The 125,873-nt window shown below is 50.8% G+C and overlaps 3 protein-coding genes across 3 annotated transcripts; 1 reads left to right on the top strand and 2 right to left on the bottom strand.

The window, feature by feature from the left end:
• Window positions 1-40,181: 40,181 nt before the first annotated feature.
• On the bottom strand, window positions 40,182-41,996 carry ISCA2 (iron-sulfur cluster assembly 2). Its single transcript, XM_032111200.1, has 4 exons — window positions 41,900-41,996; window positions 41,566-41,734; window positions 41,310-41,425; window positions 40,182-41,118 (listed from the first exon to the last, which is right to left on the bottom strand). Exons 1-4 carry the CDS (start codon window positions 41,983-41,985, stop codon window positions 40,944-40,946), a joined length of 546 nt encoding a protein of 181 aa, XP_031967091.1. The 5' UTR covers window positions 41,986-41,996; the 3' UTR covers window positions 40,182-40,943.
• A 4,170-nt stretch (window positions 41,997-46,166) lies between these two features.
• On the top strand, window positions 46,167-48,273 carry NPC2 (NPC intracellular cholesterol transporter 2). The gene is made up of 4 exons (XM_032111202.1): window positions 46,167-46,297; window positions 46,387-46,494; window positions 46,686-46,858; window positions 47,468-48,273. The coding sequence occupies exons 1-4, from the start codon at window positions 46,213-46,215 to the stop codon at window positions 47,552-47,554; spliced, it is 453 nt and encodes a 150-aa protein (XP_031967093.1). The 5' UTR covers window positions 46,167-46,212; the 3' UTR covers window positions 47,555-48,273.
• A 600-nt stretch (window positions 48,274-48,873) lies between these two features.
• On the bottom strand, window positions 48,874-117,717 carry LTBP2 (latent transforming growth factor beta binding protein 2). Its single transcript, XM_032111199.1, is given in 38 exon segments — window positions 48,874-49,762; window positions 52,924-53,073; window positions 53,302-53,565; window positions 54,056-54,223; window positions 54,469-54,609; window positions 54,843-54,971; window positions 55,579-55,659; window positions 55,782-55,973; window positions 56,247-56,390; window positions 57,064-57,189; window positions 58,380-58,467; window positions 58,469-58,512; window positions 58,742-58,864; window positions 58,962-59,087; window positions 59,389-59,511; window positions 61,876-62,001; window positions 62,198-62,258; window positions 62,260-62,281; window positions 62,283-62,322; window positions 62,528-62,647; window positions 63,600-63,719; window positions 64,123-64,251; window positions 64,447-64,572; window positions 65,621-65,707; window positions 66,105-66,144; window positions 67,844-67,866; window positions 68,405-68,635; window positions 69,436-69,600; window positions 70,045-70,167; window positions 73,908-73,982; window positions 82,505-82,607; window positions 84,130-84,398; window positions 84,736-84,936; window positions 86,496-86,666; window positions 88,103-88,284; window positions 103,741-103,984; window positions 109,652-109,722; window positions 116,978-117,717. Coding segments are annotated over 38 exon segments (5,250 nt in total). The 5' UTR covers window positions 117,433-117,717; the 3' UTR covers window positions 48,874-49,595.
• Between the last annotated feature and the right edge of the window lie 8,156 nt (window positions 117,718-125,873).

Raw genomic sequence — 125,873 nt, 5'->3', positions numbered from 1 at the left:
CCAGGGAAGTGCACCAGGAAAGGATCAGGGATGGGCAAGTTCGGGAGGTTCCAACAGCCACACTGGGACAGTCCTCTCAGCCTCAGAGCACTCCTGATGGGTTTGCACCCAACCAACCAGCAGTCCTGCAGCACCTTCAACAAAAAGCCCCAGTGAGAGGCTTTAAAAGGGCACATGACGCCAAACAAAGCTGATGGATTGCTTTCACCAGAGGCTTCTTCACTTTCCTGTACGGGAACCCAGCAGGGTTGCTGGGAGGTAGTGGAGGTCAGGGCAATGACTCCCAGGCGTGGAGGCTTGCCGAGACAGTCAGCGTCTCCATCCCTTTGAGGCATCAGCCAGTGAAGACAGCTTTGGAGGCTGTTGGGCTCTCACTGCTTATCTCAGCCAAAAAATACCAGTCCAGGGTCAGGGGAGACTAATTCCCCTGCCTGCTACAACACCTAAATCACTGTCCTGGAGAAACATGAGCTCGGACTGGGTCTGGGCTTCTACCTCCTCTTCCTCAGCTCAGGACCACCCTAAGGAAGTACCCTAAGACCGCTCTCTGGGGCGAGGGGCATTGGCATCTTGCCCTCAATGTAGAAAACCTACTTAAAAACATTCATACATACAGAGCCACTGAGAACCAAACTCCCTGACACCTGGGCTCCAATGCTTCCAGCACAGAGGCAGCCCAACCCCTGTCCTGAGACCAGCCTCCTTGCCCGGAGTGGCCAAAGAGACAAAAAGTATCCCACTGGACTGCTCACAGAGGTCCTTCAAGATGTGTTTACTATCAAGACGTTCTCTCTGCCACTGGAAGATTCACAGAAGCTCTTGCTGGCAGACTGTAATTTTGCTCATGGCCCATTTTCCTCTGCTAATGGCTACAGTCCTTGATTTCACATCAGGTTTTCTCCGTCACTATTTATACTCAGTATGGAAGTGAACACAGTGGTTATCCTAAATGGCTCCATGCTCTTCTCCAAGCAGGTACTTTCGTCCATACCCTTTTCTCCAGTCCCATCATCTCTACTTCAAGGCTCTCCTCCTGCCCATGAAGTCCCACAGGCCATTCATGGCTGCTGCTACCATGGGACCCTGCACCCTGTCCTCCCCACAGACCACTCTGAGAGCAGCAATACCCTGTGCTGGAGCAGACCTGTGCCTCATGCTCCCCTCCAGGACCAGCCCTGCTCCCCTTGGCCCTGCAGCCCAGCCTGGGACCATTTGCAGGTCTGCACCCCAGGGATGATCTCCCTTCACCGTCCGGGCACCCAGCACAGAAGTGGTCAGACAGGTGGGACTTGGCTTTCTTCCAGGTGAGAGACTTGCACCGTCAGAGACCAAAATGGGGACAGGGACATAGTGCTCAAGTTGGCAGCAGTTGTCGGGGTGACAGAAAGATGTCCTCCCCTTCACAGCTGTGGCTTGCTGATAGAGCAGCTTAGCCACAGCACCTAACTCCATCCTCACATCTCCCTGAAAATCCCCCTCTTATCTATTGAAGCTGGCAATGTAAAGCGTCTGTTAAGGACTGCTCGTTTGTCTCTGTTTAAAACCTATCCATACTCAGATGATTCATTAGCATCCTGAAGGCTCGAGCATGCCAGCACCCTGCTTTCCCCACTGCCCTGTTTATTTTATCCATGTCTCCCTGCCTTCAGCTCAGGGCTATTTCCACCTTGCTTACTGTGTTCTGATTCTCCTGGGGATTCACAAGGTTCCTCTGTAGTTCAGATGTATAACTCATCTGGCAATGATGTGCTCTCTCTTTAAAAATGAACTTATGCTGTGGAGATGACACCTCTCCAACTTACTTTTCCAAACCCTAAGTTTCCAAAACCAGTGTGTATTTATCAGCAGTAAGCTGATTTCCTGGTCCAGCAAATAAGTGGATTGCTGTCTTCCCATCTGGCAAACCCCAGATAAACTTCAAGGTGTTAAAATTATTACTTGGGTCAAAAGGTGCAATCCAAACCAGATGTTGAGAGTCTCTTTCCTATTCCAAAATTCCATACTGCCAAAGAATACTCAAGTGGAGATGTGCCCCCTGAGTTGGAGGAGGGACAGTTCACACTCGTTTATTCTATCGTCGGGAATATGGTGAGAGGAAAGGCAACAGCTTCCCCCAGCCATCCCACAACCCTTGTCCATCCCACAGTATCAGACTCCAGGATCATGCAGAGGATAGTGCTAATTTTTTTTCCATATAGTATGGAAACAGCTGCTGCAAGACAATGTCACATTTTCTTTTCCCTGACCTTGCCAATTGCCTTGCAGAGGCGCCCTCTGGGCTGCTCCTTCATTTGCTGTATGGATGCTTTTCCTTTCTTCCTGGCCCATTTCTCTTCCCAGGCCATGTCACCACCTCCCTGGGACAGGACTCAGGTTGCTTCTTGCACCCATCCAGAGTCATAGTGTGTTGAAAGAAGCAGCTGTGTGCTGGGTGAGCTGCACTGTTGGTCCTGTGTGGGCTGAGCGAGGACATTCTGCTCATGGTGTTTCCCTCCCAGCATGTCCCTGTTGTGTGGGACAAGCCTCAGCATCACCCTTTTGTCCTCCCCTGCCGCCATGGAAGTCATGGAGAGCAGGAAGGATTTGCAGAGAAACCTCTGCCCAGCTCAGGAGCAGCACCAGAGTGGCTGTCACACGTGGCATCAAATCTCTGATGTGCCTTGGGCCAATTTTTCACACCAGCTGTTGAGCTTCCAGACATACAGCCTGGGGACAAATCCTGTGACCAGCTCTGGTTTTCAAAGTGTACCTGAAGGGTTTTACTCCAAAAGGAAGCTGGTTTAAGTGACACACCCAAAAAATACCGGGGATCATTGTAGCCTTCCCTTCCAGGTTGAGCAGTGTTTGGTTTGGTTTGCTGCCTTCTTCACTTGACAGAGAAAGAGCAACAGAAGGACAATTTGGAGGAAACCTGTAATGGATTATTTTTCCTTCTCTAGTGCTGTGCCATGGCCCTTCACTCAGAAAAGTCAATCATTTGCTCATCTCCATTTCGACAAATAGAGAAATTCTGTCTGAAAACCTTGCCTGAAATTACTACCCTGAAAGCAGCAATGGAGTTGCAGCTCCTGCAAGTGGTACCTGCCAATCACAGGCTCAGGTCGAGGGTTTTAGAAATTAGCCAGAAAAAGGGGGGCAGCAAGGGCAGAGCTTTGGATTACCTGGTGAAGTCAAAGATAGTCCTGGAAAGATGTGAGTACATCCTAACACAAGCAGAAGGCTGTGAGGGTGCCAGACAAACCAAAACGGCTTGAAGTGCCCATGCCCATGCCAGGGGCCCACAGACTGCTCTGCCATAAGCTCCTGGGCTGGGCAGGATCGGCCCCTTTGGGGCTTGCTCCAGGGAGCTTGTAGGTGATAGAGGGGGATTTTAATGGCCAACTTTTTGCCAAGTACTTGGTCACTTCCCTGCAATTGATGGTGATGTCTGCAGGCTGGGCTGAGGGCAGGAATGAGTTGGGTACCACGCAAAAGCAGGGATCTGCTGAACAAATTCACCGTGCTGGAGCTGCAGCAAATTACTCATTCTTTAATAATGGTGTTTATTACCTGCCTCTGATGGTGGTTCAGGGAGACGAACTGAAGTGGATTCAGGTCCCCAAAGCTTTAGCTCTGCCAGCCGCTTTTACGACACAAGAAACTTTTGCCAGAGAAATGCAGTCACTGCATTTTGACTTGGGTAATTTCTTCTCCTGACAATCTACAAAGTAACCAGCAACTATCCCTCAGAGACCAAAGCTATTTTTTTCCTTGCGTGAGGCAGGCAGGCTCAGACCCCACTTCTCTGGTTATCCCTGGTATTTATACAGCGCTACCTTCCTCCTGGGAAAAAGGTTTTTACTGGTGGCAGATCCCAAGCTAATGAAAAGGGAATTTATCTTTTTCAGAAGCAAAGGAAGCAGCCCAATAAAATGGGTTTTGGGAGAGCAGCATGGCTTTTGTGAAACCCGCAGCAGCTTCGGAGAAGGAATTATAAACAGGCACTGGGTAGAGACGGAAAGTGCTTCCCATTGAAACTCCTGAACGAGTGGCTTTTTCCACCAGACACAAAATGGGAGGGCATCCTCAGGGCTATAGGGAGATGGTGCTGCTCAGGGAAGCCGTGTCGTTGGCACAAGTCACGGCACCGTCAATAGCCAGATCTACCGAGGTCCCCGGACTGTTCCCCTGCCCAGCTGCATCCCGGGGATGCCCGGCAGTGGCGTGGCTGCCGCCGGCTGCTGAGGCTTCTCAGCAGAAGGAAAACCACCCCCAAACTTCAGCCGGCGGCTGAGCTGCCACCCGGGGAGGGAGTCCCGAAAGCAGGCTGGGTCCAAGGTGCCATTGCAATTGCTCCGACAGATCTGGACTCCAAAACTTTGGTTGCAATCTTTACATTTTGGCCACGCCAGAGCCTCTGACGAGGTAATTTGTCCTGGTTTCTCCAGGTTGTAGCCTTTCATCTTTACGTCCCCCAACGTATTTTCTGACTCCCCTGGGGCCAACTCAGCCTCGGCGCGGGGCTGCCTTTCCCTGGGGACGTGCTGCCATCCCACTGGAGAAGCCTGGGGACGCTGGGGACGAGCTCCCGGATCCCCCGGGAACGCCGACCGCCCGGGCACCAGCGGGGGTGCCCCCACCCGAGAGCTGTACGCGGGTCCTTACCTGCGTGTCGAGGAAGGGCTCACCCGCCAAGTTGGAGCACCGGCGGCAGGAGTGGAGAGGCGGCGGCTGGCATGACGGCGCCCGGCAGCGGCTCGGCGGCCCCGCCGCGGCCTGTGGCCGGGTGGGCTCCCGGCGGCCCTGCGGCGGGCCCGGCCGCGGCCGTGGGGAGCGGCGGGAGCGGCGGAGCCCCGGCCGGCGCCGGAGTGCGGCAGCGCAGAGCACCGCGCGGTGCCGGGGGAGCGGCGCAGCGCTCCGGCTGCGGCCGGACCGCGCTTCACCTCCGCGCCCGCAGAGCCGCGCTCGCCCGCTGCTGCGATCAGCGGCTCGAGGGCTGGCTAACGGGAGTCGTGCTGCGGCTCCCGACGTGACTGCTTCTCCCGCTGCTTCCGATAACACGGCACAAACTCTCTCCTTTCTCTTCGGATCGCTGCATTTCCCAGGGCACAGCCCTTCCCACTCCCCCAGCAAGGGAAAGACCCAGTGCCAGCGAGCAGAGTTTAAAGGAAAAGGATAAAAGCGATTTCTCGGTGCCCGAGCCGGTGCTGAGGGGACAGGTAGCCCGGCCTGAGGGCTGCACCCCAGGGACAGCCAGCTCGTTTGCTGGCTCAGTCGGGTATTTTTCTGCCCTGCTCCGTAAGGACCAGGGTGGAAGGCTGATCTGCCTCACACGTATCTGGGCACCACTCCGTTCAGTGGAGTTAACCCGGGTTTGCACCAGCACAGCAAGAGTCAACACCACAGCCCCAACAGCCCATTCTTCCTGCGCCCATTTCCCCCCCACGCCCCCAAATGTCCCGGGGAGCCCGTGATGCTCCCTCACGCTCCGGCAGCTCCCTGAGCCCTGCACCGATGCCCTGCTATTCCTAAACTCCCTAGATGTCCCCCTAATAGTTTTCCCCACCTCAGGAGCACCCAGCACCGAGACGACTGTTGGCAGATACACACGCGGCTGGAGCCTGGTCTAGCGACAGCGACCTGCTTGAGCGGCAGAGAGCTGCCTGCCTTCACCCATCCTCTGTGCTGCTTTGCCAGGAGCAGTCCGTGACAGGCAGACTCAGGTGCGACCCACAGCCACCCGTGCCCACCAGCAACACTACCCAGCTGTCACCCTCCGCAGCCCACACTGAGGCTTCCTGGGGACCACGCTGTGTCTTCTCGGTACAATGCGACTTTCTGAAGGTCCAGGCTTGTCTCTAACACCTCCCAGCTTCTTCCAGGAGCTGAACTGACAGCTGATGGGCTATGTGCCAGGGCAGCTGGGTCTCAAGGTCCCATTACCAGAGGGGCTGGGGCACTGGCTAGGGAAGGAGATGGGCAGGGCAGCCTCCCCTCTGCTCCAGCTCTCAGATAGCTGCACATCTTTCCAGTAGCAGCAGAGACACCCTTTTGCAAAGCTAAAAGGGCTGAATTATGTGGGCTAAGAACAGGACTGAAGCATGTGTGTTCCCCGAAGAAGCAGTGACAGCTGGCCTGCTTTCCCTCCCTGGGGGTAATCTGTGTGTCCCACTGTTGGCAACTCCCAGCAGGTCTGGGGAGGATTTGAGCACAGAATGCCAGCCCTGGGCTGGGGGCCTCAGCAGGGAAGCTGTCTTTGAGGATGTCAGCCAGAGCACAAAGGCTGCTGCTATGAACAGAGGGATCTCCAGGGAAAACAGGTCCCTGTGGCCAGACACAGCCAGCATAGCCTGAGGGGAATCTAAGAAGGAAATAGCTGTCCCTATGTCCCTAGGGAGTGGGACAGACAGGAAAGGGCTAGGGGTGCAGTAAAGGAAGTTTTGCATCTCTGCCATCCTAGGTTTGTCAATCCAGATTAGAAGAATCCTTTGGAAGCGGCCTCAGGATGTGACTTGGGACACAGGGACAGAGCAGATGACCTGTAGTGGTTCCTTCAGCCCTGAGAACTCCAACTCCAGCAAAGTCCCAGCAGGTGCGAAATAAAGCACTGGCTGTGTACACCTCAAGATACAGCGTGGGTGTGGGGTGAGCTGCAGCCCTGTGAGGAAGCAGAGGAGTCAGTGGGACTTGCTGTTGCATGGGTGGAAACAAACAGGTTTGGTGGCAATCGCCTTTCCCGAGTGAAAGTCCCCATAAGAGTCCTGCTCACGTCTTTGGGAGCTCATGGGGATGTGGTCACCACTGACTGCCTCATTCCCAGTCCTGCTGTTTGCCTCAGTTGTGAGATCCCATGCAGCTGTGTCCAGCCAGCACGGGGTAATTAAAGGCAAAGAGGCCTCATTCCACAAGGACAGCCTCTTGGCAGGGATGGAGGGGCTGTGGAGGTGTAGGGAAGCAAGACAGGCTCAAAACACCATTTCTCCCTGTCCTGGGGGAGCATGAAAGAAAAACTCAGTTGCTGGATGAAGCATCTTCATCCGTGGCCTGCCGAGGCCCAGAAAACTTCCTTGGCTTTACCACATGCAGAAGGCTGGGAGCATGGAGCACAGCTCACAGAGGCAACACTGCCACCATGGTGTGCATGGTCACCTCCACCACAGCTGTCCCTGCTCATCTCCGGCCAGCTCCTTCCATCAGCCGGGGATGGCCGCTCCATCCTTCACCAGAGCCACACATATCCCTGGCTTAATGTCCAGGTGCAGCAATTGCCTGGTGGGGCAAAGGATTAGCCCTCACCAACTTTTACAGATATGCTGCTTAGCAGCAGAGCTGCAGCACCGTTTCTCCTGTTTTAACAATGAGAAGGTGACATTAGCATCCCAAATCAAAGCCTCTTCGACCTTGAGCGGCTCTGAGAGAAATGTATGATACACAGATATGTACATGCTTGTGGAGGTACAGCGAAAACCAGCCTAAGTGATGTGGTTTGGGGCTTTGCTTTTATAACAGCAGCCATTCAGTCCAGATTAGAGACGGGCAGTGTCCCTGGGAGGTGACATGAGGCAAAAGGCTGTGTGACCTAGAAGAGTCAGCAAGAGATAAAACACTTCTGGGGCACTGAGGATAAGCTGCCAGTTGGAAACTTTCCTGCCCAGAAAAAGGGACAGACTCTGAAGGGAATGTAGCAAAATGTACAGAACCTCCCACTCCACAGAAACTTCTTGTTGTATTTATGCATCCTCTGGGATGAATGAAATGAAAATGGATATCAAAACAGCCCTTTGCTCTCAGCTGCAAGGGGGACTCTGTTGAGAATCCATCCAGCAGAAGGAAATGACATCTGATTACATTAAATATTAGCTGATGCACTATCCCATTGGACTTGTTATACAATCCAAATGATGCACCTCTTAAAAAAATAATTAGAAAAAATGTTGCTGGAGACATAAAATACAAGAGGAAAAGGCTGTACTTGTGTTTCAGGCCTGCCTGGCATGGGAAGGTGGGGTTTTGTTTTGATTATGTTCTCTAAAACATTAAAATCTGCCTGCCAATACGTTCTGAGCTTCACATGCTTCATTTAACTACAGACATAGCAACAGATAAATATGCCATGACAAATTTGGTAACACTACTTTATTGACGGCCAAAAAAACCCCAGATCACTCAAGACTAAAAGCCTGAACTCCTGCCAAACAATCACAAGCAAAGTGCTGAGATGAGAGACTTCGCGCCAGAAAGGGGCAGGCACTACTAAAATGCCCAATAGCTGGAAGGCCTCTGCAATGGTGAGGGTTCAGCTGCAGAGCATCCTCAAAGAAACAGAAACAGAGAGTGAAAACACAATGAAAGGGAAACACACCACACCTGAGATGATTGGTCATTGCTGCTCAGGCGACTGCCTCAGCAGGACCAGAGGACATCAGGAAGGACCCGCTTGTCAGAGGCACTCAGTGCACTTTGTGCCGGTGAGGTGTGCGGGGGATTTGAAGTACCTATTTATGATGGCTGAGGGGAGCACCAAGCAGATTGAAGTTATATTTGCAGCTATTAAAAATGATCAGATTAGTGAAATCTAGAATGGGAGAGAAGCTTCAGAGGGATGAGCCAAAGCTAATTAATTCGGCAGCGTGATGGGAGAAGAAATTAAGCGTGGACAAGGGGAAGGTAAAACATATTGGAAGGAAAAACTCCAATGCTTCATAATCACTAGTGATTTCTAAATTAACTGGAAGCATGAAGGCAAAAAAATTATGTGGGTGTATCTGTGGACAATAGAGCAAAAACCATCTGGTTAATGTACAGTGGTGAGGAAAAAAACCACGAACATGCTGTCAGATTGCTTTCATAGAAGGATACAGAAAATAATAAAAATATTACAGTACTGTGTTGGTAATGACTCAGCTGTTCTGTATAAATTGAGGTTTTTCAATTAGAAGACAGATCCAGATCATTTATTGTGAAAAATACAGTTAAAAAACCCCAAGTCTTCTGTAAAAGTGAAGCATTAAGCCCTGGAGGGCAGAATGAAGTTTTTTAAGTGTTTGTGAGGAAGTCTGGCCATTTAGAAGGCAGCAGTAAACAAGGCATAAGAGATGCAGTTCCCTTACGAAACATAGCACCCAGCATCAGATCTTGTCAGGACTCTGATATGATGTGATTAGCACCTGATAACACGGGTAACTCCAACTTTAAATGTAGATAAAGCCCCTGAGAAGGCTGTGTCTGCAATATATTTGAATAGCATCCTTCTGGAATTAGTGTCATTTTCCTCCTTCATAGCAAACGTTGTTTTCTGAGGAGGCTGGAGACTAAAATGCTTCAGTGCAGTAAAATCCACAGGGAATCCCTTCCTGTCCCTCCCTTGCTCCCCATCACCCACGGCCCTGAGTGTCTCATGTACCCATGTCAAAGGGGGGGGCCTCCCACCCCTTGCCAGTGGTACTGCAGCAGTGTTCAGGTGTCAGGCACTTTTCTTTGGCACGCAATGGATGGAGGAAAGAGGTAATTTTGGAAAGCACCTGAATTCTGCAGTAATTAAGCTCCCAGCTGACATACTGTGAATAGACATTCAGTGTGACCTTTTCCTTACTTCAACTATGAAATCTTGCAGGATGCCTAAAGTATGTGGCAGAATCTCCAGCTCCTCACAGCATAAGAAACTCCCATTCTCCTGGACAGTTGCCTTGGGAGGACAGGACATGGAGGTCATAAAGGAAAAGGGCAAGCCCTCATGAGGGCAAGAGACCTCCATGAATTCCAAATGTCCAGAGCTGATGCTCCTGGACCACAGCCAGCTGTGGTGTAGGCTGGGAGAGCAGGGGAGCAGTGTGGGATTTTCAAGGATATGAAGGGGGCAGGAGGGAGAAGGAGATGGTGTGTATGGGTGCAGTCACGTCATGTAGGGGATATGTTCAGGGAAATAGACATCTGGAGGACGAGTGAGATACGGAAGGGAACCCTATGTGCTGTCTAGCTGCTTTGCATTGCTCTGGAAAAGCAAAGCAGCTCTAAACCCAGAATAGCTGCTCCATATGCTTTGGCTGTTTTCGCCCGCAGCCAGAGCTTTGTGGTAAATCTGGCCATGAAAGATAACAGTCTCTTAAAAATGCTGAGCTGGTGGGACTACTTGTCTGCCATGGACGACCTCAGAACAGTCCTTCCAGCCTGATTCACTGTGGTTCTGCAACTGTTGAAGGTAAAACTCCGAGTTATGAAGAAAATCAAGGGGGGGAATCCAAACAGCCCCAAATCTGTACTCCCATGTAGCCTGTACCAAAAAAAGCTCAGTGAACTTCAGCTGTAGAAATGTCTGAGAGGACAGGGCAGACTGTTTGAGGCCTGTCTGTGCACTTCTGCATCCTATTATCTTGAATTTAAGTCATAAACTGAAGACTTCACTTTGGCATAGTTCTTCCCAAGAATAGAAGTCTGTGACATGTGGTTGCCTGGCAAACCTTGCCCATCTCTGATTGCAAGAGAAGTGAGGTCAATGGCTGACAGACGTGATCCAGCCTTCCTGTTACCAGGACTGGTTCTGCTGCTGGTACAGACAGCAGCCACTAGTCCCTAGGGCCTTGGAGGGCACAGAGCAAATAGCAGGATTGAGCCATGTTTTGAGATGAGGTGATAAGGAGAAAACTCCTCATGTTCCATAGCTGGCTTTGAGCCAACACGGTTCAATCCTGTTCTCTCACAAGGGCCTGGACTGTGGTGTTTCACTTCATTAAAGATTCTTCTACTTACTGTCTTTTTTTCTGTTCCCTCTCATTTTTCAGAGTTGTCCCGCTCTGCTCAAAAAAAGCCACGTTAGGCGAGGACGTGTCCCAGCCTGTGCGTGTGGGGACATGGACAGTCGCAGCAGCTGGGGGCTCTCAGACTGTCTCTGTGCTGTGGTGTGGTGGCAGAAGGTTTAAGTCCAACCCCAGGAAATACAGCTGCTACCTGAGGTGACCATCACTTGCATGATAGCAGGTCTCCCACTGACTAATTGCTGAATAAACCCTCTTTAGAGGCTGGCAGAGTGATCCCTGGGGACCTCCTTATTCAGCTATTAGCAGGAGGCAACGCCTCTGGAAATGAAGCTTTACCAGGCTGCTGAAGCCCCAGATGAAAGGCAGGCAGCAGGGTTAGGATGAGGACATCAGCAAGCAGCTGTGTGAGCACCACAGGGACCTTCCCCATTTGTGCTCAGTCCCTTGCTGGCTCAGAGGGGCAGCGGTGGGCTGCATCCCTGTCTTTGGGATCCTGCAGTCTCCTGCAGACCCTTTAGCATCCCTCTGCCCTCCCCTGGGGGCTTGTACTCAACTTCTGAGCAGTTGAGGGCACCCTCCATGGCTGTAGTGGGGAGTGGACCTTGCACCAGGGCAGCCTCCTGATGTAACCCCCTGCACACAGATCTGCACATCTCTTGGTTTCTCCTTGTTTCCTCATTTCTGGTATCAAATCTCTGAGAAACTGACTCTGAACATATTAAGGAAATTCAACTTGTCAAACAGGAACAGAAGAACTTTGCCCCCCAAACCCTTAAAAAGTATTGAAATTCACCCGAATAAGCAAAAAAAAAAAAAGACGGAGCTGTCACACATGAGGCACATGAATCATCTTCAGGGAGGAAAGCAATTCTGGCGATGTCTGGGCTTGAAGTAACTGTAGTTAACATTATAATGACTCATACCACATATGCGTCATATTGCTTTTCATTAAGAGCAGCATTCTGATGTCCTGTGACTAACTGGAAGCTGGAATTGTGCTCCCAAAGCCTTGGGATGGGAACTTGTCTTGCTCATAAGTGCTGTCTTAGTGTCAAAGGCATTATCAGCCTTCAAATATTAAAATAATAATAATAATAATGATAATGATAATAACAATAATATTAATAATAACAACAACAGCAATAATTCTCAGATCAAGAACTTCATTCAAATGAACAAATGAGATGGGCTTTGGAGATGTCATCCCCAAGAGTGCCATGATTTTAATAGGGAGAAAATGGATAAATTGAGGGCAGGCACCTCCAGAGAGGCCATTCTTCTGCTCTCAGCTCTTTAATGTCAAACCAGGTTCTTCAGCCCATTCCCGATCTTTAGACAAGGTCAAAATTTCCATTTTTGTCTCTCCACAAAAAGACTTTGGATTCCTTTTCTATAGCCCTATGACCCTTTCAGCACCCTCCCAACAAATTATTTGATGTGCAAATCTTTGCTAGTCAGGCATGGACATCAGCTCCTGCGGGCCAAACCACTCAGCCAACATCAACTAGATCAGCCCGTGTGTCACCAAGCCTCTGTTTGTCTGTACTTGCCAGGGGCCAGAGCTAGCGCTGACCCTTCACCCTGTGAAACAGGGTTCTGGAGGCTGGAGGAGTTTGGAGTGTCAGAGGTGAAGGGGTAATGTTGCATAAGAGATGAAATACAAAGTTGTATGAATTGGGGGCAACAAATGCAGGGGATTAAGGGAACGAACTAGTGGCAACTCACTGAGGACAACCTCAATTCTTTGAGGGCAGAAGCTGCAGTTTTTGTGGTCTCAGTCCATTACACTTGGCCAGGGGAAGTGTCAAGGCTCTGGGATGATGTCAGCTCCTCTGGTCAGGCCAGCCTTCTCCAGCATTTAAGCCTTGCTGTTGCCCCATGAGGTCAGTCAGGCTGTTTTGGGGGCTGCTTGCGGTCTGTTGGGGTGGGTCTGGAGGATAGTGAGCACACCCAAGGCAATGCTAATGGACCATTGCTTCTGTTCCAATGACAAAATGCTCAAATTATATCAAAATTTGATGAGTGGTAGGAGAAATTTGACAGGAAATGGGAGGTAAAGGTGAGGAGATCCCCAGGAACAACCTGTCACAGGGAAAAATGGGAGAGACGTAACTCTGGGATATGAGCCAAGGATGCACTGAGCTGCCAGGGGAACAGTTTCAGGCTCCTACGCCACAGCTATGTTTTGGTGGTAGCATAACTGCACTTCCCAGCGGGCTGCCATGGGCTTTGAAGCACAACTGATGTCACTTGTTGGCCACGGTTGCCTTGTTTTTGTGCTGGTAGAGCTACGACACCCATCCAGGGATGAAGTCCTCTGTGGGGGATTACAATGAGCAGTCCTAAAGTGAAGCGACTGCTGGAGCCTGCAGAAGGTCACTGGCTGGACACCACAAGAGGTTGTTCAGAAACCTCTGTGTAGCTGGGAAGCACCCTTCCTTCTCAGACCTGCCCTGAGATAAGGCTTTGAAGAGATGGGTGAGAAACCCTGGTGTGGAGCAGCGGCAGATGTGCCACAGCAAGATGGACTTCCTATGGATGTCTGTGGAGTCTCGTGTTCTCAGGGCAATGGCTCCTCCAGGCTCTGGGCCCTGCTAAATCTTGTGCTGTCAGCTTAAAACCACTTTTCATAACCAAATTGTCCTCCAGCATAATGAAAACTTCGAATCTGGGTGGGAGCAGAGTAGCTGAGGGCTATGCTGGAGTTACTGTATCGAACTGCAGGAAGAGAAAAAATACAATCTGGAAGATACCTGCGGTGCTAAACACACTTTACCCTGCTATCTGAAGAAACAGATCAGCCAAAAAACTTATTATCAAACTTTACAAAGTATACCACCTATGGGCTGAAGGAAGCAAGAGAAAGTTCATCTCAAAGGGAAATATTTATACAAAATTGATGAACTACAAAAATAAGTGCTTACATTTGAATCACTGCGGCAGGACAAGGACAGTACTCTCTCTGCTGAAGAGCAAGCACTATCATGGGTGGCACTGATGTACCATCTGAAATCCATAGCAGGCCAATAATCATTCACATCAGCTGCTGAAATACGTTGTAGGGGCTAGATTGGCAGGAGGAAAATTCTTACAAACCTTAGGAGGTAAGATTGCCTGGAGATAGAGACAAAAATACAATAGCAGTGGGGTCCAGAGGGAAACAGGAGTCATATAAATTGCCCATTCAGCTTTGCCTCTCTAACCCCAGGACATCCCCCAAGCTGGACCAGTGACAAGGCTGCAGCATCTGCAGCCATTTTGGTGCCACACCGAGTCAGACCAGCTCCAAAGTACATTCACAAGCAGGCAGGCCATGCTGGGGAGCTTGAATCTAAGGAGAAGTGGTCAGTACACTTGCTTTCTTGTGGATGCTTGGTTGTAAAAGCAAACTGTGCACAAAGTCCATACAGCTGCTTGTTTTTTATTTGGGTCCTGTGTCAGGGTTATAGATTTAGCTGTATCTTTGACTGCCTCAGCCTCAGACTAGAGATCATTTATAAACAGGAAAGTATTTCAAGTGTTGAATGTGCCAGGTTATGACATAAATGGGTATAGTTTGGAGGGACTGTGCCATAATCAATTGACTCAAGATACTGTTATCTGTGAGATACTTACAGATACAATCTCATAAAAACATTTCTAAAAGGTGAGAATACAAAATAAAAATGTTTTACAAGCCTCTCTCTCATCGATGCATTTCTAATACAGCATGTCAAACCCATCAGCACAAATGGCATCATTGCTGCCCAAAGGCCTGCCTGTCCTTTTCCTCCACCTCCCTGCACCAGCTGGTGAGACCCACAGCTCTGGGCCAGAGCAGATACAGCCTGAGCAGCAAAATGACCATGTAGCTTCTGGATTCAGGTGTCCCAACCAGGGTCATCTCATAGCAGCACCTCCAGGACATGTGGCTGGACATCATTCCCTATTGCAGCATCTCTCAGTGGTCCAAAAGTCCCATGTTTTCAAAAATAAGCTTCTGCTCCAGACCGATGTGCCGACTTTGCGAAGTTGCTCTGATTTGGCTCTTCACAACCGAGTATCATTGCCCTGCACTGCACCCCATACCAGTGTGTTTCAAAGCATCAGGGTCCTGCAGCATCTCTGTGGCCCTGGAAACAGGGAATGTGGGGGACCAAAGTGCATTCTTTGTTTTCAGCCAGTAGTGCAATTTGCATAGGCTGCACCCGGATTTACTGCACCCCCTGATGACCATACAGGAGCAGTAAACACCCACATGGCCATTTGGCTCAATTATTGTAATTCTCTCTCCACAGGGCTTCTCCACTGTGCCTTGCAGGTTGTTCTGGAAGCAGCAGCACACCGGCTTACTAGCTGGAGCTTCATTATCATATCATCTTCACTTCTGCCACCTGTAAAGCAGTGGATTGATTGACTTGGTCTCACTAGTCTCTAAAGCCTTCATCAGTGTTTACTGTGGATGTCTCAAAGTCCCATTCTCCATCCACAAAGGAACTGCCAAATCTTGTCAAACCTCTGCACTCACCTTATCCCCCTCTGCTCATTCAGCAGTGCTGCTATAGAGCAGGAAGGGCAGGGCCCTGAAGACACTGCACGGTTGGTATTATTCTTGTTTCTCACCCAGCTGCAATGTAATTTGTAATGGTAATTACTGAAGTAATTACCATTTTCTAACACCCAGAGATGTCAGTGACAGGCAGTATGCTGGCAGCAGGTATTGCATGGACATGAAGAAAGGAAATATAGAGGGCATATCTGGGATGCTGCACATAACAGCACAAAGCCAGCCTCAGCAGGGGTGCATTTGGGAGAGCTTGGAGCTAGAGTGGTCAGGAGACCAGGAAGAATGATCAGAAGCTAAACAGAGAAGAGAGGAAGGATAGAGTTAGGGAGGTGAGGATGAGAAGCTCAAACCTGATTCAAGAAGAAGCCCACAGAGAGAAAGGCATTGATATTGCATCCTAGAGACAAAAGCAGGTGCCATTGGGCATGGGCTGAAGAAGGCAGAGATCAAAGAGCATGGCTGGGAAGCTGCAAAGCAGAGGCTATCGAAGCATGATTTTGACCAGTACCTGATTAGAGCTTGAGTTGTCCATGCACTGGAGCAAGCCAGACTCTAGAAAGTCCAGGCACAACAGATTAGCACAGCTTGGACATGAGCTGGGTGTGCAAGCAGAGGGACGGAGGCTGGATGAAGGTGCTCACTCCATCTTCAAGCTTGGGTGGCAGTGTGAGGAGCATCGCTGGGAGACTGTCACCCTGCTGGTACGGTAGCTTTTTAGCATTCTCCTTGCCATCCTGTTTTTCCCTCCTGTGTTGCGCCAACTTCCTTTAATTTGGTCATTAAAGGGTTATTTGGGTTATTACAGCAAATTGTGGCATTTTCTCTTTAAACCTGTGAAATAGCCAGAGCCCTGAAATTGCCCTGAACTCTAATGGGTACAATCCTGGCTCAAATGAATTATTGGCAAGCTTCTCACGGACTCTTGCAGGGCCAAGATTTCACCTCAGATGGACCCTGTCTTTCAATTAAAGGTATTACTCTTAATATTCATTAAAATTCTGTCTAATCCTATCTTTACAAGGGGCAAACCCTGAAATTCATTAAGAGTTTTATAAAAAGCACAGAGGACCAGTCAGGAAAAGTGCCTTATTTGAGAGGCTGAGGAATGCCACCTTAAATTGACCTTAAATTAGCCAGGTCTGAGAAGTGGGACAACTTGGTGCTGGAGCCCACTGGGAACATGACCTCCCTGGGTGTGAGTGGCTACGGAGTGGCCTCCCTGGGTGTGGTGGGAACTCCTCCAGCTCCCCATGGTTTTGCTCTCATAGCTCCTTGCCTTTTGAGGCAGTAGAGGGCAGGTGAAGGAGGCAGCATGGAGCTACAGATGCTATGAAGTGCCCAGTTAATGCCTTTGCTTCACCCTCTCTTCTTCCTTCAACCTCCTTCAGGTATTCATCCACACAGACATGATCTTGCTCATGGGTGCCTCCCCTGGCTGCCATCCCCCGCAGCTCAGCCCACAGCCATACTGTGGTCACAGGGCAGTCCGGTCTCTATGATCCTGCAGGCCTCACCTTTGCTATCCTGTGTTGTGTCCATGTGCCATCCCCTAAAGCCTCTCCCAGAAAAGCCTCGAAAGAGGGCAGCCATCAGTGGGGAGCAGCTGCTGCCTGTTCTGCACAGCCTTCAAATCCAATGCTCACCAAGCCATTGAGAGAACACCCCAAGAAGTTGCCCAAGGATTTGTTCTTACCTGCATGGAGAGGCAGCCCCTTCTGGCAGTGAGCAGGCAGCAGGGAGAGACAGTGCACAAAGCCCTGATGTTAGCTCTGGGATAAAAAACCTACTGAAAGGAAAAAATATCTTGGAGGCTGGAAGAGGGAGAAATGAAATGGAAGAAGCTGGCCAGGTGAACTCTGCAAGGAGCACAGCACAGCAGGAGAGATGGGTGTTTCTCCAGGCCAAAGGTTAATGAGTTGCCTCAGTCAAGAGCTGAATCCCAGATATCATTATTTTCTGGCCCTCAGATGTGAACCAAAGTGCCTTGGGTCTGTCCTTTGGTCACTCTAATTTCAGTGTAGGTATCTTAGATTCTCTGCTTGTGTTTGCAGATGCTGTAATTTTGTATGCATTTTCATGAGGCTCATATAAATAAAAAAATTCCTTCATCAAGTAAGTATCAGTGCATTATTCACAGGCTGCAGCTGTCGGTGGTGGCTTGACCTCTGTGAGAAGCCCTGGTTTGCTACTTGTTAGACAAAAAATTTTTCACTGTCTCTTGTGTTTCTCTGCATCTGTTAATTCCTTTATTTTTATTTCTAAAGCTGTCCCATCAGGCTGAATGACTCCTAAATCCCTGTTTTCTCTCTCTTTCACTTTGCTGCTAGGAGCGCTACTGTTGTCTGAAGCCAGAAGGAAGGCTGCCAACAGTCCCCACTCCCTCTTCTCCCAAACATCACCTGCTTTTCCCAGCTATGAAATATGCTGGATGAAATACATTAGGTTCCCTTGGTTGATAATCCATCAGTACTCCTGAACACCAGGGAAGCAGCCATCTTCCACTTCTTCCAGCTAATTCACTGACAACTGTTCTCCTGTCTCCCCTCTTGCCCTGCCAGATTCTGTTTCTTTTTATCACTCTTGTCCCTGTGTTGCTTCCAGTGTCTGGCACTGTTCCTCCTTGTGCTCCTTTCCTTAAACTGCTTTCATAATTCTCTTATTTCTTACTCTCTACCTCTTCTTGCTTTCTTCTTCTAGCCTCTCTCCTCTGCTTTCTCCTTATTTCTATCTCTTGGTAAATTGTATACTGTCATTTACAACTACAATGATGATGAAAGACCCGAAAGGTGAAAATAGCAGGCATTGGTTTCCTACCTTTCCCTTCCCTCCTCTCCTCACCCCCAAGCATAATTCATTTTTCCAGGTCTCCTACAGCAGAGATCCAGCCTGCCCAGGGAGCATCCACATTGTGCCAGCAGATGCAAAAGTGACAAAAGGTGTCAGAAAGGACCAGCTCCCCTAGCTAAGCTCCTTTGGGAAGCCGTGATATTACAGCTGGAGCAAGGTGAGGGCTGGCTTTGGAGTGCTTTCCACCCAGCCATTGCCAAGTGCTCTGCAGTGATAGGCAAATTGCTTTATCTCTGTGACACAGAGGGAGAAGTTGAAACAAATCATTGGGCTCTGTAATGAGTGTGAGGGACACGAGCAGAGTGCTTTCCCTTTATGCTGTGATGGAAAATATTACTCAAGGGGCCTGGCCCCAGGGACCAACCACAGTTGAGCTTGACTCTCCCAGTGGGAGCAGTAATAAACTTTTCACCGCAAATCTGGAATCTGCAATGTGAAATTCAGCCTAAACTTTGACACTCTTCTGCCTCCAGCTTGCTGCTGATGTGGCATGACTCCCTAGGAGCCCATGCCAAGGCTGGACCTTGGCCGCAGCACACTGCCTGCTGGAGAAAGCTGAGGGGAGCAGCCCTTTAGCAGGGAATCTGACAGAGCTAGTGAACACAGCAATGGATATGACCCTGGCATAACAAATACCATGAGAGGCAGGCATAGCTCACACAGCCTCACAGAAACTCCCACCTTCTCATTACCCAGACCCCAGGGAACAGATACATTTATTAGCAGTTGATCCAAGCAGTCCCTGGACAAACCCAGCCCATCATCTCACCTTGGCCATAGCTACAGGCCAGGCCCACACAGCCATTAGCTCTGCTCCTGTTCATCCTGTTTTCCTTGCTTTAAAGGAGGGGATTTTAGTTACCTCTCCTCTTCAATGTTTTTGCCTGTCCCTCCTCTTGAAATACCTGCACCTGTTCTCACATTGCTTGTGTCATTCTTGATGATCTCAGTAAATCAAGCAGGTAACCAACTGTTGGCTGAACATTAGCCATGCTGGAGATGTTTTCCAGTGGTATAAGCTGTTTCGCTAAGATAATGAGAAATTAGTCAAGCATTCATGAGCAGATGCTCTTCCTTCTGAAGAACACAGGGCTCACTTCATTGTTTGAACAATTCTTTCTGCTAAGCCACTGCTAGCTGCAAAGGTGCTGATTTGATGTGATGTGTACCATTTGTCTTCATAACAGCTTCCAAGATGAGCACTACAGACTGAAGTCTGCCGTCACCCATAGGCTCTTTTGGCTGAGTCAGACACACTTCTCAGCAAGTGCCCTCAGTAGATGGAAAGAAAACTTCCTGACCTGGTCCAGGAGGCCACCACATTGAAAGCAGTGGCCTCCTTGTTTCAGGTTCTCCCCACCACTCCTCTTGCAGCACCCCTGGGCACCTGGCCACTACCTGCGAGATCCACAAAGCCAGTGGTGGGTCTTGTGGTGGTTCTGAGGAGCACATAGACCAGTCCTCTGTTTTCTTTCCTCTATGGAAAGCATGCACAGCTCTCCACAAGGGCACAGTGGGACATGAGGACAGAGGATCATCTTCATGGTGGGTCATCTTGGTGGCAGTGGTCCAAGGGTGTGGATACCCACTCAGGCACAGACACCTAGGCCCAGCATTTCTGTCCATTTGCAATAATGAGTGAGAAATTTAATGTCTTCTCAAGAGGCTCAACTCAAAAAAGCAGGTCAGTGCTGGCTCAGCCACATGATACAAAGCCATGCTAGCTTTACCTGATATTGATAGGGAGAAATGAAAAAATGGAAAATAGATTTTCTTTCATATATCAGGAATCCCTGGGGGGTGGGGGGGTGGGGAAGTGTATCCAAACAACTTGCATTTCTGGAATAAGAGAAAACACTGGAGTTTGGAGGCTCAGTGGCTTCATTCACATAGATCAAACTCTCTATAAAAAGTTTATAAATTGATACTTCTGCCTGTGAACCCAAAAGCTACAGCTCTTCACATGGGGTCTGGGTGAACCCAGACTCTCAGGACCCTTATTTTATATCTGTCAGGCTCTAGCCATTTATTAACACATTTACTCTTGTCCAGCCTCTAAAAGCTTTAAACATCAAGCACAGACCCTTGCTGCTCACTCCCTGAGACCTTGTTTCTAGGCTTAGCACAGCTTTGTTCTGCTGAAATCCTGGCCACTTGCACCAATACTTTAAAAAAAGAGGTAATTCTCCTGAATGTATGGGTCTCTCCATTGTTCTTACAGCTCTGAGGCTACCTTGTTTCATAGTTCTTTTATTAGGTACAAGCATCTAGCGTGTATGAAGCTGTAACACAACCCATTCTTTTCCTTCAAGGCTGCACACCCAAAGCTCTAGTTTTTTAGCCCCACTTCTCTCTCTGGGATGCTACATTTATTCCTTGTTGTCTGATTCGAACTCAATGATGGACAACATGGGGCATAGGAAACAATTATAGGGAGCAGAAATAGCCTCCACACACAGTGGGAGCAGCTCTCTAATTCAGAGCCCTTATTATAGATCAGAGCCCATAAGATTCAAAGTCCGTATATACCATAAGAGGCTGTGTGGTCTCTGGATTTCCTCTGAAGCATGCTATGGCAAGTACAGAAAGACAAGTCTGTCATGTACAAAAAAAAATATTTAACCCTTGCCAGCCTGGGGTGGATCAGTGTAGTAGGAAGCTTTGGCCAGGTTAAGGTGGGACACATTAGCCCAGGTACTTTTACATCTGGATTCTGCAGCAGCAACAGATGACTTGAGTAGGATTGCTGCTGGAGCTCCAGGGGTGGTTGGACTAATTTTCTCTCTGCCCTGAAAATACACTCTCATCTATCAGAAAATTATTTTCTGTGTCCATGGGCATCTTCTCACTCACTGATTTATTTACCTTGTACTCTAGTGCAAATCTTAACAGGCAAAGGGGTTCATCAGGTAGGACACAACTTTACTCTGAGAGATGTTTCTGATCAAAGTCATTGCCTCTCCAAAGCAGAATTACCCTGAATCCTTGGGAAGTCCCCAGTGCTGTGAAAATGTATATGACCAGGTTGCTTTTTATGGCACTGTTTTCCCTGTGGATCTGTGGTGCAGGTGGCAGAACAGGGATTTCTTCACCTGCTTTCCTGTTTCTATCTCTACCCCCAGTGCTGGACCCATCCTTTCCTGACACCACTTCCTTGGGGTGTACAGAACCCTTACCCTGATCTGCTTTCCAAAGCAGTTTGCACCAGACTCAGTGCTTCCTGATCATCCATCATGGGAACTGAAGAAGCAGCCTCTCCTCTGTGCTCCCAAGAGAGGACACTGATATTTGCTGTTTCCTCTCTGCTTTCTGCTGTCAGAGAATCACACACCTCACTACCCCAGCCCAACAACTCATCAATGCCACGGTATTTTTGTGAGACCCTTCAAAGCCGGGGATTAGGGCCTTCACAAGCCACCAGCTTTCAGCTGAATGCGCCCCCAACTCCACTGACAAATCTGCAGCAGCAACGACCCAATTTCATCTCTCCTCACTACTCAACCTTAGACAAGAGCATGGGATTTATTATGCTGGGACTTGTGTTCCTAAGCATGAGGATGTTGCTATTATCAGCAGCTGACAGGCCATCAAGAAAATATTGCTGTCAAAGTGACAAGCCAATGGTTAGCATTTCCTCAACCCCCCATTTGTTGGCAAACAGCAGGAGGAGTGCAGCTCCTGCCCACAAACACAGGTTCCTGGAGACCTGGGGGGATCATCCCCTGGCCAGGATGGGATGCAGGTCCCAGCTCTGCAGCATCACTGCTGGAGGATGAACTGTTTCTGCGCTGGCTGCTGTGCCCTGCTGCTGACAGGAGGAAGCCCTGCCTGCCTTGCCAAAAACTTTTTTGGTTGGTGAGAGATAATGACAGTCATTGTGCTGGGGCTGTCCACCATGTCAGCATCCTGTTTTTTGGAAGAGTGTGTCTTAGGCTTGAATAGCCTCTAAACACAGCAGGAGAGATCTCAGCATGGAGCATTAGGCCCATGGGCTTCCTAATCTGAGAATTACTTAGCAATGCCTACTAGCCAGAAGTCACATCCTTTTCCCTTTTTTTTTAAATTAAAACAAATTATTTCTTGTTAAGCCTCCTTTTCAAAATTTAGGACCACAGTTCTCAGCATGCCATTTTCCCTGATGATGAGGATGCTCTTACACTGTGCCCTCAATTTTTTCAGACAAGGATGCCCTGCCAGCAGCATCAAGGGGCCATCATGCACACGGCATTGCCAGGCTGGCAAACAGGAGGTCACCTGCACATGCATTATTTAGAGCAAAGCCCAGACTGACTCCTCCCTTGAGTGCTCTTGAGCTGGGCTGCTCTAAAATGCAATTGTTTGAAATGTCATGTCAGAAGGACCTTTACCAGCAACTGCTGAGAAAGAGATGTTTTGGAAGCATGCAAGTGTTTTAGATATTTTCAGGGGTTGGTGTCTCAGGGGAATAGGCTGTTTCCATCACTTTGTGTCTGTTTTCTCTGGGTCAAGGCAGTTCATAGCTCTTTGATTACTTTTCATAACAAATATGGGGTTTCTGTCTGAAATAAAGCCAGTGCACAGGATGTAAAGTGTTCTTCCACAAGGAAAACTAGCCTAAGGTTTCAAGGTATTGAATTGCTCCCTTGTGTACATGGGTGTTTTTGCTTTAAAAATGTGTCACAAAGTAATGGGGAAAAAAAATAGAAAAAGAGGAAAAAAGTGATGAAGTCCATTTGTGACTCAAACAGCCATGTCCAGATACTAAAGACAGATTTTAGTACTTATATCCTCCTTCCAGAAAATCCTTCATCCCTGTGAGGTGCTTTAGTGAAGTGCCCAGACGTATTAAAAGATTGCGGATGATGCATGACCCTGGCTCCAAATGAGCACCCTTTGCTGAAGTTTCATCACAGAAAATCAGAAGCCACCTATTCCCTAAAATTAGATTTTCTGCAGCCTGTTTTTTTCATTCAGGCAGTGTCTGCAGCATCAGGCAGGACACAGAGTAAAAGCTCAGCTCTGCTGTTGGCGGGCAGGGGGTGAGCAGGAGATGTCCTCTTTAATGGGAAAGGAAACCAAATTAATCCTGTTCAGACTCAAAGCCTACCATCAGAGGAAGGCTGAGAGGTCAGTGGAGAACTGCTCTACATAGCTACATTTTTGTTGTATTAATTTCCCTGCTGCTCAGTCAGAGGATTCAAGAGGAAATCCACTTTGCAACAAACATGTAAATAGAGAAAATGTTTTAGAAAATGGTGGGAACCAGTATCTCCACGGTGAAAGCCTGCATCACCCAGCTTTGTTTTTCTCAGGAACAAGGCTGCCTTTCCAGGGTGGTCTGCTGGTGCTTGTTCTCATGGTCCTTGAGAGCAACAGAGATTAAATAGAGGTTTCGCTGACGGGGCTGACTCAAACTCGGTGTCAAGCATCACACTGGAGCTACTGGTCAGGGGCAGAGTTCCTACCCTCTTGCCTTATTTTAGAGAGCAAAGATGGTGGGTTTTTCTCCCAAAACCTTTCCCACAATCTCAGTTGGAAAGACCCCTTGTTTCACTCAAAGTCAGGAATTCAGAAGATGACAGAAAAAAATGGTCAGTTGCTGTTGTTATCAATTAGATAGAGATCAACTTTCTCTGCCTTGAATGAGCTTCTCTTTCTTCTCCTGCTAATGCAGAAGCCTGCAAAACAGTTTCCCAATTAACTGGGGATGGTATGCATGTTAACTGCTGAACTGCGTTAAATTGCTGTGCACTTTGTATTGTCATTATTGAAAGGTTGGGGTAAAATTTAGCTGTCATCTCATGAAGCTGAGGCTTGACTTCTACTTTCCCAGTGTTTCGGCAGCTCACCTTCTCAGGCAACTGCATGGACCTGGTGAAGGCAGCACAGAGTCTGATGCCTGGGGAAGGGCAGCACAGCCCTCATTCCATTTGAACATCCTGTTTCTGCACTGGTGTGGAGGTCTGTCTGTAAAGGTGCTTGCCATAGGAGCTGCTGTCACAGGGGATTTCCAGGGTTTCCAGCCCCCTGAAGCCTCCATCATCACCTGTTAGGAGGAAGAGAGCTCACCAGCAAAAGCTGAGGCTGGTGCCTGCTCCCCCCTCCCCAAAAGAGGGCCTTTGGTTACTGCTCTAATTATTTGGGTCCAGCAAGGTTCTGGGAGGGATCCATAAGCCTGCAGAGAGGACTGGCACCCTGATCCCATAAGGGCTAGAGGAGCTGGGGACCACAGCCCAGGACTGGTTTTGGCACAGCCACTGGGATGGAGGAACAGTGGCTGGGGAAGTGGGCAGAGCAATTCTGAGGACTTGGGGGAACAGGGAGGTGCCAGGCAATTATAACAGTGAGGTGCAAGATGAAGGGAAGCAAAACCTGACCGGGGCTGCTCTGAGCACCTGAGGAGCATCAAGGAGCACCCAAGTCTGGGCAGTGGCTGATAGTGCTGTCCCTGACCCTGTCTTTAGCCTCAATGGTGCAGAGCACAAGTTCTGGGTACCCCTCCTGTGGAGCTTGCTCAGCCTGCAGGGGAGTGCCAAAGAAAGGGGGACTTACTCTCATCCAGCTAGTGCCTTGAGATGCAGGGACAGCTACAGGGGAAATGGCAGGAGGCTGCAGTTACTGCAGCATTGAGTAAATTGATGTTAGACCTGCCCCTCAGTGTGACTGCAAGCAGGACAATGCAGGGAGGACTCTTCTGTGATGATTTCATTTGTCTCATTTTTATCTCTCTTTTGCTACCTCACCCTGTCTTCTCCTTCAAGCTTCTTTCTCTGGCTCATCTCCCTTTTCTTCTTACTGCAGGACTCCTGTGTCCCTTCTCCCGCCTTCTGGTTGGTCCCATTTTTTTCCTGCTTCTCTGACACTTCCCTTTTCTTTGTGCCCCCATTCCTGTCTCGAGATGCCCAGATGCCCACACATCAATGCTACATGTGACCAGGTCAGCTTTTCTGATCTTCCCTTATACCTAACCACGCTATTGCTGACTTCCAAGAGGCAAGAAAGGAAAGGTGGATAGTTGCCTTCCTGGGAATGGAGAAATGCTTGAGCTGGGTGACTCAGGCATTGGATGCTGTAGGACAGGGTTCAGTTCTGATCTAGGACAGGAAAGCTGCTTCACTGACATTGACTTTTGCCATCTCTGTTGGATTGGCCTCCATGGTCTCAGCTGAGTGCTCGCTAGAGGTGATCCTCAGGCTCTGGGGCTGAGCACAGGCATCTCCTTGGAGGCAGACTGGTCTCCTCTGGGCAGGTCTTCAATGACAGCTATGCTCGCCTTGAAGACAGACTGCTGTTTGACAGAGAACCTGCTGTTTGTGCTTTACAAGTGCCAAGCAGAATGCCCACAGCCTGCAATGCCCACACTCCAGGCCAAAGGGAGAGACACCACGCTGTGGCCATGGTGTGGGTGGGACTCCTGGAAAACACCTTGGTGGGCAACAAGCTTCAAAGGACCTGGCTGCCAGCCTGCCCCAACAGCACCCCACCCCAGGCGCCTTCCTGGGTTGTGCGAGCCAGGAGAACCTGTGTTTTGGGATGTTTTTAGCTGATCCCATGTGGGCTGCTCTGTGTTGAAGTGCCCTCCTGGGCAGGGCCCCTTCCCTGCCAGCACATTGCTGACTGTATGAGTTCCCACAGCCAGCCCCGCCAGCCCCCTCACTCACGCTTATTGGAAAAAATAATTGGATGGATTGAAGTGCAGCACCGTTTTACTTAACAGATAAGAAATTTCATATCTGCCCTGATTAAGGGCCAGGAGATATGAGCTCGCTCCAGAGCCAGCAGCGGAGGCAATTTCATTTCACTTCTGCTGACAGAGAAAGAAGTTTGAGGGGCTGAGCACTGCTGCAGTTTGCTGCATTACTGTCACCACAGGAGGGACCTGCCTGCTCCCAGTGGGCATGAGGATACTGAGGAGCTCAGGGATGCTGAGGAGCTTGGCCAGGAAGGTGTCGTGCCAGCTGGCTGTCATCTGGCAGTGAACACAACATGAGGGCTTGGGGCAGTGTGAGATCATCCTCCTGCTCAGGCCCCAGAAGGCAGGGGGTTCTCAAGCCCTCACTGCCTGTGCTGGTGGCACCTGCCACCTCACTGCCTCTGCTCTTTCATCATAAGTGCAAAACACCTAGACTGGTAAAGAAAATCAGTCAGGCTGAAGCCATCATAGCACATGGGTCTGTTTAAGCTGGCAAAAACTTGGTGTCACCCTGTGTCGGATGTGTAGCATTTTTGTGATGTCTTTCACACCTCAGCATGACAAAATGTCTTTACTAGAGGTATTGCCTAATTCTCTTGGAACTGAGGCCCCACTGGTCCCCCTGCTTTCTGGCTGTCTTGCTGCCACAGACCATGGGAAGTGGACAGTGTCACAGCACAGCCAGCTCTGCAGATGGGCCAGAACACAAATGCAAGTCATGGCAGGGGCGCATGTGCTTGAGCATCTGTCCTCGGCAGTGGTCTAACATACACAGCAAGTCCAAGCCCAAGGTAGGCTAGATGTCCTCCATGACCCAGAGAGGCTGGCTGGCCAGGAACAAATTGGTTTCAGTAGTCCTGGCATCCAACAGGGCAAAGCTCAAGTGGGTAAAATCAGGGCAGCTCTCCAACTCTGCCACCAAAGCTGGAGTAGTGTACAGGTATAAACAGGAGGCGTGAAGAGAAGAACCTTTTCCTGTACTTAGAGTGAAACCAGTGAAGTTATTAATTGCCATCAGCATGATGAGCCAGAGCAGGATGCCACACTGTGCTGGGGGAAATGGCATCTGAGGCTGAGGCAGCAAAGTCAGGAGGAGATATAAATGACAGCAGGTGTGAAGTTGCTCCTTGAACGCAGGGTCCTCTGAATCCAAAAAGTCAAGAGACAGAGGAGGAGGAGACATGTGGAGCACTGAGGACCGGGCCACTTGTTCCCGGATTGCACAAACACTTGTCATGCAGACAGTGCTGTCAGTCTTCATGACATCATCCCTAAGATCATGGAGTTTGACAGCCCTCCTTTGGGGCCACTGTCTACAGGCATATTTCCATGAGCTGCAAATAAAATTATTTTTCATAGATTTTAATTTTTTTTTATATTTTAAAAATAAAAATAATTTCTAGCCTGCCACAGTGTAAGCTGGACTATGCAACTGGGAGACACCGGCAGTGTTGCATCCCTCATTATGGGCAATCCCTGTGAAGGAAATGAGAGTGGCTTGGCTAAGGTGGCATGTCCTTGGGATCCAGGAGCATCTGAAATGCTCCCTACAGCGGGCAGCAAAGAGCAGCAGGTTCACATGGCACTGGTTTTAGACCTGAAAATACACCAGTCCCTAGCCCATCCACAAAACGGAAGAGAGGAAGCATCCTTCACATATTGAGAGGCCTTTGGGGAGCTGAGTGCTCTGTCACACAGCCCTGCACAACGCATAGGGCAGAGATGAACTAGGGACAGTGTGATAAATGTACTCCTGCTGTCAGCCAGGGCCAGGCACTGCTGTTCACAGGAGGAAACCAGGGAGGTTTCAACTCTCTTACAGAACTGATGTTGAGTTTTTAAATCAATAGCTTCACCTTCTAAAATGTTCCAGGAGAACCTGTAATGATTTTTAATGTATTCTAAATGTCAGAACAACCAGCATTCTCTTCTGAGAAGCTTGCAGGCAGTGGTGCTGGGAGCCAGGCGGACAGTGAGTGCAGCTCCCTCCATCTGTCTGCTCTGGACTACACAGCTGCCACAGTGGTCATCTCATACTTATCCATGGTCCTTGGCTGCTGCAAGGAGCCTTGGCCCCAGCTGCAGGCAGGAAACAGCTTTATTTCTTGAGCTGTGTTGTATTAAAGCAGGAATATATACAGAGAGAAGACCTGTGCCCCAAGACAAAACTTTATCACTATCTGTTGCTTCTATGTAGGGTTTAATTTGGAGGAACCTGGCTCCAGGGAATGATTTCAGCCCCCCAGAGGGGAAGGATATTAACCCTGAAACCTGTTTTGGCTTAAGGAAAATGTCTCTGGCAGCTGTCAGGGCTGAGAGGTCCTCAGGGCACTGCTCTGGGAGTGCTGGTGTCAAGCCTGTTGCAGCGACACAAGGCATACTCAGGAGTGAGCTGCTTCAGTGGAGATGCTTTCAGCAGTCCTCTGGTCCCTCTAGGGATTTGCAGACAGCTCAAGTCACAACTGCTGCTTGCTTTTTTTTCCTCTTACCTTTGCAGATGTATTTTCCTCACTCTTCCTCCAGCAAGCCTCTCAGTGAAGACAGGAAAATGCTGAATTCATGGAAATAGGTCAGAGACTCTCAGATCTCACACACAGTGTGCCAGAACAGGTTATTGCAATGGGCAAGATTTAAGCTATGTCAGCCATGAAATGAGGCAGAGGGTTCTGCCTGGCACCAGCTTTGGTCACCCTCCCAATTCAAGGACATATCTTGTAAAGGTCTGTTTTATTGAGCTCAAAACAAGCCCGGGACAGCGCAGCCCTGTCTGGCATGGGCAATTGTGAAATCCCCTCCCAGATTTGTGCCCTTAGCCTCTCTAACCTGCTGAGGCCTGAGGTGTGTAGGCAGTCAAAGCTGTACCGCAGCTGGTGCCTGGCACAGAGGTGCTGTGTGAGACCAGAGGTCTCAGCGTGCAGTGGTACACCATGTTGTAAATGGTAATCTCCTCTTGACATCTAATCTTGCTGCTGAAAAGCACATAAATCTCTCAATAGGCTATGCAGGACACAGCATTTGGTGTCTGTGCCTGCTCCCCTCTCTCCAATCTATAAATCTTGCATTCAAGCTCTCCAAGAATCCCCTTGATTATGAACATGATTATGCCAGAAACCTCTGTGTTTCCTTTCCCATGCTGCAGGAACAATTGAAGGATGGTTCTAGCTTATTTATAGTTCCTTTCCCCCCTATCATATGCTAAATATAATCAAGGCCCCAGTTTTCACCCTTACAGCAGAGCTGTGGCTGGAGCCAAAGGCAGGAACAAGCACATCATCCTGTGGGTACCTGTGCCATGCTTCCTACTGCAGGCAGAGAAGTGCTGGTGGGAGTTGGGTCAGGGGGAAACCCTAAGGCAGCCACATGGAGCTGCCCTGGGCACAAATGGGACCTGCCGAAATTGTGTCAAGCATACTTCAGCAGCTCTGCTCCCTGGGCAGCTATCCAGGGTTTGCCCAGCACTGCTGTGCTTCAGATGCCTGGGTTGTGCCCAAGAGCATGTGAAACATGCTTGGCACATGCCAAGCTTGCCTCAAAATGCAGTTTTCAGGATGCCCAACTTTTCAGACACATTTGTAGTAAGATTGGTCTGAAAAAGTATGGGACAATTTTTTTCCTGAAAATGTCAAAACATTATGTTTGGACATTTTACAAATGAAGTAGCTTGGCTTTCTTTCAACACAACAGTTCCATTTCAAAAATAACCTTTTTTTTTTTTTAAGCTAAATAATATGAAACATTTGGGGTTCAAATTGACATTTTCATTTTATTTTTTGCATGTACTCCCCCAAGTTTTCCATTTGGTTTGCATGGGCAGGTCTCCCCCTTCCTCCTATCTGTGTATGGAGGAGTAGGGATGGGTTAGCAGATAATGAAATTTAGTCTCCCCATGGAGCCAAGAGTACAGGGAGCTTACCCAGGATGCTCCTTCTCTTTCTGCTGGAGTACTGTCTTGAATACCTGTATTCCCCTCCCTCTTCTCCCTCCCTGAGGTTTTACTCCAGTGCCCTGTTGCCCCATCCTAGAAATAAAAATTCTGCTTTCAAGGCTGTCTGTGCCACTCCACTCTCCACCCTCCCTGCCTCCCTCTAAAATGTTTTCCATTAAAGCTAAAGATTAATTTCTGACCTCAGTGACTGACAATGTGCCAAGGGGGGAAAAACAGTGCAGGCTGAGGGGTGAAAGACACGGAGGCTATGGAAGAAGACACAAAATCAGGGGTGGCATCAGTTCAGTATCAGTAGCTTGCTAGCAAGGCAGGGTGTGTGTGGGGATAGCTCTGGGGTACATGCAGTCCCCCAAAACCTGCCCTGCAGAGCCCTAGGAGCTGCGCATTCCCATCACATTCTTGTGCCCTGGCCTGGCTGGGGGTGAACTGGCACAGCCTGGGTCTTGCTACCTTCATCAGAAGCATCAGGATGGTCCTGTTCTCCCAAGCCTTCAGCTGGCCCAGGATGGGAAGGAACCCTCATTTCCCTCCATTGACTTCTCCGCACAGCTGCCACCGCCGATTGCTATGGAAACCTGGGAGGATGCAAAGCAGGGGAAATCTGCCTGGCTGGGAGGTTCCCGCAGTGGGAAGGGGTCCTGCAGGAGGAGGCATGATGTGGTGAGGCTGGGTGCCTCTGCTGGGGTGAGCCCAGGGCCAAGCCCCTGTGGGAAAGCAGAGGATGAGTACTGGCTCGGCCTCCCCATCCCACTGACACCCCGGGGGTTTTGAGGTGCTAGTTATTGCCTACAGAGGATTCTGTGCTTTTCCTCTCTCTGTCTCTGCATCAGTCATGACAGGAGCTTGCAGCAGAAAAGCACCTCCCTCACCAGCTGGGAACTGTTGCCAGATTTCAGCTTCACCAGTCTTTCTTATGTGCAGCTCAAAGGCTCTTCTGTTTCACCTTCTTGTGAGGACTATCAAAGTGCTCTCAGAATTTTTTCTTTCTTATTTTTTAATGTTTAGCAGCTTTTAAGAGGGGTCTCAGTGCAGGCAAAAGGCTCTTATCAAGTACGGATTCTGCCTTCTCCTTTGAGCAGCAGAAAGACAGTAGCGAGAGAATGCCTCTTAATAAGTGAACCAGGGCCTCCCTTCCTTTCTCTCCCTGTCCAAGCCCCAGCAAGAGGCTGTGAACATCCATCTGGGGCGCCCAAATCAGCTTCTGATGACAGTGCCCTTGGTTAGGCACACACATGTCCTGGCAACCCTGTGAAACTCTGAGGAAAACATATAACAATTTCCTTTGTCAAAGACCCCAAATCAGCTTTATCTACCCTAGGTATGTTCCCAGTTCTTTCCTCTTAGTATCTCCTAGCTGTTAATGCAGACAGACTCCTGCTGATACTCTTATCTCAGTATTACATGAGGTGACATGAGCAAAGGTTACGAGCAAGTTGGCCAAGTTAAGACAAGCTATCTGTGTAGGCAGTCTCTGAATGGCACGGCCTCTACTGGGATCATCAGCCAAAAACATATCAGAGAGGCATACACATGGGACGTATTAGGCTTTTAAGGACGTCCAGGTTATGTCTCCTCCCTCTCTTCCCCTGGGGTAAATTCATACAGAGAAAATCTTCTCCAGTGCTGCTGACACTGCCAGTGGTGCACACAGGAAGATGTTTGGGACCCAGATACCCAGCTCTGCAGTGACTCCACTAATAAAATGTATTCTTGGGAAACCTGCTGTCCCAAGGAACAGGCCTACCTGCACAGAATTGAGCTGGGGAGAGAAAGCAGATGTTTAGATCAGACCTGAAAGACTTTAGTAAGGTAGCAGCTGAATCGCCATGCTGCAGGGAATAAGCATGAGCAAGCCCAAGGGACAGACAAACACTGCCTGCAGCCCTTGCTGGGGAGTGGTGCAGTGCCCCTCACACCAGTTTGTGAGAAGAGGGAGCCAGAAAGAGAGCTGCTCCCTGGCACCCAGCATCCCTTTTTTATGTAAAAAGGTGGGTGTTGTTTTCACTCGTTCCTGAATCCTGACTTTGATGTGACAACTTGTGCAGGAAGATACAAAAGAAAGCAGGGAGATCTAGAAAATGCTTTTTGCCTGAGCTGAGGTTTAGTTAGACTCCTATAATTAACGACTGCGGCTTTTCTAAGAAAGATCCCAGCTGCTTTCCTCTGCAGCTTGCTCTATAAATTTTTCTCTCACGCAACTGACATACACCAAAACTCATTCCTGTGAGGAAGGGAATGAGCATGTATAAATCAAATGTATCTGAAAAACATGAACAAGAGGAGAGGGGGCAAAAGAAGCACAGACTCCAAAAGAAGTTACATAAATCAACTTCCCTGGGAGGATGCAATCAGGTCCCTCTGGGCAAGAGGTAGTTTGCAGGGTCATGTGTAGCAAGCCCTTCACATCTGATCATTAAGTGAGGAGCTCAGGCAGTGAGTGAGACTTCTCTGTGCCCAGCATAGGACATGCTGTGGAAAGTGTGCCCTCATTTTGTCTTGGGATGAACAACTCTCTCAATAAGCTGTTCTGCTGAACTACTTGGCGTTTGCAGCTCCAGGGGAGCTAGGACATCCCTGCCCATCCCCAAGGCTCAGTCTTCCGGAAGTCCCCCAAACTGAGTAGTCTCATCTGCCCAGTAAAATTATCTCATCCAGGACAGATCAAAAGAACATCAACCCACAAAGCCCAGCATACTTTAGAAGAAAGCATCCTCAAGCAGCAGAAGTCTGATTCTCAAATTCTTACAACAGGAGCCTTTACTGCTTTGGAGAACTAGCCCTTGCTCCTAAGCATATAAAACAATGACCAAGGCTCTGTGCACCCTTGCTTTTCAGATCTGCTGCCTTTTCTCCAGGCCAGTGGGGCCCAGTTCTTGGAAAGCAAGTAATGTTCCAGTCCTTTGGCAGGTCTGGTTTTCACCTGAGACTTTGGCAGTTTCAGTTCGTTGATGGTCCTTCTGCACAGACAGTTGCCATTCAAAGTTCATAAACAGAGAAGAGCAGGTAAATGACTTCATAGATCTGGCACCCCCAACAGTAGTATCTTGTGGGGACAGGTGCCCAACAGGCATGGGCACATGCTCTGCTCAGGCCTTTCATTCCCTTGGTCTATCTGCCTACTCTTTGTTCCTCCATCCCTTTCATTTTTGTCTACATGAACTACACACCAACTCTTCACCAGTTCTTGTCTTCTCAGAGTCTCCCAGGTCTTACCAGGTTCTTCTGCCTCTTACAATACCCGGACAACTCTAAGTGCCCTCCCACTTTCTGAGAGCTTCATCCACCCACCAAACTGTGCTTCCATAGCAGAGCTGGGGGAGGCTTAGCATATACCTCCTGTTGCCTTTCACCCCTAAGCATCTCTCTGGGCTATTCCCCCTTCTCCCAAACTGTCCTGTTTTGCCTTTGCTCTCTCATAATGCTTTGAGCTCTATTTGATTTGCAGACACAATTTTCTTTCATGTAATTCAGCTCTGCCCTGTGAATTGGCTCTTCACTGATACATTTTTGCTTAGCTCGAAGAGGATTAAGTAAATTCTTTCACCATGGCAGTCCTATTTCTGGCCTATGCCTGTTATCAGGGAACATAGGACAGCGGCAGCAGAGGAAAGCATTTTATTAAGCAGCCAAGGTATCTGCCACACAGTCCTACTGCTTTCCTGCTCCCCACTAAGCTTTTGCAGACACTGGTAGATAAGTTCTGCTAACAATAGCATTGCCCCATTACTTCTGCCTTTGTCACCAAAGGCAGCTACTGAATTTTCTCTTCCAAATGCTATTAGCTCTTCCCTGTAAAGTTCCTATATTTAATACAAATCTTCCATGTCTGAAGTTTGTGGCAATCATGCATGGACAGGCAGGGAGATGAAAGGAAGCCTGCCACACAACCTGCCCAACATGCTGGCCAAAGCACGGCCTCAGCTGGACACATCAGAGGATGCCAAGGAGAAGATGAAGAGGGGGCCCTGTCACTCCCTCAGTCAGTGCCTGCTCAGCTGCTATTGAGAGGAGGGGAAGCACCTAAAGCCACCCTGGCTGTGGGGCTCTGAGTCATGACTGCAGGGCTACGGCTGAGCCAGCACGAAAACCTCCTGTAGGTCCTAGCCCAAGCCAGGCCATGGGGCCAAGCCAGCCTGGCCCAGCACCAGCAGCACATCCCCAGCAAACTTCTGTCCATGCAAATCACACAGAGTTTGTCCCAGTGCTCAGCACCTAGGGAGGTCCCCACATTTCAGAGAACATTCTCAGTGTCTTTCGAGCAATAGCTCCGAGCCAAACCTTGGCAGTGTGTCCAGGCAGTAATCTTTCCAGGGTGAAATTCTACAAGTTCAGCAATGTAGAGGACTCACTGGTCTTTGTTCTTCCCCTTGATGAAACAACAAACCCAGGCTGACTGTGACAGCTCTTTGTCACATATGATCAGCTATCGCAAGGAAAAACCGTCGTGCTTGAGCAGCACCTGCCTTACCTGGCTGACCTGTTGTGAAGACCACCTCTGTTTCCATGCTGACTTCTGAATGGACAGAGCTTTATCATCCTCTGCTTCAGCATGTGGGAAAGACTAGTGGGGCAGATGTAGAAGGAGAGTTCTACCACATCCTCTCCCTTGATAACTATTGCATCAGGCTAGAACTGTGCAAAACACAAGCTTTTCCCCTCAGTAATCAAGATTAGACCATGAATAAAAGGAATTAGCTAAAGGTCAAGCCAGCTAGAACAAGAATAATGAAAACGGGCTTAAGGAACAGCTGTGTGCAATTGCTCAAAGTACAGCAGATTTTGTCCTTTTCCTGACTCAGTGGCTGGGGGAGGCAGAAACTTTAGCAGTGGCCAGAAGCACTTCTGGCTGGTGGACTGCTAGACGCATCATAAGCATATAACTGTTTTCTCTGCCCTGTATCCCCTGAGTCACACACAGAACAGATAAGCATTGCCTTTGATCCCTAGTTCTCTGATGGGTGCTGCCGCCTGCAACAGCACAAGCTGCCCCCGTTGAAGGAACATCCCTCACTCCTGAGGTTAATGTGATGTGCCCTGGTGCCTCCAGCCACAGCAGACAAAGGCTTCTTCTCCTTGGAGTCTTAGACCCTGTAATTAACCCTTGGCCCTTTGGACCAAAAGAAGCTGGGACACTTTGACCTTTGGAACCCGTTGGAAAGTTCAATTAACTTCAAGGGCCTTTGCTAGGAACATTAGTTGAAGAAACAAAGAATTTAGAGAAGTGCTGGAACATTGTCATCAAATTGTTCTGAATGTATCTATTTTTAGAGGGTGAAGGGGAGAAGAAGCTGAAGAGAGTACCTCGGAGCCTTGGAGTAGTCATGGGTCTCTCTCAGCCCCAAGCCTGAGCCAAAGGAGGAAAGGGGGTGGTGATGATGGTGGTAGCATCTTTCTCTTTTTTAATCTTTTTAAAATTTTTTTTAAGCGATGAAGTTCCATCACCCCACCCCCATGGTCAGAAAATGAGACCCACAGATAGAGCTGAAGATAATGGCAGGTTGCCATGGAAATGTGCATTTAGTCTCGCTGTTTCCATGGCAACTGAAAGACATACCATTCTGTTCCTCTGAAGGATGCCAAAGGTAAATGAGCACTGATTAAAACAGGAGCACAAACTTGGGTTCTAATCAACAACAAAGACTAGGACCATAAACTCTTATTGCTCAAGCAGGAAATATTAAGAGCCATACAAGTTCTGGGAAGGCCAGCGGCAGAAAGTGCTGTACACAAACTGCTCCCCATGGGTTGCGGAATCACAGCCTTGGTGTAATGGCCCATCTCACCGTCATGAACAGCTTCAACTGACTCACACAATATTTCTGTCCACAGTTGGATACTAAACCAACCCCAGGTTCATGATCTACTGAGCTGTTTCCCAGGCAGGTATCTGCACAGATCAAAGCCAGTTGCAGCCTGATCCTGGAAACCATGCAGAGCAAACATATTCCTTAGAACCCAGCGGGATCTGAACTGCACCATTATTCCTCTACGTAGCCCCTAATGGCATTTGGTTCAGGGATTCATCCTCTTAAAAAAAAAAAGAAAAAAAAGAAGAAAGAAAAAGAAAAAAAAAAGAAAAAAAAAGCCAATAAAAAGCTTCCCAAACAGAAGTTGGATACAATACAGGTGGCTGCAGTTTATTCTTGCCAATGCTCCGTGTCCTTGAACTGTGCTTCTTTATCCAGGCTGGCTGACAGCTGTATCAAACACACCATTACACAAGGTTGTCCTTTACTGCCAGTTTCTCTGGCAGCTATGGCCCGTTCCAGAGAAGCATGGTGAGAGCTTTGGCTGGTGCGCATGGAAACAGGCAAAGAAAAGGAAACAAGAAAAACACTGCACATGCTCTCACACTCTCTGTTAATGAATCTGATGGTGGTATTTGCTAGTGGAGACAATGTTTGGTTCAGTCCTTAAGCAGGAGTTGTAGCAGCTCATCAGGAAATACAGCACACTTGCTCTGAATTTGTCCCTGAACTCCCAAGAGCAGCCCCATGGAAAGGGACCAGGTGGTCCTGACTGATGGCAAGTTGAATCAGAGCCAGCAGTGCCCTGGCAGCCAGGAAGGCCAAGCATGTCCTGGGGTGCATCAGGCACAGCATCACCCACCAGGCAAGGGAGGGGATTGTCCCACTCCGCTCTGCACTGGGGCAGCCTCACCTCAAGTCCTGGGGGCAGTTTTGGTGCCACAATATAAGAAGGATATAATGCTATTAGAGAGTGTCCAAACAAGGGCAATGAAGATGGTGAAGGGCCTTGAAGGGAAGCCATATGAGGAGTGGCTGAGGTCACTTGGTCACTGCTCAGCCTGGAGGAGACTGAAGGGAAACCTCACTGCAGTTACAACTTCCTTGTGAAGAGGAGTGTTAGACACCGATCTCTTCTCCGTGGTGACCAGTGACAGGACCCAAGGAAACGGCATGTATCAGGGGAGGTTTAGGTTAGATATCAGGAAAAGATTCTTTGTCCAGAGGGCGACTGGGACTGGATTAGGCTCCTCAGGGAAATGATTACAGCACCAAGCCTGCCAGAGTTCAAGAAGAATTTGGACAATGCTCTCAGGTACATGTGAATCTTGGGGCTATCCTGTGTGGGGCCAGGAGTTGGACTCAATGATCCTTGTGGGTCCCTTCCAACTCAGAATATTCTATAATGGAATAAACTCCACTGACCAGTCCCAGCTTACAGTGTGAACAGTGGAACTGTTCACACTGTAAAAACTCAATTTAAAAAAACGGTTTTTCACTTGCAGCTGCCACCAGATGTTTAAAATGTTTGTAAGGCTGAAGACAGTCTTGGTACAAAGCACGTGCCTTCACAGCGTGGGACACAGACAAGAGAAGCCTTCTTTCATGCATTTCTGCTTTCCCATTATTGCCTCCTCCACTGCTCAGTGATTCCTCCCCCAGGTGCTGGATTCAGACAAGCCCTTAAGGTGGTAAGAAATTACATTACTGTGTGGGAGAAGCAGAAGCCCCAGTGGGTGTCATCCAGAGGGTACTGGTTCCTCAACCCTAGTTGTCTTCCTGACTCACCCAGCAGCTCTGTAGAGATGTATAATTTCACAAGTGAAAGGTCTGAGATTAGTGAAATTTTGCAGATGAAAATGTATGGGTGAGAGGGACGGTTATTCCCCTAAACGCTCACCTTGGGTTGGCCATTGGTCTTATTGTAGCCACTCATCTCAAAATGCTCTTTGTAGTAAATGATACCACACAGGGGCCCACCAACACAAGCACAGCACCCTTATGCATATCCCTAAACCACGAAAAAAAGGGCGTAACAAAGATCTCCTATTTCCCTACCACTGCCTGGCTTGAGGCCTTGAAGTGGGACCCTCAGTTAATAGGCCATGGTAGATACTGAATCTGAAGAACAGAGCCAGTCACAGGCTCAGGATGTGCTGGTCGTCTACCAACAAGCCTCTACAGAGCTTCCAGAAGCTCTCACCAAAGGGAGAATTTCTATTCCATCTTCTTCTACCTTCTTGTCAGTGACACTGATGACTGTGCCCTTTTCCCTTGAAGTTTCATCTTAAGGCTTCCATAAATATCTTTCTTGATCATTCATTCCTTGTCAGGTGGGTGAACTGAGAGAATCCTCCTTCTTTATGTGGGAGCAGAGAAAGATTTTCCACTGCAGTTTCTCATTTGCCACAAAGCAAAGGCAGCACCTCCAGCTCCTTCAGCTTCTTCTCAGTGGTTCAGTACAAGGGCTGCCATCTATTCCCACACTAAAGACCTCCTGCAGGCATGCCTTCGTAGCCCTTCATGGTTGCGGCAGAATCAAATCCCCTGTCTAATCTTCCGTGTCCTTCTCTTGGCACCACGGGTCTTGCCCCACAGGCTACACTGTGGTGCCATCTTTGTCACCTATTCAGAGCACAAACCTTGACAGGTTAGGTTTTCTCAGTAGGAACCAAGATCTAGCCTTTTCTGCCTACACAGCCAAAATACACCAAGATCACCTTTGTACCTGTAGTGGTTTAGTTCCACAGTACCCTGCTGTCAACAAGAACCCCTTTGCTGACTTCCTAACATTGACAGAAGTTCTGATGTACTGACAGACTTCAAAAAAGCCAGGACAACTCGAGGTGACAGACAACCCTTTACACCCATTCCCTAATGGGAACTGGAAAACCAGTAGCTTTGGCCAATAGGTTACACCTTCTGCCAAGAAGCAGGACTAGGAAGCCAAGAGCAACACGGTGTATGGGCTGGAATCTCTCCAGCTCCTAGCATTTTCTCTGATCTAAGGACCACACTGCAGCAATACCAGCCTGCCTCCAAAACACACAGCTGCAAAGAAACTTCTGCTCTTGCTTAGGTCCTGAACGGAGCAGATCCATCCTCACCCCAGAATGCCTGTGTATGTCCGGTGCAGTGAGTCCCAAGGAGTAAGGGGTCCACCTAGTGCAGTCAGAGCAGTACTGCCAGGACCGCGGGCAGACTGAATCACACGTGAGCTTCACAGCAAGGCTGCAAGTGACACTGGTGGGCACCAAAGCCTTATCCCCTGCATAGCCCCTTCGAGGGAGAGGCAGACCCTCTGAAAGGGGCAGCACTCCACGTGGACAGCACTTCCAGCTACTGCATGGGCGTAGAGCAAGTGTAGGCAAGTGGAACCTGGCTATGTTGAACAGACACGGCACGTTTACACTTAGCAAGAACAGTAATCCAAGATGAAGCCAGCGTGTTTACAGGGGCTGAAGGCTGGCTTTAGTCCAGGGAAGAAAAGCCTTGGTAGCTGCTGGTTTGCTACCTGCCAGCACTACTGCTGCACTTTTATTTCCCATAAAAGATCCCAAAAGAGACTTGACCTAGATCAGTCTGTGAGAAATGGATCAAGAATGGACCTTCCTGATACAGAAAGCAACTCCTCTGGCCAACTTATAGCTATCCCAGCTGAAAGAAATTGAGTTATCTAATGTATTCTACCCACACAAGCTTTAAGGTCTTACACTTTTCAAAGGCAGTTCTGGCTGACATCACCTTCAAGATCTGGGAACATAAGAGTAGGGTTAAAACATCCTGCAGGGGTTTAGGCAAGTCTTTTAACCACATCCTTTTACTCCCTTCTACAGAGCATGATAGCTCTCTTTGATAGCAACATAACTAGGCAGACATTGTTGACTGCAGGAAATGGAAAGGGCTAAACGGAAAGAGCCACTGCTCCACATCCTATCCATGTGCATCCCTGTGTGACAAAGTCAGAGCAAATCATGTATGAGCTCCTGTAACATCTGCTGATGGAACTGAAACTAGCTGGCTATCAACTCTGAGCACTAGAAATAAATAGGCAAAACAGTGCTGAACATAGGGACTACTAAATAGTTTAAAAAGGCATTTGGGAAGCTTAACAAAAAATGCCTGTGGCATGGAGCCTTGAAAAGCTCACGGTTTGCCATAGGCAGTTCCCTTGAGACTGAAGTCATGCAGTGCTCCCACACTCACGTGAAAGACTCAAGTCTTAAACAATTTGATTATGATCAGATAAAAGAAAAAAGAGGGAACAAAAATAGCTTCCCCATCTCTCCTTTCATCCAGAAGCAGGTGAATCACTGACTTAAAAGACATCTAGTGGCAGATAAAAAACTACAGAAAATGACTAATCGAAAGGATGTTATTCTGGAAACTTCTAGACTTCCCATTCCATGGGAGTCTTAGAAAGGAATGGACCTATTCCAGCCTTTCATCAAACCAGGCATGTTAGACAGAGACTAAATGGTAAAGCAAGTTATGGAAAAGCTTCCCAGACAACTTTAAGTCAACAGGACCTGCGAACCCTCATGCAGTACTCCAGCTCTCTGTCTGTATCACCTTAACTTCCCCTTCCTGCTGGCAAGAGCAGGCAGCAACCACACTATGAAACCCGAGAGTCTGTAGGACCTAAAATTCCAAGTCAGGCTTAGGAAGAGCCTAAAATAGCACTGGAGCATTGAGAGCTGTGTAATTTATTTTTTTATATATACACAAGGCTTTTCTTTTTCTATATATAAAAGACATAAGCTATTAATTCTTTCTATCTCAAATTTTTTGGTTTCACTTACTCTGAACAAATAAAAACCATCATCCCAGGAACTTACAGCAAAGCCACCATAGGTTCCTGGGACCAAGAGAATCCTGTTCAGCAAGAAAAGAGCAAAGTATCTGGAAAAGCCCACTGTAAGCTGGGCAGTGGGGGGCCAGCAACCCTGGGAGGTACACGTGAGAAACACTCCAAGTCCCATTCACTTGGAAGACATGGAATAAGCAACATTAGCCTGAAAGAATCCAGATTCTACCCACATGTAAATGCACTAACAATACCAATCAATCTCATAGACTTTTATAAGTAAGAACTTTTGATAAACACACACACACACATATATATATATGTACAGCCTTCTCTCGCAGAGACAATTAGGTAGTTCCACATTCAGGAGAGGCCAGGCAAGTCAGCACCACCTGGCCAGTGGTTCACAAGGCGCTGAAGATGCTCCTGGGTGCGTGCTCATGGTTACTTCATCGTTTCTGAAGGGAAGGCCAACAAGTCTTGGAGGCAGGCTCAGTGCAAACACACACACAGCTGCAGTAATGTGTAACAGCTGTGTCACAGGGTAAGGGAGATGAGAGGGAGCAGCAGGGAAAAGAACAAACATAAACCCTCTGGAGACTGCCAAAAGGGTCTGCAAACAGTGTCCATCCATGGCAAGTCCAGTCAGAACTTGACAGAGAAGGAAGTCCCACATGAGCAACCCTTCTCTGCCTGGGGGTTGCTCACCACCTGGAAGGAGCTTCGAATCAGCTCTTGGCTGAAGTCCACCATGGAACCTTTCACAAAGGCCAGGCTGTCCACATCCACAACCACTCGGGCACCACCTTGCTCAAACACCCTGCAAAAAAAGCAGCATATTTAACCATCAACTGTGCCAAAGACCTTACAGAGAAGTGCAACCTCAGCATGCTCCTTATTTCACAGGCTTCTTCCCTTCAGTGTAAGGTACCATCATCTCACACATCCCCCTCCTGCCGTTTTTGCCAAGAACAGTAACACCTGAGCACCACAACGCTCCTTTGTCCTTGCCTGTCATCAGGATTGATAACTGTGTCCAAGGAAAACTTGTACTGGAAGCCAGAGCAGCCACCTCCTTCCACCTGCAGCCTGAGAAACTCTGATCCTTCTGCGATTTCCAGCAGCCTCTGCAAATAAATAAAAGGAAGAAGATTAAAATGCCTGCTGAACAAACTGGTGAACATTCAAACATCTCCCCTGCGCGACGGCAGGGCAGGCAGTGTGGAAACCCTCCCAGAGACACCCGAGCCCCTCCGAGAGTCCCCACCTTCACGCAGCTCTCGCTGAGAAAGACCTGTCCTTCGCTAGGGCCGCTCTCCGTCGGGCCCGGCTCGGAGACGGACGACGCCCAGCGCAGCAGGGAGCCAGCTGCGAGGGCAGGGCCGGCCGGGGGCCTGGGCAGCGCTCGGCCTGGGCACGGCGAAGCGGGACACCAGCTGCCTCGAGAGAAGGGAAAGGGGGCGCCTCAGAGGGGTCCGCGCCGCGCCGCCGGAGCGGGCGGCGGGCCCGGCCCCTGCGGCCACCAACCCCTGCCGCGCGGCAGGGACGTTCCGTGTCCCCGAGAGAGGGTCCAAGGGGCCGAGTGCTCAAGGGAACGGTACCTCGTCCGGCCGCCCACCGCCAACATCCACCACCGCCGCAGCGCCGCCGGCGCCGCCATGCCGGCCCAGCCCCGCCCCGCCGCCATGGCGGAAGTGCGGCCGCGGCGGGCGGGAGCGGCCGCGCCCACACCGGGCGGGCTCTGGGCGCTGCGTCAGCGGGGCGGCGGTGGCCTTTCGCGGGCAGTGTTTGGCCTTGGCCTCGGTAAACAATTTACAGGCGCTGGAACTTCGCACGAAGCTGCCGTTCGCTCTGGGGGTGTTCGCAGCCATGAAGCACTGAACAGTAATGAACAGCGAGCGCTGTCCGTCAGGGCATGCTTGTCCCGGGATTGGCCGTGAGGTTGTTTGTCCTGAGCAGAACCCAGAGAAGGATCGAGGTGCCGCCGCAGGGGAGTTGGGGCAGGCAGAAGAGCAAACATGGGGCCAGGGCTGAGGGTTTTTAGGGTTTTTCCATGATCCCGGCTTTTCTGGTTTGCTCTCCTTTATCAGGTGGGGGCTTAGCTCAGAAGGTGGAGGACAGTCTTCCTTCGTTCGAGCGCTTGGCCCGGCGCTGCTGATTGTGCTCTGCCTCACACCCACATCGTCCCTCTCCTCCCACCGCAGCAAGGCTGGGAGGAGGCCCCGGGCCCGGCAGGGCTCACCCGACTCGAGGTGGGCCCCTACGACCGCCCGGGGCACGCTGCCCTCCCACGGTGATTTAAGCTCCTCCTGGTCGTCTGCCGTGTGACAGTGGTCTGACCGGTCGATCACGGATGCACTCGTGGTTAAAAGAGTCTGTATCTCTTTCTTCTTCATGTGCTTCTGTGGGAGGAATCCTGTTCCTCAGCCCTAGCCAGGCCTGCGGAGAGTCATACAGTGACTGTGTGGAAGACTGGTGGAAGAAAACCTGTCATCCCAGCAGGAGGGGGTGATTTACCATCACGGGACTTCAGGACCTTGTCACAGTTTGCTTTCTCACCATCCTGCTCCAAGCATGGTGATGCTTCTGTAACCACGTGCTTTTACTTATTTGTTCCATCCTGAGCATGTAAATAAAGACTGGTTTGAGCTGTTCAAGTCTGCTTACTCCTGGGTTAGCTCTAATGATGCTAGGATAAAGCCAGGGGAGTATCACAGGCAGGGTCCCAGCAGGAGTGGTACTAATGCAGGTACCTGCAGTAGTTGATGAATCCTCATCAGGGATATGGGAACACTGAATGTTCAAATAAAAACGTATTGGAGTGTTTATTGATTATTATCAGTGTGGCATCCCAAAAGCTGGCACCTTGGAGGAGGGAATGAAAACCTCCTGGGAGAAAAGGCAAGGAGGGATCATGCCTGATTTCTTTCCATATTGCATTGGCTTTCCTACTCCTGTAGGGTGTGTTAGATTGATCTTGCTGCATTTCTCCATGTTGTGGCTGTATTCACTGTGAACACCTTTTGGAGAATGGATGTAGCCCCAAAAACCAGACACTTTATAGTTGCCTTCATTTTTACTGGTGGTGTGTCAGAAGTGTGGCAAGTAGCTTCTCATTGCTGAGATGATTCCTGCAGACTGAAAGAATGAGAAGAAGGCCAGCTAGCATCCCTCAGTCAATATAATTAATAATCCGCTGTGCTGAGGACTCAGGTGCTGGGGACAGGTTTTTGGTGTGACAAGGGAAGGCGGGTGTAACTAAGGAGAACAGCTACTCCCTTGCATCTCTTACCACTGGCCATTTTCTCCTTTAGTCAGCTATGTGGTACAGGGATGGTTGGTTGCTTTTTTATTCACGGAGTTAAAGTCTAGTTTTTCTTCCTTCCTGGGCTCTGATTTTGTTGGTCATTCCTGATAGCTGGACATAAGCTGGTTTTAAGTTTGTGCTTTGATTTCCTGTTCTTACTCTGGTTTGTGGTGTCTTGGTTTGGAGAGTTTGTTTAGCTCTCTTTAAGCACACTGTATTGAAAAGATTTGTCTGAGAGCTGAATTCACTAGATATTTTGCTCTTTTCTCCTCTGAAATATGATGCTAAAATAATCTTGTATCTATTTTGAAGGGAAACTAAAATTGTTTCAGTACTTCAGAAACTGGTGATAATAAAACCTCTGGTGTGGTGTTGAATGCAAGAGTGGATGTGATGAATTTAAATGTGAATTCTGACAATCTGTAGCAAAATGAGCATGTTCTGGCTGAAAGAACAGTTAAATTGATTAGTCTCTGTATGTGGATCTTCTTGAGAACCTGCCTGCTGTATTCACTGACGCTGTAGTGCCTGCAAGCGCATCTGTTTAGTGAGCTGCAAGTGCAGTGCTGTTAGAGGGATTTGGATTAATCAGGTGTAGATATTTGATGAAGTGGAACATCATGCTTTTTCCTCATGTAATAGAGTTGGTTGAACTACAAAAATTAAGAACTTGAGTATCAGTCTTGCTGGAAAGAATGTCTCTGCCAGCTTTCTTAGCCTTTTCCCCTGGTGTTTCTGCAGGATAAGCTCCCTGTGATGTTGGTAATCTGAAAGGACCTCCATCTGCAAAATAATGAGACCAGCCTAAAGTTGATTTGAATCTTTCTTAAGCAGTGTTTGGTTCCAAGGGAACCTGGAGGCTTGTGCCTGTTATCAGATGTCACAGGGGACATGTGCCTAAAAGCAAGGTCTGTTTGGCCCAAGATGCTTGTGCTGCCCTGAGGAATTTAAGCTTTAGTAATGTTATTGCAAAACTGACACCATGGTAGTGTATGATATCAGCTAAAAACCTTGGGCAGAAGGTTTCTGCTTCTTTCTTCTGTAAAGGCCTTGGCTGTGGATTTACAGACTTATGGCTTTTTATTACTCCAGTTTGGGGTGCAGGGAGGGGAAATAGACAAGTTAATTTTGATCCCAGATTCAATATTTTTAGTTCACAGACTTTGAAATATGTGTTGACTTGTATGGATATAGTCACTGCCACTATGTAAAAGCATCTGTGAAGCAAAGATACAGGGTGAGTGGTTTCACAGGAAGGCATCCTGATTTAATGGACTGTGGAATTTGTTCCCAAGCAAATTCCAAGCACTACTTATCCTGGTAATATCTGACGGCACTTTATGGTGTTGCTCTGACCTGACTGCAGTTCTGTTAGCAGCAGTCAGATAGGCAGCTTTGTTTACCATCTGTAAGACTTGAAGGATAAGGGAAGACTTTTGAAGGGCATGCGCAAGGAAGAGCCTTTATCTGGGTCAGTTATAAAGTGTGCTAGGTGGGCTTAAATACATGGATTAGTCTCAGCAGGAGTTTTTTGAGAGTGGGGTTTTTTTTCCATAGGGCTGCTGTAAGCACCCTGGTATGCATGCCTTTGGAAACTGAATGCTTATTCGAAATCTTTAAAAAAAAATTAAAAAGTTCCACACACCTTTCTGATGTGACACCCTTTGCAGAGGGCCTGAGCAAAGCATGGGGTGCCACCTCTGAGTCGCTTGGCTGTGCAGCTGCAGCTGAGCGGGCAGACACCTCACTGGGACAGAGGTCTGAAGCGGGGATGCTGTGTCAGCTCTGCCGCATTCCTACCAAATCAGCACTCACATGCCTCTCTACTGTGTTCTGACATGATCCCAGAAAGGCTAAAAGTTACTACCATGTGAAATTGGTGAAAAGCTGTAAACTTTACCTTGGGTCAAATGCTTTCTGAAGCATCGTCTGGTTTGTCTTGGCATCCACAGCACAAAGCAGGGAGTCTCTGACAATTCACGAGTTTGAGAAACGGGACTGACGTGTGTGTGCTCTCTGAAAGGTGGCAGCCACGCCAGGTACTCAGCAGATGTAACTCTTGGCACTCACGTTACGCAAACGGCTTTCAACATGCAGAACACGAGGTATGGGATATGTATGAACAAGGCCACGGACTAGTCTACTACAGCAGTTTTATGGGCTTTATGTTTTTTCCCCTTTCAGTAAGGGCAGCAGAAGAACTTCCCGGCCCATGGTACTGCCTGTATCTGAGCCTGTCCTCCGGCTGCTGCCTTTGACACTGACTGTCCCAGGACAGCCCAGGAGTGGAAATATCCAGTTCCAGCGCTTTTGGAGACGGTGTCTGGCTGGCTGTCTAGTCTGTCCAAGGGCTGTAGTTCCAGCACACCACCACCACGCTCGGGCTGTCCTGTTGCCCCGTCACAGCGGCGCTCCCGCCGTCCTCTCCCCGGCTGCAGCCTTGCCCTGAGCCACGGCGGCGGGGGCGGGCGGTCCCGACCTCGGGAGCGCGCAGTGATCCGGCCCGGCCCCGCGGGCGGGGCCCGCCCCAGCTGACCGGCGGGCGGGGCCGCCGCGCTCATGTGACACCGGGGAGTCGCCGCCGCTGCCACCGTGCCCGCTGCCGCCATGGTGCCGTCCCCGCTCGCCCTGCTCCTGGCGCTGGGCGCCGCCGCCACCGCCCTGGCCGAGCCCCTCCGCTTCGTTGACTGCGGTGAGTGGCTCCGGCCCGCGGCTGGGGAGCAGCGGGAGGAGTGCGGCAGCAGGCGGAGACTGCCCGGTAATCCCGACTCTTACTTGCAGGTTCCATAGACGGCAGCATCCAGGAGGTGAACGTGAGCCCCTGCCCCACTCAGCCCTGCCTGCTCCACAAGGGGACATCCTACAGCATCAACGTCACCTTCGCCAGCAGTAAGGAGCACATCCCCAGCGGGAGTGGGCAGGGGCAGGTGATCCCTTCTGTGTCCCACTGCTGGGAGGGGAGATGGGCGCCTGGAGATGTATCTGGGTGGGAGGAAGTGTCCCTGAGTTGTGTTCTTGCAGCCTCTAGGGTACGTGAAGGGCAGGATGTGAGGTATACATGTGTACTCCGTGTTTTGCAGAGATCGAGAGCCAGGGCAGTAAAGCACGGGTATACGGGGAGATGCTGCATGTGGACGTACCCTTCCCTATTCCTGAGCCTGATGGATGCAAGTCCGGGATCCAGTGCCCCATTCAGAAGGGCCATTCCTACAGCTACCTGAATAAACTCCCTGTGAAGAGCGAGTACCCCAGTGTAAGTATGCAGGCAGCTGGTCAGCTGCTCAGCTACTGCCTGAGACTACTGGGGTAGTCTCACCACCTGCCTTTAAGGGAAGACACCTTGTTCTGTTCTGGTGAGAGAGAGTAGACTCCATAGGCAGTCTGGTGTTCTTTCTGCTGTATGACTCTAGTTTCAAGTTCTCACTTTGGGACAGACCCAGCAAAGGAAGCAGCTAGTTCCAGCTGCTGAGAAGTGGCTTCAGCTGCTCCAGTATCTTCCTGTGCTGTGCCTCCCACTAGAGCCTGCTGCATGCAGCTGAATGCTCACAGACTGGGGGTGCTCGACTGAAGTGCAGTTTAGCTGGGGATGCTGCAGGTTGTTTCCACTCTACTTTCTCAGGGAGTGGGAATCCAGGTGCAGTGTGTGTCATGCAACTGAGCCCTCCATTCTTAGATGGTACTCCAGGAATCGCTGCATGAGCATGGCCCACCTGCTGCACGCAAGGGCAATGCCCCAGCTCTGTCCTCTTTGTGAAGAGCTCTCAGGACCTCCTTGTTGCACACAAGTGACTACTTTTCTCCCCATGCCCTTGCCTTAAGATTTCCTGAACATTCTTATCTTCCTTTCTCCTCTCTCTTTCAGATTAAACTGATTGTGAAGTGGGAGCTGGTAGATGACCAGGACCAGATGTTGTTCTGCTGGAAGATACCAGTGCAGATTACCACCTGAGGAGCCCTGCCATGAGTAGGGCTTGGGGAGGGGAAACCAGAAACAACACAGGCCAAATTCTTTTATATAATAAGCATTTCTTACTGCTTCCTTCAGAGCTCTGCAGCCTCTGAGCAGCCAGCACTGCGTTCCTTGCAAGATCAGCCATGGGCAGAGTGCTCTTACTGTGTTTAGGTGACACCCCTGGGGTGCTCTTCTAGCAGCTTTGAGGGACAGTAGTGTCTGCTGCAGGAGTGACTGAGCATCATCCTCCAGCTGCTCTGTGGAGGCACTTCATCTGTTCGACGTGAAGCTGTCTGTCCTCACAAAGGAATTTCTCAGCGATGAACCTGGCTATTGTCTGAGCTGCTACCTGGTAACCCTTCAGTGCCTCTTCTAGAATGCTGGCTGCATCCACCCTCCCATGTTTCTCCTGCTCTGTTGTGATCAGGATGCCCCTGGGACCTGCATTTGCTATCCATGCAGCTGAAGCAGAGGGAAGGAGAGGAGTCTTTCCCTGAGCTGACAGCCTGCTCTGTCCTGGGCCTCTGCTCAAGCCAGCAGGACTCCAGCTGGGAAAACTTCCTTTTTGTGGATGCAAAGCCAAATGGCGTTCAATGTCTCTGCAGGGATGATTCTTTCTCTAACCAATGGTTTGCACTACTACTAACTTGGAGCTGGTGCAAGCTCTTGAATCTCTTTTTATAACTTTCCTTTTAATAAAGGCTAGACAAAATCTGCTTGTGTTGTATTCTATGAGTGAAGAAGAGCAGGAGGAAAAGAAGAGTGGCTGGGCATCTTCTAGTTGGGGTTCGGCTGGTCTTACTTCTTATCTGAAGGCATAAATAGAAGTGGTATGCTGGCCCAAGTGTGGATGGCCTGGAAGCAACCAAACATCTCTGTTGCTGGCCTCCAGCTGGCAATGTCTGGCTGTGCTCCTGCCTTGCTAGTCCTATGCACTCTTGAAATTGTGCAAAGGCTCCCTGAAGAGGTGATGGTGTAGAAGGCAGCCTTGCTTGCTGCAGCGTAGGTAAAGGTCTTTATACTGAAGGCTCTATGGGGCTGGAAAAACAACTCCCAGACCTGCCAGAGAGCTCTTACTAACTGCAGTAACTACACTTTTTCATGTGGGAACTGCAGCCTCCTTGTGTGAGAACAAGGCAGGGTGTGAGCAGCTATAACTTCGGTGCTGTCTGCAGGGACTGGAGTTGGTTCCTGCCACTGGTGTTGGGCTGAGGATTTGGCCTGGCAAAGCTCTCTGTTCTGGATATGTGTCAGCTGAGAGGGCTAAGAATTAAAGTGGGATGGCTCTGCCCTTGGCAGAGGCAAGACAAGCATGGTTCTGACAAGCCCCAGTGTCTTGAGCCACAGGGGCCCAAAATAAATGTTTTATTTAACAACATGAGAGAAGTTTCCAGCAGACTCGGTTAAAAAAAAATAATCACCAACAACTTTACAGAAAGGAAGCTGGACCTGCTCCCCTTCCCCCTGCCCAGCCAGCATGGGGCACAAAGTGTGGGGCTAAAGGCCACAGGGAGAGCTGGCCCTGGGGCCCCTCAGGCTTCTCTCCCATACCCCAAGGTTAGGCAGCAGCTCTAGAAAGCTGGGGTGGAACCCCCATCTTAAAGCTCTGGCCTGGGGGCTGGACGCTTCACAAGGAGTGAGGCCAGCACCTGCGGTGTGGGTAAGGCTTGTCACTAGGTCAGTGCAGCAGGGGCAGGGAGATGAGCCCCCTTTCTTGGCAGGGTGAGGGGGAGAGGCTGGAGCTGTGTGGCAAGGGAAGGTGTCCTGTGAGCCTCCATGACACAGGGCAATGTGACAGGTACTGAGGGCTGGAGTGGACTCTGCTGCAGGAAGAGCAGGGGCTGGCAGGGCCAAGAGGGGTGCAGAGGCTGGGAGCTCAGCCCTGACCTGTAGAGAGAGGTGGCGGGGAAGTTGTGCACTTCGAAGGGGAAGGAACAGAGAGCCGCGAAGCCCCCACAGCCCCGGGGGGGCCTTTCTCTGTGCTCCCAGGTCCCAGAGCCATGCACAGGTGAGCACCCTCACCCCTGCTCTCCTAGAGCTACGCAACTGCTGGGTTCTGGGCTGTCTGGGGCACGCAGTGGTGTGACCGGGCCAGGGCCACATAGCCCGGCAAACATTGGCAGCGGTAGGAGCCCTCTGTGTTCTCGCAGGTGCCACCTCGGCACAGGGGCTCAGGGCTGCCCACCTCCTCACACTCGTTGACATCTGCAAGGAGAAGGATTGGCCTGAGCTGATGGCACAGTGAGTAGTCCCAGCCCACAGCCATCTCCTTGTGCCCCTGCCATCCCCCCATGCCCTCCCACACAGGTTCTGCCGGCACTGTCCCCCAACTAGTACCTCTAGGATGTCCCCACCAGCCTCTCATACCCTCAGCATATCTGCAGAGCATCTGTAGTATCCAAGGGTGGCATCTCCAGTATCCTCCAGCACAGTACTGAACCCTACCCCATGCAAACCAGATAATAGCTCCTCCATGCTCCATAGCTGGTGACACTCCCTGGTTAGCAGCTTTTGTCTAACAAGTTGTAATAGCTTGAGATCTGGGGAAAAGGCCACCTCTAGCCTTGGAAAATGCCCTTTTCTGATCCAACAAGGTCAACCAGACAAATGATGGTGGCCCTGAGAGGCTGATTATCATCTCCAGGACCAAAACACAGAGGGACTTCGTGCTGCACAAACAACAGCTTATTTTATTAACCTGCAAACTGTGCCAAAGGGCTCAGTTGGCCAGCTTGTCAGACTGGAGTGTGCATGTGAGCCCTACAGCAGCTGCCCTACTGTGACAGGTCGGCTCTGCTAAAGGTACTCACCCAGACACCCTGCCTGAGATACATCAACTTGTGGTGGGGCCATGAGCTGGACAGAGCACCCATGTTCAACCCCAGAACCGTTGTTTGCACCCACAGGACCTCCAGAGACCAAATCCTCACCTACCAAGGCAGGTCCAACCTCTCTGACCACAAACTCCAGACTCAACCCCCACTGATCAGCAGGAAGTGGGGAGCAGCTGATGGGTTCCCACCCAAGGGAGAGAGAACACCCCAGCAGTGGCCACTGGACCCCAGGAAGACCAAAGTGCTCTGTCACCCCAGGGACCTCGGGTTATCTCTAGCATAGGTGGAGGGGGCCATCTGACAAAGACAGGTAAGTGTAACTCCCGGGAGAGATGCTGGAAGCAAAACTTTCAGGGAGGTAAGAGAAAGCACAGCAGTCACAGGAGGAAGAAGGAGAGAGAGGAAACATGAGAAGAGAGAGCTTGAGGAACAGGGTAGTCTTCACACACAGCCAAACCAATTGTTAAACTGACACTGTGGACTTGCACTAAACCTCAAGACCAGATATTGCCATGAACAGGATGGCTCGCTTGGAAGCCCAAGGAAAATTTAGGCACATCAAGGGAGATGTGCTTTGCAGCCTCAGAAGCAAGGGAAAGTAAAAGCTGAAAGAGCAGGCAGGCTGATCTGGGCACCAAATCAAGACGAGAAAAAAAGGAAAGTTCAGCCCAGAGAGACCCAAAAGCCAGAAGCAACAGAGTAGTGCTAGCAGTCTGCACCAAATCCTGGAGTTTGCCCACTTGGGCAGGGGTGAGGGCACACAGCCCACCTTACAGGGCACCGGTAAGCTGTCCCCATAGGGAAGTGAGAGGGAAAGTGCTGCAGCAGCTGCAGGAGTATTCTAAAAGCCTGAAGTCAGCAAGGTAAAAACATGGGGATGACTGAGAACCAACCAGAACTGAAAGGAAAAAAACCAGGCTCCAGTGTAAAATGAGGGCTAGTTAGTTCAGGATAGAAAAGGCAACAAGCAAAGGCTCCATAAATATGTGAGCAGGAAACAATAGGGAATGCAAGTCTACTTCTTATCGACAGAGGAAACAAAAGCCAGTCGATCTGGCTGGAGCAGCTAACACAGGCTTTGTTCCAGCCATCATAGAAACACTCATGGTGATCAGATAGGGCACAGACCATGTTCAAAGTGTTTAAACAAGGGTGCCAGAGCACAGGGAGGGAAAGGCCACACTGTGATGGAGAGGTTCAACAACCAGATATAAAGCAGTCACATCCATAAAGGTTTGCAGCAACATGAGTTCACATGCTTAATGCTGCCTGCAGTTCCTGAAAAGTTGACAGTTGTCTCTGAGATGGGAGCATAAAGGAGGCCTCAGAGAAGCAACAAAGGATAAATCTCGTAACCATCTTCAAAAACAGAGAAGGGAATATCCAGAATTAGTCTGCTCACCCCTAAGCAGTTCAGGTTTGTAAGTGATTAGGTCATAACCCTCTAAAGGATAAGAGGATCATTAAATAGCTAGTGCAGATCAGTTAAGGCCTGATTACATTAAGCCAATCTGGTTCTCTTCCCTGACCTGATAACTGGCCTGTCAGATAAGGGAGAAGTGGTGGATATGATGTGCCTTGGCCACGGTGAGGATTTCAACACACTCTCACATGACACATTCAAACAGATTGAGAAAATACTCTCTAGATTAAACTGTGGCAATTGCACAATGGACCACATAGCTGCACTCCAAAGACAATTAGCAATGCCTGGCTTTACAGTAAAAGCTCTTTAATGCACAGGCTGCAGCTGTCTGTCCTTACCCCTACTCCATGCAAATGTTGTCATTAGGGTGGATGAAGGAAGAATCCCCATGCTTATAAAATGTATGTGTGGCAGCAGACTGCAAGCACTTTGCAGGGTTCAGACTTACTCTGAGAGAAGTGGTCCAAATTCAACCAGACAAAATTCACTGAAGGCAAATGCAAAGCACTATGGCCAAGGAAAGGGAAACAGTGCACAAATAGAGAAGAGGGCGTAACATCTCAGACAGACATTTTGCACAGCTGCACTTGGGGTAGTAGAGACCATATGTTCTGTATGAAGAAGCTGCACCATTGTATGAGTTGGAGTAAGTGCCATGCCTAAGGAAAAAGAGGGTCTTCATCTGCTCTGTTGACTGCCTGAGGTCTCAGCTGGCTTGGAGAGATATAATGTGAAAAGGATGGAGACATGGCATAGGGATATAGAGGAAATGCAGAGAGAAGATTTAGAAACTGTGTCTCATAGGGCAGGGTGGAAAGTGAGGAATTTCACCAGGGCAGTGGCGAATGTAGAGGACATTAATCACAGTAACTATGGCTTGTGATGTACAAGATTGGTATGAGAAGACAGGAGACATCAGCCGCTCTAGGTGATGCCCAGAGCTGCTCTTACCTACCTGCCAGCAGAAAGTGGCAGGCTGAACTTCCACGAGGGCCCTCCCAGCCGTATGGGAAGGCATCAGAAGGGGAGCGGGACTGCTCCTGCTGCCGTCCTGGATGGCACCGGCAGGGAGCAGCCGCGGCCAGGGGACGCGGGGCCTCACTCACCCACGCAGGCCATGCGGGTCATGTCCAGCTGGAAGCCGTCGAAGCAGTCGCAGGTGTATCCCTCCGGGACGCGCACGCAGCGCCCGTTCTCGCAGCCGCTGAGGATCCCGCACTCCTCTGCCTGCAGCCCCTCGAAGCCCTCGTAGAGGCCTGGAGGGCGGCAAGGGGGGGTCAGAGCAGGGTGAGCCTCAGCCCAGCTGCAAAGGGGATATCGGGCGTGCAGCAGGACAGTGCTGGTGGCGCCAGGACTGACTCAGAACAGCCAGGAACAGAGCTTGCTCCAAGCCTGGAGCAGCCTGGCCAGGGTGGGAACTGCCAGGCAGTCCCCATGGACACAGTCTGGGTGGGAAGGCACTTCCCTGTGCCTCCAATACTCACCAGCTTGGCTGGGCAGGTAGCGGGGTGGAGACCGCGCTGGGCCATGGTGGAAAGGGCTGCCACGAAACTCACTGCTGGGTTCCCTCCGAGGGAAACCAGCGTCGGGGTTTCCGTACTCAGACTCCAGGTAGTTGTAGTAGGGGCTGGGAAGGCCATAGTGGGGATCTTCCAAGCCCGGTCCATACTCATACCTAGGTCGTTCTCGGAGCTCAGCCCCTCTCTCACTGCCTTCACTGGCCCCATTACACAGGAAAGCAAAATCAGCTGCAGGTGATGAGGAAAAGGAAGGGTCAGTGCAGCCCGGCTCAAGGTCCACTATATGGCCAGAGGGTGTGCATCCATACTGCGTCAGGTGAGCCAGGCCTGCATTCAGTGCCCTCCAAAGCTGCAGCTCTGTAGTTTGTCGATTGTCAAGAAGACTAGCTCCTGTCTGGGGCCAGCAAGTCCTTGAGCAGCAAGAACCCCACTTCCCAGGGTGCTCCCATCCCCAGCTGCAACTACCTCCTAACCTGCGCAGAAGCAACAGGTTCAACTTTCCCCTCAAATACCTTGGACTCACTGCAAACCAATTTCAGGTACATTCTACCCACTGGTGCAGCTCAGCCCTGGAGAAATGTGTGGGGGGTTACTTACTCCTTGGGCTGGTTCCAGCAATGCAGAGACCTTATGCAGCAGACCTGCACGACATGACAAGCAGCAGCCCAGCCCATTCCCACCGCTGCTGGGAGATGCTTGCCCATGCCGCCCCACTTACCGGAGGACCTGTGGGGACAAAGTGCGCAGTTCTGGCCCCAGGCTTCACCAAGCCGGCAGCAGCACTCGGTGTATGTGGTCTGCTGGCCATGTAGCAGGTCTTGGCAGATGTAGTCAGCAACGGTCTGCCAGCAGACATCCAGGTGGATTTCATACTCCTCCAAGGCATCTGTGAGTGACACAAGCAAAGGATGCCATGAAAATCATCCAGAAGAGTGCCTGTCCGTCTTGTCCCAAGAGGGATGACCATGTGCCCCAGCTCCTGCCCCCTCCCCGCCCCAGCTGCACCTTGTGCTGGTGCTGAAACACTTCAGTCAGACACCACATCCCCACCCACTGCTCCCTCTTGGAGGACTCAGCCATGGGGCAGGATGTGTGGGGCAAAGGTGTGCTGTAGTGGGGGATCAGGCTCACCTGCCCTGCTGGAGAAATTCACACACCGGTTGCCAGTGGCATCCAGCACAAGAGGGAGGCTGCAGAAGCAGTGGTAGGAGCCTTCTGTGTTCAGACACTCACCGTTGATGCAGTACACTTCGTTCTGACACTCATCCTGATCTGCCCACACACAAGGACAGAGCAAGGTTTCAGGCTGGCAGACATGAGCAATGTGACCCTTTCCCTGCCCAAACAGGGACCTCAGGGGCCTCAGGCCCCCCTCTCTTGTTCCCCAGGAGGGCCCAGGAAGCCTGTTACCTAGACCTGGCCTAGCAGGGACAAGTCGGGGTGCAGCAGCACAGCTGTCCCTCCGTGCGCAGTGGGGTGCCCACTGCTCTTTGAGGCCATCTTACCAACACACTCAAGCCTGCTGGAGTCATAGAAGTATCCTGTACGGCAGAAGCACTTGTAGCCCGGCACCGTGTTCAAACACTGTCCATTGCGGCAGAACTCAGAGCCAAATATCTCACACTCGTCCATGTCTGAAAGAGGGATGGAGGGAGGGCAAGTGTCTCAGGAAGCAGAGCCATGGAAGCAAGGTGGGCTGGGTGCTATACCTGCAGAAAGCCATCACAGCACCTTGCCTGGATCACTGACAGGTCCCCAGGTGAGCCCCCCACCTCTCTCACAGGCCCCATGCTTGGGAACAGAGGGGGAAGCACTCCCAGGCAGAGCAGGAGGAGGGATGGTGGGGAATAGGACACTTTCACAAACAGGAAATTCATGTGTGTCTCAAGAACACAACCCCCATGGAGGTAAAGTGCCAAAGACTGACTGAGCTGGCCATTGGGAGATCTGATCAGTAACTGGAAGAGCTGTGTCTTAATGGTCCCCTTCCCTGGTTCATAATGAGAGATTTGGACCAAGAATCACTGCCAGCAACGAGGCAGGACTGGCAGGAGGGGCACTTCCAGCCCAACGATACTGGCAATCTGGCATTTCTCTGGAATGAGGAAAACAGCAGCAGGATGTTAGCATCCTTCACAACAGGCCTGGGGAGATAGTTCTGTCAATGCATTTTCATGCAGGGCTTTACATAGTGCTCTCACTCTTCCCCCGGGAAGAAATGAAAGAAAATGGTGCTAGTACCTGTGAAAGAGACTTTTCCTGAGAGCAGATCTTTCTGGGGAATATAGCCCTTCCCAAGAGGGCAGATCTCCTGGTACTCCACTGACCAAGATACAGATGCCAAGAGGAGACGGAAAGAAAAGATGCAGCTCGTTAGTGCAATCAAGGTGGAGCTGGCAGGCAGAGCACTGGCCCTGCTGGGTGTGGTGGGGCCACAGTCCTACCTGTGCCTGGGATGGGGCAGGGGTAAGTCTCACAGTTGTCACCCCAGGCTGCCCCCACAGTACAACAGCACTCCTCCTTGGTGATGTTCTTGGCCAGGACGCTGTCACACAGGCGAACGTCACTGATGTGGTAGTAACACTGCTTGCGCTCTGCACTGTCAGAGGGGTGGGCTGCGTGTGTGTCGGAGCCCTCTAGAAGACAGCAGAGCAGGGACAGGATGGGGTCCTTGGCACCCCAACGCAGCATCCCATACCTAGGAGGTCCCAGAGCACACCCATCACCAGCAGTGTAGCCTTCCCAGGTCCTCACTTTGAGGCTTCTGAGCTCTCCCCAGACAAAAACTTGCCCATATCTGTGAAGGCTTGTACAGCCCTGTCAGCCCCTCATCTTTATCTCACCCCAGCCAGGGCTACCATGCTCCTGCTCTAGCTGCCACCCATGCTCTGTCCTAGTTGCCTACTCACCCATGGCAGCTTGGGGCTTGCACTGCCCTGCCTCTGTGTCGTACTCCTCGTGGTCACTGGGGCAGAGGCACAGGAAGGATCCCTCCACATTCTCGCAAAGTGCAGTTCCGCACACGGCGACCATCAGTTCACACTCATTCACATCTGCAAAGCAAGGGGTAACAGTGGGCAGCAGGAGTCCTGCCTCTGCATGGGCAGCCTGTGCACGGTCTGCAGCATGAGGTTACCCTGCAGTAGGGAAATGACAGCTGCTAGGGACAGCTGAGAACTGTGTTCACACTGCAGCTCAACACAAGTGTGGCAGGAGCCTCATGCCCTTCTCTTAGTGGATTCAGAGCCTGAACTCCAGCTTGCTAAAATCCAGTGGGTTGCTAGATCACAGAATCATCTAGGTTTGGAGGTCTCCAGTCCAACCACCTGATCAAAGCAGGGTCAGTTATAGGAACCCACCAGGCTGCTCAGGGCTTTTTCATAATACACCCTGCCTGTTCTCTACAGGCACCCATTAAAGCACCTCTCTAGCACCTTCAGTGCCTCTATCCCCCAAGGACCTCCTTTCCACCTGGACAGAAAAGGGCTCCATGTTCACTGGGAAACACTCACTTTTTCAGAGCCCGGTCCTTTGCAATCCCGAAATCTGCTGTGATAAGGGGAGGGGTTTTGACTCCATGAGCTGCCCCGTCCATGTGTGTGATTCTCAGTGCGTGAGTGCAGTCCCTGTCTGTGGTCTGGGAGCCATCACACAGCAGGGACGCCAGCCTGGCATCTGCCAATGGCTCTCCTTTACTGACTGGCAAAGTGATCCTGGCAGACTTACCAATACAGTAGTGCCCGGAGGGTGAGCTCTCATAGCCGCGGTCACAGAGGCAGCGGAAGGAGCCGTCTGAGTTCTCGCAGAAGCCATGGCTCCCGCACAGCGTCTCGTTGGCACATTCATCAATGTCTGCAGCAAAGCCGAGAACAGGAACTGTCCTAGACCCCACTTTTCCCAATGGACACCCTACTCAGGCCCTTCTGCTCTGACCCCAGCATCTGGGGCTGGGATGGGCATTCCGTTGATGTGAGCAACTGGGTCTGGCTGCTCCAGTCACTCACCTTGCTATAAGTGTGCATGTTAAGAGAACCTTCCTGCAACACTCAGAGCTGCAAAGAGGCCATGTGAATAGAGCAATAGGGGCAGGGCAGGAATGGGAAATTGATGGGAAGCATGGGAGGTGACAGTCAGAAGTGACTGAGGGTAGCAGTTTCCTGCAGAGGTGTAAAGGGACACAGAGCCTACAGGCTCACATTGGCAGGAGATACAAGCATGCAGCTGAAGTGCATGAGGCAAGTGCAGATGTATAGGATGATACCCTCCTGCTCCATTCTTCTTGACCTGGTCCTTCTCCAAGTGCTATATGCTATGGGGTTGGACAATCAAAGCTGGGTTCTCTGCTTACAGAGGGCAGGTTTACAGCCCTGCTGTCTGCATCCTGTTACCCTCCAACTGCTGCATGGAAGTTTTCTTGAAGCAGTCATAGCAGCTATGTGTCCACAGCCCATGGTTCCCAAGACCAGGAAGCAGCTTTACATGCTAAGGCTGAGCCTTACTGCAGCCCAGAGCCCAGTGGCTGGCAGCAGTTCCTCCCTGCTGCAGCCTTCCCTGAGCTGGGGGGAGCCTCAAAAACTGCAGAAACCCCTTTGCTCTTTTCTCTTTGCTGGAGCCTGGGCTTCAAACCCAGACTCTCCAGCCTAGCAGGCACTGGTACCAGCAGCCTTTCCCCTCACCCAGGCCTGCCAGGCAGGTGACTGGCACTGGCCCCAGCAAACATAGCTTACAGGGAGCTGCAGTCCAGCCCCAAGCCTGGAATGGCTGCAACCTGCCCAGGAGTCTCCCCAAGCGGAAAGCAGCACAATGCGGTGTCTGTTCCAGATGCCAGGAAGAGAGAAGTCTAGACGAAAGCAGGCAGCACAGCCAAGAAAACAAACTCTCAGCATTATCTGCCTCCCCACCAGCCACACATTTCCTCCTCCTCCTCCTCCTCCTCCTCTTCCTCCTCCTCCTCCTCCTCCCCTGTGCCTCTGGCAGAGATGTCCCATAACCATCCTGTTCCTGCCAGAGAGAGGGATAGGGAGACCCAGGGCTGTACTCACCAATGCAGTCACCCAGGGGTGTCCAGTGGAAGCCAGGCTGGCAGCCCATGATACAACGGTAGGAGCCCAGGCTGTTCTGGCACCGCCAATGTGCCGCAGATGCATCCCCCATATTCTTTACACTCATCCACGTCTGCAGGGAGGAGAGCAAAGGGATGACGATGGTCAGATGGGGACCCTGCTGGTTCAATACAGCACCTGGGTCTGTTTCAGTTGGCCAGAGGCCTTGAACCAATGCTAGTCCTCCTTACAAGTCACCAGCAACTTTGAGTGCTGGGAGCAGAACTGCCCTCCCCCCTGCACTGGCTTTATTCATCCCCTCAAATTCTGGGAGGCTGATCTCTCCAGCAATGAGCTCTCACCGACGCAATCATCAGTCTCCTGGGAGTGTTTGAATCCATTTTCACACAGACACCTGTAGGAGCCTTCCGTGTTCAGACACTGGCCTTGCGAGCACAGGGACTTGTCTGCACATTCATCCACATCTGTGAAATCAAGACAAAAACATCAACCTGGATCTCACAGCAGGGCAGGAAGCAGAGGGCAGGACCTAAGGTCTGTCCCTGCCACCCTCCAACTCACCTTGGCAGCTGACTCTGCCAGCCACATTTGAGAAGCCAGGAGCACAAATGCAGAAGTAGGATCCATGACTGTTGAGACATTCGCCATTGGGACTACAGATCTCACTGTTCAGGCACTCATTCACATCTGCAGAGGGAGCAGAATCAGGACCATGCACCCAGCCCTGAGGTACATCCTTCACCAAAGCCACATGGATTCCCTGTTCCCAATCTCTTACAGGCAGCCCTCAAAGGGCTCCTGGCCCCATTTTTTTCATCATGGAAACAGAGATCTTCCCTGTCCATGGTGAGCCTGGATATGACTACAGCCTTATGGATGTGGCATGCATGGTGGCATCACTTGCCTTGGCACTGGCATCCTCCCTGCTGAGAAAGAAGAGGATCCAGTATGTGCAGGACCCAGAGGGCTGCATGGATGGGGTTCGTACCTTGACACACGGTGCCATTGATGAGCTCAAAGCCAGTCTGGCAGTGGCACTCATAGGAGCCTGGTGTGTTTCTGCACTCTCCCCCCAGGCACTGAACAGCAGGGTCCTCACACTCATCCACATCTGCCAAGAGAAAGGGCACAGCACAGAGTGAGGCCCCAGCTCTTTCCACCACTGGGGAAGATCCCCATCCAGAGAAGCATCACCAGATGTTTGGCCTGCAAAGTGGGTTTGAGCTGCCCTCCTAGACCATCCCATCACAGTGAGAAGAGGGCAGAGACTCCCTGTTACCAGGGTGTGCAGATTCATCCCAGAATCTTCACTTCCTTCCATCACAGGGACCAGAAAAACACTATCCCAGCACCAAGTCAGTGGTGCCCAGTGACAGGACCAGAGGCAAGGGGCACAAGCTGAAACACAGGAGGTCCTGCCTGAACACTCTCTTACTGTGACAGTAGCAGAGTACTGGCCTAGGTTGCCCAAAGACACTGTGGAGTCTCCCTTTTTGGAGATACTGAAAAACTATCTGGATGTAGTCCTGGGCAGACAAATCTTGGTGGCTCTGCTTGAGCAGTGGGTTGGATGAGATGACCTCCAGAGGTTCCCTCCAACTTTGGACATTCTGTGATTCTGTGAGCACAGGATACCGCTAATTCCCAGAGACCATCTCCAGCAGAACTCTGCTCTGGGTACAACAACCACCAAGAGGCCAGTGCAGAGTCAGAGCTGCTGACAACTCCTCTCTTCAGCCAACTGCACAAGAGCAAACACCAGAAAAGCAATGCAGCACCAGCCCTACCTTCTAAGGCTCTGCCTTCCCACTTGCCAGACTGGCTTACAATGTCCTTCTCATGGGAGAGCTGTCCAGGGGCCTACAACAACTCTTACCCAACTGCAGAGCTCTCCACAAACCCTCTCTCACCCAACTCTCCCAGGCCTGGGCCAGAATCTGCTGGCACTCTGAGGATTTTGCTCACAGCAGAGGAGAGAGGGACACCTTCCCTTGCACAGAGGGCTGCGAGATGCCAGCAGATTGCCTGCAGCCCTTGAGGTAGGGGCAAGCACTGGAGAACACTGCACAGACAGGAGGTAAAGCCCTGAGACTGGCAGCTTCTGAGGGTAGGGAGGAACATTTTCCCCTCTGCAGAGCACTGAGCATGCCACAGGCACAAAGAGCATCACTCCCTGTGGCCTCAAGGCAGGATTCCCAGCTTTTCAGTCTCAAAGGGTTGCAAGTAGCAGTATTATTGAATCCTTCTGGAGAGGAACCAAAACCTAGTTTATTTACAAAAAAACTATCACAAAACCCTTATCATTTTTCAAATATGAAACTTCAATCCATAGACAAGGCCACCAGCCGAGGCAGGGAGGAACATGCCATCCTGCCATCAGGTCAGTGTGACCCAAACAGTATCAAACCCTGATAAGATGCCCTCATGAAATGGCTGGGGCAAGGTGGCTGAGATGGGGCAGCTCATGTGAGTCCTGGGAAAAGGGGAGGGCAGATGTAAGGCATCAAACCACAGCTCTTCCATCACACCCAAAAATCAAATGGAAAATAAGTTCATTTCACACTGGCTTTCTCAGACCTCGAAACAGAGAAGAATTAAGGGAGGAAAACTTCCCTCTCCTCCCACCCTGGAGGCCCCCATACAGGGGGATCCTTCTGAGAGTCACATCAAAGGCAAGATCTTCCATTTGCCAGCTACGTGCAGGCTGCAGAGTGCAGTGCTCCAGAGATAAATTCTCAGCACGTGGCCATTCTTTAAACAAATACCTTTGCCAGCTCTGCCCTTTCCCTTCCCTTGCTCCAAACAGGGAATTTGCATCAAGCCATCTCAAGCCCAGGATATCCCCCACAGTCAGCCATCAGAGAGGGAGTCTTCCTGCTTGTGCTGGGGCAGTTCAGCTCTAAAGCTGGGACTGAGCACTCTCATGTCTCAGCAACCAACACAAACCAATACTGCTCTTAACTCTCTGCCAGCATCCCCTGCACAGCACAGCCCTTGATCTAAGCTTTCCCTTTAAACATGTCCAAATTACATTAGGGGCTGGGGAAAAATGATGAAACCTGGGTGCCCACAGTCTCTCCCATGGGCTGTGGACCCAAAGTTTCTCCTTCTGTTGAAGACCTACATTTGAAGTATATGCTCCCAGGCACACAGTTCTGAACTAAACAGCACACAACTCTACAATGTTTCCAGGCCTCCTGTACTCCTCTGGCCTTTGTCAGCATCTCCTAGATCATCATTAGTCCATGAGTCCTTCCCCCCGTTCCTTTCCTGTGTGAGCACAATCAGCTTCGTGCTGCTCCAAGCGACATCTGCTCACAGCCTTCCATGCTCTCTGCTGAACAGGAAGCTAAAGAGCTGGAAAAGGATCCTGAGGCTAAAGAAGTCCTCCTGCCCCACCAGTAACCCAGCTATGGCAATGTCTCTTCCCTCAATTCCTCCAGCACCCGTGCCTCTGTTCCTGAAGAAGGGATACCTTCACACATGCTGCCATCTCTGGAGACAGTATAGCCGGTGTCACAAGACGTGCAGGAATAGGAGCCCTCGGTATTGAGGCAGAGTCCGGAGGGACAGGCAGCCTGGGCGGTGCATTCATCGATGTCTGCATAAACACGAGGGAGAGTGGCATAAGTGGAAAAAATGCAGAGCAACCATGACCAAGGGCACATGTGCTTGGGGAACCAGCCAGCAAGCTGGCCAGGACTCAGGCAGAGCCAAGTGCTCGGGGAGAGCCTAGGGAAACCTCTGGACTGAGTGTGTGACACTTCAGAGTGTCTGGACTCGTGGCTCCCTAGTACCTTGGCAGCTCTTCCCATCAGGTGCCACCTCGTAGCCTCGGTAGCAGGAACAGCGGAAGGAAGCCATCCAGGTTGACACCACAGCCCATGAGCACAAGTCCCCTCCACAAGACATTCATCCACATCTGTGTGATGCAGCAGAAGGCAACATGGCATGGGAGGGTGCTCAGGGCACTCCCTCCCGCACATGCTATGAGTGCAATATGCCCTGTCAAACAGGCTGGCTGCCTGCAGGGAAGGATGCCGCCTGTGCCCCTGCTCCTTTTGAGGCTTACAGGGAGCACTGCGTGGGGCATAGGGTGCTGCCCAGAGGCAGCCCAAATTTCTCACCAATACATCTCCCGTTCCTGGGCCGGTAGCCACCCCCACAGCTGACACACTTGTAGGATCCTAGTGTATTGACACATCTCCCACTGGGGCAAGAGCTGGGATCCAGGCACTCGTTGACATCTGCCAAGAAACACAGTTCTTTCAGGCTCCAAAGGTAACAGTGCAGCAGACTCCAATGTATCCTCTCCAGCTGAATCCTCAGAGTTTCCCTCCAGGGCACAGTGTACCCAATAGGAGTTGAGATGAGTTTGCCGGGGCTTAGGACAGAACTTCTTATGGTCCCACCTATCCCTCAGGATCCTACACCCACACCTGAGGGCTGACATAAGTCAGCAGCGAAACTCACTGACTGCAGGATGTTGCCAAAGCCAGGATGTGCATGGGCAGAGAAGGGGATCAGAGAACATCTGTGCAGGGCTGGCTCATCAGGGCGTTTCATAACTGCGATTAGGATGCAAACCTCCAGCTCAGTTGTCCTTAAGGGTACAAGTGCTTTCTGGAGGCCGTGTGGGGAAGCAGCATTCTGTGCATGCCCTGTTTCCTGTACTGCCTCCTAAAATAGCCTCCCACTCTGTGATGGGGATGAGCTATTGAGAAAGGGGAATTTTTGATCAGGCACATCCTATGTTCACAAGGGTGAAAGCTCTGAAGGGCGGCCCGGGTCTTGCCATGTGAATGGGATGCAGTGGGGATGGGTGGCCTGAGCCTCTGCAGCCTGCTCTCCCTTCAGTCTACCTGCCAGCATGACAATTTTGTGACAGAGCCAAGGTGGCATGAAAAAATATAGGCATGTCCTCCCATAATGGGAAGCTGGAATGGGCTGGTCATTAGGGAACTCCATGAGAGGTGGGAGAGAGTCTTGGAGAACTCCATTCCCTCTGCCCAGGAAAACCTGTTCCTCCGGCAGTCAAAGGAGAGGACAGGCAGTCCTTGGAGTGGGCACAGGGCAGACAAATGTGGGGGTGTCCTACCTCCCTTACAGGAGGAGACATGGAGTGATGAGAAAAGGAGGTGTTCAGCCATACACAGGGTGGGTTGGAGTGGCAGGAAAACCGGGAGCAGCAAGCTTCACCTTCACACTGTCCTCTGGGGCCCATGGTAAAGCCTTCCTTGCACTGGCAGTGGTAGGAGCCGGGTGTGTTGATGCATCGCTGTCCTTGGCAGATAGAAGGCTGCTCACATTCATCTCGGTCTGCCAACACACAAGAAGACAGTTCTGAGTCTTCCCCCACCAGTGTCAGGAAGGCTGGGTGCAGGAGAGGACCTGCTCCACCTGCAGCTGGCTCTACCCAAGGGATCTGTGCTGAGGCTCTCCTCTATCCCCCATCTGCCCTAGCATCCCCCTTGCCGTGAAGCAGGGATCAGGGCTGGCATCACTGACTCCTGCCCAGATCATCATGGGCAAGGTCCTACCCCTAAGCAATCCCCATGGATTAAGCTGTCCACGGGCAGGCCTGTGGGAAGGGAGGGTGTGCATGTGCACATGTGTGTGCATGAGTGCATGTGTATGTGCACAGTCATGAGAGGGCGTGAGGGTGAGAGAACAAGAAGGCCCTGGAGAGATGGCAGCCTTGTGCTGGGTAAACACTACTTACCCTCACAGCTCTGCTTGCCCGCTGAGACAGCCAGGGTGTACCCAGAGTAGCAGAGGCAGAAATAGGAGCCCACACTATTGATGCAGAGACCTTTCCCAGCACAAGGGTCTTTCAGACACTCATCTTCATCTACAGCCAGGCAGGGAAGGAAGACCAGCAGTCACCACCTGCAGCTGCCTGCAGCCCCCTGCCAGCCCTGCCGTGCAGCAGATGGGCAGGACCTCAGCAGAGCTGCCAAAAGACCTTCCCCCAATGGCCTGAAGGACTGAATGGGCTCTTGAGGCCCAGAAGGCTGAGCAGTCTAACCATCAATTGCCAACCTACCAATGCAGTGGAGGCGGCTGGGGTCCAAGGTGTAACCAGGGTGGCACAAGCAGCTGTATCCCTCTGGGGTGAGAACACAAGCACCAGCTCCACAGGATAAGGGTGAGGAGGCACAGCCACTGACCCCTGCGAGGAGAGAGCAGAGTGTTGGGAGCAGCACCAAAACGGTGCATGAAATCTAGTGTCTGCTTTGTGTCCCAAGCACCATACCAGGAAGCTGCTTTTTCCCTTCTTGGAGAGTGATGCTGAGCCTGCTCCTCTCCTTCTTCAGGCTGCCTGCACCCACGGGGCAGCAGGGAGGACACAGCAGACCCTGCCACCTCCTCGGGCTCCTCTGGCCTGAGCTGGGATGCCCCAGTGCCCTATACGGCTCACCTGCACTGCAGCCCCATGCCTTGAAATAGAACTGGCAGCAAAGCCTGACACCTGTGACGGGGTTCCTTTTGGGGTGACAGCAGGGCCCCCCCGCCCCGCACCACCCGGCTAAGCCGAGCACAGGCAGCAGTGAAGGGGCAGCGAGGCACCACACACCCCTCGGCATCGAGCCAGCCGGGGGGAGTGGGGGGGCAGCCCAACCCCAAACAACAGGCTATTGAGGAAGACGCATTCCTCAGCAAGGTGCCTCCGCCAGGCCTGCTCCCCAAGGTGCTCCAGCCCCCGGCGCAGGGCAGGGGCCACACTCCCAGACACTTAAGCAACCCTGGAACAACAGTTCCCTTGTTTCCGGCGCAGTAAACAAGCCGCCCCGGGAGCCACATGCCTCTCCCTGCGCTCCCCCTTCCCGATGAGTCAGCTCACGCCACGGCAGGGGCACGGCGCCAAAGCCACCGGAGCGGGTGCGTGATTCCCCTCCTCGGCAGCCACCGCTGCGCCGGGCAAGGGAGTGCAGGCGGGGAAGGACTCAGAGATGCGAGCACTTTGTTCCCCACACAGGTTGGCTCTTGTGACTCCCCACGGCTGGCCAGGTTTCCCTGGCTGGCAGCAGCTGGGCCCAGGCTGGGACAAGAGTGGCAGGGCAGGGACTCTTCTTTTGGAAGTCAAGGGAGGCATGTGGGCAAACAAACAGACTGGTTAAGGGAGAGAGCCCCTGGGCAGAGCTTAGGACATCATTTCGCTGTAGCGCTAGGCAAAGAGAGGCAAGAAATCCCCAAGAGCGGTGGACACACACACACACCTGCTGGCACCTGTGTTGGAGCAGCAGCATCCCAGGTGGTAGTGGGGCCAGGCTGACGAGCACCATGCCGGAACTCCTCTTCCTCTGCTGTGGAAGGAGAAGAGAGATAAGTTAAGCTACCTGATCCCAGGTAGAGGTGCCCGCCCAAGGTTTACCTGTGCTGGCTGTCCTGGCAACCACAGCACCAAAAGAGAACATGGGAAGGGGCTGCAGGGTGGTTGCAGCAACCCTATCATCTTATTGAACACAGCCTCCTTCACCCTGCTGGGTATTCATCACCTCCCCACGTTCCTAGAGCCCCACATCAGCCACCCAGTGTGATAGGGGTCCTCTGTGCTGCCCCCAGCCAGCCCAGCCAGGAGCCTGTTCTGCCCAGCACTGGGGGCTGCCATGCAGAGAAGGCAGCTCCCAGTCTCCCCGCTTTCCTCACTCCCCCGTTCTCTTCCCCACAAACACCCTGCCTTCCCACCAGTCTGGCACTCACCTCTGCGCATGGCAGGCTCTGCAGTGGTATCAGCAGTGCCCTGAGGGACAGAAACATAGGATTCTTGTGCATAGAACTGGGATGCAGCACCCCTGAGACGTTTTTCCACCCACCTCCTGGCTCCTCTTTCTTCCCAAGACCACCATCCTAGGAAGAGAAGCTGCCCCAGCTGGGTGCATTTGGCAGGGCCACTTGGTCCTGAGCACATCATCCTGGGCAAAACACATCTTCAGGCCATGCCCCGGGGACTGCCCACAGAGGGACCGTGCCAGCACACTCTTCAGGTGAAACCAGGGCACTGCTACCAGGCAGGCACCTCCTCAAGGTGGCCAGGAAGGTCATCCAGGCATGGTGAATACTTGCCACTGTCACCGGCGGCTCTGGAGGGCTGAGGACAGCTGCTCCTTTGACCTGCCTCAAGAGTGCTACCTACCAGAGGGGTGCCTTGTGCTAGAAGCTTTTTCTCAGCATCCCCTCCTGGCAAACCTATGGCTGCCAAAGGAAATGCTGGAGCACGACCTGAGTGCTGAGTCTCTGCTCCATGGAGCTTTCCACAATTGGTGAAGAAAACAGGCAGCTGAACAATATAAGTTCCAGACTTCACATTTGGAAGCTTTGGTTCAAATTTCTGCCCTGTCTTGAGATTTCCCCCATGTACTTGAGCCAAGTCACTTCATGTTTATGAAGCAGTGACAATAGCAGTGCTGTCCCTTCCCTCAGAGGTGCTGCAAGTATGTCTGAGGGATGAGCTGATATAGCAAGAGGGCACAGAGATGCTCAGGAGAGATATGGCCAAACCTCTACTGACAGCAGGGATCAAGAGGCACACATTTTTCAAGTGAGACTCACAATAAAGAAACACAGCCCTGGAAGAGCCTAGCAGAAAATCATTCCCCAGGCTGCTTCCACCAGACAGGATGAATTCACACAGCCAGTGTTGGAGACCCCTGCCCTGACTGCTCCAGTGGTGTTTCTGCTGCACCCAGCTCAACACAGGGAGAGCTGGCTGTGAGCTGGGCTTGAGCAGGACCCTGGACTCCATGAGAGAAGCACGCCCAAAGCTGACTACAGCAGTTCCTCTTAGCCTGCTGCCCACCAGCCCTACAGCCAGGCCAGGCTGACAGTGAGCGACCACACCTCAGCTGTGTAAGTACAGCTGATATTCACCAAAGTTAGTGAAAGCACAGCAAACTTGAATATGCAGCATAGACCAGAATTTCAAAGCTAAATTCTCCTTGGTGTCCTTTTATAGTGGGATAGATCCTTGCTGTAATTCACCCTTTTGCTCTTTAGGACTGAGCTCATTGTGGATAATCCCTCCTGTCTAGAGCTTCAATCCCTGTGAGATGCAGTATAGACACGGCTGGATCCATAATTCACATACCTGCCTGGCTGAACAGTAAAAGAGTATAAGCAGGAACAGAATCATAGAAAGTTTTGGGCTGGAAGGGACTTTAAAGATCATCTAGTTCCATCCCCCTGCCATGGGCAGGGACACCTTCTACTAGAGCAGCGGCTCAAAGCCCCATGCAATTTGGTCTTGAAAACTTCCAGGGCTGGGGCATCCACAACTTCTCTGGGCAATCTGTTCCAGTGTCTCACCACCCTCACAGTAAAGACTTTCTTCCTAATATCTAATCTAAATCTCCCCTCTTTTAGTAAATTTGTATGACATTCCCCTTCCAGCCCATCAGGCTACCATGGATGCACCAAGCTGTAGCAAGACAGACCTTACTTACCTGCACAGCAGGAGAAATTTCACCTGGAAGGGGAAACAGTGCATGGTGAGTAGCGAGAAGACAGATAGGCATCCTCCTCAAACCCTGACTGCCCTAACACCCATGTCTAAGACACTGCCATTCAGTCCCTCACACTTCTCTGCAAGAGCTTATTCCCAAAGCCAACACACTTGGACTCCAGGCACTGTGCAGACCCCAGGAACTTCTGCTCCAGCAAGTGCTGGCACAAGCAGTTGGTCACACTGCCCTCCAGCTGGGCTGGACAAAAGCCCAAGGACTGGAGTGCTAGACTTGCCATGCAGGCCTGAGGTCCTGGTGGAGGCCGCCTGGCCAGTCAGCACCAACTGCAAAGATGCAGTTGCAGGAGCCTGAAACACTCAACCTTCTCTCCAAAGACTTGAAGACCTACTGCCTCATGCCTCAGGAACACTATAGTCATACAGATGTAGGGAGCCCTTTTCAGCCAGAGCTCCATCCATGGTATATGGCAGGACCTGAGAAGTTTCCCACCCTTGCTAGGGGCCCAGATGGAGCAGCTTTAAGCAGAAGACCCCACACTACCCTGTCTTGCTGAGGTGCCAGGGTAGGGGAACGCCTCTAGGATGCTGCCACGCAGGCTGTCCTGCAGTTGCTGTCTCCTCACTGTCCAGTCCAAAGTCCAGTTGCTGTTCTCCCCTTGCTCTTCTAAGCTGAGGGGCAGCTCTTCTGTCTCTGCCTTCCTCATTGACAGTCGGATATCAGAGCTGGAGTAGGTGTAGCCATGTCCTGCTGGGCAAATTTCCCTGAAGGCCTCTGTGAAGGAAAATCAAATCAAAACATTAGAAAGCAGAGGTTGGAGGCTGGTGGAGGGATCACCTGGCTTACCACACCCAGACATGATAGTGGGACAGTGGAATAAAGGAGTGAAGATGGATAGGCATGCATGTGAATGCAGGTGCCAGTCTTCCCAATCCTATAATTTTCTGTAATTTTTATGGGTTGAATTCTTACAGAAACGCATCTGGGCTGCAGTGGGTGGATGCTTCAAGCAGAAGGAATGTGCTCACAGAGCAGGGTGGGTTTCTCACAGGCATCCCCAGACCCTCAGAATGAAATTCCTTCCCATGGTCAGTACTGCTAGAAAGAGATCATGCCACAGGAAGGACCAAGCTGAGCAAGGGAGCAGATAAAAGCAAACCTGGAGCACCTCAGCACTGAACATTCTGCACATCACTCAAGATACTCTGCACAAACCACCTGAACATTTTTCCAGTCCCTGAGGATTTTTGTGCTTTCCCTTCCACTCAACCCCATGCTGAGATACTCAAACTCGTCTCCACCTAGCTTTCTTCCCAGCAAAAGATATATGAGAGGAAAGGGCTGTTGAATAAAGCCAGGCACAGACATGGCTGTATTCTCCCTCTGGTACAGACTGGTTCCCCATCAGGAACTTCTCCATCTTCCCAGTATTATCCAGGTCTGCTTCCTGGGTTCTGTACCCATCTCACAGGACAGCATTCGCACTGCTCAGCTCTGGGTCCTGCAGCTGTCTGTGTTCAGGCAAACCCAAACCCCAGTCTAACCAGAACAAAGCTGAAGTGGGCACATCTCACCTGAGCCAGGCATGGGGCACTCCTCACAGTTGTCCCCCCATCCCTTGCCGACGCGGCTGCAGCAGCAGATCTGCTGGGTGATGCGGTGCGAGAGGGGGAAGGTGCACACGCCTCCGGCTGCCGAGCGGTAACACAGCCCCTGTTCCATCGACACCGCTTTGTCCGCTGAAACACAACAGCTGTGTCAGCGCCGGACGTGCCCCGAGCTCTCCAAAGAGAGAACGGGGGACACTCAGCACTCCCCCTTGGCTCTTTCTCTGGCTGTACCTCCCAGCCTGCCCAAGGGCTGCCCTGTCTTCTCTCCAGAACACTGGGCCTTTCCCCCAACAGTGTCATCCCCAAGAAAACCCAGCTCATGTGGGAGTTCTCTCATCCCAGGGGGCTGTGTCCTCTGCTGCCACACCACGTGCACATTCCCTTCAGCCTCTGTAGGGACCATGCAATGTCCACGGAGAATAATGCATGATTGGGACCCATTCTGCACACAAGTGCAGAACAGCCCAATTCAGGTACACTCAAAGGAGATGTGAAGCACACTGCAGCCTCCACTCAGCCATGGGATCCTGCTCAGGTCCCTCCCCAGACTGGGGGGTTCCCTGGAGCACTTACAGATGCAATGGCTACGGGATGGGTCTAGCATGGTTCCAGGCTTGCAGGTACAACGGAAGCTGCCACGGGTGTTCACACACTCGGCATCTTTGCAGAGGCCCTGCATCAAGCACTCGTTGATATCTGTGGAGAGAAGAGAACCTTGTGAGATGTGAGGAAGCTGAGGGTGAACTAAACTCCCTACCCAGTGTCTCCCGTTCAGGTGCTGCAAACCAAAGGGGTCTCAGCTGGGCTGGTGTCTGAGGCAGCCTCTACACCAAGCAGCACAGTGGGGACCTCTGTGGTGACAGTAGCCCCACATCTGCAGAGCTTGCTTGCTGCAGCTGCAGGATGGCTTGTGGATGACTCCTCTGCTTCGTGGTCCTTGTGGAAAACAGATGTGGCCCCTATGGTGAGCCACTCTGTCAGGGTCACTACTATCATGGTTGTTTGCAAGCCAGGAATGGTGAGTCCTGTCCTTTCTCCTGATTCTTGGTATTGCTTGCATAGAGCTACCACCCATGGAGGGACCTTATTGAGAAACTCAGTGCCAGCATGCAGGGAGAGCATTGACAGATCCCATCCAGATGCAGAGGGGTGGTGGGCCAGGCTGTGGCTCACTGTGCCTTCTTCTAAGAGCAGGGTGAGCAAGTGAGAAGTCACCATGTTCAAGCCCTGCCTCAAGTTCTGCCTCTGCCCCTGGCTCAGCACTCATCAGACACAGTCTTTGGGAGGGAAGCTGGGTTTATCCTAGGGAAGCACCATTGGACTCATCCATTTGGCCTGCAGTAAAGGCTTTCCTACAGCACCATGTAAGACTATATGAGCTAAGCCAGAGAAGATAGGGATTGGCAAAAAGTGCATTAAGGGGAGCTAAGAGCAGTTTTCAGATGGAGAGTGAGGAGAAGCTGTCCTTTCTACCTTCACTAAAGAGCTTGGCCCAGAAAAGTCAGAATGCTGATTAAATGTGCTGTGTCAGGAGGCACAAGCAGTACAGGAAGAGCTGGATGAGACACAGGGCAGCAGGACTGGCAGCAACTTCAGCACCACCCTGAGACAAACCACAGGAACACATACTGCAAGCTAAGAGGTGGAAGCTGTCAGTGAGAGGGACCTGGGCCCACTCACTGCTCACAGGACAGCTCTGAGCTGCCAAGACCAAGAAATGCCAACATGATGCTTTGCCAAAGACAAAGGGCAGTCCCAATGCCAGTGTGCATGATCCTGGTGAGACCTCAGGTGCCCTCAGAGCACCCAGTGTTGCTCTAGGGACTGTTTCAAGATGGACGGGGTCGAAGACTCAGGAACAGCTTTTCCAGCACTACCTTATTCCTCAGAGCCAAAGCATTACTGCTTGGTGGAGGGGGCTGTCTTGTGAGACACACAGACAGCAATGACAGCTGAAGTTCAGACTTAATGACTTAGAGGCCCTTCCCAGTCCTGTGCTCCTAAACTCCCCAATTCATCCCACCAGCTGCTCCATACACAGTTGATACATACAAGGGCCGTGAAGACCAGGCTAGAAGTTAAGTCAATTAGAGGTACCAATGCTACAGGGATCTGCAGCAGGCCAGGGAAGAGTAGGATCTGGCTGCACCATGTAGTGTTTCCTGCTCTGTACCAAGCACAGGACAGAGTTCATGAGAACAACCAGTGACCAACCCCAAATATGCTGGGAACCCCCCTCAGAAAAGACATTAGGGCTCTCTGGAGGAGCCTCATGGCTCATCTCTGTCACTCCACAGCACGGTCAGAGTGTTATGTCATTCTGACAGACCAACTGGACAAAGTGTTTGTCTCCATATGAACAAAGGGATTGAAGGGATTAGAGTAATGAGAGCACAAAACAAACAAGCACCAAGGGCTAGGCTTTATATGCCTAATTTAAAACAGGGCCACATCCAGGCCTCATCCCAACCCCCTCTATTCTGCTGTCAGCCACAGTGGAAGTCCCCACTGGGAATAGAAGCAGACAGGTATGCTCAGAGCTATGCACTCCTACCCCCTGCAGCATGCCAGGGCTAGGGCTAGCCCACAAGAAGAGGCCTCAGGGATCACAAACTGAGATACATATGCTGCCTCAGCTGCTTCATCCCACCCCACACAAGTCTGCCAGTGCTCCTGAGAAACAGCCACACTGAGTAAGGCAGCCTGTGGTGGAAAGGTGCAGGCTGGCTTACCCCAGTGCTTGGTCAGCAGAAAGGACTCAGGTCAACATCAGACACCAAATATATATATGGTCTCCTAGGACTTTCAGTGTGTGTCCTGTGCAGTGACTGCGCTGCATGCACACCTCCCTATCCCTGAGCCTCCAAGACCTCTTTTCCTCATGTTTAGCAACCATATTATCTCTTCCAGTGCCATCCTTCCTGCTAGTCCCAGCAGCACTGGGAGGATCCCTGGCTGGGTCTGACAAGCACTCTCAACTTGGGCTCCTTGCAGCCTTGTTCTGCTCAATAGGATGCAGCAAGGAAAGGAAAGGAGATCCTGCAAAGGTGAACCATTTGTTCGTCTGCTGGAAGGCACCAGAGACAACCCTTTCTGTCCATACTGAACAAAGGAAAGTGGGCTTCTGCCAGGGTCCTCCTCCAATCACAGTGCTTTAACAATAGCCTGCAAAGCCAGGTAGTTTCCCCTCCTACCTGCGTGGCAAAAGAAGGCCCCTACATCTGTCCACCAAATTGAACCCTCACTCTGGGCCCTAAAGTGAGGTGCTAGGCTTCCTGACACACATTCCACTACAACAGTAGAGATGGGAATAGCACCTTGAAGCAGTAGTGTCTGAAGAATAGAACTTCTCCAGTCTAGCTTACAAAGGAGCATCCAGAGGCAGAGATCTCTGGTTCATGGTTTTTCCTGTGCAAAAAATCTTCCTAGCCAAATCCACACTGTCATCTACCTCTGCTCCTCCCTGATCCACAGGGGACACAAATCCAGAGCAGGCACTGCAGGTCTCTTCTTTCTGACATGAGTCCCTCCTGCTGCTCTGTTCCTCCAACTCCTATCTGATGTCTCTGGGTAGCTCCTCATAATCATAGCACTGTCTGTGGCCACATAAGTGATGAGATCTGAGCACCAAGCAGAATAGTTGTTGTGTTGTTGAAAGTTCTCCCTCAGGACAATGTGGGGAGGTTGAATCATTAATTAAGTGTGGTGGAAAGTCCCAGCTAAAAGAGATGAGTCATTGGATTGCCAGCCCTGGGTTTGCTCCCTGCTGCATCTGAGAGGCGACACCTCTCAGCTTATCATGAATCACAAGAAGGGAACAATAAAATTCCTCTTTAGTCAGAGCATGGAAAAACACAAGCAGTGTAGGTCCAAGAAATGCCAAATAAACATGAACCAGAGAGAAAAGGGGAGAGATGGTGCCTTCCTCATATGGAACTGAGGGACCACAGAAGTGAGCAATGGATTGATCCTGGCAGCATGGGGCAGGCAGCGGAGCCTCGCAGCATGAACAAGTGATACAGTCAGAACAGAAGGCATCGCTTTTATGGCACTCTCCCACTTGTAAATGAACAAGCTGATAACCTTCACAAATATTTTTAGGCAACAGAATTTCTGTTGCTTCAGAACATGGAAGAAGTGTTTTTACACTCACACTTAGCAGAGCATAAACACAGGCCCTTACTGGGTCAGTAGGACCTAACAGGGGAATTTTCTTGTACTGGCCCAACTTTGTGCTCACTGTGCTTGTCAGCTGAGTCATGTAGTCCTGTGTTACCTGGTTTTCTTCCATTCTTGATGAAAGCACGAAAACTTTTATAAGCCACGTTCTTTGCAGATCTGTACCAGGGAGTTAGGTAAATGTATTTTGTATAGATAATTGCAACTCTGACAGCGGATGTGAGAAGGAGAGACAGAGATGAAAGCAGCATCCTTACCTTGGCAGTGGCTCCGGTTCAGCCTTTTGTATCCCTGGGGACACTCCACCTGTCCATTCTCAATCACAGGGTGGGCTGGGGAAAAAAGCAAACAGTGTGGGACACTGTCAGGAGAGCCTGCCACCAGCATCCTCCCTGTTCCCTGCCCTTCTTCCAGAGGGGAAAGGGTCCTTAGGCCTGCCTTGGATGGGCTTCTAATGACTTCTAGGGCAGAGGGAAAGGTAGGAGCAGCCACATTATCCGTGGCGTGTCTTCTCCTTCTTGGCAAGTGCCAGCCTGGTGACCCACAGGTGCTGCCTGTGCCTCATACCTAGCACTGTGTCACTTTGTCTCCTCCTAGGTCAGTTTGGATAGCCAGGTGGCACATAACAAGGGGGATCAGAGTGAAAAGAATGGCTGAGGTCCTTGACAAACTGCTGAAATAACAGCTCAGGCCCTGTTTATTACATTTCTTTTTATACTGCGTGTGATTTCCTGCCCCAATCCCTCTCATCAAAGAAAAATTCAGATTTCTGCTTAAAATAGTTTTGTGGGTTTCAAAATGTTCTATAACACACACAATTAGACATCTCCAAATTTTTTAAAGGCAAGTAAAATGTGGCCCATAAATTCCTAGGAAGTCAAATTTAGGCACTGTATTTTGGAGCAAGGGACAGGGAATCTAAGAGTGGATGGGTTGGAAAGTGAGTAAGCATGGGGTGGAGTAGGAAGAAGGGTACTTTGCCTGGGGCAAAGGATTTTCCTAGGGTGGGGCTTCTTAATTTTCTGGATCTTTTGCTTGGGAACAAGGAGTGCATGAAAGAGCTAACTGACTGCCCAGCTATATTCCAACCACACTTAAATCCTCCTGCCTGGCATCAGTAGCTCACTCCCTGGTGTCGTACGTGGAAAGCCCTCCATGGCAATAGTCATATTGAGGGTCCAGCAGATTCCTAACACATTGCAGCTTTCAAGAACCAGGGACAAATTGAGACCATCCTTACAGCAGGAGATGCTTGGCAAGAGCCTGCAAAGTTTAAGAGCAAAAAGAAAGCCTGTGAAGTTTAAGAACACATTCTGGGGGCAGAGAGCAGGCATATCCGTAACTCTTTGTCCCAAACACTTGAACTCTATAATGCAATTTAAAGCCATTCTAGGACGGTTCTTGAAAGGCAGAAGTTAGAGACCAGCCGCCTAGGATAAAGGCACTTAGGAAATAAAAGACAGGAGAACATGTCATTACCAGCCTGTACCAGGAAGGAGAATAGAAAACCTGGCTTTCTCAGGTATATTAAATGAAGCTGCAAGGTTTTCCATGTGCACACTGATCCTCAGTAGCTGAATGAATGACAAAGACAAAAAAATCTTTTTACCCCCTTCAACAGTTTAGTCATGAATTGTAGGCAGGAGGTGCTAACAAATATCTGGATGTTAGGGACAGGGGAGCTACTAGTGATGCTGGGAATCACTGGGTACCTTTCCAACCTTCTGGGAAGGTAAAAAAACCTCTGGTTTATGGGCCCCAGGCTCAGTACCCCAGTGGGATTTCAGGTCCTCCTACACGATAGTTTGTGGGGTCGGGGCTGCCGACAAGCATTAACTGTGCTTGGAAGCATCTGTCAGCCTCAGCACAATGTGATAACAGACACTCAAATGAAGCACCATTGTTATGTGCAAGCCCTCTGAGCGGAAGCCAAGCGTGCTGGAGATCAAACAGCGATGACGTGTCAGAGCCATGCACCGCCTCTGAAGAGCCTTTGTGGAGAAACAGATTCTGCAGCATCCCTCCGCCAGATGCTGCTGGGGAGACAGCAAGGCAGAAAATGCCAGTGATGGGCAGATGAATTGCAGGTCTGTGCCACCTTAGCACTTACAAAACTCCAGTTTGCAGAAACCAGCTCGCTACATTAGCAAATCACTTGTGAAGCTACAGACAAATGTCCTAACTCTGCAAAGAAACCCTTGTTCCCTGGCAAGAGTAACTGTAATGTAATGTGAGCAGATCTCTCTGTACCAAGGAGAACCAAGACATTTTTGAAGTATTGGATGGGGGCTGCTCTCTTTCTGCCAGGACCTGTCCACAAGGGAAGACAGTGTGTGGCTGCAGGAGGATGTAAGCTATTAACTCTCAGCTTTGTGCTTGGTTTCTTGAGTAGAGGACTATTTCCTTCCACAAGCTCAAATGTTGCTGAACTACAACAGAGATGGCCAAAACCCCCTGAAAAAAACAGTCTAGGACACCTACATTTCCTGCAAAGAGGATCAGCATCCAGCCTTCTCTTATGCAGCTGGTAGGAGGGTATTCCTCTGGAACCCACCTAGTGATCAGAGAGGGCAGAAAGCTGTCAGCATTCAGAGTTGAAGAGGCCCCAGTCTCCTGTGTCTGTCTACACTCTCTCCAGGAAGGGTTCTCCCAGAGCCTAAGGCTAGGGATGGAGCAGCTGAGTTGCATCTGTCAGGCAGACGGATTTCAGGCTTGCTGAGGGCAGGGAGCCCTGGTTCCTGATTCAAGAGGGTGATTTCAGAGCCTTGCCTCCTGGGCACTTCAGCCCTGCAGATGCTGTGCCAAGCCAATGTGGTCACCAGGTAGCTGCACATTAGGAGTCCCTCTTGGCTCTCCTCATTGCTTCCTCTAGCTCTCTGCAAGCTCTGCAGGCACCGGGCATCCCTGTCAGGGCTGGGCTCATACAAAGGAGCAAGAGTGCAATAAGCTCACAGGCTCAGAAAGGAGGTGAGTGCAAAGGAGCCACAGCCCAGGACTTCCCCCAGAAACTTTGTCCCCAGCTAGAAAAATACTCAAGTAGAGTATAATATGAAAGGAAATTGGGTGGAGGGATTTTGGAGCCTAGCAGGATGATCTTTAAGCAATTAGGCTAATTTTTCATCATTTCCCAGGAGAAGAGATTTTACCCAAGGGCTCTGGCTCCCCAAACACGTCTGGAGAAGCTCAGGGTGGTGGTGAAGTGGAAAACTTCTCCGAGTGGTGGTAGCCACAAGGGTGTGAATGAGGCAGTGTTTGTTGGATGAGATAATACATTACATTAGTCCATACAATGTCACTGTTAAAAGGGGAAAAAGCAAGCCTCTGGTCAGATGAGAAGTGAAGAAATGCCCGTTTCCTAAAGCTAGCCCATTTATTTTGACTCCTTCCATCTACCATACTGAAGAAACTGAGGGTAGCTGTGGTGCTTCTGCTAGTTCTAGGTTTTCCAGCACCTGGGAGGTGAAAGGAGCCAGAGTGAATGGTCTCGTGACACCTGGATAAATGGGGATGGTGGACTCAGTCAAGCCTCAGCCTGGTTTAGTGTGAAGTAGAGAAGATCAGCCTCCGCTGCAGAGAGGACTTGAGCTGCTGAGCTCACTGGCAGAAGAGCAGAGCAGCTCGGACCCCACAGCAGCCTTCAGAGATGTATTAGAGGTGCCACACCAAGAAGTAGGCTGTGGCTATGGGGATAAGCCGAGTTCTAAGGCAGAATGGACAAGAGGGAAAGACACAAATCCTTCTGTCCAGGTCTGTCATGACTGCTCTCCTCTGGATGGTCTGTTGTAAGCAGGCTCCAGCAAGACTTCCTCCAATGCCCCAGCAAGGGTTATGGTAATAGCAGTGGAGAGGGCATGCACCAGTGCCACATGTGTGATATAAAACTACGTCCTCTGGCTCTACATCAGTAAAGATCTTCAAGGTGCAAAAGATGCTTGAAGGAAAAAAACTCTGATAATTCCTTTTTGCCATTGGGCGTTTCAACAGAGAGATCCTCATTCTGCTCTCAAGGTGGCTTCCAACTGCAACAAGATACCTTGTACCTAAAAACCCCCAGTTTTGTAACACTGTGCTGCAGTGTGCTGATATGACAATGCTGTACGTGTATGATGAGCAAAACAAGCACTATGCAGAAAAAAGCAGGCCTGAAAATGCTGTGTGTTCCCAGGTCAAGCATTGCTTTCTGTGGTACGGGCACAACCTTGCAGAGGTTTCTGCTTCTTTCCCCGCCTCCAGCCTTTCCGTACTGTTCTGCACAGACTCCCTGTGGCACATGGTAACAAGTGGCCTCCATAGCCTCCTTCCCATATATCCAAGGTTTTTTTTCCTGTGTCCTACCCCATCTGTTCACAGGAGCAGACCAGGGGGTTGATTTTCAAGGGGCTTGCCATGGCTGTTTCAATGCCTGCAGGCACAGCGCAGGGGGGTGTGAGGCTTGCAGATCCACTCAGCATTTCTGACGATGACGGCTGCATGGGTGAGCTGCCACCCCTCTCACAGTGGGAGGTCTGTTAGAGGAGTGCTGCGGATGCCAAGCCAGACATTACAAGATCCAACTTTCCAATGAAATTCAGACTTTTCTCTAGGACAAAAAACTTGAAAAAACACGTGGAGTGGGAATAAAAACAAAACAATAGCCTTCAAAGACTTGTTTCTTAATGCAGTTAAAACCCATACGAGGAGAGAAAGCAGCTCAGGAAGATCTGCAGTGAGCACAACGAGTGGGTGCACAGCCCAGCCCATGCTCAGGCTGACTGTAGGATAAGGGGCAGGGGGCACTGAAAACTCCAGACCTGGAAAATGCACGTTTACTCCTGCCCCCAGAAAGTCCACCAAATTTCACAGAAAGGTGAGACTTGTAGCTTCTGGCAGTACTGGAGATGGTGTCCACTGATACAGGTGTTCTCCTGGAATGCTGCTTGTTCCAGAGGTGTGTGGTCTCACAGATGGGGAGGAGGTAGAAGAGCAGGGCTGTGATCCCCTCTGGACAGAACTCTCAGCTACCAGTTTCCTTTATCACCATGCGCCTGAGAAGGGCCAAGGCTTTGGGAAAACGGTATCCAAATTCACACCTGCCGTGGGGTCTGTGTCAACCTGTAGCTCCAGTCTCACTGGGTTTAATTTCCACAGACCATCTCTTAACAGTGTTCCAACACATTCTTTCCACAGACCACTGCATCCCCCAAAATAACACATGGTCTGGCAGGTAAGCAGGAGTAGCTCTGCCCAGCAGTGTACCTGCTACTAGCCCCACATCCTGAGCTTGCCACAGGACGGGACATTGCTTCAGTGCAGGTTCCTCACCAGCAATGCTCAACTACCATGCTGGTCCCTGAGCTCCCTTTCAGCCACATCCTAGTGTCTCTATTTCAGCTGCTTCATCAGCCTCCAATTCCCTTTTCCTACCCTCATTCTTCTCCAGGTTTAACTTTCCAGCTCCTGTTTGCCCCTACCCTTCTGTTCTAGCCTTTCAGTGTGTGCTCCATTGCTTCCCCCAAGTACTAAAGACCCAGGACAGTCACTGAATGTCTCCATCTGATTTATCCTATCTTGCAATACAACACATTTCATCCACCAAATTCTGGCCAGAGCTGAAGAACTGCAGCTGCATGACAGCATGCAGGTGTCCTGCTACCCTCCAGGGCCCTGCCTCTGGCTCGTCTCTTTCTTTCATAAGTCAGGCAACAAAGAGCCTTTGCTCCAACAGCTCATGGAGCAAGCTCTCTGCTCTCCCCTTTCTCCCAGGGTGCCTCTGATGCATCATGGGGGTCCTATCTTTAGTTCTCACTTGCATAAGCAACAGCAGCTCCCAGGAACTTCTACTGTAGCCTGCTTGAACACCCATCTCTGTGCCCACTTCTCTGAAGAGGCTTAACAGTGTACAGCCTCCCAGCAGCAAACCACACAGTCCAAGAACGGCTTAAGGAAATCTCTAAGACTAAAGTAACACTCACAGAGACTCCTGGCCAGGTCAGCCCTTGATTTTGAACTCAGCTTTTAACATGGTCTCATTAGGATGCAGACAAAGCATTTGAGTGCCTTGGCTTTTCTGATGCTGAGCAAAACATAAAAAATAGTGAGGATTGGTCATGGTAAGTTTGCTCAGACAGATGCCTGCCTCCTATTCTTCTTCTCTGATGTCTTTCCGCACACAAACACGTACCAAACATGAAAGCTGCAGACGATGGAGACATCCGGACGTATCCAGACTCTACTAACAATCAGTGTCTCGGGCAGACAGTCAATCCAAACAAGTTCCCCATTTGTCTAGCTCTTGCCTGGCTGCACTTCTGTATGTTGTAAGTGTTTACACTGAACTAGCTTCTGCCATTTCTGTCTCTAGTTGCTGGAATTAAATTCCCAATGCTGTCAAGTCTGCTCTGGTGCATGCTTCCCCGGGACACATGAGAGCAAGGAGTTCTCTCTGAAGATCACAGTGCTAAGAAGAAAGCTGGAAACACACACTGAACATGTTATCTCTGTGCACGAGACACCAGATCACTGAACTACAGCCCAGTGACTTTGAGTGAGCACAACACAGGCCAGCAAGACCAGAAGGCAGAAGGAATGTGAGTGTGGGATGTGGTCTACAGGCAGGAAGTACGTGGAACAATGCCTTCACACTAGCATGGAACTGGAAACCCTGGCAGACAAGGCACAAGGCAGTGAGTGGTCACAGTGCTTGGAGGCTCTGTTAAAGAAGTAAGGTCGCTGAGAAGGGACTGTTTCCCTGACTCCCCTCCGGGATCAGATACCTTGCATGTGAAGACAACATACCAGAGAAAGGCACCTGAGCTTCTCACTCCACAACAACTGGGCTCTCTTAGGCTGCCTTCATCATGTGTCTGTCTTACAGCTCCTTGCACCAGAGGTAGCCAAAGCAGGAAGATACGTATATACCATTGAACAGGATGAAAATGGCTCCTTCAACTAGCGTGAATTAGGGCCAACATCACAAGAGCCATTAAGTCTCCAAGGAGGAACTTCATCACCCAGAGCCAGAGGGAATTTCTTGTGGCACAGGAATACAAAAGACCCACAGGGATACATTTTACATATCCCTGGAATTAATCTGAAAACAAAGCCAGACAATTATCTGTCCACTCAGTGAAGACCAGCAGTGACAACTTGCCTTGAGTTGCAACTGCTGCCAGGACACAGGGCATGTGTTGAGCTGTGAGCTGTGGAACCTGCTGGCAGCTAGGAGTCATTTCCTAAGTGCATTTGCTCTACTGGCTGGCTGACTGCAAGGAGCACATGGGGGTGTTTTGTGTCTGTTTTCACATCTTAGAAGCCTGTGATTAGACACATTTTGAAGCTCTAAGTCCAACAGAGCAAATCACTGCTGCAGCTCTGGCTGCATTCTCTGCAATCACCTTGCATCCTGGCACAGAGAACGAGAAGGGAGGTGCAGAGTTTTTGCAGCAATCTGCAGCCTAACTGAAGTATTAAGCAGCCCCCCTGTTTTCTAATGGAGGGATCACAGAAAGACGGGTAAGAAACAGGGAGACTGCTGTAGGATGGGGAAGAGAAAGCCGTGACTGGGGTTGTGAAGGTCAGGGACAAAGAAGAGGGGCTGAGGCCTGTGTGGGGCATTTCCTTGTCTGTACTGAACCTGCAGACCCCAGGGTCACCCCCCCACAACATATATGCCCAAGTCTTCTTTGGGGCTAGCATATGGATGAGGGCAGGCAAGCAGTAGCATGGCTGAGGCCACAGCACAGCCATGCAGCTTGGGAAGATGACAGCAATCAGAGCTCCCAAGATCTGGACTGGGTTCCAGGATGCTGACAACCTCGTCTGTGATTGCAAGGAATTTGGCTCCAGTCATCCCTGCCCCTGGCTGAGGAGGAATCGAATGGAGGGAGGATAATGAGACACAAATTCAGCTCTTGGGAATGTGCGTGTAAGCAAGCAGGAAAACCTCTGGGCAGAGCTAGAAGTCACCAACACCACACTTGCTTGCAAAACCTGCCACCTTGGATATCTACGCTCTATTGAGGAGTCAGGTCTCCTGAACCATGGGGTCTGTTTTCTTTAGTTCTTTGATCCAGTGAAGGGATGTGATTGAGCAGCCAGGCAGCAATGAATGGGAGCAGGCAGGCAGGCAGGCAGGGAAGAGGTGAGCAGCTCCCTGCCCACATTCCACTAGATGAGTGCACCTTTCCCTTTACCACACCCAGTCAGCACTGGATGCTGGAGCCTGCCTCCCCTCCAGCCAGGAGTCCTGCATGGCCTCTCCACCGCAACACAGGATGGGGCCATGGGGCAAAGGGCCATGCTCATCATGAAGCACCTTGAGCAGAGCAGATGAGGAATCCCCATCTCCTGCTAGATCAGTCTGTCCAGCTCCCAAGTGCAGCAGAAACAGAGCTGGACGCCCATGCCCCTGGAACGGACCCTGGGTGTGCTCCTGCCAATTGTTTGATGTAGTGTTATTTCCAGAGCCCCTGCCAAACCCGTGTTGGGCCCAGAGCAAGCCCGTAACTCTATAGGGCTAAGTCTGCAGCCTCCTCCAACCTAGAACTGCACCTCCTAAAACCACGGCTGCTTTTTTCCTGTTTCTCCCTCTGAATGGGGCTAGCATGGTGGGAACTGTTGGCCACGTGAGCCTGGGCCCAGCAGCCAACCCAGAGCACTGTTGCCTGGTGGGTTGGGGCAGCAGCTGGCATGACCCTGCACTCACCTGGGACATGCTGCCCATCCCCGAGGACCTTGGGCCAAGGACAGCCATGTGTCACGACCCACAGCTCCGTTCCCTGCCTCATCTACACGAGGCAGCCAAATCATTTTTACTCGTCGAGGGTGCAGGCTGTCCCTCATATTGTTCTGGCTCCTGGCCAGCAGCAGTACTCACCTGGCCGGGGGGGACAGGCCAGGCACTGGTCCATGCCCCAAAAGAGCCCCACACTGCCGCAGCAGTCCTCCAGCTTGGTTAGCCCTGGCAGGGGGTTGGTGCACTGCGGAGAGAGGAGCAGATCAGGCTGCTGTGGGATGCAGAGGAAACATGTGCCCAGCTGGTACAGTAGCAGCAGAGCCAGCACGGGGAACAACTGTCTGGGGGCAGAGGCTGGCACAGCCCTCTTGGCACAGTTCCCCACTGGGACACAGTGGAACCGGGGATGTGGATTAAGATAGTAAAAAGTTGTGCAGACAGAACCTCCCTTGACTGCACCCTTCAGAGGGGAAGAGGCCATCAAACAGAGCACAGATGAACCAGAGATGATATCACCTGGCAAAGCCCCAGAATCAGCCCCTTGCCTGGCTGATTAGCCTGTGATATGGGTGCACCACTCCAGCCCGGCGGGGAGCTTGTTGTCAGGCACTTTCCTCTGCTGAATGAGTCTCTCTTTCCCCCCACTCTCGGCAAGGCCCTCTGGATTACAGGCTTCCCCATTAGAGCGGAGCCGCTGGGCCCACAGGCTGGAGCTGGCCCCTGGCCAGGCACGCGTGGCCGCCTGCCCAGCACTCGCATACCGATCGGCTCGGCTGTGGCTGCGCGGGGAGAGGCAGGCGCTCCCTGCCGAACTCCTCACCCTCTCCCAGGCACGGCATCACCCCAGCTGGGTGAGGTGTGAGCATAGCAAGGGTACCCCCTGCTGCACCTAGAGCATCTCTTACAGCCTCTCCATACATCATCATCCTCTGCTCCTATGGTCACAGCATTGCCATCTCCCCACAGAGAAGCAGGGCTTTTCCAGCCCCAGGTTCTGATTTCATTTATTTTTGCACTAGAGAATGGCTAAGAATGGTTTCCTGCTAGAAACGACTTGGATGGGAGTGACTGAAGGATGGGATGGGAACTGGGAGTAGCCCCCCCGAAAAGGCTGGGGAGCAGTGGTAACAGGGCTGAGTCCCAGACTGCCAGGCTGGGGGTCTCTCTGAGCACGAACTGCTCTGGGGGAGCTCACAGGTGTTCCTGTGGGTGCCAAAAACCTCCAATGCTTTTCCAGTGACGCAAGAGAAACATGTGGGGAAAGACAAAATAAGAAATTATGATGACTGTGGGACAGGGGTGAGAAAGTCCCTCACGTGCATTTGCTTCCCAAGCCCCAGTCGAGCTCTCCAGGAAGGCATCGTTCCATGGAAATCAGACTTCCATTTATCGTCTGAGAGGGAAAGGAATTTTCCTATGTTTTATACGTTTCCTACAATAATTGTGGAGCATGGCTGTAAATGTTGCTATAAATAGGGCACCCTTTTAAAACCAGACTGTGTGTGAAAGCCATCAAGTCTGGGCTGTGCTGCCCCAGGGCACAGCCTGGTCAGGGCAAGGCAGTGAGGTCTCTGTTTGATCAAAGCAAGGAATTTTTTTTCTTCCCAAGTAGTAACACATTGCTGCCTGTGCCCATGGCATCTGCATGATGCCCATGCTGACGCTGAACAGCTTCACAGAAAAAAGCCACCCCCCAACCCCCGAAAGCCAGTGCTCCCCTACCCCAGAACAAGAAATACTCCAGTGCTTGATAGATGACCTCTTACCTGCCCATGGAGAGCCTCCCGAAAGCACCTCCCCAGCAGTCCCGGGGCTCTCTGCTGTTGTTGTCCACTCACAGTGGCAATGCTGTTGCCATTCCCATGGGCATAGGTGTACCAGGGCACAGCAGCCAGCTGAGGCACCAGGACTGCCTCCACACTGTTTTCCTCCGACACCTCAGCATCACCCCGCACCCTGGCCACCTGATGAATTTGCACGGTGGCTTCTGGAGGGTGGTTGATGTGGACATTCACCAGAGAAGGGTTTAGGGAAGCTGGAAGATGAGTTTACACCACATTTTTGACAATCTGGCAACAATTTGGCACCCAAAGAGTATCATCATGAACAAAGTCACAAGGGACGAGAGGCAGACTGAGCCCACCAGGAAATCTAGAGGAAGACTGCATCTAAGAGAAAGTATTTGTCTGGCCTAAAACCAGGACAAACCGACCAAAACCTCCACAAGAAATTAGGGAAACTTCCTTTCTAACAACCTGGCCTGAAACAGCAAGCATAAGGAGGTAGTGGCCTCCTCAGGCCTGTTAAAAAAGATCTGAGGAGCACACAAGTAGGAGTAAAATGTGGGGTCTGGAGCCACTGGCCATGCTCACCCAGCTGGTTGGACAAGGGTAGAGTATATGTGGAGTGCTTCATGGAGCTGCTAGCTGGGGTCTTTGGGCCTCTCCCTCCTTGCTTCTTTTCCAGAGAGGGAGCTGGCAGGTGGCAAAACTTCCCTGTGGAGTTGGAGGGGCACCAGCATTCATCCCGGCCCACGCAGCGCCCTCCATTCAGGCAGGGAATCTGACAGAAGTCTGCAAGGCAAAGAGAGATCTGCTTAGAGGAGGAACTGAGACACTGGCTCTAGCCAAGGGCAGCTGAGGGATGCCAGGCAGCTGGACCAGGACAGCACTAACCCCATGATGTCCCAAGGACCAGGCCCAGCACTGGGCTGGGGTCAGCACTTGCAGCCTGGAGGCAGGCTCGGCTCCCTGCTGGGCAACACCATCTTCTCCAAGCTCTGCTCACAACTGGAGTCATGGGTTGAAGAAGATGAACTCTCCCTTGGGCTCTGGGGCCACAGCCAGGCTGGGGCACCCATGTCCTGGGGGGCTGCCAAAGTGGTGTTGCTGACACAGCAGGATCTCTTGGAGTGGGTCAGGAGCTATGGCAGCCATGTGTAGCCAAGTCTGCCCAATTTCTTCACTTCTGCATCGCCCCCTCCCCACTTGGCAGGGTTTTTACTCCTAGCCCAGAAGGGAACTCAGCAGGATGAGAGAGGCAGATGGAGAGAGCAGGCAGAGAGCCACATCCTCAGAGCCTGTCTCACATCCAGCCCTGGCCCTGCCAGCAGTTCAAGTGGGAGAAGTGTGGAGTGGGACAAAAGAATCAGGAGCAATTCATCTGCAAAGGCTCAGAAAACGCATACACAGATGAAACCAAAGTCATGTCCTTTCTGACCTCATCAGATGCTTGGAGCATCTCAGTGTGAACTACACTCAAGCAATGCATGGGATTTCTTGACAGATTATCCTGACTCATTTCAGTGTGGGAGGAGACACTGCTGCTCCACATTCCTGGATGGCTTGTCAGGTTCATTCCAGGGGATGAACACCCATCCTGTTTCAAGTTCATCTGCTCAAGCCCAGCACCCAGTTTTGGGGGAGGAGACACATTTTTGGACTGGGACCTAGGCAGAAATTGTTGTGAACACCATCTTCCATCAGTGTCCACAAGAGCAAGGCTTTTCATTCTCTCAGTGTTAGGAGAATTTGAGTGATACAGAGGCACTCAGAGGACAAGTCCCAACAAGTCCAGTATGTTGCTCCCACCAGCTGGCTCCAAGACAATGTGACCAACCCACATCCCAGTGACTTGATGAGCAATCCCAGTGGCTCTGAAAGGCGAGCGGTGGTTGCAGCAAGCCCTGTTTATAAGAACAGTTTGCAACCTGCAGCCAGCTCTCCTGGCTGCCATGTGAGTGAAAGGAGAGAACAGGAGGAAATTAGGTGATGAAAGTCAGCCCCAAGACTGGATGCCAACTAAAGCAGCGAGCTGGCTCTGAGAAGAAGGGGGTGGTGAGGCTTGGCTGCAGGCCTGACTCAAAAACACACATCCCCTCTACCCAGGGTGAGATGGAAACAGGAGTTGCTTGCCCAGGAAAGAGAGCAGTGAGGCAAAGTCTGTCTTCCTCCCCCAGAGAGGGAGTAAGCCCCAAAGACCTCAGAAGACATCTTCCAGAAGACACTGAGAGAAGCCATTGCTTCCCCTCCCTATAGCAGCCCAAGCCCTTAGTCTGTAGAGTCGGGAAAAGCAGGAAGAGTAGAGAGGGGAAGCAGGCAAGAAAGTAGGTGGAGGGCATAGGGGTGCTCACAGATGCGGAAGCCAGATTTGGGATCGTGGTCATGTCCCCCTTGGCTATAGAGAGTGGTGGTGTCTCCTTTCTCGCAGCTGTTGTAGCAGCGCCCACTCTGGCATGTCTGTTTGCAGATGGTGGGTGTGAAGACAATTTTTATCTTCCTAATCTTCTCTGTCAGGTTGGCCCCTACGAAAGAAAAAGAGTGCTAAGTGGAAACAGCATCTCCAGGCCAAGGGAGCTGTAATTCTCAGCTCAAGCTCCAAAGCATCCCCAGAGCAAAGAGGGGTCTATGTCCCTCCCCAAGGTCGTGGAGTCACCATCCCTGGAGGTGTTTAAGGAAAGACTGCATGTGGCACTTAGTGCCATGGCCTAATTGAGAAGGTGGTGTTAGGTCATAGGCTGTACTCGATGATCTTAAAGGTCTTTTCCAACCTAGCTGATTCTGTGATTCTGTGATCCTGTCTCTCCTCGCCCCTTGCTCACTCTACATGTTTTCTGCTCTAGCATCTGTAAGAGTTTGTCAACACATGAACAGTAGCAAGCAGCATGCTCTGGCTGCCCAGTTGGAGTGGCATAACAGTGTGCAGGGACACACATGTACTAACTTCATCATAAAGGGAGTTTTTTGCTTTAAGAAATATTCCCTCTCCAGCCACATCAGTAGTTGGAAGACTGGCTGCTCTTAAACCTCTGGAAGTCTTCCCACATGAACACATTGGCATCCATAAAAGAGAGCATCAGGTCTTAAGGAAACCATTGCCTCCCTACAAGTGTCCCCTGACCTCCTGAGTTATCTGTGGTCCTCTTCTGGTCCCTCACCATCCTCACACTAGATACGATGGGAAATCACACTCAGAGCTCTTGCGGTCTTGTGGAAAATGGTCAACAGACAGAACTATTGCGTAACCAGCTGGCCTGACACCAGGGCCTTCCATCCCACCCCAATGAGACAGTCATGTGCTGCCCTTGCTGTGCTCACCCCGCTCCCTGTTTCAATCACCAATTTCAGATTACAGCTTCAGCCACGATGTAGGTTCATGGCCCTACTCATAGAGGCTGAGATGCCACATGGTGCCTCTTTGGGGAATCACAGCTTTAGGAGGAAGCCAAGCTGCAGAAGACAACTTGCACCTGTCCTAGTTGGGAAAACATTGAGGCTCCGCATCTGCGCGTCCCAGCAGCCTGGCCTAATCCCTGCTCATGTCAGAAGGCATCAAGGCAGCAGCCAAAGGGACTAAATAGACACTGGTTGCACAATCTGACCTCGAGGGCTGCTCAGACTGAGGAGTAAGCTGGGAGACACCATTCCTACAGACTGAAGCAACTCCCCTTCAGGGCATTGTGCCGGAGTGATGTTCAACATCTCCTGAGATGCAATTGTCATATCCCCTGGCTCCTGTCTCAAGCCATCCGCGTTTTGCTCCCCTGATATGTCCTCCTTCAGTAGGGCTCTTTTCTTTGCCAAGCCCAGCAATGCCCATGCTGGCCTTTCCTTTTCATCCCACTGAGCAGCACAGTCCTGGGAGTCCATGGTTTCTTGGGGATCCCCAGTGAAAGTGTTGCCCTTTCCCATGACACCCCAACAAGAAGCTCCAAAAGAGTGGCAGCCCTGGAAGCCTTACCCTTTGCAGGCAAGGTGTGCTCCTGGGAAACAGCATGTGGGCCAGAGCTGCTCTGCTCATATCCATTCCCATTGGGGAGTGCATTAGAGGTGAGCTGGCCATTGCTGGCTGGGTAGCGCCGGACAGTCCTTGATGACCCTGTGTGCTGAGGGGAGACAGGAGAGCCAATTCTGCTCTGAATCCTGCGGAAGAGAAAAAGTGAACCAATATTCTTCACGAGTGCCTGCACTGACCCACAGTGCCTGTCCACCAAAGTATCTTGCAGCAACTTTCACTGCTGTGCTGCCCAAGATGCCACCTGGACACAGAGCTTTGTCTACCTGAGCAGGATCCCACTCCTCCCCTGCTTTCAGTCATTCCCATGGCACTGTTTCCCTCTAGGAACCATGTCCCATGTCCTGAGCCTGGCAGGACACACTATTCACCAAGACACCCTCTCTGTACCATCACATCAAGCTGTCCTTCCACAGGGCTGCTTCAGCTGCCTTGAAGAACCTCTGCCTGCCCATCACACTCAAGGTCTGTTCCTTGACCATAGCAAACATAAGCAGCTCCCAATACACTTGTTCTTATGGTGGAAGTTTTCTCAGGACCTGCCTTCCCAGCCCCAAATGAGCACTAAAAGCACAGTAAGACAGTCACAGAAGAGGCCAGACCAAGCAAATACACAAAACTCCACCCATGAGAGTCACAAACAAGAGAGAATGACCAAGAACTCAAGTCTGTAGGTGCAGTTACGACTTTCTGCACTAACTACATTTATGACTTTTGGTGCTCTCTGAGGACTAAGCATGGAGAAGGCATCCAGCTCTCAAGGTCACACTTCATACACACTCCATTATAAAGCCATGTAAACCACAAGGCAGAGCTCTTTGTGTTAAAGATCTTGATCTACTGCACTTGCTCCCATTTCCTTTTACTGATTGCAGCACTAAGCCTCCAAGAGGGCACTCTGCTTTCCAACAAATGTATCTCACTCTCACCTGCACCAGCTGCAAGGAAAAAGGCTTAGTACAGCCAAGGGCCACAACAGGTTGGCTGCCCACATGCTCCTTGGGTTTCTTTGAAAGTGCCAGCCTTGGACGCCTCTGTAACTGAACTTCAGTACCGACAACTCCTCTGCATTCCCTGTCCAACACCTCCATCTCTGACTACATGGCTGAGGCAAAGAGTGGCACTTCCCACTGAAGTGTCCAGAGAGGCCTATCCCGTTCTGTGGTTTTTACCATCTTCCCTGTCACAGTCAGCACAGGAGACGTGTTACACTGTCTACAGGGAACACAAATTTCTAAACCAAACAGGACTGGATGATTCAATGAGAGTTGGCTGACAGCAGCTCTGCCTTGCAGACATTCCTTGGATAGCTTGGAATAACAATAAGATCTGAGGAGACGGAAAGGGAGCTCATGCTGTGCTGGTATTCAGGCAGGTCAAGAACAACATACAAGGTAACTGTCAGCCAGCGAGCCCAAAATCAGCCTTGAACAATGGAAAAGATGACGCACAGGTCAATTAACTGGGAACCAAACAAAAGGAATACAAAGTGAGGTCAAGTCAAGGAGGTCTGTGAAGAACCACTCTTGTCAAAGGAGTCCATTTTCGTAATTTGAGACAATTAGACACATGCACACTGACAAGCTGAGAGCCTATGCTATTTCAATAAAAAAATAAACAGGGCAGTACGATGTCAATCAGGCACATGCAAAATTAATAACAAACTGGCTGTGTAACAGAACACAAGAAGTAGTTGTCCCTGGGGAGGGTATTAGATGGGTTCCAGGGTGATCAGTATGAGGCCTGGCATGAGTCAAGAATTTCATCTGGAAATAAATATTTTTATTTCGAAATAAACATATAATCGACATTGATAATGTATGCTGCTGACACAAAAATTTGCAATGTGGTGTATCGTGATGAGAACAGAGCAATCACACAGAGCAGTTTGGAGCTCTGCGGAGGGTAAATGCATCCAAGCAACATGGGGTTTTAATAGAGCCAAATGCAGGATTACACTTCTAGGAAGAAGGAATGCAGGCAGCAGCTGCAGATAATCGGAGACAATCCTGGAAAACAGCAATTCTGAAAAGATTTTGGGGCTAATGACAAGCAATTAAATATGAACTGTCAGTTCAATGTCCTGACATTAGGACACTGAAACACTGCAGGAACAGGGAGGTATTTTTGCCTCCCTACACGTCCTCATCACAGTAGGATGTATACATGCTATAATATGATCCTAGCTCTGAGGTCACATCTTCTAAGGGATGTCAAAAAAATGGAGACAATACAGGAAAAGACATGACAAAAATAATTGGAGGGCTGGTGAAAATGCCTTTCTGTAAGAGACCTGAAGTATTCCATCTCTTCAATTTAGGATAAAGAAGATGAAGAGGTGCTCTGATTACAGGGCACAGGTTTCTCCACAAGAACAAAACGCCAGGTGTAAAGAGCCAACAACATCAGCAAACTGAAGTCAAATGATTCCTTGCTAGAAAGCACGCCTACATGCAGCAGCATAGCTGTCTTCCTTCTGCAAAAACCTCAGTGGTGCATTCCCAAACTCCTGATACCATCTCTTCAGGAGAGGAGAGTGTGGTGACAAAAATATTTGTTGTCTTGTTAAAATCAAGATCTAATGAGGACAGCAAATAATGCTTGTTTTTTAATCATCAGCAAGGTTAGCCAGAATAACTGAAGAGAAGTGAACCTTACTTCAGTTCTACCTCAGTCCCTTTCAGAAGCTCCCCTGAGATTCTGCAGAGTACCACCTACCCCAGAAGGCCAGGGCAGCCAGGCATGACCTACCCACACATTTCTGAGCTACTAATTCAGCCCTGCAGCCAGAAAAGGAACTTCTGGTTGCCTGTTATGTACTGCTTTGTCACCTGCTGTGCTACTGTTAGTTTTGTTAGTGACAAAGGACAAGCCATATGAAACTCTAGGGAGGCTAGGGGAGAGCTACCAAGCCTTGGAAGCTCAGGCACATTTGTTCTCTGATCTCAGTAAGAGGTCCCAAGCATAGTCCTATGGGTGAACATGGCTGGGTGTCCAAGGTCTTTTACTGCAGAGACGGAAGCACGCCGAGGAAAAGAAGTGCATTCTCCCAGACAACAGTGACTGTCTTAGTGCTGGCCCCGAGTTCTGAAGAGTCACTGGGTGAAGGTGACTGCTAGCATAACACAGGGAAATATAAGCTCTTCTGCTTGCAAATCCTCACATCATGTCTACCCTGGAGAAAGGGAGCATGCTATGTGCAAGTAGCAGAGCTTGGCTGGGCTCTACCCATTGCCTGCCGGAAGGAATTTCACCCTTTGGCTTTAGGAACATCTGTTGTCATTCCCAGGATTACCAAATTTTGTAACAAAACCCACAAAACCCGAAAACAACAACATGTGAAGGGCTTTAAATAAAATAATCATTAGCATTTCAGTTCCAAAGAAAAAGGGATTACATGACCTTACTACAAGGGGCAGTCCCAACTTCACAAAGGAAGAACAGAGTAGGAACATTACTCCATGGTTTGAAATACTTGAGGAAAAGTCATCCTACTGAGGTCCCATTGGCAAAGCATTCCAGTGTGAGTTGAAGCAGGGAGGAGGTGGGGGGGGGGTCAGATTTGCTTTGAATTAGGTTGTTTATTTGGTTCTATTCTAGGCGGATGAGCACTGGGATTTGTGGACTGAGTTAAGTAATACCATTCTAGCCTGGGCTACAGAAATCAATGGCAAAAGGCATCTTTCCATCTCTATTTGTCATGCCAAGCAGCTGACTCATGGTCAGGGAATACAAAACAGAGTTTTTTCCCTCCAAACCTTCAGAGTCAGTCCATGCTGGGCAGACAGGGACTGGCTTGCTTGAAGTGTCTCAGGAAATAAACCTGAGCTCACCACAGCAGTACAGATCCAGTCAGAAGCCATTAGCAATCCCTATCCATTTGATGGATCTTAATAAACATAGGGCCAGAGCCTGGCCAGTTACCAGGTTTTCTCATTGGTGTGGCTGTCCTAGGAGTAAAAGTGAGGATGGGAAACAGATGGGGTGGCTCCAAATCAGCAGAGTGTGGAGCTTGTGTTATCACTCTCCATGCCTCTACCTGCTTGAGAAGAGGCAGTTGACTCTTCAAGCACTATGTTCCAGGCACTTAAAGCCCCAGGGCCTCATATTCATTCAGTCTTACAGCCTCCCTCAACATGGTATTACTCACTTCCACTCCTTCAGCCAGGCACATGGCCAGCACAGATCTCTGCAAAGAGGCAGTGGTCTCTTCCTGTACAGACAACTGCCTGCCAAGCAGCTGGTTTCTCTGCTCTTCATCCATCGGAGCTCCTGCCAACTTTCTCTGTGTCAGGCACAGCCCGTGGGGCAAAACCGGCACGCAGACTCCTAGGACACCTCTCCTTCTGGGCTGTCCTGTAGTACCCACCTGCTCACAGCAGCAGTGGTCCAGGAGAAAACATGGGGCAAGGAGGGAAGGCAGAAGGAGCAGCATTCTCCTTCCAGAAGCATGGATGTGTGTGCTACTGCTGATTTCTACCAGCCAGCTGAAAGGTCACTGGCTGAGAGGCCTCGGTCACCCTCACATGGAAATACCTATAGGTATTAGGCGCTTATCAAAATTAAGAGATTTGGGATGGGAGGGAGCTGTGCAGACAGACTGACCCACATCTGCAACAGTTCAAAACTATCCAACAAGCACTTTTAGCTGCCATATTCTGAGGTGCAGGTCAAGGACCTAGACTCCCTATAAACCCGAGGACGTATGCTAGAAGTCAAGAGAACTAAGGGAGGTCTGGTCCCCTACATTCTAGTGCTACGTATCCCTGCAGGACCCAAATAACACCTGTATTTCATTCAGCAAGGGATCCACACATCGCCATAGCACTTTTGTGTGTAAACGTTTCATTTTCAATGAATTTTGGTACCACCTGAACTCTGCTCTATATTTACTTTAGTCATAGCAGGGTAGAGAAGGTACAAAAATATTGTATGCCCTGTATATCATGGCTGTCCTGCGAGTCCCAGATGAACCTACAAGGTGCCTGTTCTCTGAACAGAACAGGTGAGTGATTTCCTGTCACTCCACTGAGGACTGAGCTGGCAGAATCCCAGCAACTGCACAGATGGATAGGAGGATCTCTGTTTTCTGAATCAACTGCAAGATTTTTTTTTTAAGCCTGCAATTTCAAGATTAGATATGCAGAATCACAATAACCAAGTCTAAATCACTGAGACTGAGGCATCCAGAAAACTATAAAGTTTTCCTAACCCACTGTATATAGAAAGCCTTTTCAAATCTCTGATCACTTCTGATGATCACAGTTCTCTGGGTAAGCAAAAGCCAGAGGGAATACAGGTGGGCAAACTGTTCTCTTAGTGACTTAACACCAGGCAGCCTCCTTGGAGCTGGAGGCAAAGGTGGCAAACTCTTCAAAGCACTTCCCTCTCCCCAGCAGCAACACCTCAGTCTTTCCTGGATTTAGCTTCTATCGGCCACTCTTCATCCAACTGTTGACTTTGGCCAGATTGCTAGTGAGCTGGGAAATGGTGGTTTTTTTCTATTTGTGTAAAGGAAATGCAGAGCCAAGTACCACAAGAGTATTACTGGTTTTTCATCCAGCCTGCCTCGCCCTCTCCCCAGCCAAAGCCTGACAGACCACAGCAGGGTGGATGGCTTGAGGCACTGTGGAGAGAGTGAGTCCTGGGCAGTGCAGTCAGCAGGGAGGGGCACTAACCCCAGACAAGGCAAGGGCTGGAGAGATGAGGATTGAAATTCACTCTTCCAGCTGGAAACAAATCTTCGCCATGCTGAACATCAGGAAGAGATGACAGAGACTATTGAGACCTAAGGAGCAATTCTCAGAAGGCCAACAATAACACTGGCCAAAACAAATCTGAAGATAAGCAGCTCTCAGAGAAGAAACCATCTTCCCAGGGTCCAGAAACTCCCATCCCAGGGCCCAACAAGCTCCATCTCTCCAAATATAACGAGCCTGCTGCTTGGGATGCAGCTCCTGCCTCCAGGTACCCAGAAAGGACATGTGCTGCCCACAGGGCTGGGAGCAGAGTCCCATGCAGGGGAGCCACTGCAGCACTGGTAAGTCCATCCCAGCTCCTCCAGACCGCAGCCTGCATGTGCATCTCCAAGATGAGAGGGCTCAGCCAGGGCAGGGACTGAGTCATGCTCAGCCCCTGATAACCTGCCAGGACAACAGGCAGGTTCTCCCCTGGATTTTAAATGCTGAACAATATATTTGGTGTCTGTCTTGTCCATCTGCCTGTCCCTGGCAAGATGCCCTCCCTGCTTGGGGCCACAGGGACCAAAATCAGTGATTCACTTCCCCCTTTGTAATGCTCAGCAGTTGCTGATTTTCCACTAAAGCATCGCAGAAGAATGGGCAGCCTTAACACCATGTGTGTCTACAGGGGGAGAGAGAAGCAGCCAGCCTTGGAAAGCAGTAAATTGACCACAAACCAGAAACTTCCCCTTTCTTGGACTCCAAACAGGTTCCTCAGCAGGCAGACAGGATTCATGGCTCAGTCTGCAGGCCCTGGAGCACAGGAGAGGCATTGCTGAGAGAGCACTCAAGTTTATTATCAATTAGCTCACAAACATGCTGACAAGGAAGACAGCTCTGTTAAGACTCTGGGAGGAGAGGGAAAACCACACCATACAAGGCACCTGACTTCAAGCCCACCCACATTATGTCCATAAATCCTGGCTCAGTTTATTATCTCCAGCAGCAGCAGAAATACCACTGAAACCTGCCTGCTATCCCTCCTGCTGCTGTCTTCAGCCCTGGTACCTCCCATTCAAATGGGAGAGACCCTGAAGTCTGCAGCCTGTACTCCCCAGCGTTTGATGGAAGGCAAGGGAAGTTCTTCTGCACAGGAGAAGCAGCTACCAGCATCTCACAGGCATAAGACCTTCTTGGGAGAGTGAAGCAGAATCTATGTACCATGAAGGCCACAGGAACGACCACTCGGTGCCTTTGTGCCAAATTCACAGACACCTACAGCCAGATGTCATGCGAGATGGGACACAAGACACAGGCACCTGGACCATCACAGGGACATCAAGGTGCAAGTCATCCAAATCTTTCTTCCCCTTCAAGACCTCTAGAGCTGCTGTTGGCAGAGTGTCACTGATGACATCCTTTGCCTTTGTGTGGGAGGGCACAAACAGCACTCACAAAGTGGGGCTGCAGGGCCAGGAACATGTGTCAGGCTCCCTGCCCCACATCATACTCAGTGCCACTTCACATGCCAAGAGCCGTATCAGTCCAGCATCCAGGTGCCACCCTATCCCTTACCACAGCTACTAAGAAACTGTCATGGAGCCCATATGGCTCTTATTTTGGGCTCTCACCTGTGCCATGTTTCAGTGGTAACTCCAGCTGCCTGCTCCACTTGACATACGAGCCGGTGGCTGGCCAAGATTTCTCTGAATCTCTCACTACAAACTGTAGCAACAGATGTGCAAGTCCTTGGGACAGCAAAGTCACCAGCTGTCTGCCCCATGCCACCAAGCTCAGACTCCTCCACCACCACCCTGGCATCTTCCTTCTTCTGGCCCCCAAAGTAGTGCCAGTGCTGCAGCACTGTCCTAGCTGGCTCCCAGCCTGCCACGTACTGTGTGAGAACAAAGAGGGAGAGGCTGTGAACTCTAATTTTATCTGTTCAGGAGTTGCCAGACACCATATACGCAACTGAACCCCTCTAAGCTCACAGACAACTAACAAGTTCTTTTTAACCAGTCTCTTGGTATCCAATTTGCTCCTTAGCCAAAGTGGCTGCTCAAATGCCTCCACACAGCTCTCTACTGACATTAAATGCCTTTCCCTTGCCACATGTGCCACACATGCCACCTGCCACTCTGTTGAGTGCTCTTCTTTGCGCTCATGTATTAGGCAGTGAGCAACTGACTCCCTGGAAGCAGTCCAGCTCTCCAAGCATGGGAACAGCACCTGCCTAGCCCAGCAAGGCTGCAGAAACATGCCCTGCACAAAGGAATGGCATCAAGTGGTCACCAGGAGCTGCAGACTGTGCTCATGGTTGGATCCATCAGACCTTAGTGCTGACCCATAAAATGGCCGGAATCATGATTTCCAAATGCCAAATGTGATAAAGAGCTGTCTGCAATCTGCTTGTCTCCAGAGCTGAAGTGCAGGCCAATGTCTTCCAGAAAAATAAAAATGCAGCCTGCAACTGCTCTGAGCTTCAAGTGAAGCCAGCAGAGGGAACATGCCAGGCTACTTGATTACAAATGCCACATTTGGGCCATACCTTGAACACTCCATAGACTAAAATAGGGATTTAGATGGTGAGGGAGACCAGGCAAGCTACCACCTCTCTGGCAGAACTGCCCAGGCTGGCCTGTGGTGCTCAGCTGCACACTCCTCTGAGCTGAAACAATGAGAAAGCTGCCTCAGTTGGCTCACCTGCTGCATGGAGCGGCTGGTGTTGAGGAGCACAACCAACGGGCACAGCACTGCTGCCAAATGCAGTCACACAGGCAGTCTCACACCTTAGTGAATAGAGACACATCCAGAAGTATCCTAACAGCTGCCATCACATGCAGGTCTCCATCAATGCCACCATCTCACTGCAGACATCACCTCATGGCCGCAGCCTTTGCAACATCACAAACCCAGGCATAAGCTGCTGGCATATTTTGAGAGCTGGGTTGTCAGTCATGCAATGTGACCACCCCACTGAGGTTTCAAACCCCCACCAACCACAGCAATGCCTCCTCTGCTCCCCAGTACAGGGTCCTACCTGGCAGGGAAGGATCTGTGCTTAGAGCAGTGGCATGCAAGAGGAGAGGACAACATATCAACCTGTGTTTGTACACACAAGCACACTAACATCTCCATCTCAAAAGGCCCTCTGTTTCCCAAGACACAACAACTGCAAGGTGAGGGGCTGGCTGCCATCTAACGAAACCTGCTGCAGAGGCATTAAGCAGAGGAAACCTCAACACTGGCCGCAGGGAGGTCACTCATCTCCCCCATAACACAGTGAGAAAACAAGCATATTTGATGTTTCATTTCCATTTTGTTGACTAGCAACACCCACCCCCTTCACCAGACTGCCAGCTTCAAAGCCCTGAAAAAACACTTTAGCCTATTCATCCTCACACCCACATGCACCCCTGGGAGTGGGGGGAGCCAGCTGCCTGCCCACTGCTCTACACAGGACATGGAGAGGGCTGGCAAAGCCTCTCTCATCCCAGGCATGTGAGTGGGGTGAAGAGTTTGTGGCTGAACACACACACACAGCATGAGAGGAACAGGGTGAAGAGATGTGCGTAGGGCTCTCATCTGAAGAAGTGAAGGCTTTTCATCTACAGCAGGTGGTCTCCCACTCATCCTGGGAACACTGGAGATCTAAGACATATTTTAAGCTAAAATAATGGTTAAACACCCAACAGGATGCCCTGGCCTTTGGATCTATTACCTCATTGTGGTTAGGTCTTCTCACATCGCTCCATCCCCAGCCACACACAGGATTCCTGCACCTGCAGCACTCAATCCATAAGAGCTGAGTTGGGATGTAACCTTTGCTATCCACTCTTGAAGTCTCATCCCTGCCAAGGACCAGAGAATAAGCATCCTGGTGATTTTTAGTCTGTACTGTTCTGCACTGGCTCCATCCCTCCACTTGCTCACTAGCCAGAAGACTAGTGGCAGTCTGGGAACCAGGAGCACTCTTGGCCATGTAAGCATGATGCCTGATGGCAAAGCCAGTGCCTTCAGGAGTACCATGACCACAAATCTGCTCTACACCTCTCTCATGTGGCTTTCAATACCCACACCAGGGAGGAACAGGTTTCACAGACTCCTCATTGAGAAGGCATGTGGAGTGCTGGGCCTGCTTTGGCAGCACCTGAACTCCGGCTCTGAAACAGCACAGCTCCAAAGTCATGGAGAAGGCAAAGCTCCAGTGTCATTATCAACCTGTCATTATATCCCTGGAATAGTTTGGCACATTGCTTTTTAGAAAGCCATACCATTGAAAAATTACCATGGCCACCCTGCCAAGGCTACAGGCAACCTATTACATGCCCTGTCCTGATAGCCTCAGCCTCCAAGTATGTTACTCATCCTCCAAGGCCAACATTTGGCTCAGTTTTGCAGATGTGGGTCTGTTAACCATTCCCCTCAGCTCCCTGCCTCCCTCCCTCCCTCCGAATTCTTTCCAATTTGTCAAGATCTTTTCTGTCAATAAAGAATACCTTGACTAAGAGCAGGATCCCAGAGTGCACAGGAAAAAACTCATCTGACTTGGGTCTTTTGCCTCCGAAGTCCTAAGCACTCTCAGTCCCCCATATGCAACCACACGCATAACCCCCCACTGCCTAATTTGCTGTTCACTTCTATGCTGAAAAATCTCAGCCTCTCCTTCCAGATTTCTTCCTCCATGGAGGATATTTTTCCTTCAGCTGTAACAGATAATATTTTTCCAGCCTGAATGTCTTCTTAATTTCTGCCTAGATGTTTAGTTTCTGCCTAAATGAGAGCCTTCACGCAAGCGAGAAAAAATGAGGTGGTGTGGAGAGCAGGGTACCAATCCCACCGAGCACCAAGCACTCAGGGCAGCATTTCTCAGGATGCTTCTGAAGAACGGAAAAGAGAACAAGTAGATTTTATAGAGAGACTTTTAGATCTTCATTTCAACCACTTCTTGTATCAAATCAGCTTCAATTAATCCCTTGTTTCCTGCTACCACTGGTGATTTATGGGGAACACTCATAAGTAAAGAGAACAGCTTTGATTTTACTGAAGTACCAGTTTAAACCAAAAAAGGCAACACACAGTCAGGTATGAGAAACTGCAGTAATCCACATGCACAAGGGAGCTGAAAGCAAGATAGATGACAATCCTAATTCAGGCATTAGGAAAACTCTCCCCAGCATTTGATCATGTGGCCTTAGTGCTCTTCTAACAACTTTCTTTTTTATAGAACTGCTATATCAATTGTATTGTCATAAATGTCCCAAATGATCTATATATAGTATATAAAATAGGCTATAAACTGGATTTTCTGTACTACCTTACCCACCACATGTACAATGTATTTGCCCTGCACCCTGCTTGAATGGAGTGTCAGATTAAGCTGACAGTAGCAGCACACTTCTTTCAGTTAGAAGGAAAAGTGCATTTGAACTGCCTAAAGGCTGCATTAAGCTACAGGAATGGCTCCCAAGGAGGTGCAGAAGAACCAGGTCTAATGTAAAGACCATATTTGGAGTTTAAAAAAGGGGTCTGAAAGCCAGCTATTCTCCTGCTGCTCTGAAGGGTATGCAACCCCCTAGAAAGTAAATACATAAAACATATAAACCAGAATGGTGCTGACAGCTTTAAAACACTAGAAAGTAAAGCAACTGTATCTGGTGCCAGACTACAGAAGGTATATCATGTAATTTAAAAATAGGAGTATTTTTATATAAGAAAAATGGCACTTACACTCTTCTTGAGTAGCTTGAGTTTTTCCTTTAGGTTTCTCATCCAGTTTGCCACGGACTTTTGACTATGTCAAAGCAGGAAAGGGACTGAGATCTGGAGCTTATGGAGATCTCATTGTTCTGAGTGACATATTTTTCTTTTCACATGATCTCACCCAGACTGGCACTGGCTTTTTAGTTTCAATTTTTTAACAATGTCTCAGATATCTGCTCAAAGTTGGCTTTGGATCAAGGAACGTAAATGTTTGGCCACCTTGTGAAAATCACATTGCCAAAGGGAAGCACCTTAGAAAGCTGCAATTAGGGCTTATCTGCACTGACAAAATATGCCATTCAAGTAACAAGTATAAAGACACAGTAGTGGCACAAGGCCGGCAAATTGTGTTTTACCCTGGGAATTCAACGTCATGCACTATGGATCTCCTGGGCTGGTCCCATACCAAATGAAGTGGGAAAGCTGCCACAGCCCACGCCACAGGAATGCACTTAAAGAGGGAGATGCTTCTCATCCAGGGCTGGCTTTTATTTTCTCTGATATTTGGATATTAATAAATTGTAACACTCCTAAATGTGAATTGAGTGACAGTCACAAGTGAGCAGAAGATGCATTCAGTAGGTATGTAGCTAATATAGACCTCCTCCTAGTGCTACACATATGGTGGACAAACAGTCTGAAACACTCGTCAGCAACCCAAGTAAGGCAGTAAGCAAGCTCCCCATTTTCTCATAAATGTGGAAAGTTCAAAGCTGGCAAGAGAGGAGGCTCCAGATCCTGCTTTAACAATTAAGACAAATCTGCCTCTGTTTGGAGCAGCATCTTTAAAAAGCAAGTGACCTTGCAGTGAACTTTTTGTTCTATCTGCTAGTCCTCAATGACAACAAGCTCATCAAGCTGATTTTGCAAAGCCACAGTTCTCAATGTCGTGTTTTAAGTGGCCACCCCAGGGCAGACAGCTTTGCATCCACCCATGGGCTCCACTTCCCTTTGCAAAGGACCATGCTTGACATTTGACTACCACCAGAACAGGATTTTCAAATGAAAGAACGATTTTCAAATGGGGGGAAATACACTTTCTCATCCAGCAACCTCTGCCACACACCCAAGATCCTCCCGTCTGCTTGCTCCCTGCTGTTCTAATCCTTCGCTTCCAGGAGAGAGAACAGAGATTTTGGCAGAACCTTCCTGCTGGCATGAGGTTCCCAGTGTTCCCAAGCCAGGAGCGCTTGCCACAGATCCTCAACGGCTGCATACAGCCCTTCCTCTCGTCAGGAAGGGAGGAGATGTCTCCTCCAGGGTGCTGCAGAGGAGAGTCTGAGATCAGAAATCAGCGGGCCAGGCATGTTGCAACTCAGCCTTCTTCCTTTTCCATCCTGAAAACACCAGGCAACTCCCAGCAACTGCCTTGCCTAAACAGAACCCTCTCAGAGGATGTTCCCTACCCTCAAGAGCTTAGCTGCATTAAACTGTCTCAGCACCTTACACCATAGCTATGTCCTTTTCCCTTGCCTGCATTACTGGGAAAATGCTTTGCAGGTCCCGGACATCTTGTCTGTGAAGAGGGAGGATGCCTTGCTTTGCAGGCAGCCATCATCCTGCACATACATCCCATCCACAGCTCCCTTGCACAGATGCTGTCACAGATCTATGCACAACACTCCTGAAGAAGGGACCTTCTCAGGTGGCAGCAACAGGACCCTGCACACACACTGCCCAGAGTCAAAGGCATCTGGTCATCCATCCTGAGGGTAAGGGGCAAGGGAACACTCCCTGCTAAATAAATATGAATTCTGCTGATACTCCAGCCTTAGGAAAATGAAGCTGTTTCCATTTAGCTTGGCTCCTGGGCTGAGGTGCAACTCCACCCGCACAATCATCTATCAGGGCTTTACTCCTCCAGGCAGAGATTCAGGCTGAGATCAAGAAGAGGGAGGATTTGCAGCCAGTCCATGCCGGGAGGGCCTCTAACACCCCCAGGATTTTGCTCTCCAGAGCACTCGCTGTTCCAACCAGCACAGAATGGGGGCCTCTCAGCTTCTGCAGCAGCTAAGAAGTCCCCACAGGCTCCCTCAGACACCTGCCTCCAAATCTCCACTGAGTGACAGACTGCTGAAGGGACTTGTCCCAGTGTCCTATCTGTGGCCATTGCAAAGGACGATAGTCAAATTCTGTTGCTGAAGCATGGGATAAAGTGATGTCCTATGGCCTCCATAGGGAGGGAAGGAGGAACAGCACAGCATGGTCCTTAATGGAGTCCTATTTCCTTGGGACAGTGCCAGAGGATTTAAGGTACGTTGGGCAGCTGGGCATTCAGCAGTCCCAGTTCAGCCATCACTAGACGCTGTGTCTGACTGACTGGACAAGAATGCTCTGCCAGTGCCTGCACATCCCTCCGTCCTCTGTGCAGAGCCTGAGGTCATCTTCCTTACTGGGAAAGCCTTCAACAGGTGCCGTATCTCCAAGGACACTGCTCTCCCTCCCCTCCAGTCCCTCCACACAGGGTGGCAGCACAGAGGGGTAGGAGGAGGTCATCACTGCAGGGAAACTCGTCAGCTATGCCCAGGATTGCAGGCACGTGAGAGGGCTGCATGCTCACTTGGGCAGCAAGCCCCTCTTAGAGCAGCAATCACAGGGGCTTGGCCACCTCTCCCTGCCAGCATCACCTCTGCCTTTCCTGAATTTGATTTCTATCATTTAGTCTTCCATTTGGGCACCAAGATACGTCAGCTTCAGTGAACTACTTGGTGCTAGTAAAATCTCTGCCAGTCGTTTGAGCCTCTCCAAAATTGTTGACAACCAAGGGTCTAGAAATGTTTCCAGCCCATGCATTGCCTCTGCTTCAAAAGAGACAGAGAGACAATAGCTACTGTAGAAGCAATAGGCACATTGAAAACAACCTGCAGGAAAACAGAAAAACAAAGGCCAAATTGCCCTCTCCTCAGGCAGCTCCAAGTGATGTTGACAGAGAAAGACAAAAGTTCAGAGAAGGAAAAACTGAAATTACCTCCTGGTTAAGCACCTGTAATTTGCTGTAATGTCTTCCTGACTATAACTGAGGGGCTCCTGCTGGAAGACATGAGAAAATTCTCTGCTTTGGTGGCTACCAACAAAACCAGTCTTTCTGGCCCAGCGGCTGAGTGAACAGCTCCAAGAAAGACAAAGGCTTTTAGGAGTGATGCAGCCTAACACTTTGCTCCCATGTTCACAGATTCTTACAGAAAAGTGGAGGTGGTCTAAAAAAAACCAAACAAACAATATGTGTGGGTTGTTGTACAGCAGCAGGCACTACTCTGAACTCTTCATCCCCAGCAAGCTGCTAGCACAGTAGCGTGCTTATCAGGGAAAGACATCTCTCCCATCTTTACTGCCTCATTCAGCAAAAACAGCTCCAGCTCCAGCAGGACATCACAAAACACAATGTTTTGTGAAGGGGTTGTAGCTCAGGTACAGGAGCATCTGAGGCAGGTGTGCTGAAGCGCTAAGTAATTTCTCACCCAAAAGACCAGATGATGCCACAGTTGTCATCCTGAGCTTAACACACTCCTCAGAGTCCCTCCTGCATGGACCTCTGAGCTCCAACAGCTCCACCGTTGCTTCTGTACCCAATATGCTGGCATCCACCTGAGTACCAAAATGACCAAAACCACAGCACAATGACTCAGAAATATAGAACAAATGGCTCAATAATTGCTGGAGTCTGCCAGGAGACATCTCTGAGTGCCACTGCTTTGCTAATACCAACACTGACAAGCACACCTCAGATTTATGTACTCTTCTGTGGGTACTACCTGGATATACTGCTCTAAACATATCCTCTTGGGAAAGAGATCTACCCACCAGTCTTCTGTCCACCCTGCTGCTACCATGAAGGCTATTCCCCAACAGGACAAGGGCAAACTGATGACCTTCACAGCTCTACTTCCTCATGGGATCATAATTAGCCGGTCCCATTCCTGTGTGTGCCAGGGAACTGTGACAAAGTGCTGGATACAAACTGAATCCCTTGGAGGGACAGTAGGACCTGACCCCCTTATGTCAGCTCCCACAGCCCCTGCAGTTTTTGTCAAGAGCCAAGTTGCCTGGTCTCATGAAGCAGAGACTGTGGCCCAACTGATCAAGGTGTTAGTTGCCTCAGAGATTGGCAGAGCATCCTGCCAGGAACCAGGTTTGACTTACACAGCTGGGACATGCCGTGGGATGGGCGCCTGAGCCCCTTGCGGGGAGGCATCCCGCCCTATTGTGCTGGTCCTCCTCCGGAGGGAGCTTGTGGGGGGCTGGAAGGCAGCAACGGCACCAGGCGGGTGGTACTCCTGCTCAGGAACAACTTCTTCACACCGGAAGCCCTGGAAGCCTGAGCGACAGGTACAGACCTGGGGGCGGCTGCAGGAGCCCTTGTTCTGGCATGGCGGGTCGCAGACAGCTGAGGAGACACAGAAAGGCAGTTAGTGGACATGGGACTTTAGCCCCATGGTGGTGACACCCAGCTGGGGCAGCACAACTGGGACAGTCCCATCTCATCTCTGCAGGCAGGTGACCTTCACAGTCTTGGTGTTACAACTGCTGTGGGCCCCTAACACGAGGTCACCTCCATTCTCCACACGGTTGTCTGCAGAGCCCTTCTCCAACCATACTCATTTCAGAAAGTTCAGAAATGAGCAGCATGGCCTGCAGATAGCACATGGCCTCCAGCATTGCCCAGAGTGCTCTGGACAGGAATAGGTCCTAATTCCCAAAGCAAGGGATTGCATGTTACCTTTAGTCCATTTTGGGGTCTGATTTGCACAGTGCCCCTGGCCTGTCCCCTCCAGTGCTTTTCAGCTTTCCTTCCGCAGCTGATTTTGGAGTCACTGTGCTCAAATTCCTCCACTGCTATGGGGACTTCCAGTTCATTAACCTTATGCCTCAATCACCCTCTGAGCCTGTGTGTGTTCCTAATTACAGCACATCAGCTTCAGTTTGCGCCCTGGGAGAAAAGTGCTATTAATTATACACAGGACCCTAACACTTCCCAAGTCAACAGATGCCAAATTGGGTTTATAACCCAGACATCAGCAGCCAGGAATCCACAGATTGCTTCAGTAGGACCGGGCTCGTTGTACTGAGCAAGGGTAATTGAAAAGGCACTGGAAAACAGTGTTGTCCTTCAAAGAAAGAAGGTGCCAGCTGGTCAAAGGGCAATGAAACCTTGTTGGGCAACACAAGGTGGACTTCCAGCCACATGGAAACCCTGTGAATGGGTTTCAGTCCATGAAGCCACTGCTTCTGCTCTCCCAGGACTGTCCCAGGGAGGCTGCAGGGGCATCCCACCACCTTCACACACAGCTACTGGGCTTTTATGAACATGTCCCTCCCTTTCCGGCTGTGCTCTCCACTCCTGCGAGATACAAGCACGCCTGGGAGAAACACTGCTTCTGGACAACAAACACACAGACAGCTCCTTCCTTGTGTGCCATCCACACATCATCCTGCTGTCATCAAGTGAGAGAAGTCCTTATGCAGACAGTTGAATTCCTTTCACAGCAGTATAGCCCCCACAACCCTTCCCTCATCCCAAAACTAGCCTGCCATCAGCTTTTCCTAACTAGATCAGGGATATGCTCACTGGAATGCTTCATGTGACATTTATTACCATGTTAACATTCAGGAAGAGAGGGAGATCTCAAGGAAAAGGAGACCCCAACTCACGTAGGGCTATACAGGTTAAAGCCAGAGGTTTTGATGAAATCCCCCAGTAAAATAAATCAGCCAACACTGCAGTCTCTGGAACAGGGACAAGGTCCTAGTCAGGCAGGAATTAACTGTCTCTGGGAAGTCTGGCACTCCAGAAGTTGATGTAATTTATAATACAAAACTCAGCTGTGATTCAAATAGGCTGCCAGTCCCTACTGTTATCTCCCAATAAATGCCTGTTTTAACAAAGGCCACCAGCCCAGGAAGCCTGCCATTGAAAACAACCACTTCACATGCTGAAATACTGCAGAGCCACGATGCTGGGACCTGGAACCACAGCTGTTCTCACAGCCTCTCCCGCCAACATAGTCACCTTAGACTGTACCCTTCAGCAGGAGAATGGTGATAAGTGACCAGGCGCTCTAAAATGCCCCTAAGGTAGTTTACATAGAAAAGAGGAAGAAAGGAATGGGATTAATCTTCTGGTCTCTTCAAGCAGGATGGAAGGGGAGCTGCCTTGGCTGAAATATTTCAGCTCTAGCATTAATCCCCTTCCTAGTTGCCTTTACAGACTCAGGAAGAACTTGAAAGAGCTTTAAAATTTGCTGGTTTTCACTCAGTTCAGCTGTATATAGGAGCTATATATAGGAGATCAGCAATATAAGGAGAGCAAATCGGTCAGTGGCAGCACTGCCAGTGACAAGTGTGTGAAATCACTATTCAGGTCCCCCAAACCATAACACTGACTGAGAAACAAGAGGGTTAAAATACATATATATATTTGAAATCTTCCTCTTTGCTTTCTGTTTTCTGACCTCAGGGGTCACTTTGAGATGTTGCTCCCCAACTCAGGGTACTATAAACAGTTTCTGTTAAGTTGACAGGCACTCATTTCTTCTCACTGAAGTCTTATGTAATCACCTGTTTCAGGAGCTGGGGATTAGGGAAATCAAAAACAGTAATCTCAAAACTCTTACTAAAAGACTTGGAGCACTGCTGAAGTATCACATTATAGCAAACCTAGTTTGTTCAAGAATATCTAGCAGTGCCCTCACAGATCAGGTCTGGTGCTGTCTAGTTTTCAGTGCACGAGGTAAGTCCTCCCAGCAAGGTCACACAGCAGGGATGACTGTGGCATGACTCTGACCACCCAGCTAGGCCTGTCAGAGGGGAATGCCACCATGTTCAGCCTTGCATTGCTTTGCAGGCACACCTGGCCCAGGGTAGAGCAGTGACATGCAAGGTGACATTCAATTACTGAGTCCCTGCAGCTCTGCTCACACTCTTCATCTAGGAGAGTGATGTAGATCTTCACTGTAAGCAGGTCCTGTGCAGTTCCATTTAAAATTCAGGGGAATCTGTCCATCAGCTAGGCCCTCCATAGGAAAACTGAGAAGGTGCTGAAGGACTTGTACCACTGGGGGGATTTAGTCCACTTTCTCATGGAAAAGTTATGTATGTAAACTCAGTTCTAACTTATAGCTCTGACTGTGTGAGCACACCCAGAAGGGATGGACAATTTAACACAAGTGAGATCTGTACAGAGTGACAGGGAGGTAGATCAACAGCAATGCAGGAGTAACAGAGAGGAAACAGAATTTCAGTGAAGAACAGCCAGGGTTCAAAAAACCCTATAGCCACCATTCAGAAGAAAGACAAAAGAAGAGGCACATGAATGTCATTTTGCAGATGTGGAAAAGCCCCAGGTGCTAATGAGACTGCCTGAAGTCACACTGTGAGGCCACAGGGGAGCCAGAGACTCAGTCTGAAATCCCTGCACCTTTATGCACCATCTTAACCGCAAGACCATCTGTGTAAGGTTAGAAAGTGCATTAGTTTATTTAGTCCTTCCTGACATACTGATTAAAAACGTTTCTTTTAAACTTTAAAATATTCACGCCAGGAAAAAAGCTCAAGCTGTATTCCCAGCCCAGGGTGCTATCTCTGGAAGCAGCAAAGAACCTTCATGAATAATGCTGATGAAAGTGGAGGCTGATAAACTGACATGGGGAGGCTGAGCATGATGAGCTAATAGGCAGCAGCTAAATTACTGACCAGTGTACACCGAAGCCACTGCAGCCCCTAAAATGTGGGCAAGAGGGCCAGCCTGTCGCCGGCTTGTGTGTTCAGGTTTCTTCTCCACCAAACTAAGGACATAACGGCCAGAGTCTTAGTCCAGAACAAAGTTAAACAGGCAGGAGGTTGAACCCTTCAGGCCCATATTCAGATGCAGCTCACTATCCCTAATGGCCCCTTCTGTGAGAAGACCTCTGGAGCCTCACAGCATACAGTCCCTGTATGCAGCTCACTGTGATGACCTGGCAGAGTGTGGGTAGAAATCAAGCCTGCTGCAAATAGGCAAGGTCTTCCTCCTAAACTCCCTTAGCTCATTTCCACTTTCCCAGGAGATGTTGTTACTCCAAGGAAAGATATTTCTCTTTTTCATCTTCCCAGGCACAGACTGAAAATTCCACAAGTCCTCACTGCAACTTTGGTCCTCAAATCTGGAACATACTGAGAGACACCTCCCTAAGGCTGGAGTTAAGTCATACACAGGGATGTTGAAAGAGTAAAGCGCCTAGAAAAGCACGGGTAAAGGAAGAAACCACCACCCTTGGTAGGTGAGAGGAAGTAGATTATGGCAACAATTTGACCTATCCTCTCTCCTGTACCCAGGCTCAAATCCTTGAAAACCAAGGATCTGTCCAGGACCTGAATGCCAATTCTTTCCATGCTTCACTCTTTAGAGGTTCCCTCTGGCTGCATTTCTACCCCACTAACTTCCTTTATATGCCACATATCAAAGACCATGGGAACAGACATTAAACAGCATTACAGTGCAGAAACTTAAGTGGGATGGGCTGTCCAGCTTGCCTTGGCAGCTTTAAAAACAGCTGAATGTCTCCAGCAGCTTGAACTCCAGCAGAAAAGCCCAGAGAGGGAGGTAGCTGGGAATGAAATTATGTTTACACATCACCAGTCTCCACCTACGTCCTGCCTGAACTTTACCATCCGCTGTCAGGGGGACACTGTCAGGCCCGATCATGTTGACACTGTCCTTTTAATGAATCCTTGGGAACAAGGGCTCAGCACCTGAGCAATCACTAGGCAGCCTGCGTGGCTGCAAGCCCAGATCTACTGCTCCTACCAAAACCCCTAATGAGAGAAAGATGCTGCCATGGCTGGCCCCGCGCTGTGTTTACAGACGCTGTCTGGCAGCACAGCACGCTCTCTACCGTTTGGCTTCTGTCGGCAGGGAGAGGGAGAAGGGAGGTGAGTCAGCCCTTGGCCCCCTGCTCCCAAACAGCGATTGCTAATGCAATTACCCCAGCACGGCCAAAGCGCCGTGAGATCCCGGGGCAAGCAAAGCTGAGCCTCCTTCCCTGCTTAACATCTGGGCAGCTGCTGCCACTCAAGTAAAGGCAGATGCTCTCGGCTATTCTGGGTTGGGTGTTCCCACCCAGCCCGATGCCTGTGCTCCCTGTCCTCCCAGCTGACCAAGCACCGCAGGCAGCCCCGCACCTCCCTGGGATCAGGCAGGTGCACGGGGCCAGCAGTCCCTTGGGAAGGCCCACGGATGAGCTGCGGGGTGCAACCCTGTTATTGAGGGACAGGGGTCACAGCAGGGGTTAGTCTGTGGCTGTGGAGCTATTGAGGATGAAGATGACAGTTCGCTTGTTGGGTGTGTGTCGCACTGGCGCCTACTCAAACAACTTCTCTTCCAGTGCTGAGTCAGGGAGCCCACAACGACCGCAGCCCACAGGGCGGTACCAGGGCTGCCTGGATGAGCAGAACACTTAATACTTCCTCTGTGGGTAGGCAGGAGGGTCCTGGCCAGGCAGTTTTGCACTGCAGGAGCGCCCTGCACCTCACTGCCATTTTACATCCACGTGCTGCTCCACGCTCCATCCCCACCCATCCCAGCCCTTGTGCCAAATCCATTAATTGCTTTCCTTAGTAGCATTCAGATAATTTGCAGCCCTGATTCCCCGCTCAGCATCAGCAATGCTCACCCACATGAGCACTGGCCCAGTCTGCTGGTTCCCAGCTGCTGGGACTTTCACAGACCTATCTTTGCTCCAAGCAGGACAAGTGAGAGCCCAAGGCTCAAAATGCACACATAAATGTGCTACTGCAGTGCCCTGCCCCAACAAGATCCTGCCATGGATGGACACTAATAACAATAATGAAGTAAAACCACAATTACTTCACGTACTCAGACTTTGCCAGCAGACAGGAAGAGCTGACCTACACCCTGGCAGTCCCACAGCAATGTTGTGGCACTGCCTCCACAGACCCCATGATTTATCTCCTGCCCTGGCACAGTGCATGGGATATGTGTGGGGTCACAGCAGTACTCAAGGACTTTTTAGGGGCGCATCCTGAGATTTGCACTGGCTGAGACTGTCATACTCACGTTTGATGCAGCGGTTTGTGCCTGGAGCTGTGGTCCATCCTGGGCAACACTGTCTGCCACAGACATTTGGCCTAAGCAAAGAGACAAAGCAGCGTGGTTAGGAGAGGGGGAAGCTGAGGTCTTGCTGCAGCCATCACCTCTGAGTCACCCATAAAATTATTTCCTGCAGCATCTGATATTTCCTTCCAGATGGACCAGCAGCTGAGATCAAAACCAATGGGACAAGGGCTGAGTTGTTTAAGTGCTTGGAAAAGAAACCCCCAAGGATTGTGAATGCTGCAGTGTGAGCGATCCCTGAGAGAGTAGCTCCCTTTTGAACTGGCATTATGCTGGATTCCTGGCACAGTGCTCAGAGGAACCATTTTCCTCCTGAGAGCAACTGGAGGCCAGCAGCCAAAGATCATTAAAGATCTCATCATCCTTCGTGGTATTGGGGTGTAAATTGGGCCCGATTTCAACTTTGGTCATAGTATCTCGCCTCCGCAAATGTCCCGAGCTGCTTCAGCCGAAGACAACACTTCATTCTCCACCTAACTGTTGCTGCCTGTTGCTGTTCATTGCTCAGCCCTGCCCTGGGAGGGATGGCATGCCAGAAGCCTCACAGTGGGACGCTCCCCAGCTTGCTCTCCCTTTGCAAGCACCCCGGTCCTGCATTTGTTATCTGTCTCTAGCGCAGTGACCCAGGGGGCTGAGGACTCTCTGGTGCTATGAAATTTGTGTCTACCTGATGTGCACAGAGCTACACTAATTCCAAGATGCTCAAATAATTTCCATGAGTGTTGAATCCAGGATTTTGTTGCAGCAACTTTTTGAGTGCCCTTATATAAGTGACATCCTCCCCACCTCTCCTTTCTTATGTGTTTTCAGGTAGGGATGACTGACAACATACAGCTATCATAGATGGTGCTGGGCCTCTAAGAGGTGCTCTGCAATGCCCAAGCAGGCAGCTAACGCTGCTTCCTCTGGTCACATGTCATATTTAAGTGCCTATAATGAGAAGGAATAACAAGTTCTAGGGTGCTCTCCAAGAGTATTACTCATCATGGAAGGAAGATTTTAGGAATAGGTAACTTTTGCATGTCTAGGTAGACGAGAAAGAGCAGTTGTGACAAGATAGAAAGTTAGAAACAGCCTGAAAGCTCTGGAAATCTTCTGGAAATGAAGTGGGGAGTATGGTTTATTTCTAATGCTGGACAAGGCAGTGGGAGCTGCTGACGGAATTTACACGAACCACAGTAACATGCACATTTGTCTTCTGGGTTGACTTTAACATGAACACAGTAGGGTCAGAGGAAGATCCTGCTCTGAAATGGCATCCTCCTGACTCCTGCATCCACATGGCATGAGATGAGACTCCAGAACTGCCAGGGCTCAAGCTGTGGGGCTCACGTTTTAGGAGAGCCAAGGACAGTGGGTGGCAGGTATTGTTCTGGTGTTCACAAATGAAGCGGCCTGTAGAGGTACAATTACTCCTCGTGGGAAAGAGAAGTGGTCTGAGAAGCCACATCATTTTTAAAGTGTTATATAGTCCTTCAGGATCGATGTTTTATTAATCTGGGCAGATTTTTATAGGGAGAAAGCACTTAAATTCCCTTGGTGTGGCTTCCTGCAAGCAGAACAAGCCGAAGTAATTCTAGCACCCACTCATATCTGCTCTGGCAGGGCAACAGTGCCAATTTCCAGCATTTTGTCTGTCAACCCGAAGAGATGTATGAGTCTGTTCTTTAAGACATCTCCAGAAAGCATCCAGTGAAAAAAAAATCCTTCCTTTATTTACTGCATAAGAGCCCACAAGGCCTTTAACATTTTTAAGGTGTCCTGATCAGTAAAAAGAGAAAACCATTGAGCTGGAGCAGGTCTTTGGGTAATTAAGGTTCAGTGAGGGCCTCTACTCCAAGCAGCAGCATAAGCATCTTTGCTTAGACTGTCACAGCTCGCATTCTTCCTTTGGCACAGGTGAAACACACCTCATAAGTCATATTCAGTCTGTTCAATGAGCAAACCCCTTGCCCTTTCCCACCTCAATTTATCCAGATAATCATGTTTCTTGTAGGCAAAGGCAAAATAGCTACTTTTTCCAGAGAAGCTGTTTTGGCCTTGAATCATACTATTAGTTCTTCACGGGATTAAAGTTTAACTTTTATCTACATCTCTCACAGGCATGCTGGAGGGACCATGTTGGTAGCTGCTGTCAATGCCAACATCAAGCCAGAGGTCACAGGAAGAAAGACACGAGGTTACAACAGACAGGGGCCCAAGCCTGAGCAGACAAAATCACTCCTGAAGTCATGAAGCCCCTGTTGGGTTCAGCACAAACCTCTCATTAATAGAACCACTCTGTGTCACTGCCAACCCCAGACATGAGTTGCCAGCCCCGGCTGAAGGGAGATGCCAGCACCAACCAGGGCAATGCTCCTGGAGGGAGGACAGCCCAGCATATGCAGAGGGGAGCAACCTGGCAGGGGTTGAAGGAGTACCCGGATGGGAATGTTCCTTCCTACCATAACGTCCTGAATGAGGGAATGGGAAGAGATGGAGGCAAGGAGGACCTCCAAGACTGGAAGTGAGCAGTTGGAAGGAATGACATGTAGGTAGTACTGGAGGGTAGAGAAGAACCACAACAATTTCCTTGTGAAAGCCCAGTGAGCAAGACCTCACAGAGCATGAGGCACAGGTAAGCAAGAGCATCAGCTGCAGGAAAATAGCTGTGGGAGCTTTGCTGCCTGGGACACATTCCTGAGCACGTCTGGTTCTACTTAAAGCATTTTGTTGTCATTTGCTGGTTCGAACACCATGCAGTTTGTACTGACTTACAAAGAATTCAGAATGAATCCCATGAAGTTTAAGGAGCATGGCATGGTTACAACATTGCAGGATGGTGCTTGAGAGAGAGTGGTGGCCTCCACATCCATTTGTCCGGCTGCATATGACACCACCAACACTTTAGGCAAAGATGTGTCTCAAACATGAGCCCCTTGTGGGGCATGTCCAGCCCTGGGCCTCTCCATCCAGCGCTGCGTCTGGAGAACAAACAAGTGGCAGGGTCCCTCCAGGTCTTGTGTCACCACAACGGGGGTGACCCCTGAGGAGCTACCTGCAGACACTTAGCAGCCTCTGATCACCCCTCATCACACAGGGAACAAGGGCTTCCAAGGCAGCAGGCAGAGCTGCCAGGCAAGACGACCTGCAAGAGGACCTGCCAGGCAAGAGGACACACCAAGCCCCTGGCAGACCTTACAATGGCCTAAGCCAGAACCATGTTCATAACTTTGAAGCATTCAGCAGCTGCCCGAGCTTAACATCCAGCTGTTCTCCTGCTTACCCACCCCTTGGAACAGGAAGCACAGCAGCAAGGAAATGGGAGGATGACTCTCACCCTCATCCAGGGCAGCTTGGGCTGCAGAGGGACCAGAGAATGGGTGGCCATGTGGAGGGGTCAGCAGCTCTCCCAGCTGGAAGGAAACTCAACACGGTCACAGATCAGAGCAGAAGGGAAGATATGTCCTCACATGGGTCTTGCAAGCTGAAGTTCCACTGAACCTCATACTAGGTCATGCTCCATGGGATGCCCTAATCCCAGCCCCAACACTGATGCCAAAACAAGCCTTCAGCAAACAATTGGTCTTTCCTATCTCTGTCTCCTTACCAGTGGAATAGGTTAATTAATGTATTTGCCTTCCTAAGGGTCAGGTCACCTAGCACATATCCTGGGAAATGAAACATTGCTGAGAACATTCAAAGGCACTAAGACTTGATTGCCTGTAACACTGTACTGCTACAGGGCTCATGGGCCACTTAACACCTTCCAAAACAGTCCCTAGCTCGGCTCAGACCAAAGCAGACAGAGACCATTTCCAGTAGCCAGCTCACCCTTTTTGGAGAGAAAGGGCATCGAATAACTCAGACAGCTAAATAGCCACAGTGCCAGAGAAAACCCTAAGGCATTCCTCATTCTGGGAAAATGCAGAGTGAGGCACTGGACCCACATCTCAGCCTCTGCTTCAAGTGCCAGCTAGACCCTGAGGTCTCCAAAGAGCACAGGCAGCAGTAAGCAACTGCAAACCAAGCTTGTTCTTCATTCTGTGGCTAGCATGCACCATCCGTGCCCGGGTATAATCCCTGGCATGTTGAGCTTGGTGCACAGGAGCTCCCAGGCACTATTCACTGGCCTGCTCCTTTTATGGGATAGGTATCTCCTTGACACTCCCTACAGAACTGAAGCCAGTGCCATGAAGCCTCCAGAAGTACCATTCATAGCCCTGACTGGATGCACTGGCACAACCTTTGACTTGAGCAAAGGAGCTGCTGCAAGCCACTCTGTCATCCCCTCCTTTGCTGCTGCAGCCAGAGGCCACCATCAGGATCACACTCGGGCTGATCAGGTGTTATCTTAAACAAGAACCAAGCAACCATAACAGGCACCAGGGGAGGGAAAACAATAAAACAGTAGTAAGATCATGGGTTTTACAGCGATGATCATATACTGTTTCTGAAGCATTCAGTAGAACCCTTTTTTTCACCACTTATTTTAATAGCAATCTATGCATCATCTTTCAGCTTCACACAGAATTCTGTGCTGCCAGATATACTGACTCCATTCAGGCCACTTACAGCATCCTCACAGGAGGCCAGAGGGACCATTAGATCATCAGGTCTGCCTTTCTACTGCAGGAAAGTGAACTTCATCCAAATGCGTATGAAATATTTGCAGTCAGACCCAGTGAAGAACACTAGCAAAAGGCTGTTGGCATCGATGAGTCACTGAAAGCCCTCTGCCAAGTCCACATCAGCATTAACTGCCTCTGCTCCTGAGCAATCCTATAGAAACATTGGAGCAAGAACCTATATGCCGCAAAGCCTGGGTAAAGCAGGATTATACAGCCACAGATGGTGTCTACAACAACAGTTAAATGTGAACTGGGGTGCAGAATGCCCAGAAAGAAAATGGGAGGGAGAAAGAATGAGTATGGGACTCTCTGCCTGCTACCTGGGAATCTGGAAAGGCATCACATGCAAGAGCTGAGATTTTAGACCAAAATAATTGCATAAATAAATAGCACCGGGCTTTAGTGTGTCTGCAAAGTTACCTGAGTAAGGGAAAATGAAGGTTGTCATACTTGAGACTAGCAGGAGTTCAGTGTAAATAGCAGAACAGAAAATATCCCACCTAGCAAAAAAATGGAACATCACAAACTGAAGTTTTTAGGGGCCCTGAGTTTCCTGGATGAAAACGTGTCTGGTGCAGCAAGGGGCATAAGAAGATGGATGAGGTGGAAGGACACAGTCTCACAGAACAGCTGGAGGCAGCAGCAGCTAGCTTTCCATGAGGAGGAGCAACACCATGTGGTTCCACATGGACAATTATTTCAGCTAGGCTTTCTCTTAAGCTCCAAAGACAGTAGGTTATAGAGAAGCTTCAAAAGTGCCACTTTGGACTCCAGAACAGACAGAAAGCCATTACAGGCCCTTTCCAGAACTGAAGATCTTGGGGACTGGAGAAAGCTCTGTATCCCCAGCCTTGATCTTCCAGTGCAGAGCAGAGGCAGAAAGTGCAGCAGAGCCTGCATGAGAAACACAGCACTAGAACACAGGTCTTCCTTCCTTTAAGCTTGGAGGCAATGGCACTCTCAGATATGGATGATAACAGGTAAACTGTGTGTAAGTGCTGGACCAATCATCCCTGTTTACACCGTGGATTAAGGGATGAAAGCTACCTGCAAAAAGGTTCAGTGCTCTTCTGAACACAGTGTGAACCTTGGGGCTGCCCGCATGCTCCTGAGAGCAGCACAGGCCAGCTGTTGTCACCAGAAGCAGCTGCAGTCTGAAAACAAACATGCTACGTATCAGATGACTCAAATTCAACCAAACTGCTACATGACCCCAAAGCAACACTGACAGCATTCCAACTGCAGAAAGGGTAAAATCTTTCTGAGCCCAAAAAAGTCAAAATCTGACTGAGTGGGACTGGATCTTCCCAAGACTCCTTCTCTGGGTGGCTGACAAGCCAAGATAATGAAAGGGGTAAGCTTAGAACCTATATGCCTTGCTGTTAGTGATACTTTGTGTATCAAACATAATGGAAGTAGAGCAAACCTGGTGCTTCTGTGGATCTGTTGAAGGAAAGAGCAGAGTGGCACAGAAAATATTTCTGTCTCAAAACTTTGCAAGGAGATGAGTAGGGGAGAGAGAAAAGTCAGAAACAGACCTTTTGTGTTCTAGTGAAGCTCCCCACCAGATGTTAGCAGAAGACATTTCTGCCTATGTCAGAGGGCTGTGAGCCCAGAGCCTGCCCCCATAATCCCCCTAGCAAGGCTTATATGAGAGAGGACACACACAATGCCACATGGGTTGGCCGAACTCCTGCTCGATGGTTTTGGTAGCCCTGCCCAGGTGGCAGAGGAGCTAATCTTGAAGGGCATCAGCCACGGGGGAGCAGCGGGGGAACTGCAGAGGAAGGGGCCCTGGGCTGAAGAGTACATCAGCCCTGCGCCAGACGTCCCGCTCGCAGGCTCCCCTCACAACAGCAGCTGGCCTCGCCATTTGATATCCCCTCCACCTCCACAGGGCTGCAGCCAGAGACTGGAGCTGGAAGCAGACCTGCCAGGCAAGTCATAGGAAGCCTCCTTCGGCGGAGCCAACTGAAGCCATGGGAAGCTGCGGCGTGGAGTGCTTACAAGGGGCCCATTATGGGAGGAAAGAGCCAAGAGGGCAGGTACCTGCAGCAAGAGCGGCAGCCGACACACTCCGTCCCTCAGAGCCAAGCAAGCCACTCCAGCCTCTCCACCACCTAAATCATACTACATCCCCATCGGGAGTCCCTCACCCTCCACGCCTCCCAGGACGGCCGTGGGCAGCTCCAGAGGGCAGCTGGGACACTCTGCCCGCTGCCGCGCAGCTGTCTGCCAGCCGAGGCCCTGATCTGCCAGAAGGGCATTACATCCGAACACTCCCGAACCACACACCCCCACGACTGGCAGACGGCGGCCCGGCGGCCCACGCACACTCGGGTTACACGCCACGGCTGCGCGCACACCGACACACACCGTGCACCCGCGAGCGGCTGGGAGCGGCGCGGCCGCAAGCGCGGGACAGACGCGCCGCACGACAGCGAGCATCCAGTGGGTTCCCACGCCGCTCCGGACCCGGTCGCGGTCGCATCCCGCGGGGGACGTGGCAGCGCCGGGAGCGCCCGTGGGATGGAAAAGGGGATGCAGCACGAGGCTCGGGATGGGACCCAGCCCCTCCGTCCGGGGCTCCCCAGCGCCGGGACCACCGGGGCTCACGTTACGCACCCCCGCCAGGATGCCCCCCGGCCGCAGCACTTACCCCGCCATCCTCCCTCTGCCGCTTGGCTCCTTCGCCCGGGGCACGACTCGCGCTTTCAGCCCGCTGCCCTGGCGCTGGCGGGAGGAGTCCTGCCTGTTCCTCTGTCCCGCGCCGGGACCGAGCCCGGCATCGCCCCCTTGGCCCCGGGGCGTGGGCAGCCTGCGGTCGGGACGCTGCCTCCGGCCGTCGGCATCGCTCGGGCTCCCCGCGGCGGCCGCCGAGCCGCGGTCCACGTGGAGGGCGGCGGGGAGGGGCCGTGACGGTGGAGGGGACCGGGACGCTGGGGACAGGCTGTGCGCCGTGCCCACCGCCCCCAGGGCAGCCCCCCGGCTCCGCAGCCGCGCCGCCCCCCCGGTCCCCGGCTCCAGCCTAGCCGCCGAGTCCGGCCGACAGCGAGCGAAGCCCAGGAGGACGGCGAAGGTGAGCGGGAGGAGGCTGGCGGCAGCGCCCCGCATGGTGTCAGCCGGTGGCGGGGCAGACGGGCGGTGCGGAGCGCTCAGCGCCCGGCTGGCATCCCCCGGCGGGCGCGGGGCAGTGGGGACCGCCGGCTCTCCGCCCCCCGCTCACCGCCCCATCCCGTTCCGGGACTCCGACGGGACCTGCCGCCCACCGGGGCCGGGGAGGCAGAGAGCAGTGCTGAGGCAGGGGCGAGGGCTGCCGGGCGGCCGCCGCAGGAGGAGGAAGAGGAGAAGGGCGGCCGGCCCCGCTCGCCGGGCTGCCAGCGAGATCCCGCGCTCCGCAGGCAGCTCCAAGCACCTTCGCGCCTGCCTCTGGCACTGGCAGCGCCTGGAGGGGATGGAGGGTTTTATTTTTGGAAACCTCCCCCTTTGTGTCTTTTTGATGCTGACATCCCCCCTCTCCAGAGGACACGGCTCGGCCCCCCTTCTTAGGAGAGGAGACATTCCAGCAACACCCACTTTGGCAAAGGGAAACAAACTACAACAGAGAAGCCTTAACCCCTGCCTGGCCAGGGAGACCCGGCCGCCGCCGGCCCGGCAGCCGGCCTGCAGCCCCCCGCAGCCCGCCCCGACGCCCGGCCCGCAGCGACCCGCCGGGCCCCGCCGCAGCTGGGAACACTCTGGGAAGGTGGAGCAGCCCCGGCTGTGGGGTGCACGGAGCAGAAGACACGGATGCCAGAGGAATACACCGCTGCCCCTCAGCGTCTGGGGACTTCTGGAGCTGATCTGGATCGCATCTGTCAGGAGAAAGGCACGGCAATGGGAAGAGCCTTGTTGGCTATCCCATGCTGGCTCCAGAGCTGTTAGATCCTCTCAACCCCATTCAGGCTTTATAATCGTCCTTGTATAGGTCCAGGCTAGAAAAGGACCAGGTCCTTCAGCCTGAGAGATCTTTCAGGAGACATATTCCAGGAGCTTACAGTCCGTCCTTCCTTCCCCCCATCTGTCTCTGCCTGAGTATCAAGAGGTCGAGGGAGGACTTGAAATGACTGCTTTGCTTTATATGCACTGAGAAAGACAGAGAAGAGTAGGAGGAGGGAGAACAGGGGCACAAATCCCCTTTCAACCACACACATCAGCCTGACCTTGTGCTCTGCCACATCTCTACAGCTCTCTGTTGCTCTTGGCTGTCTTGGGCAAGGAGCAAATCCTCCCACTGGAGTGCAGACACTGTCCTTTATTTGGGGTGAGCTCATTCCAACTCACAGAAGCATTGGTGACCTTGGTGGGTGGCTAAAGGCGTCTTGCTGCATCTCTACATGCAAAGAGGCAGAGGAGGGCACCACAAATACGCACCGGAAGGAGATCCTCACTGGATTCTGTCCCTGCAGTGGGTCCTGTGGTGACCCTGAGTGCAGCAGCTGGATGTCTGCAGGAGAACACAAGGAACTCTGCGTGTGCACAGAGTGATCCTTTGGGTGCACCTTTATGCCTTCCAGCAGCCCGCAGGGTAGGGGCTCCTTCAGCCAGATGCTGCAGCTCAGCTGCTGGGTTTAAAAGGCAAATTGTCCTATCAGTCCATGATTTCATCTAATTTCTTTTGTCTCTTTTGATGTGTGGGGTGACTGCAATATAGACTACTGGCTCCCCTTCTGTGCCCACTGCTCCCCCAGCCCATTACAGCCTCATCCCACTGATGCTCCTCTCCCTTCAGCCTCTCCTACTACAGGTGCTGCCTTCCCTGGTCCTCAGCAAGTTGTCTGCTTTCCAACAGCTTTGTGGCAGAGGGGTCTGTCTAGCTCCCCCAGTTCTATCTCCAGCAGTTGTGCTCCTAAAGACTCTCCTATTTGAAACCAGTGGATCCATCTCCCTTCTTCTCATTGCTCCTCGACTTTTAGGCTTTCTCAGACCACAGCCACCCACTTCTTGGGATGGGAGCGCTGCTGCCTACCCTCCAGTGTGCAGAGGAGCTGGGAAAGGAGCAAAAGCACAGGAAATGAATCCCCCCGAAAGCGTGCTGGTTCTGGCATGGAGCAGGACCTCAACACATCTCTTCTGGCTGGGGATGGCAGGTGAGGGGGATGGGAGGTAGCTCCACAGGTGAGCGAGTGTGACCAGAATAATGGGCTGAGTGAGTTCAGGCTTTACCTTGGCACTGGCAGCTGGCTTACAGGGCAGCAGAAATACCAGAGGGTGCTTTGGCACTTCCTGGGATGCAATCAGCTTGCCTCTCTGTCCTATCAGGGCAGAGACAGTCACTTGGGCAGGAGTTTGCATGGCTGGAGATGTCATAAAAAATGCCCAGTAACAGCCATGGCTTGTTTCTTTGTTCTGAGGAAGAAGAATGTCCTTTCCATCCTCACCTAATTACTTTCTTATGCAGCAGTGGAAAGAATGCTTGTGCCTAAACCTGACACGAGAAAATTATCAATGCCATAAACAAAGCCATAAGCAAAGCAGCCAAAACCCATGGTATTGCTCAAAGCCAGAGCAGGAGATCCCAGAACAGGGGGCACAAGTGGATTCCTCCTTCCTGGAGGTGCTGGATCACCCCAGAGAAGAAGACGGCTTGCAGCATCCCCAGTGGACCACACGTGCACAGGAGCCTGCCCTCGGAGCCCCAGCGGTAGTGGGGCTGCAGGAGCTTGTGCCTCCCTAATGGGGCTGAGCAATGAGATGTGCAAACCCAACAGAGCCATCAACGGCCCCCTGGCACCTCTTGCAGCTGCCCCTGGCTGTGGTGAAGCCTGGCCCAGGGAGCTGGCATCCCTTCTCAAATCAGCTTAGCTCTGTGTTTACAGTAACCCCCTGGAGCTGGACACTGAGCTCCTTGCAGCCTCACACATGCAAACACTCCTTAGCTTTTTCAGGGATGCGCTGATGCCATTTGATCCCACAGAAGTGCTGCAGCAGAGCAGGGGCCAGCTGAGGGCAGTGGCTCCCATGTCCCCCACCTGAGGGCTGTCTGGCACAAGGAGCTGTGGGCACAGGGGTTATGTGCAGGTGCTCCATGGCTCATTTCATATTTGGCCATTCCCAAAAACAAACCCATTGGAAAAGGGGAAGGGCAGGGTGTGTGGGGAGTCCTAGTGCGGATTGGGCTTCAGCATGCAGCTCAGCAGGCGAACGTGAAATACCTCATTGCTCAGGAACTCACACAAGCAGAGTGTGGATGGTTGGGCTGCTTGCTTCTGAGGTCAAGCCCGCACTTGGGAAGAGAGATCATCAGCAGCAGAGTGAGGACGGGGCAATAAGCCATCAAGTAGAGTTTGACAGCCCAGCCCCCAGCAGCAGGGAGCACAGGGCTCCTCTGGGGATGCGACCTTCAGGCAGGCAGCTCAAAGTGCTTTTTGCTGCCTTCACTTCCCTTAATTCACCATGTGACCTTCTAGGCTGCAGAAATGGCACCAGAGGAGAGTCTGAGGGCAGACATAGTTGCAGCACCTCTACAAGTCCATGCTTTCCACGGCCAGGGCACTGAGCTGAATGAGGCAGACCTGGCAGCCAGTTCAGAAAGCAAGGGGCTCATCAGACCCTGTAGAGAAGAGGTGCAAGTGTGGCCTGCACTGATGACACTTCTCACCTGCCCTGTCTATTGCAGAGAGGTTGGGGTGCTTGGGCAGCTGAGGATCAAAGCCATGGAGGCAGAGGCAGAGGTGTCAAAGTGGGCTGTGACCTGGAGAGACGAGCATAAGTCACATCATCTTGAGCCCTCTCAAAGGATAGGGAGAAGGCACTCTTCAAGACTGTGCTGATGGGGGCCCCTCTGTGCTAGGCCCCCTCACACCTGCATTATCCCACCCATTGGGTCCACACCAGCTCTGCACAATTCCCTTGGGGCAGTAACACCTGGGAGCCATGCTTCCAGGGCCAGTTGGCCCCCAGATGTGGCTCCTGGCACTGTATCCCTTCGATTAATTAGCCCTTTTCTTCCTCTTCAGAAGGGTTCACAACCCACATGTGCTTCTTCCTCTGCTGCGAGCGTACCCATAACGCACTGCAGATGGGACACATTCCACGGATTCAGAAGCTGCCTGCAGCTCCCGCAGAGGAAGGAGTGCTCCCCTTGCTCAGGGCTCAAGGGCAGGGGAAGGTTGGCCAGCCTCACTGGCTTAAAAATCAGGATTTGGAGCCAGCCTTGTAGAGGTACAACTCACAGCTTCTCTGAAAAGAGACATCTCACACCAGGAGAGAGAACATGGCAGCTGTAGAGAGCTGGATAGAGAAACAATTTCAAGGCACAGTACAGAGAGATCTCTGGAGAGGATCTCCATAACCATGGGCATCAGAGAGAAAGGAAAAGCAGCTTCTGAATTTGCAAACACGGCCAGCAAATCCTCCATGGACAGCATTCCCACCCATTGCCCGTGCCATGAAATACACACAGCTCAGCACATTCATACTTACGGCACCCAGGTAAGTAGACATTCCCACCCAACTGACGAGCCACTACAGCCAGACACACAGCTTGGCCCTTCAGCCACCTCCACACACTCTTGGTGCATCCCTCAGGGCCTTGGGGTATGTCTTGGCTTCTCCCTGTGAGAAGGCCACCAGCAGGCAGCTAAGAGCTGTGTAAGCAGTGGTTTGTTGTCAGAAAACAGAAGAGAAATTGTCCAGCAGTTCCTAGTCTAAAGCCAAGGTTTGCTGGTTTTATTGTTCCTTCTGCTTTCATTTAACCAGGACAATCTCTGAGATGGAGGCACACACCAGGCAACTGGGTGTCCTACAACTGGACTTCTTAGTCATGCTGGTGTCTAATCATATGTCCATGCATTACCAAGGGCTGAGACCACATGCTGAGAAAGAGGTTACAAGAGAAGACAAAGACATGCCACTAGGGAAAAGAAACCTGGAGAGCAGGACCAGATGGCAGAACCCAAGGGATGGGAGTGCAGAGTGAGGCATAGAGGAGATTGCTGTGGGCTACTGCTGTAGAAAGGCCCTGGTTGGGCTGGCTGCAGAGCACAGCTGGTTCCTTATTTATCCATCACACTATTTAGAGCCTGTTTGGCAACTCCTCAGGAGAAAAAAAAGAATGCTCAGTTAGAATGTGACTCATGCAGAGCTACAGCAGCTCAAGGGAGTCTATCCATTTATAATTAATGAAGTCCTGTTTGAAATGGTCCGACTGCAATCTTCCCTCTTCCCTAGGGGCTGGTCTGGCCTCTCTGCTTCTTCAGTACCTGTGGCTGGAACTGCACATGGCAGCAAACAGGGCCTGAAAATCAGGAAAGCCTGATCATGCCCAAGGAGCACAGAGGGTGCCCTGACCAGAAATGCCATTCCATCACATGTTCCCTGCAGAGAAAGTCTGCTTAGGACATCAGCCGGATGGGGGACTTCAGCTGCTCCGCTCATTTGTCAGCTGTCCTCATTAAGGAATGAAAGGGAAAGAGAAAAAGGAAGCAGAACATCTTGCCATTTTTATGGGTTGTGACCCAAGAAGAGCGAGATCAGGGCACTGCTGAAAACAGTGTGGAAAGGGCCCTGATAGTGTGAATTTCCATAACCTTCTCTTCCCCTTTTCACTGGGGTCTCCATGCCAGGAGGCTATTCCAGTGGCAGCTACTGAACATCAGCATGCACAGACTAGAAGGGAACAGGGAAGCACGGACAGCAGCTTGAGGGTATGCAGGGAGCCTGAGGTGCTCTCATAAGTGAAAAGTCTCCCTTCCTGGTGTCTGGTACAACTTCACAGGCAGCACTGCTGAAGGAAACCACAACCTGTAGAAAATATAAGAGATGCAAACCAGTTGATCCAACAGTGAGGACAGAAGAAACCAGGCAATGCCCAGACTATGCTGAAGAAGCTCTTCCTGAGAAATTCCTCCCATGCTGAACTTCTTAACAACAAAGAGATCAGAAAAAAACAAACCTGAATCAAACTTTGAATTCTACAGAGTGTTCACGGTTAAAGTAGTTTCATTCCTTCTTCTGATTCCAACGCAATCTTCCTAAAAAGCAATGATTCATTTCCTTCAGGTTGCTGTTCCTTCCTTAAGACCCTCATCAGAGCATGAGGAACTTGGACTTTAAGTTCTTCAGCCCATCTGCTTTGCATAACAGAGTAAAACTGATGATGGTAGATCCTGAAATAAGAATGATTGGTGGGGCTGATGTTATAGCTGCACATTAGTTTGATTGCTCTGCCATCCTGAAACTGAGGGCTCACTCCCATCAGAGGATTTTAGGTGCTTTCCTACCAGTCTGGGCACTGCAATCGTTGTGTGAGCAGTGATCTCAGCTCATTACAATGCAATGATTTCAAGGGGATGTTAAATAACTTATTAATAAGTGAATCTTAGGGAACTGAGAAAAGTGGCAATTATTAGGTGGCATGTGTTAGAGCTTAAATAGTTAATCATCATGCTACAGACTAGTGCATTGACACTTTACAGTCCCATTGGGTAATTATTGGGATTAGGCTGAGTACCCAATTTCCCAGCTATGACTTCATAGGCTGGGAATCCAGCTCTCTGGTGACATCACAGCTCCACAAGTCTCCCTCACTAGTTGCCATGCTGATTACTGTCACCCACTCTACACATAGGTGTGGCATACAGCCTTAAGAAAGGACCCACACTCATGCAGGAAATAAGAATAATGATGAATGAGAGTCTAACAAGGAAATAAACACAGGTCAGCTGCAGAGAAGATGAGTAAAGCCCCCTTTCTTCTCACACCACATCAAGTCATAATCTGAGAAACGCAAGAAGCTTGAGATAGGGAAGCCTCCACTTCCCACCCAAACAGGGGCCATGCCAGGAACAGAAGCCCATAACATGATTAAAGAGATGGCATTTATTATTCTCCTACTTTTCCCAGAGGAGTTTGGAGCTAAAGACAAAAGCAGAGACAATGTTCTCTGATGATGATGATGATTACCTCTGTGCTCAGCTCTGGCATGCATTTTCAGGCTATGCCTCTGCCTTCCCACCCTCTCCCCCTTCCCCATTTCAGCCCATCTGAGCAGGCAAGGAAGACTTGCACAGCTCAAGCACAAAGCAGCGCCAACAGCACAGGTGGCCACCTGCCTTCTCTCAAAGCTGGCATGCCCTGACAGCAGAGGTGGCAGCTGAGGAAGGCAGCTGGCACCATCAAGGTGGGAGAGACCCTCTCTTTCCTCCCTCCCAGGCCCTCTGCACCCCTGAGCCAAGGGAAGCTCCTGGAGGGTAGCAGGGCTGAAGGAGATGGGGAGCTCCTGATATTTCTAGGGAACATCCCTGCATCAGCAGCATCAGGTTAGAACTGCCTGTTCTGAGGCTGTGCAAGCTGGTCTACAGGCAGCTCCTGCTGCAGAGGAGCAGGAGGGAGGCAGATGGGTACAGAGCAGGAAAGTTCTTCCCCAGCCAGGGGTGCAATCTGGGAGCAGATAAAAATGAAGCAGCAGCACTAGCTAGCCTTATGCCCTCTGTGAGGGACATGGCGATGCTGAAGGCTCCTGGTTGGGCACAGAGCATGGCCAGGGCCACCCCAGGTGGAGGGAAAAGTGCTGTCTCTGGAGGCCCCTCTCAATGCCACTTTGGTTTCTTGTTCCATGAGGAAATGCGACCAATATGGCCCCTGGCCTGAGTCACCCCAACCTTGCTGGATTTGTGGGAGCTGTGGAGGGTATGAACATCACTGACAAAAGCTTTAGGCTACACAAATCACCGAGAGGTAACAGTGGAGCTAAAATCCTATGTTAGAGCAAGTTTGGGGGTCTGGGGAGTAGAGCAATAGGCTATCAGCATGGACCTCATCTCTGAGTTTGCAGGCACCACCTGTAGCTAAGGTGGTGTGGTATCAGCACCTTGTGCCCTGCCTCGTCCCCACCATCCACAGGCTTCCTGTCAGCCTGCACCTAGGGCTGGCTGTCCTTCCCACACCAGAGAGCTGCTGCCGCTCTTTGGTAGCCAACTGCTGTCACCAGTCCTTTGATTGGGACTGTGCTTCTCTGCAGCACAGGTTTCAGAAACCAGGCCCAGCAAGACACCTTTCCCAGCCCAGAGGGGACACTTGCTTTTCAGGCCAAAAGTGAAGTTTGGCCCAAGAAAGCAACTGCCCCACTTATTTCAGTTCCCATGGCAATGCCAGCAGGGAGATGCTCTCACCTGCAGTGCCTCCCAGACCACAGAGCTCATGGGGACATCAAGAGAAACCACAGAAAATACCACAGCAGCTGGGGGCCAGCTCTAGCCCTGTGCCTCCTCACCAGGACAGATCCAGCCAAGGCCAATGCACCCCAGGGATGCATCTGTGTTACCCATAAAAGCAGGACAGCCTCTTCTGTGACAGCTCCAGTGCTGCTAAGCAGAGCTTGAGGGCTGAGGGATATTCCAGCTTGCCCCTTTCTTCCCTCACAGTCTGACTCTGAGTTGATGTGAACTACAGCTGACCTACAGCTCTCCGCCTCACCTGTCCCTGCCCTAGTCTCCATATCCTATATGGCATCGGCCCCTTGGCCCCTGCTCAGTTCAAGCCTCCAGCTGGCTTTAGAGCCACTGCTAGAAACA

This window comes from Corvus moneduloides, chromosome 6 (genome assembly GCF_009650955.1).
Source record: "Corvus moneduloides isolate bCorMon1 chromosome 6, bCorMon1.pri, whole genome shotgun sequence".
NCBI lineage: Eukaryota > Metazoa > Chordata > Aves > Passeriformes > Corvidae > Corvus > Corvus moneduloides.
The sequence above is the reverse complement of the archived record's forward strand: the minus strand, read 5'-3'. Positions and strand labels throughout refer to the sequence as shown.

Bases quoted from the DNA above. Each gene is read 5' to 3' on its own strand.
- ISCA2 (XM_032111200.1), bottom strand. From the start codon at position 41,985: ATGGCGGCGGGGCGGGGCTGGGCCGGCATGGCGGCGCCGGCGGCGCTG. The intron at 41,426-41,565 runs GTGGGGACTCTC...ATTTATTTGCAG, and splicing joins TCAGCGAGAGCTGCGTGAAG to AGGCTGCTGGAAATCGCAGA. The intron at 41,119-41,309 runs GCAAGGACAAAG...CTTTTTTTGCAG, and splicing joins GTTATCAATCCTGATGACAG to GGTGTTTGAGCAAGGTGGTG.
- NPC2 (XM_032111202.1), top strand. From the start codon at position 46,213: ATGGTGCCGTCCCCGCTCGCCCTGCTCCTGGCGCTGGGCGCCGCCGCC. The intron at 46,298-46,386 runs GTGAGTGGCTCC...TCTTACTTGCAG, and splicing joins CCTCCGCTTCGTTGACTGCG to GTTCCATAGACGGCAGCATC. The intron at 46,859-47,467 runs GTAAGTATGCAG...TCTCTCTTTCAG, and splicing joins TGAAGAGCGAGTACCCCAGT to ATTAAACTGATTGTGAAGTG.